At 39.2% G+C, this 143,373-nt stretch overlaps 12 protein-coding genes across 16 annotated transcripts in view; 5 read left to right on the top strand and 7 right to left on the bottom strand.

The window, feature by feature from the left end:
• Positions 1-1,965, top strand: part of ecpas (Ecm29 proteasome adaptor and scaffold) — a gene marked incomplete at its 5' end in the record, with an annotated part of 20,195 nt that extends 18,230 nt beyond the window's left edge. For both annotated transcript variants that reach the window (XM_083921672.1, XM_083921671.1), the window contains 3 exons: positions 19-107; positions 191-262; positions 998-1,965. In XM_083921672.1, the coding sequence (XP_083777798.1) occupies positions 19-107; positions 191-262; positions 998-1,137 (301 nt within the window). In that variant the 3' untranslated portion in view covers positions 1,138-1,965. The remainder of the gene's footprint in view (positions 1-18; positions 108-190; positions 263-997) is intronic.
• A 1,517-nt stretch (positions 1,966-3,482) lies between these two features.
• On the bottom strand, positions 3,483-14,144 carry smc2 (structural maintenance of chromosomes 2). The gene is made up of 25 exons (XM_083925243.1): positions 13,934-14,144; positions 12,424-12,573; positions 12,203-12,325; positions 11,644-11,682; positions 11,440-11,550; positions 11,262-11,306; positions 10,919-11,152; positions 10,583-10,732; positions 10,175-10,408; positions 9,857-10,016; positions 9,278-9,395; positions 8,789-8,927; positions 8,531-8,650; positions 8,185-8,389; positions 7,793-7,928; positions 7,437-7,561; positions 7,032-7,225; positions 6,762-6,905; positions 6,506-6,580; positions 6,192-6,311; positions 5,835-6,035; positions 5,606-5,722; positions 4,973-5,133; positions 4,512-4,659; positions 3,483-3,865 (listed from the first exon to the last, which is right to left on the bottom strand). The coding sequence occupies exons 1-25, from the start codon at positions 14,099-14,101 to the stop codon at positions 3,680-3,682; spliced, it is 3,603 nt and encodes a 1,200-aa protein (XP_083781369.1). The 5' UTR covers positions 14,102-14,144; the 3' UTR covers positions 3,483-3,679.
• Positions 14,145-16,645: 2,501 nt separating this feature from the next.
• exoc1l (exocyst complex component 1 like) lies at positions 16,646-18,739 on the bottom strand (the record flags this gene model as incomplete). Its single annotated transcript, XM_083923222.1, has 4 exons — positions 18,634-18,739; positions 18,340-18,462; positions 17,743-17,921; positions 16,646-16,915 (listed from the first exon to the last, which is right to left on the bottom strand). Exons 2-4 carry the CDS (start codon positions 18,458-18,460, stop codon positions 16,646-16,648), a joined length of 570 nt encoding a protein of 189 aa, XP_083779348.1. The 5' UTR covers positions 18,461-18,462; positions 18,634-18,739.
• A 6,809-nt stretch (positions 18,740-25,548) lies between these two features.
• On the top strand, positions 25,549-44,603 carry clockb (clock circadian regulator b). 3 transcript variants are annotated; one of them, XM_083923477.1, is made up of 24 exons: positions 25,549-25,610; positions 27,936-28,024; positions 28,726-28,851; positions 29,951-30,039; positions 30,683-30,742; positions 31,387-31,535; positions 32,085-32,176; positions 32,441-32,530; positions 32,687-32,807; positions 33,576-33,689; positions 33,814-33,932; positions 34,032-34,114; positions 35,280-35,386; positions 35,482-35,629; positions 35,744-35,819; positions 36,563-36,707; positions 36,913-37,010; positions 37,224-37,493; positions 37,959-38,117; positions 38,716-38,922; positions 40,088-40,281; positions 40,447-40,576; positions 40,862-40,996; positions 41,271-44,603. In XM_083923477.1, exons 4-24 carry the CDS (start codon positions 30,023-30,025, stop codon positions 41,493-41,495), a joined length of 2,739 nt encoding a protein of 912 aa, XP_083779603.1. In that variant the 5' UTR covers positions 25,549-25,610; positions 27,936-28,024; positions 28,726-28,851; positions 29,951-30,022; the 3' UTR covers positions 41,496-44,603. The 3 variants fall into 3 exon arrangements, with proteins under 3 accessions (XP_083779603.1, XP_083779604.1, XP_083779602.1); XM_083923478.1 differs by having other exon boundaries at positions 25,581-25,651; positions 40,865-40,996; XM_083923476.1 differs by having other exon boundaries at positions 25,581-25,651.
• A 2,501-nt stretch (positions 44,604-47,104) lies between these two features.
• Positions 47,105-65,135, bottom strand: kitb (KIT proto-oncogene, receptor tyrosine kinase b). Of its 2 annotated transcripts, none has more exons than XM_083932539.1 (21): positions 64,985-65,135; positions 62,277-62,552; positions 61,892-62,176; positions 59,768-59,907; positions 58,878-59,046; positions 57,340-57,529; positions 57,146-57,261; positions 56,917-57,031; positions 55,507-55,694; positions 54,164-54,270; positions 53,366-53,492; positions 52,914-53,018; positions 52,357-52,467; positions 51,638-51,779; positions 51,271-51,338; positions 51,077-51,168; positions 49,865-49,987; positions 49,488-49,599; positions 49,118-49,217; positions 48,330-48,435; positions 47,105-47,309 (listed from the first exon to the last, which is right to left on the bottom strand). In XM_083932539.1, the coding sequence occupies exons 1-21, from the start codon at positions 65,037-65,039 to the stop codon at positions 47,166-47,168; spliced, it is 2,871 nt and encodes a 956-aa protein (XP_083788665.1). In that variant the 5' UTR covers positions 65,040-65,135; the 3' UTR covers positions 47,105-47,165. The 2 variants fall into 2 exon arrangements, with proteins under 2 accessions (XP_083788665.1, XP_083788666.1); XM_083932540.1 differs by having other exon boundaries at positions 51,271-51,335.
• A 9,557-nt stretch (positions 65,136-74,692) lies between these two features.
• On the top strand, positions 74,693-84,546 carry fip1l1b (FIP1 like 1b). Its single transcript, XM_083931552.1, has 16 exons — positions 74,693-74,953; positions 75,668-75,722; positions 76,786-76,864; positions 77,458-77,570; positions 77,919-77,983; positions 78,225-78,332; positions 78,476-78,606; positions 78,910-79,028; positions 79,829-79,882; positions 80,990-81,089; positions 81,231-81,384; positions 81,534-81,615; positions 82,086-82,141; positions 82,432-82,627; positions 83,363-83,509; positions 84,264-84,546. Exons 1-16 carry the CDS (start codon positions 74,878-74,880, stop codon positions 84,403-84,405), a joined length of 1,677 nt encoding a protein of 558 aa, XP_083787678.1. The 5' UTR covers positions 74,693-74,877; the 3' UTR covers positions 84,406-84,546.
• Positions 84,547-94,604: 10,058 nt separating this feature from the next.
• Positions 94,605-101,444, bottom strand: chic2 (cysteine-rich hydrophobic domain 2). The gene is made up of 6 exons (XM_083937619.1): positions 101,164-101,444; positions 100,024-100,078; positions 99,579-99,734; positions 99,382-99,438; positions 99,235-99,294; positions 94,605-97,483 (listed from the first exon to the last, which is right to left on the bottom strand). Exons 1-6 carry the CDS (start codon positions 101,295-101,297, stop codon positions 97,433-97,435), a joined length of 513 nt encoding a protein of 170 aa, XP_083793745.1. The 5' UTR covers positions 101,298-101,444; the 3' UTR covers positions 94,605-97,432.
• Positions 101,445-102,564: 1,120 nt separating this feature from the next.
• On the top strand, positions 102,565-103,887 carry rhbdd2 (rhomboid domain containing 2). Its single transcript, XM_083932314.1, has one exon. It carries the CDS (start codon positions 102,780-102,782, stop codon positions 103,767-103,769), a length of 990 nt encoding a protein of 329 aa, XP_083788440.1. The 5' UTR covers positions 102,565-102,779; the 3' UTR covers positions 103,770-103,887.
• A 1,170-nt stretch (positions 103,888-105,057) lies between these two features.
• Positions 105,058-109,446, bottom strand: LOC310960488 (OCIA domain-containing protein 1-like). Its single transcript, XM_083932197.1, has 8 exons — positions 109,277-109,446; positions 108,916-109,000; positions 108,760-108,813; positions 108,609-108,656; positions 107,825-107,954; positions 106,813-106,976; positions 105,340-105,489; positions 105,058-105,194 (listed from the first exon to the last, which is right to left on the bottom strand). Exons 1-8 carry the CDS (start codon positions 109,328-109,330, stop codon positions 105,157-105,159), a joined length of 723 nt encoding a protein of 240 aa, XP_083788323.1. The 5' UTR covers positions 109,331-109,446; the 3' UTR covers positions 105,058-105,156.
• Positions 109,447-112,955: 3,509 nt separating this feature from the next.
• On the top strand, positions 112,956-121,937 carry slc34a2a (solute carrier family 34 member 2a; the record flags this gene model as incomplete). Its single annotated transcript, XM_083937252.1, has 13 exons — positions 112,956-112,979; positions 113,964-114,027; positions 114,611-114,757; positions 115,680-115,808; positions 116,303-116,446; positions 116,643-116,754; positions 117,316-117,508; positions 118,845-118,940; positions 119,036-119,156; positions 119,595-119,762; positions 119,860-119,976; positions 120,368-120,492; positions 121,371-121,937. 13 exons carry the CDS (start codon positions 112,956-112,958, stop codon positions 121,935-121,937), a joined length of 2,007 nt encoding a protein of 668 aa, XP_083793378.1.
• A 4,429-nt stretch (positions 121,938-126,366) lies between these two features.
• On the bottom strand, positions 126,367-128,470 carry bglapl (bone gamma-carboxyglutamate (gla) protein, like). Its single transcript, XM_083924241.1, has 4 exons — positions 128,335-128,470; positions 127,843-128,223; positions 127,634-127,730; positions 126,367-127,025 (listed from the first exon to the last, which is right to left on the bottom strand). The coding sequence occupies exons 1-4, from the start codon at positions 128,393-128,395 to the stop codon at positions 126,923-126,925; spliced, it is 642 nt and encodes a 213-aa protein (XP_083780367.1). The 5' UTR covers positions 128,396-128,470; the 3' UTR covers positions 126,367-126,922.
• Positions 128,471-135,416: 6,946 nt separating this feature from the next.
• On the bottom strand, positions 135,417-142,207 carry erp27 (endoplasmic reticulum protein 27; the record flags this gene model as incomplete). Its single annotated transcript, XM_083923210.1, has 7 exons — positions 135,417-135,473; positions 137,774-137,971; positions 138,121-138,246; positions 139,312-139,428; positions 139,517-139,654; positions 141,437-141,522; positions 142,150-142,207. 7 exons carry the CDS (start codon positions 142,205-142,207, stop codon positions 135,432-135,434), a joined length of 765 nt encoding a protein of 254 aa, XP_083779336.1. The 3' UTR covers positions 135,417-135,431.
• Between the last annotated feature and the right edge of the window lie 1,166 nt (positions 142,208-143,373).

The raw sequence follows: 143,373 nt of genomic DNA, 5'->3' as shown, positions 1-143,373 counted from the left end.
CGCTGTTTTTTTCTGTAGGTTATTGCTGCTTGAAAAGGGAAGTGAAGACTTCAATGCATTGTCACAGATACTCACAGAGACCTGTGCTGCTCTCACTTATCCTTTAGGTAAGGCCCTCACAATTTCAGTATATTCTGAAAAAATAGTACACACCTGCATTTCACCATGTTTGTATTGTTTGTCTATCCAGAAAACAAAAGTTACTCCTCTGTGAGGACAGAGGCCTTGTCAGTTGTGGATCTGATTGTAAAGAGAACTGGAGGTAAGTATTTACTGCTACTAAGGGTGTCGCATCACTCCTCAACTGCAATTGACTGAGTTCAGTTTGAATGTGAGCAAATGAAAACATGAGCCAAAGTATTCTTCAGGGGTAGGGTTTCTTTTCTGGTTATTGAATGTACAATACATTCATACAACAAAGTAAACTTGAAAAAATTATGTATTTTTCACACTGTGTTGTCACTAAATGTCAGAGTGCAAAGGATTTCATGTAGCCAGCCTGCCTGTTCTTACTTTAGGAATTTGTGTTTCCTTGACAACGTGCATATACATAAATGAACACACATTCTGTATATTGATAAGTATATAATGTGGTAGTTAATTTAATATATTAACATAATCTAGTATAAGGCGGTATATTTTAATACAGTAAAGGATACGAGGCATAGGGCTGAAACTAATAATTATTTTCATTATCGTTTAATGTGCTGATTTCTTTCCTAGATAAATGTTTTGGTCTATAAAATCTGCGAAAATAGTGAAAAATATGTACCCAGTTTCTCAAAGATGATGTCTTTAAATGTTTTGTCATCCCAATATCAACAGATATTCTGTTTAATGCAAAATCAGGAAATCTGCATATTTGAGAGGCTGAAAACTGAATTTTCTGCCATTTTTACATAAAAAATTCCGTTAATAATTAATCGATTGTCAAATCGTATCATCATCATCAAGGTGTCGTGGATGAAATATCCTTGTACCTGTGTGTTGCTAACAGAGAGCGAACAGTGGGACTGTGTGTCTGTGAAGAGCCGGGAGCAGCTGCAGCGTTCCCTGTCAACGCTGCAGACAGACAGTAGACCTGACCTGAAGGATAAGGCCCAGGAGCTGCGCAGACACATCCAGAGCCAACCCTGAGTGCACACACACACACGCACACACACGCACACACACACACACACACACACACACACACACACACACACACACACACACACACACAGACACACACACACACACACACACACACACACACACACACACACACACACACACAACAAAGTAGAGCATTAACTCCTTTGTCCTTCTTTATCAGTAAAACAAAATACATCACACTCCTCTGTCTGACATCTTTGATGCAGTTATCTTCTCATGGCATTTCCTATCCATATCACCTGTAAGCTTTGAAGCTGGCTCCACTCAAGCTGACTGACTGATTCACATGCGGCTGACGAAGCTTTGAGAGGCTGCGGTGACACAACTTGCTCTGAGCAGTGAAGGGCAAGGCTATTATTGTAACGTGTCAAGTTTTATTTGGTTCATTTAAATGGACAGTAACATTATTATAAATGCTATATAAACCAATGTGTTGGGTTTGTGGATGTTGTATATCTATAGCCCCAAAATGGGGACTTTTACTACTGTTGTGGGTTTGCCTACTCATTTAGTATCACAACAACGCAGAACGTAGACTAGTCGGCTCTCGTTCAAAGTTGCACTCTTCAGGGGCGTGGACACTTCCTCACTGTAATACCACTGCGGCTGAGCAGTGGTGAAAGAGCTGAGACTTTGGAGATGTCTCTCTCTCTCTGTCTCCTGTAAATTATGTTTTTTCTCCTGTTCGTAAGGTGATAAGAAAGACGACAGCCAATTTTGTGAAGTCTTGAGAACATAAAAAGGAAAACCTGATGTTAAGTTGAAATTGATGCTATAGTTGTTTGAATTTGTCCCTGATAAAATAAAACTACCGTGACAATTTGGACAAGTGTGACTTTCTTTTGTCTTAATGATGGTTATGCATTTAAGTTTGAGTAAACTTCTTAGAGGCTGAAGAAGCTGTAATTAAAAAATGTATTCACATATTAAGAGCCCAGGAGTACTAGCTATGTACAAACAGAAATGAAATGGTAATTGAAATGTAACTCTAAAAGGATAAACTTAAATGTGTAACAGTCAGAACAATGTCAATGTTTCTAGTGAGGTTCATTTAAGAGCCAATCAAATGTTATGCAATTTTTATAATTTCTACAACACCTAGCTGAACATTTTTGATCATGTGAAATAAAGTAAAGCAAACAATACACCATAAGAAGATGTGTACATTCCAAAGGAGGAATGTTTACACACCCTCAAAAATATAAATCTGACAACTTGCTTTTGAGGTTTGTGGTATATAGTATATGGGTTCAACCATAGCCTGTAATAATATTGCATATTTTAAGAGTATTAGAGCTGGGCAATATATCACTTAATTTCTTACATGAGACCAGGTATCATTACAGTAAAGTGATGTCATTTTTTTAACTTACCAGAATGTTCTATTATTTGCCTTTACCCACCTACTCATTCACATTACTGATGATTTTTTTAAATAAAGAATCTCATTTGGTTAAAGCACCAATAGCCAACCCTACAATATTATCACAATATCAAAAAATAATGTGATATTTGATTTTCTCCATAATGCCAAGGCTCAGTTTTTAATGACTATCAACTTGGCAGTAAATGTAATATTGGCTGTTGAGAATAGTAGTAAGTCAGGCCCGGAATACACACACATGCACAGAAAGGACCTATATACATGCGGAGACAATGGAGAGATGTTAGAGCGAGGGGGCTGCCAGTGACCAGCGGCCTGAGCAGTTGGGGATTCAGTGCGTTGCTCAACACTATCTCGGCAGTGCCTAGGAGATGAACTGGCACCTCTCCAGCTACCAGTCCACGCTCCATTCATGGTCCACACAGGGACCGGCGACCCTCTGGTTCCCAGCCAAGTCACCTATGGACTGAGCTACTGCCGCCCCAAATGTATGAAATGTATCGAACAGTAATTTGTAAATCCACAACCAAATAGATGTAATGGAATGTTGCTAAAATCTTTGACCGCTGCTACAACATTGCAGGTTTCATAGCCAGTTACACTGCATTACTGTCTTCAGTGTCTCTGATACTACATTGTACGTCGTCAAATTCTACATGTTTGCTTTAAGTTTCATCCTATCTGTAGAGAAATTTGAAGACATGGTTGCCATGGGTAAACATAAACAAATGAAGAGTCACAATAAATTGACCTGCTTTATTTAGTAAAATATACAGACACATTAGCTACATATAAAACTAATAATGTGTGGCAGAGGAGCATGAACACTAACCAGAAAAGAGACATGATAAACCAAGAGTTTACACAGAAGAAATTTACAAATAAAAGGTTTAAAATACACAAAGATGTGAAGAAACTCCAAACATAAGCAGCTGAACAGGGGACACATGCCATAAAACAGTCATGTAAACACCTTTTAAGATTAGAAAAAAGCAATGATTACCAACAGAGGAAATGTATAAACAATTGATTCACAAAGGTTATGAACATTGTTAAGTGATATGGTTGCTACAAAAAAAGGAATACCAGAGAAAGTTTAGAATACGGCTGTTCGGCTATTTCAGTGCAAGGATTAGCTGATTAGCTGATGAGCTGTTTGTTCCTCTTGTCTTTTTGTCGAGCCTTGCCTTGGCCTTTCTGGGGATGGTTGGTGTCACTCTGGCTGAGCGCAGTCCGAGTAACGGTGGACATGCCGTCCACAAACTTTGTTTTGAACAGGACGTTGGCGTTGGTGAACATGCCGTCCTTTAGGGACACCACCACGAACTGCAGGGAGAGAATTTAAAAAGCCAACTTGAGAAAATGTTCTGCGAAAGCCCTATTCGGACAGGGATTAGTTTAATGGTGGGACGTGGGGTAAGGTACTTTTTACCAGAGGTTTTAGTCCTGTCCGATTGGTCATGATTGCGACCCTCATTAAAACACATGTTGATAATACGTATTTTCCACATATTTGAGCATGAAGGCGCTTGAAGAAGTTCTCATCACTTTTTTTTTTTTAGATAATTGATTCTGTCCTTTAGTTTCGTTTTTACTTAAAGTTGTACTAACTGAGATACGTTGTTTCTAGCGGCCTTGTTGGCAGTAAGATGTAACTGCAGAGGAGTCTGTTCCTCCAGGGGCCTCCATCTTATCACATTTAAAGTCACTAAGTGTGTTGACAAATATTTTTTGGCTCTTTTCTAAACTTTATTGAAACACATTTAACTCTCCACTTATGGTTCCGTCCCCTATATGTTACCCTCCTAAATCTTCACACACAAACGCTGGAGGACCAACCGCTGTCAGCAGCGTCACTTACATGGCAGCTTACCAACCACACTTGGTTTGATGCCACTATTTGATGGCTGAAAATCTTCTGCACAACAATTTAAGGATTAGAGAGTATTACAGCATGTGCGGTTCAACATACCTGTGAATGTCTAAAATGTGTGCGCAGCATCTGTCCGATGTTCTGTGTGTGCGAGAGATCCAGGGCAGCATCCACCTCGTCTAAGATGTAGATGGGAGCAGGTTTGAACAGCAGCATGGCCAGAATGAGAGACAAGGCCACCAGTGATCTGGAAACGCACAATAGGAGGGTTAGGTTACTGTAAATCCATTGGTAGATTTGGTTTGCAGTAAGACGAGGCATCCATCTGACAATCAAACAGATACAGATAGAATAAGGTTGTGAAAATGGGATGATCTCCTCAAACAGAACAAATGCCAGTGACCCTTCTTGCACACAGCTTCACAATTTGCTTCAGGGTTTCAGTTTGAAGTCAATAATCGATGTTTGTGAGATTTCACATGATCCGCTGCCTGACTTTGTGTGTGTCAAATCAATTCTAATGTCTACTATAATAGACAAAATTAAGTGCTTCTCCTGACCTTTGCCCACCGCTGAGTTCAGTCAGGTTCTCCTTCCAGGTGTTACCCAAGGCCACCTTGAACTCAAGACCGTCCAAGACACCGCCGCCCTGGAGAGGAGCCAGCTTAGCATTGGCCCCCGGCAGCAGAGTGGAGAAAATAGAGCCAAAGTCCTTGTTTACCTGATGAGGAAGAAAAATACTACAATTGAAGGAAAGGTAATAAATACAGGCATTACAGTGAAGTCAGAATCCACGGGAGAGTTGATTTAACAGTGAGAATGTAAGCTTCAAACTGATTCCAATCACAACACTTTTAAACTATTTTTACTGATTCTTTAACATTAATGCAGTCTAATACTGTTGTATCTAGGTGAACCTAATAAACCAGCAACACTGTTTATTTTTTATCTCTCAGTATACATAGCCTGATGTTAGGCAAGGCAAGTTTATTTATACAGCACATTTCAGCAACGCGAGGCAATTCAAAGTGCTCTATATAACATTAAAAAGCAATAAAAACATTTCAAAGCAGTCATTAAAAAGAATAGGAAATCAACAGGCTAAAATAGAAAAGGAAAGTATAAAATAGATGAAAAAGAGTGACAAATGATAATGTAGGGGGAAAAAAATGATTTGCTGAAAGAGAGCGGACCTTCTGCCATGCCACATTGAGAGCCTCGTTTTTCTTCTGGTCCAGCTCCTCGATGGTCTGCAAGATTTTGGCTTTGTCGTTCTCCACGATCCTCTTCTTCTTCATCAGGTCATTATACTGCAGGAGGGAAGGTCAATTGTGTGGGATAGATGTTAAGTCATTCAAAGCTGCGTTTGTAGTTTTTCTTTTTTGCATTTGTTGACAATCTTTCTCTCGTCCTTGTCCTCACCCTTTCCTCTGCCTCGTTCAGCATGTTCATGGCCCTCTTGTTGACGTTTCTCTCCAGCTTTGCGGTGGTCTCCTCCAGCTTCTTCAGCCGCTGACCAGCCTCACGGGGGTTGTTGGTCTTAAAGTCATAAGAGGTGTTGGGCTGGCCGAAGAACTGACGCTCCGACCGGATCCAGTCATGTTCCTCCAGCATCCGAGACACCTGGGAGAATAACGTGTGACAAGAGGGAGAGAAATGGAGAACTGATTAGAGGGCCCAAGATTAAACTTTCATGAACCTTATAGATCATGGAATTATACTATTGTAGAGGACTGTGTGTGTGTATGTGTTTGTGTGTGTATGTGTGTGTGTGTGTACCTTGTCAGCAGCTTCCTGGCTGTCTTTGCGGTGCTTACTAATGTTGTGTTCCATTTCCTTGATCTTCAGCTGGACTTCATTGTTCTGCTCCCGTATTTTATTGGCCTCTGTGCTCTTACCCTGCAACGTCCAAGTAGATAAAGTGATCAAATAGTCACAATTCCAAGCGGTAAACAATCAAGAATGAGAAATAGACAAATCTAAGCGGAAAGTCAAGCTGTTGAAAGTAGATAACGAAAAATAATAAAACAACATACTATAGGGGTTCAAGACCAAAGCTTTACAGTTTTTTGTATGTTTTTTAAATGAATCACCTTGAGCTCTTTGTCTTGAGCCATGATCACTTCTTTCTGTTTGGCCAGCTCTTCCTGGGCTTTACGCACTGCCTCCTGCACAGCAAGAGCAAGAATGAGGTGAAGAAAGGGAAAGGAAAATATCAGTAAACATCTATACCTAAAATGTGAGCTCCTGGGAAAAATTTTCAAATTGTCGAAAGTACAAACTGTAAGTGTGGCCATGACCGTTCCACACATACATGTATACACCTCAAAAATGTATATAAAAAAAGACCTTGTTCTGTGACACAGTGCAAGCCACGCTGTCTATCTGCTCCTGGATGGCCTTCATGGCTTCATCTACAGCCTGAATCTGCTGCTCATAACCAGCCTGCTCCCTCCGCAGCTCCTCCAGCTCCAGGGCGACGGCTTCTGACTCCTGCGCACAAGAAAAACATTTGATCGATTTAAAAGAAGCATCAGCAGATTGTTGCTGTTAAAGACAGTGCATGGAAAGCATGACTGACTGTGTCCTATTGCGTATGAGTGTGTGTGTTTGGTGTACCTGCTGCTTCTGCTTTAGCTTCTTATTAAAGGCATCAGCATTGGCCTTGGCTGCATTGAGTTTCTGCTGGGCGGCCTTCAGCTCCTTTTCTCTCTCTGCCTCAGCGTTCTTCATCTTGTTCTCCAGCACCTTGTACTTTTCTTCAGCCCGTTTCTGCACTTCCTTGGTGACACGCAGAGTTTCCTCACTCTCCTCTGGTTAAAATAAACAAAAAACACACAAAAAAAACTGTCAAGTTAACAACAAAAAAAGAAACTAGGATCAATTTATCTTTTTATTGTTTTCCATTATTTTATCAAACCTGATGGAATTAAATATACTGTCTATTTATATACAGTGTTTGCAAACTGCATTTTTTTTATTATAGTTAAATTGTGCGTTCGTGCACATTTTTCTCATTCTGACCAATGGCCTTGCGCAGCCTCTCTAGCTCCTCCTGCTGCTGATGGAAGGAGCTCTGCTGCAGCTTGGCCTGTAGAATCTGTTCCTCCTCTACCTTCAGCTCATACTGCTGCTTCAGCTGACGGTACCTGCAGGGTGAAAATGAGGTGGAGTGAAGAAAATGATGTTGTGACAACTGCGACATAGTTTCTAAATGTCCTCAGACATGCCATTACTGTACAATTGTACAAAACAATTTCTTGTTACTCATCGGCCAACAAATGCGTCTATACAGATATATCTCAGACGGCAAATTAATCTTTTTACCAGCTCTTATTAGAATAATTTCAATTCATGTGGGTATTTTGTGTCTGCATTACTTTTCTGCTGTTCCCTTAAGGGTGGCCAGTTGTCGTTCAGTATCCTGAAGCTGGGCCTCCCTGTCATTCAAGTTGTCCCGAACCTCCTTCAGTTCCTGCAGGCTGGACAGAACTGATGCTGACTGAGAGCGTGCACCTGGAAGAGAAAAAGCAGGGGAAAAGAAAGTTTCTCAGCGCTTGTGTCGTAGAAATGAATTTGTATTAGATGTAGGTCATGTTGTTCTAGGTATAATATTCAGAAGCCTTAGAATGCAATAATGAAGCAAATACAATTCTAAACAATAACTAGAACATTTGGATGTAAAAGATAACAAGTTCTGGCATGTTTCAAAGCAACTGTCGTACACACACACACACACACAATCTAGTACATGAATCCCCTTTGTCCTCACCTCCACTCAGAGTTCCCTGTGGGTCAAAGATGTCCCCTCCAAGAGTGACTGTCTTGGTCATCACCTGTTTGTCAAAAGCCACTTTTTTGGCATTGTCCAGGGTGTCACACACCAGTGTGGAGCCAAAGACATACTCCATGGCCTTACGCAGGTCAGATTCATAGCCAACCAGAGACAGAGCTGTGTGGACGTTGTCCGCTCCGACCTGTCAGAAGAGGGAAGAACAGACAGGAGGAGTCGGGACAGGGTGAGGAAGAGATCAGCGGTTAGTCATCAAAGAGTGGGTCATGTTTCAACATCAGACAACGATTCAATTTTCCAAACCGGGCCCGTATTGATCACTCACCAGGCTCTTGGCAGCATTCACCACTCTGTCATTGAGTGTCTTGGCAGAGATCTTGTTCAGGGGAATGATAGTGTACCTCCGCTGCAGCTCTCCCTTCTCCAATAGCTTCTTACCGGTCACCTGGCAAAGATTTGTTTTTTAAATAAATACTTTTTTTTTTAAAACTCTGGTTACACTGTCCCACAAGTCTGCAGATGAAATAACCCCTGAACACTATTGCGCTAAAGTAACATGCACCCTGCCCACTAACACACCTACCTCTGTGTCAACTACGATGTTATAAAGCCGTCCCCCTGCAACAACCTCCAATCCTGTTGCGTAGGAGAGGTTGCGGACTGTAATCAGGTTAGCTAGCAGCCCCTTCACTTTGCTGCGGTCCCAGCCTCTCTCTGGGTCCCTGTAAGACAGCAGAAAACACATAAAAACATTTGTAGGACTGCCCCCCCCCCCCCCCCCTTGGCCAATTAAGTCCACTACCCTGTCGCAACTCACAGTCGACTAAGATTTCCTTAGTTGAATAGTGATTTTTTTTTATTTTTTAAAGCATCCCTTGAACTTCCCCTGAAATTTCCAGCATTAATCAGGGAATTAATAGGGATTTGCTGGAATAACTGTTAATTCACTTGTGTGGATGTGCAGGGCCTTTAAAATTCAGAATAGATGAATCAATCCTTTGGAACAGAAACCAGAAAACATACTGTACAGTAAAATACGGTAGATGAGGAAATTGATTTGGCAAATCCTTACTTGTAGTCGAAGCGCAAGTTGGGAAAGCGAGACACAAGACGCTCATAGGTCTCTTTCAATTTAGCTACCTCTCTCGACAGCTGCCTTCTTTTGTCCAGCAGATTCTCCTCCTTCCCATCTGCAAACAGACAGACATGCATACACCAGGGCTCCTACACCTTTTACAAAGTCAAATATAAGCACTTTTCAAGCATTTTCATGTTTTCCAGCACCTCACAGCTGTGGTACACTACACATTTGTATACGATACATAGTTTTCTTATTCTTGCACTTGTTCATCACATTAAATTAGATGATATGGTGCTATAAACAAGTACAACAGGTTTCTACAGGGGGCGACAAATTAAAGGAAACCAATAATAGACCTGCCATTAGAGCTGTAACGATTAGTCAACTAATAGACAGGCAGAAAAAAACAACAACCATCTACTTTTGATAGTGTTGATTGTAAAGTCATTTTTTCATGCAAAAATGTCAGAAAATGCTTTTTTGAGTCTCAAATATGGAGATATTCTTTTCTCTGTGTTAAATCATATATACCATCTCATATAACATTAAACTTCACACACACACACGCACCTTCATAGTTGAGTTTAGTGAGCTCAGCCTGTAGTTTCTCCCTGCTGCTTCTGAGAGCCTGCAGGTTGTCCTGGTCCTTCTTGTAACCACTATCCATTTTTTTCACCTCTGCCTGTTTGGTCTTCAGCTCAGTCTGGGCATGCTTCAGGGTCATCTGGGCCTGGACGGAAAGAAGGACAGAGATAAGAAAGATGAACAATATTTGAAATCAACAGGAAAGAGATTGAGTATTAAACATTACAGCAGGCCTGTGGCAACCTGAATAACCAAACCTGAAACGTCACATCTCAAGCGGATATGTTTAAATCCTTTCCTCACCTGCTTTGCCTCAGTATCTGCCTTGCTCATGTCATTCTTGCAGGTCATCATCTGCCCGGCCAGTGTGGCCTCTTCTCCGTCCTCGTTGGTAGAAAGGCCTGCTGACACGGCCCTAAAATGCTGCTCAGCTGCCTCGAGGGCTGTGCTTTCCTCCTGTCCCTCCTCCTGGAGAGCCTGAAGCTGCTCTGTCAACTTAGAAACCTCCTTTTCTTTTACCGTAAGCATTTTCTTGTCCTACGGATGAAAGGAAACGATGGTTGATCAAGAATTCAGATTTAGTTGTGCAGATAGCATCTCATTGTATATGAATTTTATTTACTAAAAGGTTTTTGTTTTGACAAAAGATTAAACGAGATCTCGAGAGATTAATCGAGAGGCTCATATTAGCAAAATGTATTGTGCGGTTACCTCCTCCATACTCTTGACAAGCTCCTTCCTCTTCTTGGTTTCATCTTTGACATTCTGTTTTTTCAGGTCAAGCGCACTCTGAGCTTTGGCGTCCACACGTTGCGCATTAGCTAGGGTTTCTTCCAGGGATTTTAATACTCCGCTGACCTCCTAAAGATGGGCAGATACACATCAGTGACAAAGCAATACGACTCAAGATTTTCTTGTTATGATTTCATGAAAACATAAAACTTTTTGATGGGCTAGAGATTGTTTTATAGACAAGAGGGTCGTGCAAAGGCAAATATTTCACTTTTCAACAAAACCAACTTCTAAAGACAAAGTATTCCAATGTACCTGGTCTCTTTTGTTCTGCAGCTCCTGAATCTGGGCTGAAAGCTCCTGGACTTTGTCCTCATTCTCAGCCATGGTCGCTTGCATCTTGGTGATGTTATCCTGCATCACTTTCAGATTTTCTGCTGACTTCACCTTGGTTTCCTCTGCACACACGAACAGCCAGGCTACGTAGAGCCGTGACAGGTGCTGGATCTCACGCATCAGCTTTTGGTACTCCAAGTATGATGACCGTTCCTGCAGAGGGAGGAACGTTTAGAAAAAAGGGAAATAATAATAATGACTAAAAATTAATACTTCGGTCACAGCGGGAAATTTGTACTTTTAGATTTTTCCATTAACCTACATCTTGGAGTTTCTGCATGGTTGGAGTAATTTCCTCATCCAAAATCTTAAATAGTAAAAGAGAAGCAGTTAAATATTTCAACATTAGTTGCAAGTGCATTTGTGGCAGCTGGCCACTGAAGAATTAACAGAAAATTATGAATAAAGTCATAAAAAATGACTTTGAATGTCTAACATACTGTCTGAATCTCCTTCAGCTTTGCCTCCTTCTTCTCAATGGTTTTCTGAGCACTGAGCTTTTTACATTCATACATCCTGGTTCCTGCTGCTTCCTCAATCATGGCAAGGATCTGAATGAAAAGAGGTGGTCACTGGAAGATTTCAAAAAGGCAGGACACTTGTGTAAAATAGTACAGATAACGGACAACATGTGCATGCTTTACCTCTGGTGGCTTCATGTTAAGAACTTTGGTAATCCTCCCCTAAAATATTGAAAACATCACAGGGTATAAAATCCTGTAGAGGGCTACAAACGCAACCATGCACATACATACTAAAGGTGTCACAATTTCAAATGAGCTTTTAATTACCATTATCAAAATCAATGAATTATTTAAATTTACCCAGGTATGTATGTATGTATGTATATATATATATATATATATATATACACACACACATTCAGGTACACACATTATCTGCATACCTACACATCATATACATAAAGAAAAAAAAAAGACTGTTCAAACTCGTCAGGGCTGTATCTTTCAGTATTTTCTAATTGTGAAGCTAAAAGCTGCAATGATTAGAAGAACAACCCACCAAACGTTACCGTTTCATTATTTTCTTTATACTGATTTTTTCTATATTGTCTAATTTACCATCATTATTTCATCACTATAGCATATACAAACACAATCATATTCAAGCACATGCAAATGAATGCTACACTGATGCAATAAAGCATTCTTAAAAAAACACAACCATGCACACAAGACTGACCTGCATGATGAGGAAATGCGGGTTGTTGACGTTGAGACCAACAGAGCAGAACAGGTCCTGCACCCTTGTGTTGTTTGCATTGACTCCATTGATGAGGTACTTGTTCCTGCCACCAATTACCACCTGAAAAAAAGATATATAATAAGAGTTTTTAGTGTTAGCATTGCACACAACATTGTAAACTAATTACAGGGTTCCCCTTTTCCCATTTCTTTGCTAACCTGTCTGGTCACTGTGATCTCATCATGGGTTTCAAACCCCAGCGGACTCTGGCTTTTGTTGGAGTTGTCAAAGGTTATAGACACAGTGGCCTTGGTGATACCACCCTGTCCGTTTTTGTAAACCAAGTCCTGGAGGTTTGAGGCTCGCACCTTTCAAATGAAAATGAAAACAAAGAGATATAAGTTTCAAAGAGTGACCAGTTTTTTTGAGCGTTAAAAGGTTTCAATATGTCATTTCCATTGCCTCAGAAAGTTCTATTAGGCTAGTGAACATGGGCCAACATTACTCTCTGTCCATTCTTTTTGGACTAGTTACAGACTTTAGTCTAGTTACAACTTTTAGAGAGCTGCTCATGTTTACTAGACCAGAGGAATAACATTTATTTTTAATACACAATACAATTTCAGAGAGCAGAATAAATCACATACGGTATATATGCACACAAGACACACTAACATATATACAACACAAACTGATAAATTGTAATAGGATACCACAAAATGGGTACATTTATTATACAATGAGAATAACTAGAGGATAGAGTAAAGTATACGACTTCAAGGTAGTTCATAAAATACACTCTTGTAACAGTCTAAAAATCTGTTGCTTTCTTTCTTTCTTTCGTGAGTGAACACGGGGACTGGAACCATAGGAATAACATGTGTGAATTTTGAAAAGGGGCGTAACGCAAGTTTTTCTGCTGTGATGAGCATAACAATAACAACTGGATAACAAATAGATGTAACAACAAAATAAATACGTACATGAATAGAGAAAAAAAATAATGATAATAAAAAGGAAAAAAGTAAGATACACCAGGGGACACGAGCAATGAAAATTAAATTGAATTAAAGATGTTAAAGTGGGAGCACAGATTAATAGTTTTGATAGCTTTCTTGTTATTAGCAGAGGATATTGACCTGAAATACACATCCAGTTCTTTCATGAAGACAAATAAAAATGTGTTTGTCTTTGGCAAATTTACGCTTGTGGCTGTACAATTAAAAAAAAACATTTTTTTTTTCAGCTGGAGCGTCCCTCGTTACAAAGCCAAAAATGACATTTTGCAAGGAGCTCAAAAATCACAGCAGATATTATTTAAAATGAATCTACAAATATCCTGCCACAGTTAACGGGTATATTCACATTTCCAAAACAGCAACAGAATAACAGTCTCAATATGGGAGTCACAAAAGGCACTTCAGATCTAGATCAACACATTTTAATTTGATAAAGAAGGATTTAACCCGGTAACACCGATGAATACTTTTAAATGACACTTCTTTCACCTTATTTACAACAACAAAAATTTGAGGAAGAGACCAGATGTTTTCCCAACATAAGTTATTTACACTGTTCCAGTAAAATGTATTCTTTTCTACCTGGCAACAGACAACTACTAACCTGACGTTACTACGCCAAACTCTACAACGTGGTTCATTTAACGTTGAAAACTAGTTCACTTTTAACATAGAGCTCAATGACTGTATAGTGAAGCAACATACTTACATGGCTGAGATTTGTAATTCCTAAAAGGAAACATATAGAGTCCAAAATATTGGACTTTCCGCTGCCGTTCAGTCCCGTGATGGCGTTGAAAAGCGGATCAAAGCAGTTGATCTCCGTCCTCTGTGCGTAGGACTTGAATCCTTCCATAATAATAGACTTGATGTGCATCTTTAGGCTGTTCTCTCTCCCCACAGATCCAGTAAAACAGATTTAATACCAACTCGGTAACTTAACAAGTTGAGGCACTTTGTTACAGACCACTGTTTACAACCGACAACAGGGAAACGTTTCCTCTCTCTTCTAACTTGAATTTTGGCGGCAGGCATGAAGCCGCTATAGTCCGCCCCCTCTGTGCCGGAGACGGGACCAAGAAATCTAAAGTATCTTAACACTATGTTTGCACATATTCGATACATGTATGGGTATCTAAACACTACTAACTCTTAATTTGAACGACAATGTGAAAATAGCACCGTTTAATATATAGTTTATATATAAATATATGTATGTAGGATTATTTTCGTCAGGCAACTTTTAAGGCTACTAAATGGTCCTCGATTCGTGCATAGACATTCGTTTTTTAGCAGCTTTATTTAAAATGAGTTGACTCACAGTAGATACAAACAGCACCAGGGAGCAGTGCACCAGGACAATAGGGATAACATGTACAAGGTTATACATATTACAGAAGTCAATGGTTTTAACAGCCTTTTCATTCGCTTATTTTGTGATTAGTTTAAATTAAAGTTTCACTTATTTTTTAAAACATGGGGTTTTCTTAGCAAATGCACTTTTATGAATATGAAATTTTGCAATAAATAACAACAGATTTACTAAAAAGTAAAAATTTTTCTTCTTTCTTAGGATAATTATGGAAACCAAAAACAACATTTTCCCAAGTAAAGTAAAATCTATAGTGAAAGAGTCGATAATAAATTTGCTAAGGTCTGCCCATAGTTTTTTGGTGTGAGATAATAGCAAAGCCAGAACAAATGAACAACTGTTTCTGGCTGTTAATTACAGAAAGAGCAATTCATATCAATGTCTTTTTAAATTTTTTGCATATAATGATTAGCTGGATTAAATTTGTGTATGCTTTTGTAAGATACCTCCTAAACCTTATTTGTTAGGAAGCATCCAAGTTTTTTTCAATCAATATGATATGTGAAACAATCCCAATAAACAGTAATGTTAACACATACTTTTTTATTATTAGTCTTTTGGGTGAGTGAGAAACATATGTTTCCATCTGGAGAGTCAGTTGAGTATGGGACAGAAACATGTCTCGATGATGATGTGCAACTGTTTTTAAAAAGCATGTAAGTGCCTGGTGGTATAGCATTAGTAAGAAGTGAGAATTCTTCAGGAGTTGTTTCATGTCAAAAAGTCTTTGTAAAACTTGGTTTGTTTGGTGCATGACATTAGTGTAGCAATGTTTTTCCGCCACCTGCAGGTAGAAAGCTGAACGACAGGTGGAAATACAGATTTAGATTAAGGAATTAACATAGGGAATTAATCTAATGCAACTATTTCAACGACAACAGCAGGTATTTTGTTGTTGTTGTTGTCTTTGTGAATATACTTTATTTAAGGAAACATATATTATAACATACAGAATTTAAAGATCCAGTGTTTCCATGTCCCTCCCATTTTTTAACAAATCCCAATAAAAAAGACCAAAAAAAACCGTAACAACCCCACTTCTGTTGTTGTTTTTTAATCATGACTTTACTGTGTCAAAGAATTAAAAACTGAAGTATGAAGCTCACCATTAAGAACAATAGAAAATTCTAATGTCTAATGTTAATTACTGACGTACTGAAGTAGCCCATGCTACTGTGACTTTGGCCATATAGTCTACTTAAAACGTCTTAATAATCAAATTTGTTTTTTATTATTTGGGTTTGTCATATAAAACTAATCTGAAAAGTAACTAAAGCTGTTGTAGTGGAGCAAAAAGTACAATATTTAGGCTGACTCTGAAATTAAGTGGAGTAGAAGTTAAAAGAGCTTCTCAACCAGGCAAGGAATAAAAAATAATAAAATTCTAGGGTTTATAGAGGTCATTCTTTATGTTTATGGTCTAAAGGTTATCTGTACATTGAATCTATGTTGGAATCAGCCTTTATAGTATACACCAAATCTAAATATATTTGTAGTGTTACAGGCCCTTCAGGATGTTAACACTGAATCCTACCTCCTCAGCCGTAGGCCCATACTGAAGTCATAAGCTACCATTGGTAAACATATAGGCACCATATCCAAGCTCTTATAGGAATAATCGAAATATTGTACAAAGTGCATTACTAAATGAATACCACATTTGATGATTCTAGTTTAAAGAAGCCTAAAGGCAAGAAATGTGTCATTGTTTTATTTGTTCTCCATTTCAAATTCACATTTCTACAATAGCACACAGAATAGAATACTTTCAGGGATAAGTAGTTAAAAGATCACAAAAGTAGATTATACAGTTAACAAATACCAAGCTGCTTGAAACTTGCATTTGTCCTGAAGATATATTCAGCAGAATATTAATGCAAAAGACATTTTATGGCCAAGCCCAATTAGTGTACAGTAACAAAAGCCACAACTCACTTCACACCTCAACCTGCTACACGCACGCACACACACATACACACACACACACACACACACCAACACACCATAATTGACATCAATAACACACCACCACACAATCATGTCATTCCATTATGCATCCAGAGGCACGGGACACATGGACAGACATACCAAATTGAATGCATAGAAGCATATCTGTGTTAGCACAACACAGTCTCCTCGATTAGAATAAAATGAGGTGGGCTTGATGTAGGCCCAGTCAAAGTTCCGCAGGTTCAGTGACCTCTGACAGTGCTGGTCGCTGAGGACAACCAGGGCACGAACAAACGAGTATTTGGCCGAGCAGCTGATGGCCGTCACTGTACGCACCTTGTCAAAGTGCAACAGGAAACAGGGGTCATCCTGGAGCCACATAGACACAGAATGAAAGAGCATTACTTTTATATAAAGAATAAATAAAAAAAAAACTCTAGTGTAACTTAAATCTACCTTTTTTAAATCAGAGCAGTTAAGTTAAAAAAACAAAAAACAACAATGCTCAATTAAAATATTCTAAATCTGACTAGAAACCATTGAAGAAATGCCAGATATATGAAAGCAAATGGGCTACCGGGAGATGAAAGCATAAATATGAAATAATCTTCTTGAATAAAACATCAATGCATTTTTCCAGCACACTAGATATTGTTACAAGTCTCTACTACAACTGTTTTACATTTTAACTATGGCTTTCTGAGACATCTAAATGTCTAAATGATTGATCCCCAAATGAGAAAACTCTGTATCGATGAAATGTGCTTGAGAGCTACAGATAAACGTCTATGAACCTTGCCTTGAGTAAATTTAAAAATGTAAAAATCTTAAATCAGATAATCGAGGTGGTTATGCACAGCAAATATCTATAATATATATTATTTTGTAACTTTTTTTTACCTTATGCATTTTATTATTTAGAATCCCAAAGAGAGAGAGTTGCTATTTTTCTTTTGGCTCCACATGAAACACCATTAGAGTAGCATATAGCACTGAAAATGAATTATAGTTTGATTTAAATCACATTGTTTCAAAGCTTTCATAATTATGAAGAAAATAGATGTCATGTTTTTTATTATTAGAAATCATATTTTAATAATTATGTTAAGTATGTGCCTATTCTCCTTTTTATAGAACACAATAGGAAATAGTGCAATAATAAGCAATGGAAATGACAGTAAAATGTGGTTAATTACCACATCAGGGTCCCGTCCATCTACAAGAGTAAGGTCTATCAGGGACCAGACCTCGGTCCTTCTGTAGCACTCCTGTATGCTGGACCGTTTGGTGTGGGACCTCTTGGATCCAGACTTTAGGGACGTCTGAGATATCTGACATCGCACTATACATAACTGCACCAACTTGTTTTTGGAAACTGCAGAAAAAGGGATATAACAAAAAAAACGCAATGTTTCTTTGCAAATTCAAATGCACGCAGCACACCAGACATGTCATCTGCAGTAAGAACAAAACCTTGACTTTTTTCAGGTCTACACAGCCTGAAAAGAGTAAAAGGGCAGTAAAATCAAAACCCGAAATACTTTAATAATCCCAGGGGGAAGTTGTTTAAAAGGACACGTTCCCCTACAGATTCTGTAAAAGCAAGATGAAATTCAGTAATATCCAAAGCAAAATTCCAGTGAGCATCTTAAAAGTTAATTTGCAGAAATAAATAATAAAAAAAACATGATTTAAGCAAAGGTAACAAAGGCTATATCTCATTCTGCAAAAGAACCTTCATCTTTCACCCCTAGAAACTGATTTCATACCTGATCAACAAGAAAGCTGTTTACCTGAGACACAGAGAAAATGTCGTCCGTGTGTCGGCTCTTCAATCTCAATAAACTCCACCAGTCTCTGTTTTGCAGGTCGGAATAAAACTCTCTGCATCTCCTCCCTCAGAAGAGACGACATCACTGGAGAAAGGAAGAGAAGAATCAAGATCAGATGATGCTTTAAAAAGCTTTTTTTTTTTTTTAAACAAAAGAACAACAACAGAAACAGTAAGGTAAGGTAGTAAGGCAATAAGACAATAAGAGAGTGACAAGAGATGAGATGAGAAAATTCAAGAGAGGAAAAAGAGAGACCTGGCTGGTGGTGGGGAAATTAGGAGATGGTGATGTTCCCTCTGGTCAGACTGCATGAAGAGTATGCGGTTGTGTGCTTACTCTACCACACACACTCCACTCTGAGGCGGTCAATTTTGATGATCTATGTTCATCTTTCATTAAAGTACTCCCTTTATACCAACTCACCCAGGAGAGATTTAGTAGAAAGGGAGCAATTAAAGGCCAATGTCTTCATCATTTTACCCTTTTATTGCTTCAATTAAGACCCATTACGATGCTGTTCCCAACTCAAGTTTCCTGCAAATATGGATTTCATTCTTGGATTTGTATTTACTTTAGTGAAGTGTGACACACACAGTACTTTACCCTGGTTGTATGTTGTTATATGTTTCCTCAGGACACACATATACAGTAGGCAGTCTCTGGGTTTCTTTCTTTCCGTGGTCTCTCTGTCTCCACTCACTCACATATAGATGTTGATATATAATATGGCAAAGTGCCCAATGTTCGTCTGTGATTAAACGGTTGTTGTGTGGGAAAAGGATGTCCCATAGCACTCTACATGGTTTCCATTACCCTGTAGTAATTCAATCTCTGAGAACAGGTACACGTGGGGTGAAGCACTTAAATGGAGGAATTTTACAAGCACATAAAAGATACTACACTTCTTTAGGGACTGCGCGGCTCCATGAGACAATTTGCTAGATGTACTGATAAACAGAACATAATATTTTATTTTATTTAAAGATTCCAGTTCGTGAGAGGTGGGTCAAAACAACATTGGAGAACTTTTCCCACAAAAAAACCCCACCCCAGAATGAACCACACCAAAGCTCTGATTTGATTTGTTAGCAGGAAAGAGTGTGGCTCCATTGGATCTGTCACATTTTGTGAAAACAAAGATGGGTCGTTCCACGGCTAAGTGCTTTATTGTTGTTGTTGTTGATGGTTTTTCGTGGGTGTTCACTTGAAAGGCTTTTTGCCTCTGAGATGGAAAAATGAGCAGATGGACAGGAAGTTGGGAGGAAAGGAAATATACAAGTGTTGAATCTCATGAATAACACATGATGTTTATTGTACTTATCACAAACTTCAATCCCGGTATGTCTGTTCGTGTGCATTGAATAAAAGTATTTTATAGACAATCATTTTGTAATATATGGTGGAATACACAGGAATAAAAGCCAATGAGTTTCAATTTGTATTTAATGCAAAAGATATATTGATGTGTCTATATCTGTATTTGTAAGACATAATGCTCGTCATGAATCATTATTCCAGACTTTGTTGAGACTTACATGTGAGTAGCTGTGACAAACAGCACAATACAAATGTATGGCAATTACAGTACTGTTATAAAGCTGTAAGGGAGGAGTTTAGGAAGAGAGGAATGGATGAGGATTAAAGAGTTAAAGTGTGTCATATGAGGTACTTTCCTATTACCAATAAGATGACAGGGCCGGCAGCAGCTTAGCGTCTTTTAGAATATTTCTACATAAAGTCAGCCAAAAAATAATCTATATTACTTTAAGTGTATGCTTTATTTAGAATATTTTCACAACTTGCCCCTTTCTCGATTGGTTAGTTTATTGTGTTATCGTGTGACTTTGGTGTTTTAAAAGGGTAAGGAACTAACAAAAGAAACAAACTAACTAACCGATCAAGGCAACGGTAGGCCATTAACTCTTGTGTTCTGCAAAGTTGAATGAATGGAATACATTTACACATTTTTAGGCAGGCCTTGGTGGCTTAAATGCATTTGGTTGCTTTCCCCATCCACAGCCGTACATTGTGTAGCTTTTATGCCTGCCTTCAGTGATAATGGATAAGCACCTCATACAACCCCACTTCAAAAAAAATCCAAACTATCCCTTTAAGAGGAGGTGTATTGTTTAGAAATAAAGTCAGAGGACCTGGCAGCAAGGATGAGCAGATCTGTGTAACACGGGGAGGAAGGATTAAGTGAATGAAGTTGGGGAAGAAAGAAAGGAAGAAGAGGCTATCAAGAACTATTAAAAATATCAAGAGACAGGAAAGGAAGACAGACATGGAGGATGCAGAGGACTACGACAATATAGCAATGAGAAAAAGCAAAGGAAGACAACAACAACAAAAGGATCTGCAGAAAAGATAACAGAGAAGGTGAATGTGAAAAAACACCAGATTGTGGAGCTGAATTAAGGAATTAATTACACAGATTATGCAGGAGGAGGTGCTAAGCAAAGGAAAGGTGGAAAAAAATAATAGATAGGAAAATTTGGAGAATCCCTGAGAAGCAGATAACAACTTATCTGAACGAACCCGAAGAGAAGTGAAAATGATGACAGAGAAAAGAGGAAAAGCGAGGGGGCATGCTGAGTTCACAGAGAAGGAAGGAGAAATTGTGAGAATGTGCAGAGGTGTAATGAGTCCATACAGGAGGAAAGAAGCAATGGGGTTGTCACTCTTATACACCAAGGAAACTAGAATAGAGCTAAAGTAATCCCCCTTTTTTTAATGCACATGCCTAAGGCTGGGATTTAAAAAAAAAAAAAGTGGGAACAGGAACAGTTTCTTCATTACACATATACATTTAGTTTGTTATAGTTTCAATGTTTGTGATAATATCATAGTATATTGAGTTTTAGTTACAACTTAGAAAAACATTGATTTAAGTTAGCTTAGTATAATTCCTGCAGACATTTGAATTCTTGAAATCTATTTTATTTCTGGTAATTATTCAGCCCTTTGTCAGTTCATGACTCACATGTGAAGAGCTGCAATTTGTGCATTTAAGGTTTTGGTCTTTGCCATAGGTTGTCGTATGCTTTAAAAAGTGTTAGTCTTGAAAAATCAAATAACCACCACTGATGACACTGATTTAAAATGCCTTTCTTATGTTTACTATTATCCTCAAGCGTGTTTTATTCTATGCCATTTTATATAATGCATTGTCCTTATTGTAAAGCATGTTGTGCTGAATTTCTTATATGGAAGGTGCTATACAAGTGGTATTATTAACTAAGGCATCACACAACAGAATTGCTTGCTTGCATTGTGATACCATTGTAATTATTAAAAAAATGATAATTTTGGTGGCATCATATCATGACCGATTTTCCCAATAGAGGACAGAGGTGAAGACACTCATGTTTCATTGAAGTCAGCTCTGGCAGTTTATCGTGGAGGTGACAAGTGCTCCAGTGTTTCTATGTAAGAACAGGGTAGGCAGCAATGACTCACGGTTAATACAAGCAAAAACCAATGATCCAATTCCAACAGCCGTTTTTCAGGACACGACATAACAGGAGTCATGCAGGCAACCAGGTGTATAAAAAAACAAAACAATGCACTCATCATGTTTCAATATAGCAGAAACATTTAGCCTTGTCCTGGAGCAAAAACAGAGGTGGAAAAAACAGGAAAGATAGATTGCATTAACATGGATTAACAATAGTTTTTTAGCTTATTTAAAACTTTGTAATTACAAGCAAAAGACTCCAAATTCTGCTGTCTTTTCACAAAGCTAAAATGATTCATTGTCTAACCTCTTTCTAGCTTGTGCCTCATCATGTAACGTATGAGATCACTTTTCCTGTTGTATTCCCAAACTCTTGACAATACTGCATGTCTTTATTATCCTCATGGCTACCTCACTGCCATGTCATTACACTTCTCTGGGTGCATCTGTGTCCAGTCGGGGTGAGGCGATCAGTAAGATGGCAGAGAGTGATGAAGAAAAGTTGAGTTTATATGTTGCATAATGTGTGTTGATATCCGTAAACACACACAAACACAGTGGCTGCGGAACTTGATTTACACACAAACAAAATAATTTACTTTTTCAATAATTGTCTCTGTGGGTCAGAGCTGATAAGTGCCTCAATGATAATGGAGGATAATGGAGTCAAATTCCTGCTCAGGTAGCAGGACGGTCAACAGTGCAATCTCCAGGTCTATTAAACATACATTCTTGGCAGGAATTAGACTAATTGTTATGGTCAGTATATTTTCAATCTTGAATGATTTTGATATAGCTATAAAGTGCTTGTAAATTAAGTTTGAACATGATATTTCAATGTTAACAGTCGATATTAAGCTGAGTGGAGAGCTTTAAATCCGCAACAGGGAGCCAGTGGCTTTATTTTCTCTCTCTATATATAACTTTTAAGTCTTGATAACATATATTCTCTCATCTATAAAGACATTGGCCATTAAAGTGCATAACCCTTGCAGCCCTTATGACCAGCCTCCTTTGCCATCTATTTTATTACCCTGTTTATGAATATTTGCCCAGAAAGGGGTTGTAAACTGTGTTTTAAGCAATAATGCGTTTACTTTTGTCTGTCATTGTATGCTATGCCAATAAAAGTTTTTCAATAAAAATGAAGTGAAATAACCATTAAATGTAACATTATGCCTCATAAAAACATACTGTCAAAATACAACCAAAATACACCGTAAAATGAATTCAAGGGGAACCTCGACACAGAGTAGCTGCAACGTCACGGTCTGTAGAGCTTCTGATTGGATGTCGATAAAAGGGGAAACCCCTTTGCCATCAGGCAGGGCCATCCATAGACATATAAAGAGTAGATGCCGCATCGAACGTTGGGCCGCGAGAAATGCGGCCGCCATCTTGGATCGGTCCTTCTCCCAGATCAGTTCTATGAGTGACTCGTTGAGCCTATGAGTTGAGCAGCAGAAGGAACAAGATGCCAGAGCACTATGCAGCGTATTCCTGCTCTAATCTAATATTACAATATTACAATTCATAATCAGTACGGTACAGTACAATTTTAAACAATTATACATAAATCCATGCATTTTTGAATGTTATAGTGAGTCCCTCAGGCTGTGGCAGGTAGATAAATATTTAGCTGCCAGAGGAGCTGCTGTCCCTTATTATATTATTATTATCTTGTCACAGTAGAGGCGTGGAGATTAGCCTCTGTGGGAATGTTAGTTAATTTACCCCCCGCCAGATGTGTGTGTGTATGCCTGTGTAGATATGAAAGGAGAAGCAGGGAGGAGAGGGGTTGTCGTACATGTGGCCTAGTGTAAATGGATTGCACATTTCCAGCAGTAGGTCAGCGGAGGATGTGCTGTGGTTTCATGAGAGGAAGACACTTCAGAGACGGTTCATCTCAGGTCACCTCAGATATTCTCCGTTTTGTTTTTTTAAATATTGAACATGACATTGACATGAATTATGAGATTATTTTTCATGTCATGTCACTTTTTTTTTAAAGTTTAGACTATCAAAGGAGAAGTGACAGAATCTGACCAATATCCTTTGCTGTTAAACTGTTTCATCAAACAGGAGCAACATGATGTGGGCTTTATTATAAAGAATGAATTAGAGATTTACGAGGCAAGAGTGAACATGTATTTCCACTCTGTGCCCGATATTCTCACAGCTGAACTAAATGTCCCATACATTTTTACTTGGTTCTCCACATCTCCACTTAAAGCAGGACCAACGTCACATGTTTGTAAAGCAGAGCTGATGAGTCCAGGCTTTTTTAATTCAGTTGTACCACAGAAGTTGAAACAGTCTGAAAAGAAAAAATCATACATTTATTTAACTAAGGAAAAATCTTAAATGGTTTGTATAATTTAAAATGGATATTACTGAACTATGCCCCGTGTTTTTGTTTGCACATTAAATACAATTACTACATCATTAAAATATGTAATAAAGAAGACATTCACATAATTAGACCTTGCCTAAAAACAAAGGACACAGTCATTTTAGATACTATACAAAGTACTCCTACAACATCACTTTCTTTACCAATTAGAGCTACACTCAAATTGGTAACTGTGCAAGAACAAAACAGTGTGAAAATGATCGATTTAACAAAATGTTATATATATTTTTATACCACACACACTCGCTCCCTCTCCTCTCCACTACCACGACTATGCGACTGGCAGAGCATGGATCATTTCTGAATATACATAAACATATAGGGTTCGGCTCTTGTTTTTTTTAGTGCTTTAAATGGAAGTGTGTCTGTTTGACTTGTATTTAGATGTGTCCAAAATGTCATCTCTCTCTCTCTGACCTAATTGTATTGATACTCTTGATTTATATGTATTTTAATTTTCTCTGAGTGTGTGTGTGTGTGTGTGTGTGCGTGCGTGTGTTTGTGTGTGTGTGTGTGTGTGAGAGAGAGAGAGAAAGAGAGAGAGTGAGTGAGAGAGAGATTTATGTATTCATGTATGAAATACAGCCTATTAATACTCTATAAATGATTTCTCTTGTTGTGTTTATATTTATAGTGTTTGCAAAACACCTATCATACATCACATATATCATATATCAGAATATTCTATTACTGTTAATCCCACTGTGAATATTAAAATACGCTGAACCGTGTCCTGTCCTTACACTGAGTGGAGCGGGCGACCGGGCCAAGATGGCGGCTCCACCGCTCGTCAGCGCCAATAGGCCCAACGTTCGATGAGGCGTCTACTCTTTATGTCTATGGGGCCATCCCTACCCTGCGCTGCACCCTCCTGGCCACCGTCCAATGTCACATTCACAGTCCTCTCACTGTAACCTAAACATTTCCTGGAAACAATATGGTGGAGTAAATAATGCATATTTATATAATTGTGAAGATAATATACAGTTTGTATTAAACATTTAATTGAAGTATAGTGTCTAGTTAAAAGGATATCCGCTAGGTTATTCACGTATCCATTATTATCGCTTTAGGTGCATTGATTTGAAAGTTATTTTATTCTCTATCATATTAAAATATGGATGGCACCGACAACAGCGGACTGGTCGAGCTGGAAAATCCACAAAACACGCGGAGTCATTTCCCCTCTGAAGATCATTCAGCGACCCCCCTCAGTTTTTGTTGCTACTGTACTTGCAAAATAGTGCGCCTTATACTGTCTCTATTGCGCATGACTGTACGTCGTAATATGAAGTAGGCCTCCTGTTTTTCTCCCCAACCCCGGAGTCCTCCTGGCCCCCACCGACTCGATGCGACGTTCAAGTAAGCAAAACACGTAGCTTGCCGTCGATTTTGTCGGAAAGGTAAGGATTTTTTAATGCATTTCTGAAAGCTAAGCGGTGGTTGTCGATTGTAAAATACAGCACGGTCGTTGTGGTTAGGTAGACGGTGGTGTTGTTTTTTTTTTAGCGTGCGGAAGCGGTCGGACTGCAGAGGAGGCTTCGGGACTGTTTCCGCACGCTCGAGGGAGAGCAAGGCCCAGTGACCCACATTCAGAGCAGCCAGTGTGTGTGTGGGCGAGCGTGTGCGCGCGTGTATCCCTGTCAATGCGTGTGTATGTATGTGTGTATATGTGTGTGTGTACATACATCTGCCGCGAAAATGTTTCCACCATCGCTGTTTTTTTAAGACACGTCCCCGCGACCGACATGTATGTTTTTGTCGGCTTTCACGAGGATCTTTTCCCCGTGCGGCGGATGTTTAAGGCTCAGTGTTTTGTTTTTTTCCTCGCGCCGTTTTGAGCACCAACGGTAACATTTTTAAAGAGATTATTTTGTCTTTCAATGTCAGTTGTTGCGTGACAGCTCGAGGCTCGACAGCCGAGCTTTGCCAATGATAGAGGCTCTGTTTCTCCGGGTTTATTTCTCAGACGTGGTGTGCTTTACCTGTCACAACCGTGTCAGTCAGTGTTTGTGTGTGTAACGGGGTCAGCACGAGCGTTAAATCTCTCAGTTAAATGGGCAGTTTTTCGGTAGCAAGCTTAGCTAGCCTGCTAGCTCCAGCTATGTGGGTTGCTGCTTTCTTTCGGGTTGTATAACGAACACCTGTGGCTCTAAAAAGGTGTATTGATATTGTTACCGTTTATTATCCCGATGGCTACTGGCTGTTATTGTCCGACTGCATTGCAAATATCAGTGTTTTTATAATTGACAATGGAGTTCAGTGGGAATACATGACTGTAGGTCAGGCCAGTGCTTTACCACAGTAGAGACACTTAAGATGGTTTTTAAAAAACCTAATCTCACAACTATCTCCCACTAAAATGAGTGCAATAAATAGAGACATATATATTTACTTGCACAAAAAGGCCTGTTTTTTGCCCCCCATCTTATAACTTTAAAAAAAACTGCACAATTTTGAAAGTATACATTCTAAACACTTTAAAATATTTTAATTTGTACATATTGGACATTTTAATCACACTCTGTTTGCACTCAACTGCTGCTTACTGACTTTATTTTTGTATAAGAGAGGAAGCTGTACCTTATTTCATTGTACTAAGTAAAATGATAATAAAGATGATTTTGGGCACTGCCGGCGGTGCCCTTGAGCAAGGCACTGAACCTCCAACTGCTCTGGGCAGCCTCTTCGCTCTGACATCTCTCCATTAATTGCATGTATACCGGTCCTGTTTGTGCACGTGTGTGTATTTAGGTCCCATGTGAAAAACAGAGTCAATAAAATTATTTTCCTCTTGAGGGACCAATAAAGTTGTTATTATTATTATTATTATTATTATTATTATCACTACTATTTACAGTACCCAACATGTCTACTGGCATACCTTACAGTAATATCATCTCAGATCATTGAGTCACAATGTGATCCAAGTAGTGGTATGTTCTTTGATTGGTGTTTGGTCTGCTTGACAAGTTTGGGGACTTTGTTCGACTGTTTAACCTTGACACAACAAGAACTATTAGTTGATTCCATGACGTCACTTTTTCAAGCAAAAATGCAAGCAACAGCATGCGACTGTTCTTTTATGTTATGTGACGGTAATATGAATTATTGAAGTTTTTAGAAAGCTGGTCAGACATAACCAGGACTTTGAAGATGCCAACTTGTGCTGTTGGAAAGTGTGACGGGCATTTTTTCACTATCTTCTGACATTTTGTCGAGCAAATGATTAGCTGATCAGTAGATTATGAATATAAAGTAGCTGAAATGATTAGTCCATTGACAAAAAATTATCATAAATCTGATAACTGAGTAATGTTTTGTATCAATATAAACTGAATATCTTAGGGGTTTGACAGACCCCATCTTGATCTCATCTTGAGCTTCAGAAAATTGTGACAGCAGTTTTTCACTATTTTTGTGACAATCAACAATAAAAAAAAGATACACTGATGATGAAAATAGTCATCAGTGTCAGCCCTAATCTTATAGTAGTATGAATGTCTTTTAGTTTTAGACTCAGAAACACTTCGTTAGGTGGTTTCAGGACTAATTTCCTGTTTTTAAGATGCAGCAACACATATTTACTTTCCTTGTTGGCCTCTAGAATTTGCATGGATGGTAAATAGTGAACACAAGAGGCCCCCTGGTATGTTTGTGAATGAGTATGGGTTTTTTGTGTTGCAGGTGTGGTGTGGCTCTCTCATGAAGATTTGTAAGTGCCTGGAAGGATATGATCTAAACAGCTAGTTTTACCTGCAGAGACATTCCAGAAAGTAAGTTGAAAAATACTTAATAATAACCACTTTTTCACAACTCTGTCACTACTCCAATAGAGTATCTGAAACACTAATAATGAAACCATAATGACAGATTTCTCCCTGTTTTTCCTTGCTGCACTGATCCACGTTATTTGCACTTTAAAGACTTTGTGCAGCAATAACTGGAATTTCAAGACCTCAACGGTCCTACTTTATAGAATCTGTTTCATTAGTTATTTATTAGTTTGTTTATGAGTAAGCTGTTTAGAAAGTCAGGCAGCATAAGTTGGAAGCAACTGTACATTTTTCATGCTGAATTAAAATGTTAATGCTAAATGACACATTTGAATTTATAATAGATTAATTTAAAAAACGTAAAATTGTTGATGTTAAAAAGCTGATACATTGGCTAGGAGCTAGTAACGTTAAAACAACGTTGAAATACAAACTAAAAGTTATCTATTTTATTTTACAAACAGCTCCTTACTCTATATAGTGCATGTATGAAACTGCAGTAAAAATTGGTTGGGTGATGGATTTCTCTCTGTATTCACTTTATAACTTATTTAAAACATTTTAATTAGTTAGATGCAGCAGCAAAGAGGGTTTTTTTACCTTCCCTATCCCCATTAGAGTAAAGCTCAGAAATTGCTTTAACATGTCCTCAAATTGACCTATTAATTAAGCCCTAATTTCTGCTTTGATTTCTCCCACAGGTTTGGTGGACCATCATGTGTTTCCAATGGTTTGTTTGCCTCTCGTGACCCCAATGACCTCAACAGCAGTTTTGACCATAGAGTCAGCTTTGACCCCAAACTGACCACTTGCATAAGCTGCATTGGGTGAGAAGTGATGACACACATACAATTAAGTTTTTGCATGCATCTTATTAACCGAATAGATCCAAATACACTATAATTAGACATATGTTTCCTAACATGTTGCAATACCACAAATGTGTTTTTTTCCTGTCATCTGTGCTCATGATACTTACATTTTAAATTGTAATACAATGCTAGAATGAAAAAACAAACAAAAAACACCAATACTTAATACCTCTTTCAGTACCACTTCAGAGAGAAAAAAAGTCCATGGCAAACAAAATAGGATATATTTTTTCTTTTCCTGCACACATTGCTGGTACAGAAGAAGACTGAGCACATACCAACACAGTTGTTTTTCGTCCCTGTTGTTTCATTGTAAATCTGCTTTTTTGTTTTAAAGCTTTTGGTACCTATTTTCCAATACTTTCCAATGTAAATATTTTATCATTTTAAACACATGTATATTTAAAAAGTATCAATACTTTTGATGGTCTTAATTCAGGATTACAGCCAAGTTGACTTTTTACATATCAGTCTGTTGTATAGTGAAGCATAAAATGGGCCAGCATAGTAAGTCAGTTATCTGAAACCACTGGGAATGCTGATAATTAGCGTTAGAAAATGGCATTGGGTGACAAAACATATTCAAAACATTAAACGTTTATTTACACATACATAGATACTTGTTCTTTTTAAAGATAATTTTTTGGACAGTATAGCTGGAGGTTTGATAGGAATCGAGGGAGAGATAGGGAGAGATTGTACCCCTTCTGCTGCGGCGAAGACTTTTAGCTAAGCTAGCTACTCTAACCACTGAGCCACCAGACGCCCCATAGAAACTTGTTTTTTTATCGCATCGGTGAGGACTTTTATCAACAACGTAATAATTTAAGCTTGGCCTGTTCTCATTTAAGCACTTTGATCTGATTTTCATCGTTAGTGCTAAAATGCATTTAAGAATCTATTCTTAAGTCAAAATGGAGTCATGATTGATAGAACATTACTGCAGTACACTGTGTGCCAAAACATTCCCTCATGTTTTTAATCCACTGAATTTTAACATATGTAAATCTTAACTTGCACTTAAGCTAATATAATACCTTTTCTGTCTCTCCAGGTGGTCTTCCAAATGCCTACCTCACGCCTAAAGAGCAAATCACTGCAGCCACAGCCCTGATTAGCAGACACCATGACATCAAGCATAGGGTATGCATACGCACGCACGCACACACACACACACACACACACACACACACACACACACACACACACACACACACACACACACACACACACACACACACACACACACACACACACACACACACACACACACAAGACAATATATTAATTTATCATAAATTACATTCATAAATGTGTTGAGATGTGCCTATAACAGTGCTAATGTCAATTAATGAAATGCCTCTAATTTATAATAATAATTATAGCTATTGTTATTATGAAATGGCATGCCACAATAAAAAAAGGAGTCAAATTAACAGCTCAAGATATTGCCAGTCAATACAAGAGAAATTGTAAAGTATTTGTTGTGACCCACATTAATTGAAATGTAGGCAAGAACATGCCCTGGTTCACAAATGTACTAGTGTGCGCATGTAATCTTCTTGGCAAGCACAACACATTCCTTCTCTCTCCCACTCAGTCTCCTTTTTGTGTGACCCAAAAATAAACCTGCTCCTGGCATGTAGGAATCCTCTCATTAGCCAACATCCGTCATTCGCTATTATTAACAATACATATCTACTTTCAAGCTGCCAACAAACGTGCACACACAGGGAAAACAAAGTGAAACAAAGAAAACAACAAATGTACTTCTCTCCTCCTGTAGGGATGATTGTAGCATCTTTGATGGGTTGATGGAAGAAGATGAAAAGGACAAAGCAAAACGGTAAGCTAAATCTAAAGATGAACACAATGAGAGATGCTACTTATAGTATGTGTTAAATATAAATATACACTAATCCTTTCCATTAATGTCATGTCTTGAACAGACCTATACTTTAACATTTGAAACACATTGAAAGATGGGTATGACTACGTTTTAGCACCTGCAGCGCTGCAGACTGCGACCAACTTTTGAGAGTGTGCAACTGAATTTTAGATCTAGTCGCACATGTGCAACCAGATGTGTTTGCCATATCAATATGTAAGAAGCTAAACAGCAACAGAGTGACAGATAAAGACAGGAACAATATGTAAGCACTGCAAGAAGATAGCATAGAAGATAGAATTTCTGGTTGCGCTCCTAAAATTTCTGTTATTGCCCCGGAAATTTTCAGTTGGGGGCAACAGTGCTCCTAGTGAAAAAAGTTAGTCTGGAGTCCTGACCTGTTGAGAGTATACTGTGTTGAAACTGACTTCATGGCATGTTGTACACAGTATTGATAATGTCTTAACTTCTAACGTCATAGGGTCACATGACAAAAATGTTACACCTGCTTAATTTCCAGGGGTAACCTTTTTAAAACATTTGTTATAAAACTATCTCCATGGCATTTTCAATGTAATTTCTAACTTTGGTTTTGATTGTAGCGTGTCCCGTAACAAGTCTGAGAAGAAACGGAGAGACCAGTTCAATGTCCTCATCAAGGAACTCGGTACGATGTTGCCGGGCAACACCAGGAAGATGGACAAGTCCACTATCCTACAGAAAAGCATCGACTTCCTGTGTAAACACAAAGGTCAGGACGCTGGACGGACGCTATTTGTTCCTTTTTTTGTTGTTTACTCTCAGTACTACAGTTTATTACACTTTTTATGAGACAAGGGTACTGTAGAGTGTAAGTTTCTCTTTGATTAGTTTTAACCTTTTGACTTTTTATATTTGTTTTTTATAATTTAATAACTATGCCATACTTGAATGATTTCCCTTTCCATAGTTGAGCTACTTAACACCTCCTTCTTCTACTCACATAAATACTTCTTAGTGCGCAGTTACTATTGTTTTCACTCCTACCTCTTATCATTGCTGTGTAGGATAATTAACTCAGCTGCCACTTCACTGGTGTTAGCTGTGTTATCTCTTCTGTTTAACTGCCTTGTTTCACTCTGAGCTTTGTACTATCAATACATGTTTATACCATGTTGTTCTGCATTTTTGTGTGCTTTCTTTTTTTGTGTGTTTCTCTTTTGTGTGCCCTTGCCTCATCATGTTTTTCTTACTAACCTTTTTCTTGAAAGACTTTTTTTTTACCTTAAAAATTCCTTTTGATTTCTGTTACCTCCTCCAGAGATCGCTGCCCAGTCGGAGTCGAGTGAGATCAGACAGGATTGGAAACCTCCATTTCTTAGCAATGAGGAGTTCACGCAGCTCATGCTGGAGGTCAGATATCTCACATTTTGTACTGTAATCCTGTCTGTTAGGAGTAAAATCCACTGTTATTTGACAAGATTAATTCTAATTCACCTCAACAAATTTAGCTGTATTAGAATTGTATTTTTTAAAAGTAAAAAAAGTTTGCTGTATCATTTAAACAGATCTGACTTATTGTTTTTTTTGCTAATATCTAACAAAAGACAAATGACAGCCTTTTACTCCTGCTGTAGACCGACATTTAGGGGTATTCTCTTTGTCTTGCATTATCAGGCTCTGGATGGGTTCTTTATAGCAATAATGACCGATGGAAACATCCTCTACGTCTCTGAGAGTGTCACCTCACTATTAGAACACCTACCGGTAAATTACACTCACTCTTTTTTTGTATTTTTTCTGGTATGTATGAGTCACCCACTGCAGTTCTGCTGTATTTCAGAACACGCTTTAACCAGATTTTTTATGTTTGTGGTTCCGATTTACCTGTGTACATAAAAAATGTGTGTGTGTGTTCCTCAGACGGACTTGGTTGACCAGAATCTGTTAAACTTCCTGCCAACTGGGGAACACTCTGATGTGTACAAGGCTCTTTCCACGCACCCGAGTGACCACGACAACATAAGCTCTGATTACCTGAAGAGTCAGTAACACCCCAACTCATATGACACTATCCTTGCTGTTGTTTTCAACATCGTCCACTAATACTGTACTGTATTATGTGTTTGGTTGGTTAAATGGGATGATCAGTAATTTTTAATTTACTTCTTCACTTCTTGATTATGGCTGCACAGTATGAGGACAATATGCAATAAAGTTGTTGAATAATATGATAAGGATATTACAATAAATAAACAAACCCTGAGTTGTACGCAGTTCCGCTTTTCTACTGCTTTCAGTATACTGCTAAAATACAACAAATTGCATGTTGAATTAAAAAGCTAGTTTTGATGTTTTTTCTCTTTCTCATTATCACTGTTTTGTCTTGATTTCCGTGAAACATGGCTATGATAATACATTTTAATACTTTTTTAAAAATAAAACTTTCTTTTTACTTAAGCTTTCTCAGCTTATTCCACAACAAAAAACAAACAAGCGAACAAAAGAAACAAAAAACAGACAAATAAAGAACAAAAATAGACAGAATAAAATTGAACAGGCAGGTTGATAAGGCTGACACAGTTCATACATTGGTTCAAAATGGAGAGATCATTCACACTGACAATGAATAACATGTTACGGAATATGAAGTCCACCTTTCCCAGTACTTTGTATACTGTTCAGCCTGTAGTCTTAGGGTGAAGGTCCGTTTGTCCATGCATTGTTAACAATACGTTTTTTCAGATGTTATATTGTTATTTTTGACTCAACTATGACTTTTGACCTAACCATGTATTTCTTTTGTCTCCAGCAAAGAACCACCTGGAGTTCAGCTGCCATATGCTGCGAGGGTCCATTGACCCCAAAGAACCGCCTGTCTACGAATATGTAAAGTTCATTGGCAACTTCAAGTCACTCAACAATGGTAAGTCACTCAAGTAGCATTCAACACAGCAGTCTGTGTAAAACTCGTTTTAAGTAGAAGTAAACCTCCTGTCTGACAGAATAAACAACCTTTTGAATGGAAAACTCTGCTCTGTGTTGTGCAGTTCCCAACGTGACGAGGAACGGTCTAGCAGGGGTATTACAGCGGTCACTACAACCTGCGTTTGACGACCAGGTGTGCTTCGTAGCCACTGTGCGGCTGGCCAAACCTCAGTTTATCAAGGTAGCCTAACACACGTACACACACACACACACACACACACACCTAATCATTGTATCTAATATGCCGCCTCTCTTGTTATTTTTGTTTTTATATTCATAGGAGATGTGTACAGTGGAGGAGCCCAATGAAGAATTTACCTCGAGGCACAGTCTAGAATGGAAGTTCCTCTTCTTAGACCATAGGTAAATAAACTAAACGCACTATACTCAGAAGTGCTTTTCCAGTGGTCATACTTTCACCATGTCAGATTTTTATGAACTGCTGATATTCAATACTCCTTATCGGTTGGTTTGTTTATCGATATTCTTTGGTTCTTTCATTATTGAATAATACCTTTTAAAAATATATATATTATTCAAGAGGAGCGGTGTTGCTTACCTTCTGAAAAGACCTTTACGCCTGTTGATCAGGTGAACTGAAAAATATTGGCTTATTACCCAAAGGTTTAACTGTACTGACAGCAATGAGTATAGTTGGAGCAGCTCAGTCCAGACACAGACAGAGGAGATGCTGCAGCATTATAATTACTTACCGTATTTTTTCGCACTATAAGGCGCACCACATTATAAGGCGCACCTTCAATGAATGGCTTATTTTGAAACTTTTTTCATATATAAGGCGAACCGCATTACAAGTCGCATAGAATAGACGCTACAGTCGAGGCTGGGGTTACGTTAGGCATCCATTACATGGAGCTGCGCTAAAGGGAATGTCAACAAAACAGTCAGGGGAGGTCATCTTGTTACTTCCTCCACTTCCGCACCATTGATTCGTTAATGTTAAACTCTCTCGCTGCTGCTCTATTCCCGCGTTCTACTGCGTGACTAATCGCCTTGAGTTTAAACTCTGCGTCGTAAGCGTGTCTCTTAATAGGAGCCATTTTGGGGTCTTTACACAAACGCACAAATGGAAATGAAACGGCACGCTTCACGCAGTCATATATCTCAACATGCACCGCGCGTTACTTCTTCTACGGGGGAAATAGAGTCAGCGGCTGCTTATCGTAGTTGCGAGACCTGTTGTCGCTCAATATTGGTCCATATATAAGGCGCACCGGATTATAAGGCGCACTGTCGGCTTTTGAGAAATTTGAAGGTTTTTAGGTGCGCCTTATAGTGCAGAAAATACGGTACACCAAAACGTTAAAAAAGCCAGTACTGTCCAAGCTGATCTACGGTCTTTAATAATATAGCCCCGGTGCCTGTTGAATATCTGGTTCACTGACAGATGAGAGGAGCCAGTTGGTCTCTGTCACTTTGAACTTTTGAGCTCTTGGTCTTTGTGAAACCTACCATCTGTTTTTTTTGTGTGTAAGTTATTGATATGGATGCCACTTCTCCTTTTCAGAGCTCCACCCATCATAGGCTACCTTCCTTTTGAGGTTCTGGGAACATCAGGGTACGACTATTACCATGTGGATGACCTGGAGACACTAGCCAAGTGTCACGAACACTGTAAGGGCTCATAGTTTTTTTCTTTTTTTTGCAAAAGCCTCTCCCTGCTTGTTGTTTCTAACAACTCTGCTCTTTTCTGCCTCTCTCCTGTTCAGTGATGCAGTACGGTAAAGGGAAGTCTTGCTACTATCGTTTCCTGACTAAAGGTCAACAGTGGATCTGGCTTCAGACACACTACTACATCACCTATCACCAGTGGAATTCTCGACCTGAGTTTATTGTCTGTACACACACAGTCGTCAGGTACCGTCAGTTTATTGGTGACACAGCATTTCTAAATTTTCTTCACATTTCTCATGCACACCACCTTCTTGCTTCTTCACGGGTTATCTTCCCTTTTTTATGACTGAAATGCAGCTATGCAGAGGTGAGGGCAGAACAGCGCCGAGAGCTGGGCATTGAGGAGGCTAACCCAGAAGTTACTGCGAATAAGGTGAGAAAATTAAATTCCATCTAGAAATCTATACTCATCTGTTTTCATCAATGCACATGCCAAATAATTTAAGGTATCCCAATGCATCAACAATGGAGGAGGGACGGTAAAATAAAATTTTGTCGTTGAATTTTTAGATTTGTTGTTTAAGCCTGAGTACCACAATTAAATCAGTAGTGTAATTGAACTTAATTAATTGATTGACTGATATATTGTAATAAAGGGACAAAATAAAAGTCTCATCAAGAGCCATCATATAGTATGTCTCAAGGCTCCAAAAATGAAGCCCAAAACTTGTTTTTAATGTAAACTGTCTCATACAACAGGAAGCTATTTTTCAGCCATTTCCAAATGTGTTATCCATTTTCTTCTGTCTACACTGTCTACAAATCTCAAATTGATAGTTTTTCTGTAATATTATCGCAATATCTTTGGTCAGTGATAATATCAAGATGAGAACAACAGATGTATCAGATAAAACACTAGGATAATGTTTGTTAATCTAGCATGTATTAAGTTATACTTGTTAATCAATTACCCTTTTGGGTTTTCAATCTAATGGATGTTAATTAGTATGTATTGGTAGGAAAGCAGGCCAAATCACATGCAGTGTATTTTATGCTAAATGATCCTTCGCTCACAAACTCATCTGTCCTGTCATTTCCACCTGTATGCAGTCTGCCTTTTTTTTGTTTTAAGAATCAGTTGTCATGTGTATATTTCCTCTGTGCATCTGTTTTTAGAGTCAAGACTCTGGCTCAGAGTCTCAGCTCAATACGTCCAGCCTCAAGGAGGCTCTTGAGCGATTTGACCGCAGCCGGACACCCTCAACCTCTTCTCGGAGTTCTCAAAAGTCTTCATCGCATATCTCCGACAACACTTGCACTTGTAAGGACACACACACACACACACACCCACACACAGTTGCATGTACATACATAATATGAGTTACTTATACCCCAATGTAATGCTCCAAAGATGAGTCTGTGACACGTCAGTTCTGGAGTTTAATGGGATGGGAACCCCTGCAGGAATGTCAGCAGGGTCAGAGTATGACTCTTATTCATCAATGATTCTGTCTCTGCGGCAACAGCCTCCAAGCTACACATGGACACGGCCACACCTCCGCGGCAGTCACGGGCCTCCACCATGGACATGACATCACAGCGTCGCTCATCCATCAGCAGCCAGGTGAGACTTGATTGGCTGAAACACCAATACACAGCAAACTAGGACTTCTAATTTATGACCATGAGTAATGCAAACAGAGAGTTCTATGAGAGACAGTTCTATGCTGTTTTATAATGCAGTTTGATTACGGGAATGTAATATAACAAACTGTTACTCTGACAATTGTCATACCTCTTTTGATTATCATCATCTCATTATCTGTATATTTTGCAGTCTATGAGCTCTCAGACCACAAGCCAGAGTATAACTCCAGGCATGATCACACAGCAACAACAGCAACAGCAACAACAACAACAGCAACAACAGCAACAACAACAGCAACAGCAGCAGCAACAACAGCAACAGCAGCAGCAACAACAGCAGCAACAACAGCAGCAACAACAACAGCAACAACAGCAGCAACAACAACAACAACAACAACAACAACAACAACAACAACAGCAACAACAACAACAACCACAGCAGCTACAGGCAAATGTACAGGTGAGAATGGTGGCACTACATTAGAGTAGAGCTGAAACAATTTGTCAATGAATTGCGCAGCCGATCAACAATAGATGTTTTTGAGTGAAAATGCCAAAGGTTGAGTAGTTCCAGGTCCTCTAGGGTTAATAATTGCTTTGTTTCTTGGTATTCTGTGATGTAAACTGCATACCTTTTTGGCTTTGGACAATTAGACGGACAAAAAAAGACACATGAAAACGTCACATTGGGCTCTGAGAAACATTGATTGTCATTCTTCACTATTTTCTGGCTATTTGTCGGACCAAAATGATAAATTAATGAATGTAGAAAAGACTAATCAGTAATAAAATACGCATCAGCTGCAGCCCACCTGTAGACTTGGGTGTCAGTGTTTCATAATGAACATTAGAACATCAGTTGCTGTTGAATGCATGTACACACGCACTGAAGAAAGCAACCTGTTCTTTTTCTCCCCACTCTCAGCCGGTGATGGAGTTCTCGGCACAGGTGAATGCCATGCAGCATCTAAAGGAGCAACTGGAACAGAGGACAAGACTGATCCAAGCCAACATCCAACGGCAGCAGGACGAGCTGAGACACATCCAAGACCAGCTGCAGAGAGTTCAGGGACAAGGCATACAGGTAGGATGTAGACTCGCATGCTTGATAGCTGTCTCAAATTTGAAATGTTAAATGTAGCCTCTCTATTCAAATATGTGTTAAACTGAGTTTGAGTGTGTTCATTGTAAATTCCTAAATGTAGCCTTTAGTTTATTGTCTCAAATGTGACAGCAGTTTTATTTTGCTGCACTGTAAACTCTTACAGCGAGAGAAAACAAATTCATATTCGAACAGTAAATTAGAGCTACTTCAATTTTCTGAAAGGGTTCATTTTACTCACAGAACAATCACATAATTACCCATTGAAAAATAATTTCCTTAGCATTCAGGTTTCTCCCCATGTTTTTTAAAAAAGATTTTGTCTTTTTCCTGTTGTTTTTTTCACCTGGCTGTGCCTGACCTAGATTAGAACGAGTCATGCATTATGTATTGTTTTTATTCTATTCAGGGAAAAACAACAATTTCACCAGCTGAATGTGTACCATTTCAAGATAATTTCTCTCTCTCTCTCTCTCATTATATTCTGTTAAGAATAAGCCCTTGTTTGAGATTAGTGCAGTGTAAACCTAGACGTGCAGACCACTGTGGCCTCACATTTAGTGTTTCCTTTTTCCGACAGATGTTGCTGCAGCAGCAGCAGGGTGGAACGATGAACGTGCAGCTTCCCCAGGTGGGGTCGGTCCAACAAACAGCTACTTTGACCAGTCAGGTCCAACAAACAACAATTAACCCCGTCCATTCAGGAACTCAGCAGCTCACTATCCAGCAGCAGGCACCACCCCCCCAGCAGAACCTACAGCAGCAGCAGACCAACGCCCTCACACAGGTGGGACACACACACACACACACACACACACACACACACACACACACACACGTCAATATCAGACAAAACTTGTGTTATTTTGATCTTGGATAAACTGGAATTATCTGTAACTATATTAAAGGAAAAGCTCCAACAATAATTTTGTTGTCATTTTAAGGGCTCCATTGAGAACACTAAGCTTCACTTTTGAACTTTTGACACACTTGGGGATTCATGTGGAGAATTTCACAAACTACACAAATACAGTACTGTTCTGTGAAGTTGTAATGTTTACATATCATTACATCTCTCGCAGAAAGAGCCACAGAGCATGCTGTTAGTGTTTAATCACGTGAAAGGCCTCACAGAAAATTCATTAATAGTAGAGCAGTAGTTTCCCTCATAAAAGTTGTAAGGTCAGGCGGTCAAGTTATATTATTATTATTATTTTCGGAGAAGCGGCTTATAACTACAATGACCTTCCACCTTAACCTAACCTAACCAGTCCAGAGCACATAATAAAGATGTGCTTTCTAAGAAAAAAGAAAAAAAACCCAGAACTGAGCCTTAAGGTGGACCAAGCTGGTGGTGAGCAAAACTTTGAGGAGCGTTTTGCTACTAAAATGAGAATTAGCTGGTCCACCTTAAAGGTAGTTGTCGTTAGCCTTGGGGCTAACTCGCTTCACTTTAATGAGCAGGTAACAAGCAAAGGTATTTACGCACCAGCAATAAACTGCATACAGTGCACTGCTACGTTTACAACAATATCTCTAACTTCTCCCCGAGTTATGCCTTAAAGGAGTTTGCTACTTGTTGAACACATTTTAGTTAAAGAAATATTTTTAAAATAACCAGGGCAACAAAAACAACACATTTTACTTCATGTTTGTATATAATGTATCAGAGGAAGTATGCCATAACCCAATTGTGTCTCTATTGGGCTTTTTCAAGTGGCTTGAAAACAACCTCTTTGTCAATCAAACAACATTTTATGTAGACACTGAAAAAAAAACAATGTGCTGGAGTTTCACTTTGAACTTTTCTGTTTAATTTATTTTAGGAATGTTCAAATTTGACATACTTGAAATAATGAAATTACATTAACCAAAACAAAAAGACCCAGAGTTTAGTTTGTTTTTGAGGGAATTCACGTCATGTATCTCCCTCCTACCCCACAAATCTCCAGTCCCAGCGTCAGCCCCAGCAACCTCCCCAGGCTCAGCCCCAGACCCAAGGCTCTGTATCTGCTCCACTATACAACACCATGATGATTTCCCAGCCAGGGCAGCCCAATGTGCTGCAGATCAGCACCAGCATGCCACAGACCAACACACAGCAAGGCACCGCAGTGGCCACCTTCACACAGGACCGACAGATCCGGTAGGTAGAAAACAACAATCAAACCTGATACTGATAACCCCTCTCATTCCCACAAACCACAGTCTCTCTAGGTATATATGTATATAAGGATTTTTTTCATTTTACCCTATTCAGATTTAAATATTTCTATAATGTGTTCGCTTTTCTACATTTCACCTTCTCCAGATTCCCAGCAGGGCAGCAGCTGGTGACCAAGCTTGTGACTGCCCCGATGGCATGTGGAGCAGTCATGGTGCCCACTTCCATGTTCATGGGACAGGTGGTCACCGCGTACAACCCCTTTGGTGGGCAACAGGTAAAGACAAATCTGTATGAGCCCAAAAGCAACTGATCTAACACCAAAAGAAAGCAGTCCAGATCCACCGGGCTGCTCAGTGCTGATAGTGTGTTTGTTGAATTAAACAAATAAAAATGACATCTCCTCTATAAATTAATTCACGCATATATATGATGCTGACATTAAGTGATGAAAAGAAGGTAATAAATGAAACCTAATGTTAGGGATCTCTCCTAAAGCAGTAAATGGCCTACAATAAACAGTGATCAGAGTTGTTCAGTGTTAACTGTTGTGTCTATTCAGCAGGGAGGGCAAACTCAGACCCTGACTCTGCAACCAGCCCAACCCCCCCAGGGTCAGCCCGATGGCCAAAACCAGACAACTGTAGTGGCTCAGGGGGGCCAGCAGGGGCAGCAGCAGCAACAGCAGTTCCTACAGGTATGCGTAGAGGGCAGCAAATATCATTTATTTAAATAGACATCTTGAGAAAATATCAAATTTATAATGTTTTATTTTGGTGAATATTGTTCTTGTCTTTATCCTGCGGTGAGTAATGAGCGAAATAATACTGAATATAATAATTTTAAGTATTGATTTATTCTTAAAGATTTTCATACTTTACTTGTAGAATGTGTGAGAAGAGAAAGAGGTTTTTTATTGACATTAAAGGACTGCTTCATTTTCTAATGTTCTTGGGCTGTTTTTCTGTCAGGGCACACGTCTTCTTCATAGTAACCAGTCTACCCAGCTGATTCTGCAGGCAGCTTTCCCACTCCAACAACAGGGCACCTTCACACAGGCAACACACCAACAGCAACCGCAGCAACAACAATCTCACCACCAGAGGCACCAGCAGCAGCTGAAACCACAGCCCCAGAAACAGCAGAAAGCCTCGTCATCGCACAGGACTGACAGTGTCAGCAGCCAACCACAGTAAAGTCTGCAGAAAAATGGGATTTTTAAAAACCTGGGGAATTTAAACTCTTAAGCTATGCTGCATACATTTGTTGACTGCCACGTGGCTGTCACAAACTTCCTTTTCCTCAGAGTCGTTGCCCTTCCTTCCTCCATGTGAAAGAAATGAATCATAGGAATGCCTGCGAGTCCTCAAGGAACTCACCATGGATTGTCACCATGGCAACAGGGCGGATTAACATCCCGTTTGCCTCAGCATTGGTGGAGTTGTGAGGTAGCTCCAGTCTCCGTGGAAACCCTGACAAAAATATAGAGAACACCTTATCGCCACGGTATCAACAGACTTTTTGAAGGTGTGTCAAAGTGGACTGACCTTGTACAGATTTACTGTATGATAAAAAAAAATGTGTAAATATCCATTATAGCCTAACAGGAAACAGAAATGTAGTATTTTATATGATTGCATGGAAAGAATAACTGTAAGCTTTTATTAGTCGCTTTTGAAAAATTGAATTTTTACTTTGTTCAAGTGTTTTCTGGTCAAAAGTGGAGCAATGACGTGCTCTCTCTGTCTTCTCTCACCCCTTCTCTCACCCCTTCTCTTAAAAAAGATATTCCAAAATTAGGCTTTAACGGTCTGTCAGTTTGGTTGGGCTTGGGTTTTCTCATGGAAGTTGTGTTTTTAAACACTGTGTCTCAGAGACAAAAATTACTCTTTTTAACTTTGTAAGGGCAAATTATGTTTGGCAAGAAACTAAATCACAGTTTAACTGAATTCTTTGCAGAATGATCACTGTACGTATAACGGGTTTAGTGATTCCAAGTGCCAATAACATAGTTAATTATGTGTTTTTTTTAATTTTTTATTTTGAGCAGACTATTCAAAGGCGTATATATATTTTCCAACAAGATATTACCCCTAATAAAGTTAATGCGTGTGTATATAGTAGGGATTATTTTTTAACAGTCAGAGAGCCCTATAAGTAACAAACAGTATATCCTCAACCTCCTGAAACTTTAGCACTTGATGTGGTTGTGTACAGTAAATCACTGTCGAGACCTAGTTGTTTGTAATCTGTGGTGTGATTCTGTGAGCTAGTGTGTGTTTTTGGGAGTACAATCTTTGTGTGCATGAGTGAGCATGAGAGTGTCTGTGGTTGGTGTGTGTTTGTTTGTTTGTTTGTTTGTTTGTTTGTATGTATGGGTGCTTGTTGCCCCTTGTGTCTTACAATAATTGACTTAGTAAGGGTTTGAAGTTTCTGGATGGTACTTGTATTCTCAGGAATGTGGAAAGTTTTTTGCTTCTGCCTCAGTCTGGACCTAGACCAGGATGGATTAGACAGTGATGCTTCAAAGACCAGAGGAAGAGGTGTCAGCTTGGAGGGTGTGGTGACTGAATTATATTTGACCCAGATCTCTAAGGCCTTCCTTGTTATTTCCACATTAAAAAACAGCGAAGGGAAAAGTCTCCAAAGATGGAAGTAGAAATATAGAAAAATATTTTTCAGCTATTCACCCAGATTGGAATGGGTTGACTTCATTGTACCAGCAAACCTACATTTCTCCTCACTGTCTCATGGTCTTCTGTATCATCAGTGTTTCATCCTTCTATCTCTTCCTAGGCCTCAGAAACCCCTCATGCAGTCCAGTTCACTCGTCTCTCAGTTCTCAAAGAGCAGTTTAAACCAAGGTTGGGCCCAAGTCCATTTCAAATACATGGATGGCAATAGGCTCAGCCCCTCAACTACAGTTATAAGCCATATCAAAAAGAAAAGCCTTGGATTGGAGGAAGTGTAATGGTTGGCAAAGGAGCAGTTAGAATGGGTTGTTTTGTCTCAGAGTGTAGTTAAGACTGTGTGTGGGAGTGTGCGTGTGCTTGTTTGAATATAGCATCTCCTCTAATTGATCCTACTTCTTGTATCACTCGGGGGTCAGCATTGGTTTCCCCTGGCGATAGCCAATCAGTTCTTGCATTGCAGTATAAAGACGTAATTGTAATATTCAAGAAACTTCCTCTCTGGTAGGGCTCAGTATTCTGCAAGCCCGTGTGTTGGACAGCTCAACTTGAATAGATGTTTGTGTGAAAAAGAGAGTTTGTATGCATGTTAACTGTCACTGTAAGCCGTTTTATTTTCATATGGAAACAGTTGAGTGATGGGAAAAGAATGGATGTTAGGCAATGCAGAGCATTGGTCACCTGTCGGGCTGTTAAGAAGATGGGCAGTGTTATTGTTTTACAATGACAGACTGCTTAAAAAACACTTATCACCACAACTACACATCAAACTGGTCTCAAATGGTAATATATGATAAGTGGGGACAAATGCTCTTGACTATGTCCACAAATATATATATAAAAAAAAAAGAAGAATTACAGAGAGGGTCTGACTATTTGAACCAGGTCTTCCACCCATTACATAACAAATGAAGATCCTCTATAGACTAGTTTGTGTTTAAGGCATTACTCTAAAGGGTCATGTTGAAATGTTTATATTTTGTGTCACTGATACCCAACCCAAAGAATGTAAAGGTGTTTTAAAGAGACTAATGGATGTTGTACCTGTTGATTATGGAGAACCCTTAACAGGCTGTGTGATGAAGGAAATGGAGGGGTGTGAAAGAAAATCATGTTTCTCACTACAAGGATCGACACACAAAATCAGAAATATAATATTATTTACAGGCTTTGCAGTGTAAAAGAACCTCCTGAATGTTTCACCATTATAAACTTTGTTTCTGTTTTGTGCAACAATACTTTGCTGGTTGTAAAAAGAGTTTAAAAGGTGCTGAAAGTTAAGGTGTAGGATATTTGAAATTGATACCACAGACAAGACAGCGAAGCCCCCCCCTCCACACAGATACACATCACCTTTCCACTACACAAACTGATTCTAAAGAGTCCTTGTTCTAGTATAATACTGTACACCTACATAAAGCAAAGAACACCAGTATTCAGTGTAAAACGGTGCTATGCTTACCCGTACTGTATGTATGTATATCCCTTCTTCTGCTCTTGAAATGTGCTCCTTTTATCTACCCCAAAGTCAAATGTAATAATAATCAATATTTTGAAGCAAAATGTTTGCTATTATTATAACCCCCTCTTCCCTCTTGGTCAATTTGAAAATAAAAACAGTTGCAAATATTATACGTGACACATGTCTGCTGCTGTTCGTTGTATGTTGGTCTGTTTCCACACATTAGCGGCGTAGCTCCAGGGGTCAGTGCACCACTTTGGTGCAAACGGAAATATTTCAATAGCTGTTAGACGGAATATCATGAAATATAAGGCGTTCATGGTCTCCAGAGGATGACATCTAATGACTTTGATGATCAAATTAAATCGAGTTTATTTATATAGCATGTTTAAAAACACCCTTAGTGCTTTACAATTTAACATGAATGACAATAGCGAGTAAAATAACCTCAAAAAAACAACAAATTGCAATGGATAAATACAAGGAAATATCCAAGTATGTGCACAAAACTAAAACCGATAAAATAATAACTGATTATGGATAAATACCTTAAACAACCCCACTTTTTAAAAAAAATACAAGCTATCCCTATAAGTTTTGGGCCGACATCCATTTCTTCATATTCGTTCTAATTTTAATACTTAGTCAAAATGTCAATTTTTACCATCCAAATACCTGCAAAAAATTCCCATCAACCCCAGCTGTACTTAATGTTTAGTGACCATTAACAGATACTGTCATGCTAACATGCTCTAACATTATACCTGCAAAACATCAACATGTTTGCATTGTCAGTGTTAGCTTGTTAGCCTGCTAATGTAAGCGTTTAGCTCAAAGCACCACAGTGCCTAGTAGGCTACAGCCTCACAGAGCTACTAGTGTTTCAAAGAATTATGAAAAGGACAAACACATGAAATGGACACTTTCCAGTTGGTTCTACCATAACAGGTACTTTCTTTATTATTACAAGTCAACCGACTGTATCAAAACTGCATGAGTCTCTAAACCAGCACACAGAAACTCTTCTCTGGCTCTTAACAATAACTATTTCACAATCAAATGCATTCAGTATTTAAAAAAGAACTCTAAAGGCACATCTCTATTATATTTACATTGCATACATGTTTGACATAAATCAAGTCAAAAGCACACAATCAGTCCTAAAGGCCACAGACTAAACTAAAGCTAACCCTTAAGTACGTACAGCAATTACACCAGTTATCACAGTATTCAAAGCTACAATGCACAGATGGGAATCAGTGTTTGTGTAACTTACAGCTTTATGTTCATTAGCATGCCACCTTGCTATGGCTCGTTTGTTATAATGTAAAAGAGACTTTATGTCTCTATCAGAAGGTATCTTGTTTTCAAGCCCTATTAAAAGCAGCTTTAAGGTAGGCAGCGCTTGCTGACAACAACTCAGTGTTTGTTTATCTAGTGAATCTTGCAGTTAATCAAGTATTTTAATAGTTGGGGTATACACTTCTTTACTTTCTTGCAGAAAGTTAGATGAGAAGAATGACCGTCTATTCATAATGAAGCTGGAGACAGCAGGCATTTAGCTTAGATAAAGACTAGAAACTGTTGTAAACAGTGACAGGCCGCGAAATAGACATGAACATAGGCAAGGCTTGTATTAATTCTCAAGAGAAAAAACAAAAGCAAAACCAGTTCAGTTTGAATAAAGTTGCCAGGCAACCAGCAAGAAATCACAGCTCCAGGCAAAGAAATAGTCCAACACATAACTCCCCATTAAAACCACAAATAACCATTTTTTGTACCTGCTGCTGGTAGGATTTTATCAGTTGGACAGAACCAGATAGCTGTTTCCCCTCATTTACAGTCTTTATGGTAAGCTAAGCTAAACAGCTGTAGGCTTTACCTCCATACTTAACCCAGAGATATCAGGGTGATATCAATTTTCTCATCTGTAAGAAATGGGTATTTATTTATATTTGCCAAAATGACAAAATGTTCCTATAAAAAAGGAGACAAATCCGACACTCACACAAAAACAGTCCACTCATCACAGCACCAACTGTGCTTATCTATTTGTCAGTCAAAGGTCTCTGTTTTCCCCAAAGTGTCTTAGGATGCAATCAATGTGAGCCAAAACTCCGGCTGCTGACGGGGGATGTTGATGGACGGTTAGTGCTGGAGTCTGCTTTCTAAAGACATGCACCTAAAATACCTACGGCAGAGATCAATACGCCAATGGGGAGATTAGATAGAGGCCAATACTGAGAGAACCCAGTGCAGGGTCGTTTATATACAGTATCTGTATATATATATATGTGTGTGTGTGTGTGTGTGTGTGTGTGTGTGTGTGTGTGTGTGTGTGTGTGTGTGTGTGTGTGTGTGTGTTTGATGCAGGAAGGCCAGAGTTTAAGAGTTAGTTTAAGTGAATGTGTTGTTAGTAGTTTACAGTGTGTATTTGGCTCTTTTGGCTAGTAGTTTGTGCGATAAAAGGAGAGAATGATCAGGGAGGTAGGGTTTTTTTAGGGGTTTATGATTCATAGCAGTTTTTACGTGCATACATGTATGTGTGTGTGTGTGTGTGTGTGTGTGTGTGTGTGTGTGTGTGTGTGTGTGTGTATGTATGTGTGTGTGTGTGTGTGTGTGTGTGTGTGTGTGTGTGTGTGTGTGTGTGTGTGTGTGTGTGTGTGTGTGTGTGTGTGTGTGTGTGTGTGTGTGTGTGTGTGCGCGTATGTGTGTCAGACATAGTCCTGGAAGACGTCAACCGTGCTTTGCAGTAAAGGCTGGGTGGGTGCTGTAGTGCTGCAGACTGAGCTCAACCTCCGTGATGGCGCCCTCTGCTGCTCTGGGTGACCTGGAGCGTTGTTCAGTGTCAGGTAAACCTGAGGAACAACACACGTTTTTTAGTTTTTTTTTAAATGCAAGGAAAATGAAAAACAGGCCAAATAACAATGTCGTATGCACAGTAAATGCATCATTTCAGAGAGACATTCTGCCATTCTACTTCTTTTTTCCTCCTTTATTAGGTAGTGACAGTAGAGAGCTGACGGCACTTTTAGGCTGCCAGGACGCCTGGCAACTTACTTCTATCAATCAATAAAAATTTCCCAAAATGTCTCCTAGGTTGTTGCTGTTGTAGCCGGATCTTATGGCTCATTTCCTTTCTGAAAGCCATTCATTGTTTGTTTTTTGTTTTTTTTAGTTTATCTGCAAAATAATCACTGGGCTAAATGAAAGAGTAAGATTCAGATCAGATTGAAACTTGAGCATCCCATGAATATAATTTAATTTTGCATGTGTACTTGGTATAAAAACCTTAAACTATGTAAAAACATCAAACTACATACACAAGATAGTTCCTGGTCGCTGACAGACTAAAACTAATCAGTCATTATAGGTGATTACATAATAAAAAAGCAAGAATACTGATAGTTCCTGCATTTCCCATAAATCAACCTGACAACTTTCATCAGAATGTGCCTGCTGATAAATGCCCATGTCTCTCAAACATCTTGCTCCCAATTTGTAATGCAGGCTTTCTACGGTAAACTTATAATACGTAATAACAGATCAAATAGATAACCCTGATGACATCATTTAGGGTGTCCCACACTTGACAAAAGCTTCTTCAGAACCACTGGGAAGAAGTTACACAACAGTTTTCACAGGCTGGGTCTGACTGCACATGACACGTAAAATGAACTTCGCTCGTAACATCAGCGTAGTGCCTTTAATTAGGTGAGAATAAAAAAATGTGGGCGTCAGAGTGTCCTAAAAAGCATACCCTATAACATTTAACAAACATGGTTCTATTTTGGCTGGGGATCTTTATTACAGATATTATTCATCTCTTGCTCCTTTTTTCCCCTGCAGAAAATCATACCACTGTTCCATCTCCTCACATTTCTGGTATTTTCTGACAGCTGTAGCTCAGTTCTCTCCACCAGTTTCCTGAAGGAAGGTCTTTTCAAAGGATCGTGGCTCCAACAAGACAACATCATGTCATACCTACAGAGGTGAGAAAGAACCCATTAAAAGTTTGCAGTGGATCCGAAACACGGTGCAGATAGACAACTTCCGTTAACGTTGCAAGACAGGGCAGATGTGCTGCATTCATGTGGTCGTGGAATAATTGAAAAAAGGAGTTTCCGGCTCACCTGATCACCTGTGCTGGACACAACACTTAAAACAACTAATAATGCGTTGTTTTAACGCTCTGAGCAATAAAATACATCTGTTGTAGCGTCCATGTTGTTTGGTCTTTCGGCTTAAAGCTCATAAACACACCAAAGCCAGTAAAACGACTTCTCAACTGTAGGAGAGATGGTTCATCTCAAGGGGTTTATCTTAATGAATAAACTTGTACAACAACTTGGGAAATAGGAACATCAGAGGGAAACTTAATGCACCATTGGCCTTGGGGAAGTCTTCTTTTTCTTTTTTAGAAAAAAAGCCAAACATTGTCTGGTTTCAGCTCCTCCAATTTGAGGATTTAATGCTTTTGTCTGATTGTTATGTCCTTGTAAACTGATTTTTTTGATTTAGGACTGTTGGTCGAACAAAACAAGACATTTGATGCCGTCACATTGCGCCTTTTTTAATAGACAAAACAATTTATCGATTAATGAAAACATTATCGGCAGATAAATCATTAGTTGCAGCCCTATAAAACTTAAGTAAGAACACTTACATCTCGATGGGAGCGAACTCCGGTCTGCTCATCCTGTGGCCATCTTGAATCATCCTATAAAACACTGAGCCCACCTGCATTCCAGGATACGGGCTGTTACCTGCAACACAGACATACATCATGCACACGCTTTAGATACTTTTAGATAGATGTCATTTATGTCTAATTTTTGGAAGGCAAGAAATCATGAATTCATGCAATAACACCAGTTTCTGCAGCTCCATGTATCACAATCAATATGCTTTTGTACCATTCACACCACTAAGTGATGTTTCTGCTCGGGAGCATCATCAGAGAGAGAGTGGATCACAATGATGGCTCAAACATTATGAAACAGATGCGGCTGCAAAGCTCTAACTGTGAATGTTACCCAGAGAGAAGATTTCCCAGAGCAGGATGCCATAGGACCACACATCACTCTCAAAGGTGTAGACACAGTCGAAAATGCTCTCGGGAGACATCCACTTGACTGGCAGACGCGCCTGTAGGAGGGAGAGCCGTGATTACAAGAGCGGTATGAGCCATGTTTTCATTCTTAAAACATAAAATATATTTTCTCTATAATGGTACAAATATTTTGATTTGAGTAAAGCTGACACAGTGAGCGTTGATCGATTGGTGGGTTAAAAGAAAATGAACATTATATGACTACCAGGTACTTATTTCTGAGGATGTTCTTCTTTTTTTGTCTTTTGGAGTGTTCACAGGTAACAAAACAATCAATAAAAAAAAGAAGGACAGACTCACATTGCCCCGGAGCACGTAGCTGGCATCAGTGGTGATGTCTCGTGCCAGCCCAAAGTCACAGATTTTTGCCACCCTGCCGTGAGTCAGCAGAATGTTTCTGGCTGCAAGATCCCTGTGGACGCACTACACACACACACACACACACACACACACACACACACACGGAAATAAGTAATGACACTGTGACTGGTTTCTGCAGTGAATGACACAGCATACATGTACAAATGAGGTGGAGCGAGTTTAACCTCACAAACACAAAAGGCAAATTGACAAATGGACAGTGTGTTACACAATACATAAATAATATGATTGGGCAAATAGAAATACAAACAAATCTATTTAACAAAAAAATATAGACAGGAGAATTTCTAGTTTTAGTACAGCTTTAGGGCTATTGCAGTCTATCACTAAAAGTGCAGATTGTTATGATTAGTGTCTGACAACATTATGGAAAGGACCCTATCTTTAGCTAGATCCAGTCTGTTTGTTAATATGCATAACCAAGTCTTGCTCTTGCTCATGAAGAAGTCTCGTTCTGAAATCCAGAGGTGACTTATCGCCTTAAGACGGCAGTGGACATACAGTAAGTGAGAGTTGGAGAGAGGGGTATCAGGGAGAGAGATTTGAATATTTAGCTGATGTTGACAACATGGATGAGTCAGGTTGAACGAGACTTATCTTCGAGTGAGACTTCTTTCTATATTTTTGTCAGACACACAAAACAATGTTTCAAAAACAAGTTATTTTAGTGGACATATGTTGACGGTATAATTCCGCTCCACAGGATAACATTGCAGCCCGTTTTGCAGACTGCGCTCTCGCTCAGCACTGGACCAAGTTGGTCCCTTTTGTGCAGTACTCTCTGCCATTCACATGTTCTGCTGTCCCCCACACTGCCTGTTTTTAAATCATTTTAAAGCGTTGACTTTAAGTTGGTCTCAGTGTTTTCATGTGCTGTTTTTATGTCTGACTGTACAGCACTTTGGTCAACTTTGTTGTTTTTAAATGTGCTTAATAAATACATTTGGATTGGATTGGAGTATATGTTCTAATGTAAATGCAGCTTCACCACGTTTAGTTGTACGGGCACTATTAGCTTACAGCAATGCACAGCATGTTGGCGCATAACGTGATTTATAAACTAGCAGCAACACTTTTAAATCTCCTCTGTGACGACTCTATAAATAAGCACAGGATCCGTAACAGCCTTACGTTCTTGGAAGTAATGTACTCCATTCCTTTGGCCACCTGGTAGGAAAAGCTGAGAAGATCTTCGGCGTCCAGAGACAGCTCCTCTACATCAACTAGATAAAGATGACATGGTCAGACTTCTACGGGAGGTGAGGCACATGGTGTGTCGTTAAAGATAGGAAACGATAGGAAAAGCAAAGTGAGAGACTTTCTACCTGACTGGGAAGACCGTTCTTTCTCAGAGGGACGCATTGGCATGTATCCTGTGCCAATCACCTCGCTGCTGCACGCGCACGCACACGCACACACACACACACACACACACACACACAAACACACCCACACAGACACACACACACACAAGAACACACGCACCGCACACACACACGAACACACACACACACACACACACACACACACACACACACACACACACACACACACACACACACACACACACACACACACACACACACACACACACACACACACATACATCACACACACAAATACACATGAGAATTAAATGTTGACAAGGCAACCATTTTACAATTCACAATTTAAATCAACGCACATACACACCTTGTTGTAGGTTCTGCTTGGTTGGAGATGTTGCGATAGTAACCATCACCAACCTGGGAGTTTAGAAAGGACTCTCTTTTTCTGCGCAGGAAGTTTAGGAGGTCGCCATAGCAACAGTACTCTGTGATCACCAAAATTGGGCCTGGCAGGATGCAGAGATGAAAAGAAACCTCACTCACTGATTTTTAAACCGTATGACAGCAATAATACAGGAAACAATAGTCAGAAATCCAAAGCTACAATTATGAGTCATTTGGAAGATGGTGTCAGGTTTCATTTCAAGGCAGGACATATATAGTGCATTCAGACAGTTTAAAGCCATTTTCAATGTTTTTGTGCTGACACATATTGAAGTAATGTGTGTCAATATCTTAAAAATAGGATTTTTCATGAGCAGTGTTTTTTAATAATAACATCCTCATGCATACTTGTGTTAAATCCAATCTAAATACTGCATTATAATCAATGCTGAGGTCTAGACGGGTCTGTAATATTGATCGTCTGCATAGTAAATTTGTGACGAGTCAAACTCCATCACGTTTTCATATCGGAGCCAGGTGGTACTGACTGTCCAATATCTGATTTTTAATAAGAGGTCAATATTGGCTGTGCATGGCATCAAGTCAGCACATCAACCTTACCATAAAACAAAATCAGTCAATATATATAATAAAAATGCAAAAGGAATATAGTGACCACATTAAGCTCAAAATCATCACCTCCGACAGTACAGGCCCCCAGGAGGTTAACGATGTTCACGTGGTTTCCCAGGTAACTGAGTACCTTCAGCTCTGACATCAGCGCCTCCTTCTCCGTAGCATGAGCGTTGGCTGGGAAGACATTACCAGGACATTTAAATACTCTTACAATGTCTAATGTGTTCCGAAATTACTCCATATTTGATATATATATATTTATAGCGCACTGCATTTGCATTTAAATATTTTTTTGTGTCCAAGTTATATATAAGTAATACAAATGTTATTTTCTTTGTTTATATAAATGTATACCATCTAGCATATGAAGAATTATTGTTTAATTGGTTATAATGCTTTTTATAATAATGCCACATAAATGGCAACATTATAATGCAATAACTTGTGATAAACTTTAAATATTGTTATTAGTTTTTTCCTTCCTAATTCATTCCTGTCTTTCATTTCAAGTATAATGGTTAAAAACAGAGTGATGCAGTTCTATAGAGAATAAGGAATGAGAGGACAAGGAGTGGTTTCTTACACAGCCGCAGAGAAAGAGAGAAAAACAGACCACTTACGTTTGAGCATCTTAACAGCGACGGTTGTAACAGTATCTGCAGAACAGAGTCCATATGCTGTGGCCCTCACTACCTTTCCAAAAGCCCCAGAGCCAAGAGTTTTACCTGTGGGAACACACACACACACACACACACACACACACACACACACACACACACACACACACACACACACACACACACACACACACACACACACACACACACACACACACACACACACACAGTTGACATGATATAAGGCATTTAGAAATATTTGTTTTGAATAATAACTGTGTCACATAGTTCTTCCACAGAAAAGTGTAATGGATTACTTTTACTGTAAAACTCAACATCATCATTCTGCTCAGTTAAGCTCAAACATCCAACTGAAGTAACAACGATCACAAACAATCACCACACTTGCTCACAAATGTTAACAAATATATATAGCTACATGGACGCTGTCATACCGAAGCGTAGTTTCTGTCGAGCAAACTCCCATTTGGAGTCATATGGCAGCTGGGTGGGGTCAATATATATGTAGTTGTTGCCATGGATACTCTCAATGACCTTCCACTGGATTTGGAACTTTGGTTTCTGTTAAAGTTTGAGAGGAAAGAGGGCATTTATACAGAGAAAGTGACTCTATTCAATTTTGATGCACTCTGGTTGTCATCCTGCGTTGAGACTGATGATCCCATTGCGAATTCGTAAACTAGTTCTCAAGGAGTCTGACTCATCTGAGTGCAATAAGAGCATCATGCTGTGTGTGTATGTGTGTGTGTGTGTGTGGGGGGGCACATTAATGGCTTGATCAGAGTGTCAAAAAGCTTTAACTACAGCATGTATGCACTCTGAATGGCTGATTGAGTCATTTCAAATTCATTAGGACACATTCATATTGATTAAAAGAAACATGTTTCCACTATTATCTGGTAGATATCATTACCACATGCAGCAAAAAACTAGTCTGATCTCAGAAAGATGCGTCTAACTTTAACATACATGTACAATAATCAAGACAGAGGCATGAGTCATTAGTTAATGAGAGCGGGTCTTTGAGTCAGAGACTATTGCAGCCATAACTGCACATCAATGGTAGTATGAACTTGATTTCACATTGATGTCTGATAAATTTTAAACAGGGTTTGATTGATGGTGATACATTTCTGTGATTTATGAGAGACGCATATGACCCCACTCAGATTAAATACTATTTCTTCATTACAGTAATGGTATTGTTATTTTTGAGTTATTTCCTATCTTACCTGCATGTATTTATAGAGCAGCACCACTAGAATGAGGCAGAGGAAGACGCCAGTGGCCACCATGCCAGTTAGCAGAGGAGTGAAGAGTTTATGGGGGACCATGCGTTCTGAGAGAAAACACACAAGGGGCATTGAAGTATACGTTTACCGGTAGTACACACATACAGTTACATCCTCGTTCTCTGTGTTAAAGGGGTAGTTCGGATTTTTTGAAGTGGGGCTGTATGAGGTTCTTATCCGTAGTCAGTGCATTACTTACAGTAGATAGGCGGTCGGCACGCCTCCAGTTTGGAGAAGCAGACAGGAGAACAGGCATGTTAACTAAGCAATGTACTGCTGTAGGTGGGGGCAGCAGATAAATATATTTAAGTCATCTAAAAAAGGCCCACTTTAAAAAAAGAAAAAACTTTATTAGTCTAAATATATGCAATAACTAGAAAAATTACACTACTTTACATTGTCGTCAAACAGCCCTGTTTTAGTTTATACAGGGAGAAGTGAAACCGTTCAAAGCTCTTGTCAAAGCCACCAGACTCCTCTCACTACACGCTGGTCTACTGCTGCCTTTATCGGTTAGGATGTCTGTGTTACTGTGTGACTTTGGTGTTTTAAAGGTTTAGGAACTAACAAAAATACCTAACACACTAACAAATTTTGTAAGCAGTAGACCAGCAACCATTCTGCAAGGTAAAAGGACATGCAATGTTATTGTCAGTGGAGCCTGGTGACTTTAAATGTAACACACGTAAACTGAAATTGGACTGTTTAACGGCAAGGTAAAGCTGTGAAAATATTCAAAATATAGCATACCCTTAAACAGATATTGATTTTTTGAGGTCGGCCTTTTATTTATATATTTTTTAAAGATTATTTTTTGGCAGTTTTACAAGCCTACATATTGGACAGACAGGAAATGGGGTGAGAGAGAGAGGGGGAGACGTGCAGCAAAGGGCCACAGGTCGTAGTCAGAGTCAAACTTGTGGCCTCTGCCTCAAGGACAGGCCTCTTTACATGGGGCGACTGCTCTAACCACTAAGCCATTGGCTGCCCCAAGTGGCCTTTTATCTTATGGATAGTAAACTCATACAAGCGCACTTCAGAAATCCGAACTAAGACAGACAGCTGCAGCAGTGGTGTTTGTTTGTGTGACAAGGATTAGTGAGTCTACACCTTATAATCCCAGCCTGCAAAGTCAGCATACACTAATCTTATTCCATCTGCATCCAGTAACAACACAACTGGCCTCTACAGACACGGGGTCAATGAGTTTGGTATATACAGTATGTATGTGTGTGTGTGTGTGTGTGTGTGTGTGTGTGTGTGTGTGTGTGTGTGTGTCATACCACTGATGGAGAACAGTGTGTAGGCCTCTTCCCCCTCCGTACTGGCCACACACTCCAGGGTGTGATAGTGTGCATGCTCCTTGCTCACGTTCAGTCGGCTCACCACCGCACTCCTACCGAAGGTGGACTCTGTCACCATGGCAACATCGAGCGTCTCCCACTGGGTGGCATTGGGCAGGTGTGAGCACCTGTTGAGGGGTTATAGAGTTGTTTAAGGTTACATTTTACATGTTTCTCCAGTGTGTTTGTCTGGCTTTAATTAGTTAGTTTTAGTAACACCCCTCTTAATTCATTTAGAAGTGTTTCTGGATGCATGAATGAATGTACATAAGTACATATAAATATTTTTCTTCGTACATGTGTGTATATGTATGTATGTGCATACATGAGTATGGTAAAAGTTATTCTTATTCAATCTGACGTTTATCATTAGTATTATTTATATTTTCTCCTTTTTCAGTTTGTATCACTGGGTAAATAAAATACACAAATAATAATTGCAAATACATGTAAACATATTGGATATTTTGTGGATACAAATGTATTAATTAATTGCAATAAAAGTGCTTTGTTTTTAAACAGGTTACATTTTCCTCTGAATGATAACATTATTGCAACTATTTTCAGCTTCTGTTTATTTTAATAAGTCAATTACTGTAATTGTTAAGCTATTAATTTATAAAACAAGTCAAATGCCTATTTTACCAGAGCTCTAAAAGCCTTTCAATTCTTATATTTTGTTGAGCAACATTCAAATCCAGCTGGCTTATTTGTCTGAATGCTAATGAGACTATAAACCAACTTTTTCAGCTCCCATGAGCCTCTCCTGCTCTCAAAGGAACTGCCAGACAAAACAACAGAAGGTGTTGGAGATTAATGTGAGTGTAATGGTCTAAAGTCACACTGCTTTTCTGTGAAAGCTTTTACTATAAGCAGCATAAAAACCAAGGAAGTTTTTAATTATATATCGATAGGTGAATTGAAATGCTTAAATCCAATTGTTCATATTACAAAATTGACATGAAAGCAAACTGACTATGAAATAGGAAGGATAAACAACAGGAAAAGGAAAACTACTGAAAAATAATGTGATAATTCATGATGCGATGAAGTGATTTATTACAATAGTTGCTTATTTTGTCAAATGTTAAAAAAAGTTTTTTTTATATCATGACTTTCTACCACTTGTCTTATCTGTTTCCTCTGGTCACTTTCACCAGATCGCCTTTAAACATGACATTCGTGAATTCAAATAGTCAATCAGTCTCTCCATAGATAAAGAAAATAAGGATAAAACATTTAAAATGTCAAAGGTTTAAATCCAGCTGATGATACAGTAGCTGCTCATAAAGTAAATAAAGTGACACAAACACTCTGTTGATTAAAGTAGCGCAGTGTATTCAGGCATACCTGGTGTGGGGCAACTCACAGAAGTACCAGCTTATTTTAGGGACTGGGTAACCAGCGGCAATGCATCGCACCTGTCCATCAACAGGACCTTCCTGGGCAATAATAACCGGCTTGCCTTGTAGAGAAAAAGGCGGGCGGATTGATAGAAAAGAGTCACACATTTAACATAGAAAACATTGAAATACTAAGGTACTTGTTGTACAATGTAAAAACTGTGAAAGCCACCTACTGCTGACGTAAACGTGGAATAAATGATCAACTGATGCGTCGTCGTGGCTGGCAGAGAACTTATAGATCCCGCCCTCCGAGCCAAGGACCCTCACTAGTCTCAGCTCACTGATGAGTCTGATGATAAGGACACAATTCATTGTTTGCACGTGCATGAGAACTTGCGGTGGAGTACACAGTGTAAACTAAGTGTACCTGTATTTGCGGCGGTGGACGGTGATGACATGCTCCGTGGTGTTGAGGAGCAGTTTGTCGTTGTAAGACCAGGTCAGGGAGCTGGGTACAGGATAGGCATTAAATTCTACTCTGAGGCTCAGGCTCTCCCCCTCTTTAACATCAGCCTGCAGGGGACCGGGGCTCCCTAACATGGTGATGAACCCCTGATCTGGACGACAGCAGATAAAGACATAGTTAGAGGAAAATTCCACCAATCTATAAGTCCTACAGATAAGCAAAGGTTATACTGTAGATGCTATATGTACGTTTGCATTCAAATATATAGTAAATATATTCTTTGATGTCTAATGCCTCCCTTTAAGGCGTGCCTAAAAACCCGCCCAGTCTACCTTTATCACCTCGTCAAGGTAATTGGATTTTTGTCACGGTTTATCTGCTGGTTATTTGTCTGTCAGCAGGACCAATGAACCGTAATGAAACGTGGTGGATGTGTGTCGCATGGGCCAAGGAAGGGACCTTTCATTTTTTGAGTATATCTCAGTTATGGGGCGGATACAAATAAAAAATGTTTTGATTTGATTTCATGACTAGAACAAATCATTTAGGCAAACATGGCAAAGCTTTGCTAGTATTTTGTTGGCTGGTACATTCATCTCTTTTGCTGCGCCTTTTTGTGGTCTGTCAAGCGTGTCTTGCTCAAATCATGTCTAGACGGAAATTCCTACTGGTATACAACAACAACACACTTTGAATGATGACAGCTGTTTCCCTGAGGTGCCTACATATTAATTTGCATGCTATGCAAATAAGAGGCCGTCAAAAAAATGTAATGTGTGAACACTGGTGTTAGTGCTTAGGGCGCACTCACACTGTCCTTCCGCACCGCGCCCAGGGCTTTCGGGTACTTGTCCCCCCTCCCTCTCCCCCCGCGCCCCAGGCCCGTTTGTACTCACACGTCACACGCATTGATTGAGGTCATCGCGATGCGTCGCTTTGTTTACAAATCTTTCCATAGACCTCCGAGTTTTTGTGCGTCTTGTTCAACTGTTTTTGAATATTTTCATCCGACCAAATCTGCAGTAAACACTCCACCTCCTCATCACACCAACGTGAACCTTTCACCGCCATTGTTGTTGTTGTTAAATGTCCGCGCATGGTCCCTCTTTCTTTTTTCTATGTCCTAACAGGCGCACATAAATTACGTCAGAACCGTCGTAGCCCTCGTGCTCGTGCTCGTGCTCGTACACGTTCGTGCGCTTGTACTCGTACATGTGCAAACGGGCTCTACAAAAGCCCACCTCTCTCAGGCGGGCCGTGTACGGCCCGCTGTCTGCAGTTATGCGCGGAGCGGGTGCACTCACACTGATCAAACGCACTAGGCTTTATCTGAAAAAAACGGTTTTGGCCCGGTGCGGAAGGACAGTGTGAGTGCGCCCTAAGTGTTAGTTGAGAGTTGTTGATACTGTGAATGAGTGGTGGTGGCCCAGATGATGTTGGTTGAATCCAGTCGGTGGCCTTGTTGCGTATGAATGCAATAAAGCATCTACAACACTCACCTCGGACATCCAGCTGCAGCGCTGTGGTGCTGGCGCCCCTCTCATTGTGGGCGTGGCAGTGGTAAGTGCCAGAGTCAGATTGGTTGACAGCCGTGATCAAGAGTGAGGTGGCGCGTTGGTAACCGCGGGAACCGGAGAGGATGTGTGAGGTGTGGGATTCATCGGGATGCTGCGGGGGCGTCAGGGACAAAGGTGAGCAGGTGTTTTCAGGGTATCGCTGAAAACACCTGGCAGGGTATTCATGTGAGCGTACACTTTCCTCACAGCTGTGTTTTAATATTAAACTTTAAGTAATACTTCACCATGAAAAGGATCATTTGTCTGTCATATATTCACCCATAACCTTGAATTCTTGAAGAAAAACAAGTTTTCTCTGTTTTTGGATCCTTTATTTTCTATGGAGGCTTTCGAGAAAAACTAATTTTTCTTCTAGAATTCAAGGTTACACAGAGTGAATAATTGTTATTCAAATGGTCATCTTGATGGTGAAGTATTCCTTTAAACAGCTGACTTAACATTCAAAAAGTCCAGACCTGTAGCAAGGATTTACTCTTGCCAACAAACTTACACACACTTTTCAGAGTATTTAAAGAAATCCCAATATTTCACATAGAATTTATTAATTTCATTGTTCAATTATATTTTATGTACAGTATATCTCTTAAAAGGATGTTTTAAAGCCAAATCAGTGTAAAAAATAGAACTCCTTTTTGTGTCATTAAACCCCCAGACCTGGTAAAAACTTCAGTGTAAATATCTGACTGTTTCTAGGATGGGTGGGGATATACTCTTTCAAAGAAAGCCAGTCAGTTAGAAACAAATAAAGTAACGCAAATTGACCCGGACATAGAGACAATGGCGAAGCCAGTCAATCCCTTCATCAAACTCACCGCTGTTGAAGGGAAATCCCACTTGACACTGAAGTCCGGGTTGATGTTGGCAGAGCCACAGGTGATCTCAAACTGCTCTCCTTTCCTCAGGATAACAGTATCTTTCTGGGACAGTGTGATCACTGGAGCCACCTCCGGCACTGGATCAAGAGATGAAAAAGCAAGCAACTGAATACAAGTGATTAGCTAAATAACATCTGTGTGTGATTTCCCAGTCTATTGTAATTTGTAATTCTATCTGTATTCTATCTTAAAAGACCCTTCAGGGTATCTGACTCCTGTTTGCTTAGTGAGAGGAAATCCATTACTGGATTAACACGCACCAATGACAATGCACATAAGTACAGTATTTGCATATGCAGACACTTGTGAGCATATGAACTGGATGATTTATTTCGGGCATTAAATGCTGACGTCACTTCGGTGGATGTTTGATGAAGACTGTGGTAATTCTATTTACCACAAACACAGCCTTCATGCACCGTTAGAAAGCTTTGTTCAGTGTGGAACTTAATCCCTCTGCTCCTCCCTCCCTCATGTCTCTTTTCTCTCTCCCTCTCTCCATCAGTCAAAAGGACACAACACCCCGGCTCCTCCCAGCTTGTCTCTGTTTGGACTTCTTTTCTGCTGCAGACCAGACGGAATCTGCTGATGTAGGGCAAGGCTGAACAGAAACATGATCAGTTTCCACTCATCTAAAATGCTAAAATGCTTTTATGGTACATTTCCTAATTAATATAATTATAAGAAAAACTATGGGCTTAACGTCTTTTGCCAAAAGACATCTTCAGTGTGCATAGTTGCAGTGACCACTGATCTCTGCCAGGATGCATTATGATATCTTATGAAGATTTGTAGCAGCTCTGCTGGTCTGCCGCTCCACATCACTTTGGTCCAGACTGAAAAACTATTTGATGGCTTGCCATGACGTTTTGCACTGGCATTAAAGCCACTGGAAATCAATTAGTTTAATTAGTTTAAATCCAAATTGGATATATTGTCTTTTTTTTTTCTAACTGTCCTTTCGGAGTCAACTTATCAAGGACCCATATTGTGCTCATTTTTCAGTTCATTCTTATTTTGGGTTTATACAAGAATATGTTTACATTCTTTTGTGTCTGTCTGTCTGAGTACACCTGTATTCACGGTGTTTGAGCGCCTATCTCTTTAAGCCCCCCATCCATGTCTAACTACAGCCTCACAGTGCCACATGGCTGCCGACTCCTAGTCTTGTTTACATGTGTATGGATATCATTTATCTATTAATCACAAGTCCATCACTAAGAGACTACCATTTTAGAGTTCTACTGTGCGATGAACATCGAGAAGCCAATTTTGAATATGATTTTCCATTTCTTAACTTACATGATGCTGTGTCTTCTAAAAGTCGGATCAGAAGATATCCTATTAAACATTACATGAATGCTTCTTTTTCCTTACACTGCCCAGCCTTAGTTGTGTTGTTTTAACAGCTTTGAGGGTGTTGACCTCACTGTTTACTTTGAGTATTGGGTAATTTGCATTATGGTATTTGCCTTTACCTTCTACTGTGTAATTACTGGAAGGCTACAAGAGAAATAATTGAATTACCCCTTTTACAAGCTAGTGACATTTACTCTGACTTTATACAGTAAATCTTCCCTTAGATACTTTCTGTAAAGATGTCAAGAGCTTCTTCCTTACTTCTTTCCTGTGATACTTTACTCATTTTAATCCAAGTCTGTGTCTTGGCAATGTGTTCATTGTGTTCAGAAGAACAGAAGATCAGAGAACTGCTAAAATCCGCCATCTGACGTGTAAGGCGTCGTTTCGCATCATCATGCTCTGCCCATGCTCTGTTCCATGCGGACTTCTGCCACAAAGACAGACCAAACACTGTTCATCTTAACACAATGCCCACATTGCCATAACACAGACCTGGATTAAAATGGGAAATGCATCATTTTAATTATCACCCAGTTGACAGATGCTTTTAAATAATTCCCCCCTGGGATTATTAAAGTATTTCTGATTCTGATTTTGATAAAGCTATGCCACGTGGAGAACCATTAAACATTTAACCAACATGAATAATAGTTTTTGGAAACTTACAAATCTCCCTCGTCCATCATATCTCTCACTTACCAAGTCGTACGTCCACAGTGTATTCGCCCGACGTCACTTTGACTCCAGCCAGCTGCCCCACACACACAAAACAGCCCTCATACTCCTTTCTCACATTGCTGATGATGACGCCCCGCTGGAGGTTGCTGTGGTAACTCAGACCGGAGGGCAAAGGCCGGCCATCGCAGGTCTCCAAGGCCAGGAGGGTGACCTCAGGGTCGGTCACAAGACAGGGAATTGTGCAGTTCTCACCTGCACGCACCAGGATGATGTTCACCATGGTGCGCTGGAAGGCGTTCTGGGAGTCTGAGGAGATAAAAAGGTAGATTTGGAGTGATAAACGTGATTAAAGAGACACACAATCTCTAATCACATGCCTCTCTCTCTCCCCACCTCTAACACCCACCTTTCACATATACATAGATGGAGCTGTGTTCCAGTGTGCTGTTGTTGACACACACATAGCGACCCATGTGGTAGGCTTGTGCTGCTGACACCTTGATATAAACTCCTCCGTCCTCCTCCACCTCTCCCTCCAGTCTGCGAGCCCTCTCCCTCTGCCACCTCAAACTGGACGGGACACCAGATGTCGTAGCATTGTCACGGCAACGCAGCTCAAGCTTTCCCCTCTTGGGAACTACTATGTGAGGCCCACTGGGGGTGATGACCGGCAGGCACCAAACTGGAACAGAGCAGATAAGATATGATTGATGTATGGACCTGGATGCTATTGTTGAAGAGATCAGTAAAGATCCAGCACAGAATGAAGAAAAAGCAGTAACACTGATGATGATGGATATCCAGCTCTTGGAAGTATAGCAAGAAAGAGATTGTAATCAATGACAAGAGCAAAAACAGGAGAAAGCAGCTAGTAGAGATGCTCAGACTTCTTTCTTTTGGAAGTCCAAGTCAAGTCTCAAGTCTTTGGTCACAAGTCCGAGTCAGGTCACAAGACTTTGAGGTAGAGTCCAAGTCAAGTTTCAAGTTTTTGGTCACAAGTCCAAGTCAACTTTCAAGTCTTTGAGGGAGAGTCCAAGTCAAGTTTCAAGTTTTTGGTCACAAGTCCAAGTCAACTTTCAAGTCTTTGAGGTAGAGTCCAAGTCAAGTTTCAAGTTTTTGGTCACAAGTCCAAGTCAACTTTCAAGTCTTTGAGGGAGAGTCCAAGTCAAGTTTTAAGGATTTGGTCACAAATCCAAGTCAAGTCTCAAGTCTTTTGTCACAAGTCCAAGTCAAGTCTCAAGTCTTTGAGGGGCAAGTCCAAGTCAAGCCTAAATTATGCTATTTGATCTAGTGTCCAAATCAAGTTTCAAGTCTTTGGTCACAAATCCAATTCAAGCCTCATGTAGACTAGTTCAGCTAGAGTCCAAGTCATGTCTCAGGTCTTTAAGCTAGAGTCCAAGTCTCAAGTCTTTAAGAGGCACGTTCAAGTCAAGACTCATGTGATCCACTGATCTAGAGTCCAAGTCAAATGACACGTCTTTGGTCACAAGTCCTAGTCAAGTCTTTTATGTTTGTAATGAATGTTCTATCATCTGCTGCACGCCATCCAGTCAGCCAAGAACACTGCATATTATTTAAGCAATTTAAAACATGTATTGTCTTTCGAGGACCAATCTCAAGTCAAGTTTCAAGTCACTGTGTGTGTGTTTGCTTGTACGACTTGTGTCCAAGTCGCAAGTCAAGCCCCCATCCCTGGCAACTAAAGGTACTTTCATTAGAGATTAATATTTAGATTGTTTGGTTGAGTAATCCATTAATTGTCTATAAAAGAAGAATTCCCACCGCAATTTCCTAAAACCAAAGAAAATGTGATGGTTAAATAGGATGTCATGATTGGCACATAGAGCCCCTCATGACAAAGTTCTATCACACCACCATGGCTCAATTGAACAATCAATAATGAGCTGTCTACCCACTGAGTAACCATGCATTAAGGCCCCTTAATCAACTCCCTTGAAGATGAATAAGGTAAACAAACATTTTCTTCTCAGTTTAAAACCCCCCAGCTTTTCTATCTTATTTTGCAGATTTCCATGATAAGCACCATTCCAAGAACAGGATTTTCATGTGACTGTTGTGCCTTCAGGCAGTAGGGCAAAGAAAGCAAGGAGAAGCCTGTGGATGCAAATAGGCTCCCCTACAAAAAAAACATCAATATCTGTGTTGTGCAGGGTGTAAGTGCCTGTATCTGTAGAACTGGTGCTCTACAGTTGGTGTTTGAGTATACAAAGGGTTTAAAAAAAACCTTAGGCTTTAAGTCTACATGACTAAACACACAGCTATCATCACCATGGTCAGAGTGGTTAAATGTCAAGGTGCTGCTGGGTATGTTTATCTTAAAAAGATGTATTTCTGGCTTTTCTTTGTTTCTTCTGCTGTCCTGCTAAGACAAGCGAATCCCTATTTCAAATGGGGTTAAATAATTAATCGTCTTCAAACACACACACACACACGCGCGCGCGCACACACACACACACACACACATACACACACACGCACGCCCACTTGTTGCATGCCCAAAGGCATCTCCTGCGTACCTCGACGCACACCTACTATAGTTATGCAAAAGATGTGATCTGGAGGCATGAGCTGACAGGTTGCCCTCACTGCACCGTTAAACGCTTCTTGTTATAAACGTCAACTACGTTTCCTTGGAACAATGTGGAAACCGAATTTACAGTCTTCAGGAACATGTTATCATAGAGAGAAGCTGCACCACACGCGCAATGATAGGCTGCACGCAGCTTTACGCGGCCGTTCACATCTGAATTAGTCTAAATAAGGGCGAAAGAACTTAAACAGTGACAGGAGGGAACTATGAGGGACAATAATTTGGGGACAGAACAACACTCTGTTGGTCTGAAAAGACATAGAGTCTTATATAAATGCAAGAAAGAATATGGAAATGTAGATTTTGTAATAATTCGCCCATTATAAACTCTTCCCGATAGTACACTGTCATATTCCTTGGAATATGGCGTTTAAATATAATTTATAAAACTATTGGAAGGTGAAGCGACAAAAATGAGGTCAGTACTAAGTCATTATTAAAAGCACAGACACGCCATGAGTCACCAAAGACATTTTTAGAAGCACATCAACGGGTGTTCTTACCTGCTAGTGGCAGCAAAACAAAATGTGAGGCAAAGACAATCCAGTGACATCTCATGATTATTCGGGTTTTAGGCCAATCACTCTACTCCATGCGTTACAAGTGCAGGAATAACCATCCTGGTCTTTACATCCACCGTAACAACACAGAGCCGGTCCCTCCACTGTAACTGGGCGCACAAACACAAGGATCCTGTAGCTGAGACTCCCCCTGATGGATTTCAGTGGTGCTTAAAGACACAGTGCAGCGCCTCTCCTCCTTTGCTCTGGATCCCTGCCTCTCCTTTCTGTCCCGCATAGGCTGGGCCCCGGCCAAGGTGATGAGTCCGCTATTACCGGGAATAAAAGGAAACGGCTCTCACCATGAGCAAGCCATCTTCAACCTTTTTCACAAAGTCATTGCGAGAAAAATAATGTCAAGAAACTGTCATGGAATAAAAGTAATTTAAGGAAACGTATGCAAATACAAAGGGATATTTCTAATAGGATGATTGTAAATGTTTATCTAAGATGTGAATAAAGTGTAATTATGGTGAAAGCCTCTTGTCACACTTCTTGGTCTGTTGTGATGCTGACAGTTCTCACTTGGCTAGGAGTTTCCCCCTGCAGAAACCCATTGAGCTTGTGATGCACTACCCAGTATCACATTTCCCAGCTCTAATCAGCATGATCGTCACCTTTTACCAGATTTAATCAACTTTGTATCCCACTAGGAGTCAATTAAAATGTTCATAATGTGGTTGTGTGCAGGACCAAACATTTTCATGCCCCAGCACTATACTAAACAAAACAATAATTATGTGACGACATTTTTGGTACCAGTCCAAGACTTCAGCCTGTTCAAGTTTCAAGTTATTTATTGTCATGTGCACAACATTTACAAGAAGCAATGGTTGGCAATCAAAGTCTTGGATCTCAGGCTCCCTCTAACAATGCCCATTAAATATGTATTAATAAAAGAATCACACAACGTGACAAAATGAGAATCTAAGACATAACAGTAGCTACACAAACAACATCACAGGAGTGCTACTGGTGTCCCTCAAACCACTGTGCTCTTGCAAAGGGTATCAGATCAGAAAGAAAAAGGGGCAGGCACTCACGTGGATTTGAAAAACCCTTTACTTTAAAAGCCTGTACTTTTTTCTTTCTAACACATACATGTGTGTATTTACAAATGAATAAACTGGATGTAAAGAGAAATTTTAGTTCTCTAAATGTTTTGGACAGTGTAAATGTAATGCTTATGGAGAGTATGCACTGACAGATTTCGTTATGGTACCCCCATATTAATAAAAATGAAACAAGTCGGATAACTCTTCATCAACTCACCATACTTTATTAGCCAAATGCTTTTGCCTTCATAACCCCCCCAAATCCCCATTTGTCACAAATGCATTATTTGCTATGACCGCAAAATATGTTACAATCTTACATTTTCTATGGTGCCACTTAAATTAGTCTGCCTCAGCTCTGTATATTTAAGTGTGTGTTGGTTTTTTTCTTTTGGTGTATATGTGTTTCCTGTTGCTCTAGAGGAATATGCAAGAGGACACTGGGGCTGTTGTGTTTTCTTCGTTTCTTACACACATGATTAATCTCGAACCTCATCGCCTCATGGCTTATTATGCCTTTCTCAGCACATGATGGCAGGGTGAGGCTAAACAAAGTAACAGAAGCAGAACTTCACTTTAACTGATTCATTTTTGTTTAATTAGTTTGTTTTTGCAGTGTATTATCTGGAAAATACCACTAGTAATGGTTTCAGATAATAAAATGTGCTGGAAACCTCTACACACACACACACACACACACACACACACACACACACACGCAGGCACGCACGCACACACACACACACACAAACACACGCACGTGCACACACACACACACACACACACACACACACACACACACACACACATGCACGCACACACACACAAACACACACACGTTCGCACACACACACACACACACACACACACACACACACGCATACTGGGGCTCAGCTACGGGACTTTTGAACAGTTTTTCTTCCTAATGTCTATGCAAAGAGCACCAACCGCCTGCTTTAAGCACATTTAAAAAAATTAAGTGGAACTAAAGTCTAGTTATATCCTGTCCTTGGGTCATTGTGATGTAGCACTATTTATTTTTACAGGAAAATTGGCCAAATAGACTGTGGAGAGTGTTTGAAACTGGGTTTATAATCACACAATCAAGCACTGTTTGGAGAGTAAGGATGGTAAAGGGAGGAAAGGGTGGTTTTGACTGAGAAGCCTCGGGGGAGAGACGGCAGTCGCAGCCCAACCATGTGCTTGACAGAGATGTTTTTGCAGACAGTAATGCCTCTAAGGGGTATTTCACATTTGCACCACAAAACGTTTAATTGTTTCTCACCCAAAATTGTGTCGCACAGCAGACGTAAAGGTTCCTCGGGACATGTAGCCTGAGAGCCTAACACAAATATTTATCATACTGGTCTTGACCTCTGTCAAATGAACATTAAAGGAATGTGTGCTGTGTGTGAATGAGCGCTGCAGGAAGTTAGTTAGAAATGTCATTTTTTTCAACGGGTTGTTGGTAAGATACCTGAAATAAAGCCTGTGGTTACAACAAACGTATGTTCTGCGACATATAATAAATCAATAAATACCCCACTCTTGAATTTTGAAACTTGTACGTTTCTTAATAAAAGTGGTTGCTAACCAGTGGCTAAATGAGACCACTGATGTCACCACGCTGAACTGGCAGAATCAGTTGAAAACTAGTGGTGGTGACTTTGTAGTCATGAGGATGTAGTGTACTTAGCTTTATAACGTTAACTATTTAGTTCTAGCGATTGAATTTACGCTTCACAAATCATAAAAGTGTGGTAGATTTGTAAAGATTATGGCTTGGCTTGGCTTTCTGTTGAGAGAACCAGGGCGATGCTAACATCTGGATTGGCCTTCAGAAATATAGTTTGGGAAATGAGCTCATTCACATTCTACTGGCTAAGTTAGTTTGCGAATTTTGGATGGGCTCGTATATTGCATTTATACATATTTATATTATATATGTATTTTGTTACATTTTGGGGCCAGGCTAGCTGTTTCCCTTTGTTTTCAGTCTTTGTTCTAAGCTAAGCTAAGCTAGCCTAACCGGTTGCAATCTTCTCATGTAACTATCCAACCAAAAGTGATTAGGCAGACCCTCTATTGAATACCCTGCATGCAGACAAAAGAGACCTGCACCTCAAGGTGTCAAAGTACAATCCACCTGTTAAGTCCAGCTTTCCATATGCTCTGTGGCGATGTCACTGTGTTTGTGTAAGTCTGTCAGGATCATCTATATGTCTGCAGTCCACATGTCATCTGAGCAGTTTATATGCCTTTCACTATTACATTATTCATCGCTGAGGTGAGTGTCTATAGCAGATATTGGCTGACTCACTGTGACTCTGGGTGTGTGTGTGTGTGTGTGCGGCGTGTGTGTGTGTGTGTGTGTGTATCTCTGTGTGTGTATCTCTGTTTGTGTCTGTGTAGACCCACAGCATGACTCACTCTGCTTTTAGACAGATGAGGACAGCGGCCTCATAGAGGGCATCAGAGGTTTTATACAAGAAAAAAAGCCACTTAGATTAGATTACGTAATGAAAAACATTCCCCCTCTCTCTCTCTGTCTCTCTCTCTCACCTTCCCCCTTCTCCTTTTCAGTGACGCACACAGACTTGCGCACTCACACACACACACACACACACGCACACACACACACACACACACACACACACACACACACACACACACACACACACACATACACACACATCCTAACTCAATCACCTACAAATGGATCTTCACACCCTCAGGCAGGCACGTACAGACATACACCTTCTGTGGCTGTTTCCACAAAACCACCAGAGACAGACTAAACTCAAAGAATACCTCATCGTTTCTCCTTTAAATGATTGGCCAAAAGCTCAGCTTAACCTTTTTTTTCCTGATGCAATCCAACACTGTTCTCGGTCTGCTGCTGACTGGGCATTATAAACCTGATATCTGTGTCCATTTGTCTCCCTTCTCCGTTATTACAGTCGGTTCAGAGGAGGTTGTTTTTCTACCCACTCTGTGTGGTTGTTAAGTGTCCATCCATGGTTCAATTGTGGTGTTTCACACATCAATTATGACCCATGGAACAGATCGGACTAAGAGGTGGGTCACAGAAAACAAATAAATAAATAAAGAACATTCTCTCAGAGAAAAAAAGTAAGGCCTTAGATTCACTTTGATTGATGTCAGCGTCATAAATATCTTTAAAAAATATACATAATTTGTCTGCGTAATCTGTAAACTTAAATACAGGTTGATGTTTTAGAGGGGTTAGGTGCTGGATTATTTCTTGCCAAGGCACAGTAACATCCTGGAGTCTCCACCGGTTACCTGTGGTTGCCTGACAACTTCTCAAAACCAAAATGTAGTCAGTGGAAAAACATGCATTCATTATCACAACAGATGGACCTTTTTGTTGCAAAACAAAAGAGCACAAACTGCCGTGTTAAGCTGTCATGTACGGCATCACACTGTTGAGATTACCATATGTTTGCTCCAATGCGATGATGTGGATTGACAATGTGCCAGGGCACATATCTGAGTAAGCTAATATCAGCGCGAGTAATTACTGATAGCCCAATGATCGCCCTCTCTCTGGATAAACCTGATTAGCATCGACTAGGCTGTAAAATGCCCTAATCCAATGTAAGGAAATAGGGATGGATGCAGGGAGGGCGGGAGCATGGAGCCAACTAGTGGGATGATACAGAGGGTGAAGGGGAAAGGAAAAGGGGAAATAAAGGCAAATGTGGTGAAATATAGGTGGTAGAGTGAGAGAAAAGGGAGTAAAAGTTGTGGAAAAGTAAATGCAGAGAGGCACCAAACTACGTCAGGTCACAGCCAGAGAGAAAACTAAAGGAACAAGCCATATAACTGTACTGAACACATACTTTAACATCTGCCTCCTCTTTATTTAAACACTTTTATTGTATGTTTCTCACAATTACCATAATGTTATGTTGTACTGGAATGTGCGGTTCTGTTGCACACTCAATTGCCAAGTTATTAGGTACAGCTATCTAATCCAGCAATAAATGCTACTTTCATTAAGGTTCTAATGTTCTGTTTTTGTTGAAACCGTTTTTACTGCAAGTTTCTGTTTTTTAGTATACCCTCACTGATATACATGGGGTGGACAAAGTAATAGCAACACCACCACCAACATCACCTGTCAACCAAGTCTTCATCCAATCTTTTCACATTCTTTTAATTTCACAATTTGTTCGCCAAAAAATAGTTTTCTTGCATTATCAATTTTGGGGATATGGTTGATGTATAGTATGGTGCATGTAGCTGTCCTGTAAAAAACTCCCACATTTTTCCCAAGCTTAATAGATTATTTATTTATTTATTTATTAGATAATCTAATGGGTTTCTCTAAGTGTTTTTTTACATGCTTATTCGTGATTATATTCAATGTTATCAGATTGTATGTATATCACACGTATACCAATAAACATCTTGAATTAACTCAAATCTTAGAATGTGGAGATACTTTAGCTTTCATCAGTCTTGTACAGTGTGTTGTCTGAACTATTATACTGTACTTACAATGTAAACCTTGTACAAGATGCTTTCCCGCAAGCCAATCAAGCAAATTTGATTTTGAAACATATCAGTAGATAGGAAGAGAGAGGGTGGGGTGATTAAATAGAGATGGTGGAAAAAAGTATCACATGAGGGAAAAGAGGAGGAGAAAAGGGAACTGTGAACCGTCATCAGAAAGCAGATGGAGTAAAGATGAGGTTGGGGGAGACAGTGAATGAAATAAATGCAATTTCAATGATTAGTTTAACTGAAAGACCATTGGCATCCCTCTCTCTCTCTACTGCTTTCCTGTGTGTGTGTGTGTGTGTGTGTGTGTGTGTGTGTGTGTGTTGCGTACTACTACATACGGATATCCACACAAAAGCTTAAATGCATGATGTGATACAGTAGATACTTGTGTGGTAAAAATCAATGTACTCAGAAATATCAAACAACCCCTGTGTGTGTGCACGCTCACATCCAAACTCATGTGTGCATGTCTGCTTATTGATTTCATTTCAGCATCAGATAATGAAAGTGTATGTGCGAATGTTGCTAATGATTATACAGAGGTGAGCTGTATAATCACCACTGTGAAGAAGAAGTGATAACAGCTAGAGTGGTGGAGAAACGACAAAGTGAAAGAATCCACAGATTTCCCTGTCGTTTACTGACAAAGCTAAAGTGGCTTCCACTTAACTGGGCCATAAATGCATTAACAATAGTCTTGCATTAACGGGGGCAACTTCTTGTGCAAACAGAACCACAACAGCAATCAGTTTGCTGATGATGAGCCTGCAGCTGCTGCTTGATATCATGAATGTAAAAGGATGCAGCAAGACTCTCTGTGAGTGAGAACACAATGAAACTGCCATCCATTAAAACCTCCTGCAGGATGGGCAGAATGTGTGGGCTTTGAGCACGAACTGAAGAAAAAGTCAGTATTTCTGTCAGAGAAATTAAATTGAGTGTTAGGCGTTAAATGGATTGGCGCCAAGACCTACCAAGACCCACTAAGCCGATCTGGGTGCACACTTGGGTCAGTATATACAGCTCCTCTCACAGTTCCTAAGTCTGGATTTACAAGCAGAGGTGACCGTGCATTCACGGTCGTGACAACTAAGCCCCTTTCACAAATGCAGTCTATCTCTTCCAAGGAACATTTCCTGCATGTGTAAATGGGAGCAGGGGTCGATTTCAGGGGAATCTGTACCGCCAATTTTCCACCTCAAGAACTTCAGTCTCAGGAAAATGAGCTGTGTTGTTAAGTGGAAACAACGCAGAGACGAGCATGTAAAGAGTTACATCCATCTGATAAAAGACGCTTTCAAGTGGTGCGAGTGAACCAGTCACAAGTCTCCCTTGACTCCGTATTTGAATCTGTGACTCGTTTACGGTTTAGCATCTCCCCTATGCTTTCGCAGGTGATTTGATAATTAAAAGGCAATACAAGTTATTTTGTTTGCAAAACAAGCTCCTTTTTTAAGAATAGCTGAAAACTGAACGGATTCAAACCTGCCATGTTCCTGAAAACAATAAGAGATGTCTTCCGCTGCGTATACGTACATCTGAACTGACCCCATCATTTTCTTCTTCTGCTGAGTTTAATGGCGGTTTACCAGGTGTTACACATGGATGTATTATTAGAGCTGGATACAGTCAAAGAGGTTATAAGAACAGCACTATTATATTTTCTTTTCAAATACAGCTAAAATTATACATTTTGTTTAACTGGCTTTTAGTTGACTTGTATTGTTTTATATCTCCTGCATTTTCATTTATTATTTAATTAAATCTTGCTTTATTTTACATTATCTTATTAATGTAGTCACTTTAGGTTGTGAGTATATTGAGGAGGTTTTCTCTTTTCCAGCAACACACAGCTATAGTTATAGAGTTACAGTTATTTCACCTGGTTGCTGCTCAATAAATCCAGGTTGGTGGAGTGACAAGTCCATTTCCTTGGCAGTCAGGTGATCAATCCCTGCAACTATTCACTCACAACTGCAGTTCTCTAACTCTCTGGGTTATATTCAACAATTTTACATTAAGGCATATTGCTACACTTTATGGCCTAACGTAGCTAGACAGTGGTACACATACTATTGTGTTATTTTGATCTGGGGCTGCGTTTTATCATTTGCTCTTAGTTTTACATATGGGGTGTTTTAGACAATAGGGAAGTCTCTTTCCTGTGAGTGAGTCCATTAAGATTTTTTTTTCCGCAGTTAGGTTTGGAAGAATTTGTTCTGCACAAAGCCCTCACCTTAACCCAAGATTAATCAACTGTGAGGCCCTCGGGGCCATGATGAGCTTTGGGCCCCTGACAGCCTGCACCAGAACTACTGTTTTATCTGTGCATAGTGTATATATCCTTTCAGCAAGGATATGAACAATGTGAGCAGTAAGTATACTGACATGTTTGGAGAGTGTGATTAATTGTTATTCCTTTCCACCTCCTCTTCTGAAGGTTATATCAGTATGTGCCACTGTGGAGCAGGTGACAGAGACAGTGGAATTGGTACATTTTTTTAATTTGATACTTCAGAGACAAGGAGATAAAGCAGGCTTGTATGAAATGTGTATGAAGACTAAGTAAACTATCAACAGCCTTTGTGAAGCCTGATCGTTGTAATGTGGGTTGCAAAATAACAACAAGCTAAGTGTTTTAGGAAGACCAAAAGTAATGTAATAATTATATAATGATATATTATATATTAATTTCTGACAATTTGATTCTTTATTCTGTCGTGTTCATAAGCCTATTGACTGTTGGCTATGACAATGACTGCTAACATTTTTTGCAAAGTTTTCTAGAAATCCCTTCACTTTGAAGCTGTCACATCACATCAAGAGCTTTTCGAGACATCTGTGCCCAGGGCAGAGGCCATCATCTCATAATTTGTCCATGTATCTTGCAGCATATATAAATAGTAAATTCTTATGTACATTTCACCACTGATTGTTGGGCCACCAGGTGCCACCGGTGATCAATGCTTCTATTTTATGCTACTTTGTACTTCTACTCCACTACATCTCAGATGCAAAATACTTTTTAGGTCATATAATTTGACAGCTTCAGTTTGGTTACTTTTCAGATCTATATTATCAATGCACATTTTAAATAAATTAATGAATTATGAATCTATAAAGTGATTCAAATGAGCTCCATCTTTACTAGCTGCAACACTAATTATATATAATACGTACCTTTATATAATTCTGAAATTGTAATTTGAAGAGTAGTTTGACTTTTGGCACTTGAAGTACATATTGTTGATACTACTTTTGTAATTGTACTTGAGAAAAAATTAAATGCACAATTTGTTCTTGAAACAGTATTTCTAAACTGTGGTATTGCTACTTATACTTAAGGAAAAATACTTCTTCCTGAATTACCCTCACCCCTTTGTAAAACAATGTAATACTAACAAAGATGGATTCATGATTAATTCTTAACATCCCAAATATTAATTCATATGATCATTATCTTAGTAAAATGCTATATGCATAAAATGATTTGGGTTGACAAACAATCCTCCTTTTACATTTTTGAGGAGTCAGATTTTAAATCATATTTGACCACTATGGAACTTAAAACTTCAAAATAATAAATTGGAAAAAAAACATTTCAAATGTACTCCTTTAGTTAAGCAGAACCCCATATGTTGTTTTTCTTACTCTTCATTCCTTTTTTATTATCATTTATACATTTAAAAATTCATGTTTGGCATTGAACATGTAAGAAAATACATTTTTATATTGAATGAAGTAAAAACAACAACAATAATAATAAAAACAACAACAACAACAACAATAATAATAACAACAACAACAACAACAACAACCACAACAAAAACAAAAACAACAAAAACAACAACAACAACAACAATGATAATAATAATAATAGTAATAACAATAATAATAATAATAATAATAATAATAATAATAATAATGATAATGTCAACACTCTGAATGAGGTATGCTGTGTTTCAACCTCCGGGGGCGCTGTGGTTTCTGCACCGAGACGGTCCCCGTGACCTCAACGAGCCGCCGTCGCCAACAACCTCTTCCTGGGTTCACTTCACACACACACACCCGCAGAGGTTTGGAGCTACTTCTCATCTAATGAACGCGTCGTTTTTGTATAAATAACCACGTTTTATCCGCTTAATGTTTAAATGTAACGTGTAATTTCTGCATTAAGACGCTTTTGTTGAACGTTGACTTTGTGAAGCAGCTGTTGGTTTTAGCTCGTAGCTCCGTGGTTAGCCGAACATGTCTGCAGAGGAGGCGGACAAAACAACCACCGACGCCAGCGCTGGAGACGAGGAGGAGGAATGGCTGTATGGAGGTAAAAACACAAACAAACACACGACCACAGGCTGTACGCGAACACACAACTCCTCCTCTTGTATTTGTGCTGCTCTGTTAATGAACAGCTAAGCTGCACTGACAGCTAGTGCGAGGAGTGTAGAGAGTTAGCCTGGGAAGCTAAGATAGCTTCAACCGTTTGCTGTTCCCGGTATTTTTCTGCTTCATTAAAGGGCTCTCTGTCGCATTATTTAGGAAGTATTCAACCGTGAAATGTTTCTCTGATTAATTTTGTGTATATGTTAAATATGATAAGCCTGTGAATGGCCTCTAGAGCTGCTTATGGTTGAAATAGGCTAACTGTTTACCATTGAACGCCACAGCATAGCTTTTCTACCTGTGGCCATCAAACTGTACAACTCCTCCCCTTCCTGCAGGAAAAAAATAATATCAATATAATGTTCAGCATTACCTTTCATCATCATGTGCAATATTTGTCAATGTCAATATCACTGGCTACATTATGTTCATTATCATGTGCAATATATTTTTATTACATCGTGTTTTGTCATTTGCACTTTACTCCTGAGACACTATTTTTATATTTCACCGTGTTGGTGCCCTTTTGTTATCTCATATTGGTATTGTTATCATTTGTAATTATTTTTGTAATTGTTACTGCAATTTTAAAGCAATCTGGAACAAGAATAAATAAAGTTCTATCTAATCACATCCTATCTTTTTCATCTTTCAGATGAGTCTGAGAGCAAAGACGAGGATGAAGAAGCCAAATTGAATGCTGCAGTCAGGTATCTAACATCTGTGTTTATCCAGATAAACACCTTGGATTTCTGTAAGAGATTTATAAACACAGAAGACACCTGTTTACGTCCAGGGTAGCAGGTGTTATTCAGAGTCACAGAGAGATACCACAGAGAAGCTTTAAAACTCTCTCATTGGTGTGTATTCACAGGTTTCAAAGAAAAATGTAAAGATGTACTGACTGTTGACTCATCATCACATACAAAAAAAAGTTGTATATACACATATTTAATTAAGTAATTTTACAGATTGATATAAAAAAATAATATAATTTTGTGGCCAATCCTTTTAACCAACCTCAGGAGGTGGTTTAAACATATAAATATACAAATTATACATACAATATAGAAACTCCACCCCTCTCCTCTCTTGCCTTTTCACAACTACCACAGGCGTTTGTGATTGTACAATATGACATATCATGACTGTAAAGAACTGTGCCTATGCCCTTCCACATAACAATATATACATATATCACCAGCTCAGCAGCTCTTTTTTAACAGCCTCTAATGTTTCTCCTTTAGCATTGTTTACAGATGCAGTTGACAGCTCTAAGGCTAGTACAGTGTGAGAGAAAAAATTAATTGATTAATAGTGGTAGGGGGGTATCCATCTTGTGATAAGGCCTTTTTTGACTGTTTGGCACGCACGGTATCTGAGGCACAATAATACTGGATACTATATCATTAAAAATGAACAAGCCGTGTGTTGCAGATGTATGCAGCCCTTTAACAGCATCGAAAAACTGGATAAAATACTTGGATGAAGTTGTTGTTACGTGTCAAACATAGCGGGGAATGCGGGTATTGACATGCAACACATGTTACTCAGGCACTTGTTTAAAAAGGTCACTGTATCTTTGAAAGCTTGTGTCTAGTCTACACAGCTGAAGTGAACGTAGTGTGCCTTTTTTTAGCTGAAGGTTTTGTTTGCTATATTTTTGGGCATTTATGAACTAATTTGCGTTGTTTAAAGATGTATAGAATATTTGGTTATGTGCTGTCTGTAACTTAAAGAAACTTAATCTATAATGCTTCATTTGATCTACAGTGCACCTGCTGAAGGTGCTGATGCTCCAACAGAGGACGATGCTGCTGCACACACTACAGGGAATGGAGTGGCCCCTGAGGTAAGTAGCATGCATGCACACAGTCAGTGTGCTCTTCATTATGCCAACGTATGCTTCCTGGTGTACACACGTGTATCCTATGCATAAGCCCCTCCACATGACAGATACAGCTGTGCAGCAAGTCACAAGTGCGTAAGACTCCAGCTCCTCTGTCCACTTGTCTCTTCCTCTCATCTCTCCCTCTTTCATTCTTGTTGTGAGGAGCTGAGACGCGAGTGAAGGAAGCAATGAGACACGTTAGCAGAATTGGTTTTGTTTTAGTTTTCATTCCTCTCTCTGGCACTTGGAGCACAAAGGGGGTTTCAGTGACATCATCGGCCTTGTGAGAGGTTAAATACCTGGATCTCACACCAGTTAGTTGGACCAGTCCCAGCCTGGTCAGATGCGTACATGAACTGATGAAGCCTCTTGGATGAGAGGTGAAACGTCTTCCTAGACAAACAACCAGTCCAGTTACTTTTGACTGAAATTGCTTTGAGGATAACGATGACCTGGACGAATGAGAACATTCACATGCTTATTCCTCTCTCAGGTGATTTCTCTTCCTCTGAGAAATGAACACACCTCATCCCCTTTTTTCTCTGTTCTGTCAGGCAACAGGTGAAGGTGCAGGTGAGGATGTTGACAGTGACAGCGACAGTGATGATGACGATGATGATGTCCGCGTCACCATTGGAGACATCAAAACTGGAGCACCACAGTACACGTAAGGTTTAGTCAAAGTGTGGTGTTTTACTGTTTATTCGAACAGTCATTGACCAGTTTAAATACACTTAAGATGCTCAATGTTCTTGTAAACAAAGTAAAATTGGTTGCCCACCCAGAGGATTTTTTTGTTCTTACTAAAAACTAAGCTCTTAATCTATCTCTTTATAATTTGAATACAGTTCTGACTTCAAAGTGCAATGTTTCAGATTGTGTAGTTTTTATTGTTTAATATGGATGATGTTCCTATTCTTTTCTCGCATAGAGTATTATATATGATGTATATGAAAGCTAATTACGATTAGACTTTGTAATATCAATGACAGGGTTTTATTTTTTTCCCTTCCAGAACTTACGGAGCTCCACCTGTCAATCTCAACATAAAGACAACGGGCTCCAGACCGTATGGACAAGGTATCACCCTCTATTATTGAACAAACATAGAATATAGATATTTAACATAGAGTTCCTACGGGTCTGGGAAATCTTAATTTTTATGTAGTCATGAAACATAATAATTGTTGTTTACAGCACAATAACAACGGATATTGGAAAGCTTAAAAATGTGCATTGAAGTGTTTTTAAAAATGCTTGAACCCTTTACACAGAGTATACCCATGTTTAGACACCATGTTGTTGTTTATTTTTTCCGTAGCCTCCAAGATGAAAGGAGTGGATTTGGATGCTCCTGGAAACATTAACGGGGTTCCAGTTCTGGAGGCGGACATGGAGTCCTTCGAAGAGAAACCCTGGAGGAAACCAGGTGTGTGTGTGTGTGTGCTTGCATGCATGCGCATGGGGTTAAAAAAAGTGAAATGTGTAACTCTTCCTTTAGACTTTTTTTTGTGTTGTTGGCAATGTCATGCCAAGCAAATACAGTGTTTTACAAGTTTTGTATGTGTATAGGTGCGGATCTGTCTGACTACTTTAACTACGGCTTCAATGAAGACACATGGAAGGCTTACTGTGAAAAACAGAAAAGATTGCGCATGGGGCTGGAGGTCTCGACTGTTGGCTCGGTGACAAGCAAGATCACTGTGAGGGACTATACTTGTTTTTTTAATTTCATTTCATCACCTTTATGTTTTCTTCATACGTCTCATCAGGTAGTTGGAATCAGAGCAGTTTCCTGTGTGATTTAACTGGAAACTTCACATTATCATAAATGTTTTAGCCTTTTTTCTTTTTTTGTGTCAAAAGTAAACATTATAGTTTAATTTCATACAAATCTAACACTTATATTTCTACAGTGTTTTGTGTGTGAAGAGTCTACCGTCATGAATTAGACAAAAAACACATCTGCTGAAATATATTAACAAGCTTGTTTTGTTATTTCTTAGGTTCAGCAAGGCAGGACAGGCAATGACAAAGACATCTCCAGTTTGCCCATTCACACCTCTAAGCCAGACTTCACATCTCCCATCAGCCTGTACAAGCCCACTATCACTCAGGTCACCAGGTAACACTTCTTCACTTCTTCTTTTTTATCTTCACTAATTAAGATATCTGGTGATATAACAACTAGAAGTTAAGCGTAAAGAAAGACAGATAAGCTAAGAAACTAAATTTCCATTCACCTGTTTTAAAGTGTGCATAAATAAAAAGTAAAAATACGCAAAAAATGTTTTACGCTTCGCTGAGGGGGAAAAGCTGGTACATCAATAGAAGATATATCATGGACATGAGGCACGTGACTTAAACGCCCACTAAGGCTTGGAGCGACGAGGGACTGTTACAAATTACAACATAAATATCAAGTTTCCGTCACAATTTCCATGTGGTTGTCCATAATTTGAGGTTTGATAGGCATTCTTTTATTTACGTCATCTTGCTGCCGCCTATTCTGCTGCAACAGTTCATTGGCATCCAATTTTAGAATTAGAGCCACCAACTGTTTTTTATGCTCCCAAATCCTGATATTCTCATAACAGTAGTGGACAGAAACATGCAGTAATTCACAGTTTTTTTTTAGCTGTTTTTCTGGAAATTGGTTTGCGCTACATGTTAACAGACGCTCTTAAGAGGAAGGAAAGGGATTTTTTTAGGTGGTCTTTGTGGTAGCGATAGATATTTCTTGTGTTTTGCTTTTCAAATGAAACCTCTTCAGACGCTATATTGACTCACACGAAACACAAAAAACACTTCCTGGTCAATCAGTGTCCCTGTAGTTACAATAAGTTATCCCATGGACTGTACATGTGTGTTTGGTTCAATGTTATTCTCATCTCCTTTCCTCTGTCCTTTGCTTCAAAATGGTAGGATCTCTCCCCCTCAGTGGCCTGGCCCACCTCCTCCGGACATGTCCTATTATACGTAAGTTGGAATCGCCGTCTCCCTACAAGGGCCTGATGGTAAATGAGTTGATGTTGACCATGAAAGCTGACCACATAAAAAAAACTCCTTCTGGTCCTACTTCCTAGGCCCCAAAGCTACATTTTATTCTTTTTGGGGTAGGTGATGTGTCATAACGTAAAAATTTAACATAAGTTAGAGGTTTAGAATGAGACACTACAATATCCTTATTTTAGCTGAATCCACAGCTTATTTTTTTGGTAGTCTGTTGGTAATAGTGAAAAATCCTTTAATCGAATTGTATTTATATAATATATTTGTAGAGCTCAGTCAGATCATCACATTTTCTTTCTTAAAGTTGCAACCTTAACACAATGGTCGTAATTTATTTTTTAATGATAAAACCCTTTAAAGGTATCCGTACCTCCTTCGTAAGATGTATTTGTAGTTGGTCCAGGATGTTGAGTAAAGAAATAACACAGTGATGGATCTTTGTTAGAGGGCAAGGTGTGAGGTGCAAAGTGGTTTCATTTAAAACACCGACTGGTGCAACAATGAATTTTAATATGCAAAGTTTTCTCAAGTCACCATGGGGTATTTCTTCAGGGAAATGCTCTTTCCTGGTATTAATGGAGATTTTAAAGAGCTCACCTAAAGTGGTGTTCAACTTGTGGTCATGAGAGCATACAGATGTTATTTTAGATCTATTTGTATCGGTGCTTGTGACGAAACTGCTGTACGTAAAAGGGATAAAGGTTTGAGGACATTTGTCACCATTACATATTTTGTAGACTACAGAACTTTTCCAAGTTAAGAAGTAATTACATTGTAAACTACCCTACTAAGTATGTATATTAGTTCTTAAAAAACAACCCAAATCTAAGCGATCTGTATCATTATTGTTAGTTTATATTTCTTAACATTAACAGGCCATTTGTTGTCACCATATGTCAAATTGTACAGTCTGCAGAAATGATTTAGGGCTGCATTGTTAAGCTTTCCTGTGAATTAGATATATAGGTCATATACGTATATTGCTGATTATATTTGCATATTGTATGTGTTGAAATAGAGCAGAGTGTATGCTCAATGCCTTGATTTTTTTTTATTTGTTATATCTTTTCCCAGGAAGACGAGTGGTACTATAGATGTGATTGGTGGAGGAACGGCCACCATCAGTAGGGTTGAAGGGCGACGCAGACACAATCTAGAAGGCAACAATATCCAGGTACACTGAGGCAACACAGATAGTTACTCTGAATTAAAAGGAAAAAAAATGTGATTTCCTGGTGAGTCTTTGTTAACTCTGACTAAAGTACTGTATAAACGTTGCTGAGTGTGTGTTGTCATCTGGTCTGTTTTTGTGCAGGTGATCTCTTCTGAACAATCAGATGCTGAGCCGACTCCAGCTAAGATTCCCCCCTTCTTCCCTTCTGGGCCGATTCCTCCAAACATACCACCACCTCCTTTCCTCCCTCCACCGCCCAACGTCAACACTGCACCCCCACTCATCCCCCCACCCAGTAAGTTCATCATCTAATTCTTTCTCAGCTGGTCTCTTGTGTGTATGTTATTTTAAACAGTGATCCTGTCTTACCCTGTATTTCTGCCGTTTTGTTGTTTTCTTTGAGTTTCTGAGAGTCTCTCTCATCCCTCTCTTTCTCCTTTGTAGGGTTGCCTATTACCGTCCCTCCTCCTGGTTTTCCTCCTCCACCTGGCGGGCCCCCTCCTGCTATCATCCCCACTATGGACAGGTAACACACATTCAAACACACACAACTGCTGTTAGTAAAACACAGACAGCGACACGCCCGTCCAGCCAACTGAGACAAAAAGAATAATTTCCTTTTTTTTTATGTCGTTTTTTTTATTATTAATTAACTATTAATTATGTTTGACTGCAAAAATGGACTAAATGTAATTTCAGTTGGACTTGAAATTGAACAATCTTTATCCCCTACATTGTTAATTCAAGGATAACTGTGACTTCACAGACAAAATAGTGGGGGAAAAGTTTAGCTGGCATTCTTTCTGGTTTTAACATTTTACACGCTGGCATCATTCTAGATATTTTGAACTTAACATGGCATAATGCCTTAATAGTTGTGTTTTTTTAATTCATCTTACTGTGAAACCTTTGGTCCTTGCAGTGATAGAAGCACAAGTGGACTCTCTGTCTCTCTCTTGCACACGCACACACATTGCCTGTCTTCTGTTTCCACAGTGGCCACCCCGGAGGTTATGATGGACGCTCTGTCCCTCCATACCCTTTCCCTCAAGGTAGGAAACGCAGCAAATGTCATATAATTACTGCAAAGTGTTTAAAATTGTGAAAACAAGGATATTTTGACAGATTAAAGCAAATGTGCCTTTCCTAGATATTCATATTGTTGTCTTTAATGTTGTTGGGAACATAGGTATGTTCAAATGATTTAATATGAATGATCACCTATTTTCATCATCATATACTGTCACAGATTGCTAACTGGATTTGAACGGACTCATTTCCAGAAAACATTTGAAGACAAATTAATAGCTCTGTCTTTGGCTTCCCTTCTTTGTATTTTCAGGTCCATACCCCCCACCCATGCCTGGAGGTGTGCCTCCTTCTTGGCCCCCCATGGTGGAAAACGCTAAACCATGGGAATACTATTCCCGTCGAGATGACAAAAGAGAGAAGGAGAGAGAGAGGCCCAGAGAGAGAGAGAGGACACATGAGCGGGAGAGAGAGAGAGAGCACAGCCCTTCAGCTATGGGCTACACCAGGTGAGGAGGAAAAAACACACATTCACAGGCACAGCTTTTGTCTATGGGTGCAGCCATCTGGCATACCAGATAGCTATTATAGTATCCTTAGTAAGTGGATCAGGTATCAGCCATAATGTGACAGATTTGCATTAAATGCAGCTTGTTTGTTGGTGTCATTATTAGGGCTGTAGGATTTTATTGATTCTGCGATATAAATCGATATTTTGTTTCCACAGAAAGTATTGATTTTTTGGGCGCAAGTATCGATACTTTAAGTCTCATTCAAATCCCCCTGGCACTCTGCTCGCTGACCATTTTTTCCCCCATTCGCTTTGCAGGAAGAGCTATTAGGTCAGCCAGCTGCTAGTTTCGCTAGAGCATTTCTAGCTGTCTGTCCAGCAGAGATGGGGACTCGAGATTTGAGACTCGTGCACAATCTTTATATTTATGTACTTTGTTGCACCATTAAAATAAATATCATGAGATTTTGTTTTTAGCATTTTAAGCTTTGATACCGTTGCTGTGATTTGCCTTGAAAAAAAATGATTGCAAATTTACTCCTGAATGTCACTGAAATGCATATTTTGTGAAAACAGGATATGTTCATGCATTCACAGTCACGGACACTGATAAAATATTTTTTCATTAACATCAATTTATTATTTTTTGTATTTTAATCAGAATGGGCTTGTTTGGTATGCATGCAAACATAACATAATAAAGTAAAAGCTCTTGCTCTTTCAACTTCCATAGCGAAGAGGAGCGGTATCGTTACCGCGAGTACCAGGAGCGCGGCTATGGAGAGCGACATCGTGAACGGTCGAGCCGAGAGAAAGAGGAAAGACACAGAGAGAGGCGGCACCGAGAGAAAGAGGAGGGACGCCACAAGTCCTCTCGCAGGTACATTAACACACACAAAACGTCTTGATCTAGAAAAGTTGAAAATTTGCCAAAATCCCTCTGCTGAATAGTTATTCTCCAGTCGTAGCTTAGCAACTGGTACTAGGCAGAGCAGGCATGACATGATTTGGATTTCTTAACACGTGAGACTAATACTTGCCTTGTTTAAAGGGTTGTGTTAAAAAAATCACATTCAAATCATGAGAAGTTTGTAATTATAATATAATATTCAGTTAGTAAAATGTATTTATGATTTTATTATGAATAAAAATCCATGTTAGTAAAAAAGTTAAGTCCCTAGTTGACCTCTGAAATCATGATTCTTAAAAAAATAAATTCTTAACTAAGAATTTTGAGTCGTAAATCTGTGCCATGTGAGAACGGGAAGCTTAACAGCCTTAATTGTATCTTCCAGTAAAAAAGTATATCAAAATGTTTTCCATTTTTCAGTTGTCTCAACCTTTGTTGTTTTCCTAACCTCACCTCCTTTATTCTGATTGGGCACCATGCTGGCATTTTACTTGCGGTGTTGTCCGTCTCCATTTCACTTCACCTTTTGTTTTCTTTCACTCATTGATTTTCTTGTCTCTATTCATCCATCTCTCCTACCTAACCTTTTATCTCCCTTCTCCCATTGTCTTCCCTCCCTGCCCTTTACTCCCTCTCTGATCTCTTTCCTCTACCTGTCAAATCTCCCCCTCTCCTCGCCTCCTCTGTCCTTTCCGCACTTTTGTCCTTCTCCTTCAATAAGCAGCAGTAGCAGGAGGAGGCATGACAGTGAGGAGGGCGACAGCCACCGGAGGCACAAACACAAGAAGAGTAAGAGGAGCAAAGAGGGCAAAGAGGTCAGCGAGGAGATCAGCGGAGAACAAGAGAACCAGGAGGCCATGGAGTAGTGGTCCCGACCTCCTTTTTTTCCTCTCTGTCCGTCTGTCTCCTTCCAAGATGAGAAAAGAGGAAAAGGGAGAAGATGAGCACAGACCAACAAAACCAGGAAGTTGCAGATTGATCGATGCATCCTGTCACTCCCCTCTCCATAAATCTCAATTCTCCTCCATCCTGCTGTCGTTCACCATCACTTCAGGCAGAGAATGGATAAAGTATGTGGTAAAGGAGTGATGTCCTTTTTACTTCAGCCGTCTTTTCAACACTAGCTGACACCAGCCAGGGCATCGATCAATCATTCATCCCCCTCCCTCTCTCCTCCACTCCCTGACCCTCCTCTCAGAGCACTGCTGTAACAATAAGGTCATGCTCAGAGAATTCACTGTATAGTTGGGATGATCAGCAGGCTTAGTTCTTTTTTTTCTGTCATTTGTTTGTTTGTTCTTGTACGGAGACATCTATAGACAGCTGTCGGTTTAAGTTCAATTAAAAAAAAACACTTTTGATAAGATGTCTTTTTGTGATTTCTTTTTTGGAATAAATAATCCAATATTTCTGTACATTTATTAGTTTCCCAATATTGCTTCATAGTAATATTTCACAGAACACTGGTGACTGTAGAATCTATAATGGAAAGCAGCCCATACAGCTAAAAATCCTAAATAGTGTAATGCAGGTTGCATGGTAGTGGCTAGGATCAAAAAAAAAAATTCCCTCACAGATAAGTAGTCTTCTCATTTATTGTGGCTAAAAACAAACATGTTTCATCTTGACTCCACCATCAGAGTTATGAAAGCAGCGAGTGATTCAAGAACCAGGAAAGAAGAAAAACATAATAGGATATGTGAATGTACCAACGGCCTCTCTTACCAAAGCTGTGACCGCAATAATCAAAAACAAGTGTCCAATGCTAAAAAGTAATCAATTTATAAAACTGAATGACGATTGAAAACATTTAACAAGAACATATATATATATATAGATAGATAGATAGATAGATAGATAGATATACATAAACAGTATCTTTTAAGTACCAATCCATAAAGTAATTTTTCTTATTGTTATGCATGTTCAGTTTGACACTGAAGGTTATTTTCACATTCATCTGTTGAAGGGGTTAGTTTTTCTAACGTTTCAGGCGAGCAGTCACAGAGAACTTGTGTCTAGTAGTAAAACCTTTTAAATGAAAATGATTTACTTATTTATAGATTATATTATAAATCATTTCTGAAATTGATGGTGATGAGGAGTAACTGCTGCTGCAAAAGAGATGTTTAATGCAAGATAATTTTCTACACCACTTTATATGACACGTGAAGATTTCTCCCATTCATGTGTACATCAAGGCACGCATTTTGTTTACTTAACGTTTGTGGGAGTGAAACACGGTCACAAATGTCTGTGTGGGTAGACTGTCAGAGCACGGACGGATCAGTGAGGACAAAGTTCAAATGAAAATATTGCAACCCAAATAGTTTTGCGAGGGGATTTAGACCTGTGACGCCAGTATTTCTGAAATCCTGGCTACAGCTCATATATTAATTATGTTTGATCTAGGGTTTCACAGTTTTTATGTCTTTTCCATCAAGTGATCATTTGACATACACGCTCAGTAGTTGTATCAGGACACTTATAGGACTTAAGTATGAAAAGTTCATTATAGACCCTGAAAACAGTAGTTAATCACATTATTTTAGTATCTATTATATAATGGTCAGTACCATTTTAAAACTACAATTTTACTTTTTACACAATTTAAGTTACTCAAGTGCAACTTGAGTGTGTTAGATCATTTAAATTCTTTTAGGATCGCTTTTAGGACTTATTTTGTTTGTACAATGAAATAAAAATAAAGCAACAATTACAAATTATACATTATGTACAAAGATATTAACATACACATGTGAATTAAAAGTAAACCAAAGTCTGTGCAGGAGTGGTAGGAAACTGAAACCCTACACTAATCTCCTATAGACCTTTTGAAAGATGTAAACATAAACATTCTAAATGTGCCCTTGTTTATTTCCTTGAAAGACATCAAATGACAGGAAGTTAAAAAGGACCATGGCTGTTGCCTAGCAATGGAATTCCATTAAAAAGGTCTGATCTCAAGGCAAGAAGGATTACATTAAATACACATAAGTTTCTAAACCGGATGACTGGATTTCTAATGGAGTATTTTAGCTCTGTGGTGTTGCTACTTTTACTTCAGTAACTGATCTGAATACGTCCTCTATCTCTGCCACTGGCTGAAGGAATAAGATAAAAAGGGCATTAAGTGGCTTTGTTTAAAAGCTGTGGTTTCCTATTGAAAACAGCAAAACTGAGAGAATATGAAGGTGTTAGAAACAGTATTAAACTTTTGTGTACTTGCAGCATGTGTTCATCAGTGACAGGTCAACATACATATGCCTACTGTTTATAACAGTCTCTACTGTTAGATGTGATCGGATTACCAGGTCAAAGTCTGCCCTCTCTCTTCCCGCTGGACTGTTTGCTTTGCTTACATCATCTCACAGAAAAGTGAATATATAACAGCATCCTAGGGGGGAGTCTGTTGATATAAGGTTTGTGGTGGGCAGTGGAGAGATACACCTAAAAAAAGAAAGGAAATCACTGTGGAAGACAAACTGCGAGGCACAGAAGAAAAGCTGGGAGAAAAAAAACACAAGAGCCATCTAGAGGATGAAGATGTGTGTTGCTGTTGTTGTGTTGCTGAATCTTCTCTCAGCGACACACTCTGCTCCTCTGAGCAGCTGTGACAGTCTGGTAAAACACATAACTGTCAGCAATGAAGACGTAAGTGCACTTTTACTTTGTATCTCAGGTACTTTTGTCTAATTTCAACCCGTATTTTTGTCAGCAATGAAAATATTTGGTTCCATGAGATAAAATTCAATGATGCATGATGTGCACAAGTACACAGTCTCTACTGTCTTCAGCTTTGAAGAGACATAAATTGTGTGAAACTGGAACCATAACTTCAAAACATATTTTTTTTAGATACAGATCAAGCCATATCATGGAAAACCTAAAATTGAAAGCAATGTTCAAACATATTTAATGTAGAATATCAAACAAATAAATGTCTCAGACATCTCCTACGAGCCCTCAAGAGTTCTCTGCCCCAACGATTGAGAAAGGTTGACATATTTATATTCTGTGCTCTGTGTCTGTGTGCTTCAGATGTTGGGAAGGTGGCTGTACATCGGGGGGAGCTCTGACCTCCCAGGAAGCCGCTCCGTGGGCCATCTGATGACCAGCGTGTGGCTGGACATCACTGCGACCACCAAAAGCAACATCCTCAATCTCATTCAGACTCAAAGAATGTAAATCCCCCAACTCACACTATCACACCACAGGGCTGAAGGCTACAGACCTTTTCAAAGATGTAAACATAAACATTCTAAATGTGCCCTAGTTCATTTCCTTTTGCAGTTCATGTGAATGACATAAACTGACAGGAAGTTAACAAGGACCAAGGCGGTTGCCTAGCAATCGAATTCCGTTGAAAAGGTCTTTATGTCTCTGCTGTCAGGGAGAAATGATCGTCTCCAACCAATACCTGTCCCACAGGAATTCCTAAATGGTTTTCAGCTTTTTTTTTTTTACAAAACAAGTTTCCTGCTGCTATTGTAAAATGTGTCATATATGTTGTTAATGAGACTTTTTGGACTAAATAGTTTTGCTCTTGCCACGTGGCATTATTGCACAAATAATTCAAAATTAAAACATGCATCATTAACAGAGCTTCAATTAGATATTTAGCATCTTCAAACTGTGGAAGAATGGTCAATGGACAAGGCATTTATACAGCGCTTTTCTAGTCTAGTTATAGAGACACAAGCCAGCAATCACTCAGTAGTGACAGAGGCTTCCACGCAAGGGAACAACTGCTCATCAGGGGGAGTGAGGAGCAATAAACATTCACTCACAGCAACTCAGGGTTCAGGCTTTTGTCCGAGAACACACATGTAGACTGCAGCAGCCAGGGAGTCAAACCACCAACCTTTTGATTAGCGGGTGACCACTCTTCCTCCTGAGCCACAGCTGCCCTTAACAAGCAAAGGTGAATGTGCATCATGAATGTGTGCCTAAACTATATCACATCACTGTTTTATTAAGCTTTTGATATAATGTACAGTAATATACAGTATTATCCAGCATTAATGGATGTTTGGCCCCTTGGGGGCAAATCTGTAAACACAACATTATCAGTTTAGAGAGTTGTTATGGTGAACTTTCTTTCGCAAACATTGCTTATTTACACATCCGACAGGTATGGAGCAACATGAGCCTTCATTTGGAGTCGTGTCTCAGGCAGGTAAATGTGTCCGGAAATAACACTGACAAGAGTGAATCAAAACAGTTACTTTAGGGTCATAAAATCCAAACAATCTGAAAGACACTAAAACTTGAGGAAACGAGGAACGTCTTCTCCGTGGGTTGGTCGCTTCAGCGCTACACCTTTCACATACTTAGAGTCATTTGATCCATTCATAATAAAGTAAACTTTCAATCAAAAAGTTGGCAAATCTGTTCCCGAGTGTCAAATTGTCCTTTAGCTAGACACTTAACCTTGCATGGTTCTGCCACCATCAGTGTATGAATGTGTGTGTGAATGAGTAAATGACTGTGTATTGTCTGGTAAGGTAGAAACACGCTACATAGTTGCAGTCCATTTGCTATATAAAGCTGTGAAAAAATGTCTGTATTTCACATATCAGGGTGAAAGGCGTGTGGTAGGTAATCCCAACCCACTTGATTTGCAGTATTACGAGTACAAGTGTCAAATTTAATACACTGGATGCAGTCATTTTTGTATAGCTGCTTCATTCTTCTGGCTTACCAAAAAGTCTAACATGATATTATGTTGCGCTCATGCAGCCTTGACTTTTGTCTTCACAGATATGGTGAATGCTCTAGCTTAACATACAACGTGACCTTTGAAAACAGCACAATGTTAATTGGTAAGTGTAGAAGAATGTATCAGAGAGATTTAGAGTGGAAAACTCCATTCAAACACACATTATTTCCTGTGATTTCTTGTTTGTGTGTGTGTGTGTGTGTGTGTGTGTGTGTGTGTTTGTGTGTGTGTGTGTGTGTGTGTGTGTGTGTGTGTGTGTGTGTGTGTGTGTGTGTGTGTGTGTGTGTGTGTGTGTGTGTGTGTGTGTGTGTCTGTGTATGTAGGGTTGCAAAATTAAACCATAAAAACCTTTCACAACACAAACCACAAAAACCTCTTCTTCCTGCTGCCTTTATTGTTAATGTTTAAATTTAAAAGATTATTTTTGTCATAAAGGGAAAAAACAATGATTGCAGCTTCACTGAAAGTTTTTTTGTTGTTGTTTTAAATGGTTGAGGAACACTTTTGCTTTCTCACAGAGCATCCTTTCTACCTCAAGGAAGTCTACCTGACGACTGACTGCTCAGACTGTCTGGTTGTCCACGAAGAAGTTATCTCTGGCAAAGATTCTTTCACCAGTCTCCTGCTTTTTAGTAAGAAACTCACTTACCAGCCCTACAGCACTGAATGGACTCTTATTGGATACAATAAAGCAACTATTTCCTAATGAGATGTTCCTTTATTTCCAGGCAGGAGACAGAGTGTCTCACCTGCTGAGGTGGAGAAGTTCAAGACACAAGCAGAATGTCTCCGGATGCCATCACCCATAATGATAGACACAGATTACGGTAAGAATTTTTATTACTAATAATCACAAACTGTGCCTCCATGCCATACAGAGATGTTTGTTTTGTGACTTTTCTAATATTTAAATACACAGAAGTCTGCCCAGACAACATCTCACCCTCTGAGGGGCTCAGTGCCTTCAACTCCTTATTAGAGGCCAAGATGGGACATCGAGTTGCAAGACTCCTGGATGCTTTTTTTGATATGTTTGTGAACTGATTTATAATTAGTCTGTTCATGTTGTGTGAGAAAGCGTGGATTTATTTTTCTGATATATATTAAGAAAATGTAATAAAATGAAGATGGAGGTACTGCTTTGTTTTCTTTTCATTATAATTAGTAGTAGTAGCAGTAGTGGCCTCACTTTATGAACTCAATAAGATATTATTTAAAACAAGAAGATAAATGAACATACATGTAAGAAGACAAAAGAAAGAGAAACAAAGTAAGACAGCTACACTTACACTGCAATACAGTACAATAAGAAGACAATGAGTAAATAGTAAATAAAAGACAAATACACTGTGGTAAATATTGAACTCCAAAGTAGCCATTATCATTTTATCAACTCTGGAAGCAACTCTGAAACTATGACAGCCACATCAAATCCAGTCAGGTGTTCTCCCAGCGCCCTTGCTCAACCACACCCATCTTCGACATTAACCTTAATTTTGATCTGGACTACATACCTGTAAAGTTTCATAACTGTATCTTGTATGTCAAAAATCAGGTACAGTAAAAAAGAGTAACTTTATAATTCTTTTAGGCATTTGAAGCATAGATAAAAGATGCCGGAGGCCTCTCTCCATTTTTCTCCCGTAGACAGATGTCCAAGATGACTTGTTTTGTTTTTCAAAACAATCACAACACTAGGTAACATGGTGAACTTAACTTGGGCGGAGGGAACTACGACCCCGCCAGGGGCTAAATCATTGAACAACTGGGGCAGAGGGGGTATCTTGGTCTCCGAACCTGGAGGAGCATGAATTCAGTCACTGTTATTTTTGGTTTCATTGCTCTAATTTCCCATTTTTTGTTGTTGCTGGGTAAGCACATCTAACATCAACACTTTTGTCTAATCTGCCTTGTCTGAAAACCCAACAACTATTTAACCTGATCCACCGCTCAACCAGATTGCGAAACATTAATAAACAACTCATGACTCCACTTGGAATTGACGTCAGAACCAGTTTGAGCTTGAAGCAGCTTCAAACTACGCTCAGTGCAATACACAGGGGCACACAGTTTTAGGATCTCTGTGTAAGTACAGCATATGCGGCAAGCCATGATGAAGTTTATTCATGTTGCAGTGGCTGTGCTCAGTCTTCTGTCTGTTGGACAGTCAGCTCCTGTGAGCAGCTGTGAGAATCTGATCCAGCCTATTGAAGTGAAGGGAAGAGACAAGGTAAGACACTCTCTCATCTCACTTGTCACCTGTCTCTCCCAATCTCCTTTTCTGCATGTTGGATCTTTGTTGCTTTGCAAAATAACACAATCCTTTAATTGAACCATTTGTCATTCTGTGTAACTGAGGGAGCCACCGTGTGTTTCAGCTGCTGGGCAAGTGGACGTACATAGCAGAAAGCACAAACAGCCCGATGTCAAAATTGCTGACGAAGATGTTTGTGGAGAGCGCTACAGTGAAAATCAGTGTTTCTAACGAGACTGATGCCCTCAATATTTTTCATTCTCAAAAAATGTAATTTCAAGCCTTGTTTGTTTATTTTGAAACTGAAATATAGAGTGTCCAGGGTTGTTTTTTTTCCAAAAAAAAACCAAAACATCTGTGTGTAATCTCACATTTGAAAATGTCTACTCATGAAAGGTTTGGGCGCTGCTTCACTGTCAGAAGTAAGATGACATTGGAAAACAGCACTCTCTCTACGGGTGAGTGGTATTGATGTATGCTGTAAAAACATTTTGACTGATCATATACCTGTCCCAAACTGAATTTGGACTTTGTGTCCAGTATAGCACTTAGTGTATGTGTTGATGTGTATTGATGTGTGCGTGTATCCCCAGTGCAACCTTTAACTGCTACTGAGGTCCTGCTGAGTACTGGCTGCCCTGACTGCCTCGTTTCCTTTGGAAATTACACCATTGGAGGACGAACAGTGAGAGTTATCCAGCTCATGAGTAAGATTTAACCCATACAGATGGATAGAAATAATTATCTGATCATTGTATGATTACTTTATTAGAAATACAATTGAGTCCATCTTCTTGTATTTGAATATCTGAAGTTACTTTACTGACCCTTCATAAGCCCATTAGTGCTGGCTTTATACATGTGTCGCTCCTTTCTATACACTTGTTTTTTCTCACAGGTCGGAGAAATAAAGTGAATGCTGCGGAGGTGGAAGAGTTTACCAAGCAGGCAGAGTGTCTGAATTTACCAGCACCTGCAATCCTGGACCCAGAAAGAGGTACGCACTTTTACACGTGTAGTTTGTGAACCAGGACCTCACCAGTTTCATCTGAGGGGAATATTTTTCATAGTGATTTTTGGCTAGGTATACCCACCTAGTGCTGAAACACTTAAAAAACTGTACATAGAAGAGAATAAAGCATTGGACTTCAAACTGATGGCTCTCTCTTATTATTAAACATTTATATCTAAACATTGGTGGGAATACAGCTCACACTATATGTTTTTGTGAGAATTAGCATCCCCACAAATGTTATCTTTTACTGACAGTGACAACAGTGACGACTCTTTTCATGGAAGATGTGATGATAAAGTTTCCTCTGTACAAAGAATGAATACCCTGAATGCCCAATAGGTCTCTAGTTTTTGGGTGTTAAGTTGAACGTTATTTAACTGCTATTATCACAACAGGCCACGCACACATGGATACAATTGGTCTCACTGAATTAACAAGAGTCTCAGCTTTCTAGTCAGACTCAACTGATGCAAATTCCAAGACTGTTTAGTAATTGTATTACATCTAGGTTGAATATATATGTTGTACTTTTTATTGGCCACTTTTCAGAATGTTTCTTTAGGGTGGCATTATAAAATGCGCGACAGTACACATTAAACTGCTATTGGTGCGATGCTATCACATACTTTCTACCTTCCACTTTTTACAGCAGCTGTACACGCAAAATCGTACTTGTCTTGTAACGATGCACAAACACAATAGAGTATAGCCACATAGTCAAATGCATACGCAAGACAGTCACACAAAAGCCAGTTATCATCGCTCAAACCTCTAAATCTCTATTCTTTGTCCCTGCCTTTATTCTGTTCCGTACCATGGTTGCATGTTCATGAAATTCTCCCTTCCCTGGAATAAATTAATTTAATTCCCAATTGTGTACTTTGCAGGTTTTTGCCCAGATGAGTCTCCCTCCCAAGAAACAGAGGCCATCGATCTAACCAGTCTCATGAATGAAATGGGCGGGGACGTTTTCAGCTTCTTTGACAGAATCATCAACAGTGGCGGTGGAATTCAAACACTTTTCAAAATGATGTCAAGCGGTGTCGCTGGATTAAAACAAAATTAACATTGTCAATAATGTTGTGCCAATGTTGGGCTTACATAATGCAGGGGAAATGTCTGTCTAAAGAGAAATTCCTCCATTAAAATAATGATTAGAAATATGACTGTTTGTAGCCTTCTTGAATATCTGTCATCTAACTGATTCAAATAATTTTATTTTTGCCAGCTGCGACAGAGATGCTGAAATATTATTTAACAGAACTATTATTTGAAGAGCAGTTCAAATACTGATATCAGTATCACTTAATCACTTATTTAGTGATATATGAATAAAACCCACAGAAATGAGCAAACAAAAGGTCACAGCAAAAAAAGGTGTACAACTATATACATAAGCCACTTTTTGGATGCAGGAACTAGGAAACTCATTGTGTTTATTCTCGTGTTGTTGGGTCTCAATTAAAGCGATACTTACCCATTTTAATCCAGGTCTGTGGCATGGCAATGTGTGCATTGTGTTCAGATGAACGGTATGTGGTCCATCTCCGCAGTAATAGTCCCCGGGGAACGGAGGATAATTGAACACACATTATATCATAGACATATTATACACCATGTAACACATCCATGTTTCACAGTTGTAAACACAAACATTCTAAATGTGTCCAAGTTTATTTCATGCCGCAGGAAGTTAACAAGGACCCAGGCTGTTGCCTAGCAAAGTAATTCCATTGAAAAGGTCTTTAAGTACATCATATTATTTCTATGGTATGGGCATTATCTAAACAGATGAAAGAAGAAGGGATTCACATAAAAACATATAAATAAATATAAAATGTTATCTCTTAATCATCAGGGAAATAAAACTTGCCTCAGCACGCACAAGCTTGCAGACTTTGAGTGGTAAAGCAGCTGTGTTCATCAAAGTGCCTTTGACTTAGTGCTTATAGATTTTCTGTGACCTCGGATGACTGAAAGCCTCATAGAGACTTTATGTCGACAAGCAGGGGGAAAGAAAGTCACACTGAGTTACAGAGGAGAATACCCATAGCCTTGTTTATTGGTAGTTTATTACTGTACATCTGCACACCTGCTCATGAGTCATATCTACATATATCTTTCTCTCTCATACACACAAACACACACAAAGACCACTCAAGATTATACTAAAAAAAGGATTCATTTTCTGTGCAGAGTTCGATCACAGTCTGAGATCTACGAAGAAAACTTGCATCTGCATACACAATGGCCCACCCGCACACACACGCCACAAATGGTAATCAAGTGAATTTGGGTCTTTTAACAAATAAACCAACTGAGTCTGAGTTTAGTGGGTCCATGGGATATGTGCTTCCTTTACGTTCTAAACTGGAAGACCACAGAAAGGTTAGATATCTGTTTCTCAAGGGTATTATTCAAAACAAACTACAAATGTATCATTTGACAACATTCAAGCAACGTGTTGTCTGCATTAATACTTGAGACTTTCCAATACTACATTTTGTTTTTATAGGAATAATGCCCTGAGTGTGACCCATAAAATCACTGGAGCTTTGTGACCTTAAACGAGGTGGCTTTGTTCAATCTCAGTCTCTGGATGTTTTTATTAATCAAGAGGTGTGCTGTGAGTGGGAAAAGCTAAATTGATTACATCTCTTTTTTGCTGGCAAACAGTTGTATGTTCCATTTCAAACAGAGATGTGGTTTATGATATATGACAAGTACAAAATTTTAATAGTCTAAGACTTTTAGAATGAAGCAGAAATGTTGGATAGCTAGATAACTGAACAAATGAACTACTTGTAAGCAACAGTTGCCTATTTGCACATCCAGAAGACACAGAGCAACATTAGCATTTATTTGAAGGCATGTTTCCAGCCACCTGCTGAACGTAAATCCAAGATTTACTTTCCTTTTAGCTTCATTAACTCCTGAGGGAAACATCTGGCTCTCTAGCTGCAAAAAGCTCCTCTACATTCACCAGCTAGTCACTAATTGTGTCTGTCTGCTGCTTGGTGCTGAGCAGGTAGTGTGCAGTGGGTTTGTCGGAGCTCTTTTATCTGAAAACATCTGGTGCTGGAAACTGCTGCAGGGCAAAAAAATAAATAAATCAAAACAATGAGCTGAAAGACGCTAAAACGCTCCATAGAGCTGAGGGAACTGCAGTCGGATGGTCATTCTCTGTAGGTAGGGACATTACAAATTACCCCTTTCGCATCACAGTCATTTTTCATTGTTAATATAAAAACACTGATTAGTGCAGCTTTAAGTCCACGGTCCTGATGTGGAAATAGTCTGGTTTTAGTCAGTAGAGTTTTCATGTCCAACTTAGTAACTTAGTAATCCTGCTTCATGATACAGAACCCTGGTATTATCCGACATCTAAAAAACAAAGAGAGGACCCAACACTCTTGGTCAACCCAAACCTCTGACTGTAGTGTGTCAGATTATATTTAAAACAGAGGAACCTTTTTCAGAAAAGCCACGTCCTTAACTTTAATACTCTAAAAGTAAGCTACGGTCAACAGATAAAGAGGCCTTGTGACGGTGTTAAGGACAAAGCGACTGTGTACTTTAGTGTTGACACATGACCATAAAAACAAAAATGAAACAACAATGGCATATCTTTGCATCAAAAACACAAAAAAAAAGACAACTGAGGCCCATTTCAAGAATGCACAGATTATATGCGCACTCACGCATTTATAAATTATTACAACAAAAGTAACAATGATCGGTTATGGCAAAGAAATGCATCAAATAAAGAACCCTGCTTTACAGAGCAAAGAGTATCTCATCATGTCTGATTTTTTTGCTTAGGTTTCTTTCTCTTAGAAACCCACAGACAAACAAACACAATGAAAAGTTTTGCAAGCATTGACTGCCTCTCTTTCACCACAACAGTAAACAAAACTTGAGATACTAAAAAAAAAAAAAAGATAAGAAAAAAGATGTCTCTTCGTCATAAGTGGCTTTCTTTCCAACGTACTTGTTCCACAGCGACTCAGAAGCAGTTAACAGGTAGCCAGCCCATCACGTAGACACACATGATGTTGAAGACAAATGGTTCTAGGTAAACTGTGCAGCATAAAGACCCATTCATACGACAAGAGTACAGTGAAGAGTGTGTGATTGTCACAAGATTAGGGGCGATGCACAGTGAAGTGTGCAGAGATGTGAAAGGAGGCGAAAGGATGTCTGGTAGTTGATGAGAAGAGTGACATTATTGAGTTCAGCTGTTCTGGCCACTGTCCCAACATGCTCCTGTAAGACTAGTCCGTTCACTAGATAGATAGTTGATATGGATTAAGGTTCCTTTGGAGCTCTGTGTTATGTTGCCTCCACAGCATCTAGTAATGATCTAGAGCACCAAACCAACAGTTACAAAAGCACTGGGGTGTTTTTTTGAAGGTGGCGCAAGTTGGCGGTGAGAGAGTAGGTGGTATGTGAACGTGTTTGTTTTTTCATGGTCTGACTGTGTCATGTGCTTAAGTTAGGGAAAATACAAGTGACAAAATTCCAGTTGTAGCTCTGAGAACCCAAATTTGAGAGTCCACTGTCCAGCTTTAGTTCCAAAATCCATAATGCTGCCCATGGCTGGTTCTCCCCTGACATCCCACAGGCTGGTGCTGGTTATCATGGCTTAACAGTGTGCCACCTCGCCCGATAAGTTGTGGTTCAATGGTGAGTTCACTCCTAAAACAAGTGTTGGGATGCTGGATTTGTAAACAAGGGTGAAGTAAAGGTATGTGTTGGAGAATGTGTCAAAGAGAAAAGAGGGAGGATCGATGCTACCCTGTAAACAAAAATATTGGGGTATTCATTCAGGAGCTTGACAGCCGTTGTGGTTCTGTGACAGAGCTGGGCAGCAGTGGAGGTTTAAGATCAGCTGCAGTTGGGCTAGTCCGGTCTGAAGATCGGGATCTTAGGTAAGAACTCTATTAGAATTACCTGCAAGAGATAAGAGAAAATGCTGTTACCGGAGACCATACCGATTTTTCAAGTGGTAGAGATTTTTCTACAGAGTTTCTACTAAAGTAGCTTTTACTTTACTAGCTCAGGTCTATACTGTTGCAAATCAACTGCTTTATCGGATTTACAGAAAGTTTGCAATATAATTTTACAATGGTGGGTCAGGTATTCCACTCACTCACAATGAGAGAATACATAGTATTTTTTATTTGTTACGCAGGGTTCTCCCTGCCATTATACTGGTTACGCAGCAACTACGAGTTTTTGCCCGCCGCCTAAGCGTATGAGCGTAAAAACAAAGAGCGGCTGCAGCCCGCACAGGAAGCTTTGATAACGCCAGAGCAGACTGATTCATCGAATTCCCTGAGAACAGTGGTGTGAGTGTCCACAGATAGTGGTGTGTGTGTGTGTGTGTGAGTATGAAATAAACAGTAACACTGAAAACACGTTGAGCGACGTCTTGGTGCCACTTGCCATAATAATTACATTTTTCTGTGTCCAAGAGGTGTGTGTATGCGAATCAAGTTGGATGAAATTCTTTGTAAACATAGGTCAACATGTACAGTAGCAGGTGTCACATGACTCTGGGAGCGATTGGCTGCGGCAAATATCTGGCCGAACCTGGCCACTAAACGTTAAACTATCCCCATCTTTTACCCTGGCTGCATTTTCGCACAGAAAGCAGCGAGCCAAGCTTGAAACCAGCTGCCGCAGGTTTTCATAGACGTTGCATTGCAATTCACTGTTGGCCGCATTTTGCAGCTGCTTTGTGTGTTTTAAGCATAACGTTATATCAGTGGAAGTAATAGTGCAGTGTTTTGTGCTGTTTATTTGTCAGTAAATAAATTCTATAACTCCAACCTACAGTCAAGTCAAGTTAGGGCTAGGATTTTCTTGGTCGACCAGTGGTCATCATCAATTAGTCGGCTAATCGCCACAAAGTTTATCTTTTAATGTTTGCATGTGACCTTCTTGGGGTTTATCCTTGTTCTTTTCAAAGTGATCCCATATTTTAAAAGTATTTCCCAACATGATTGGCTATTAATTATTTACTGTCTAACTGCGATGTACAGCCAAGGGAGCTGCTGTGTAAAAAATAAAAAACTTGACTACCTGTATCTGGGCCTTCAAATTAAAAGCCCTCCAGCCTTCAGTCCCAGATTTTCCCTTAACCAAATGTATTTGTTTTTATCCTGCTACCAATTGACCAATGAAATTTTGGTCAGCTAATGATTTTTTGGTCGACCAGCGTTTGTTCGACTATTTGGGGGCAGCCCTGAGTCAAGTTACCTTGTCTCGCTTGCTAATATTACCAGCTGAAGCTCGGTGGACCAGGTATTATCTTTTTACTGACAAGCTGTTCATCTTAGTTTTGCTTGAGTATAGGGGATCATTTAAACTGGAGTACACAAAAATAGGCCTTACTATGTGGTTATTTCACAGAAACTATTCATTTATTGGATTACCAGAGAACAGGTTTTATCGTGATATATACTGTTATTGAGATATGAAATTACCTATAATAGGATAGAAGATTTTGACCATATCGCCCAGCCCTAACTTCACATAATGTGCCTATTGATATAAAAACTCAAACACTGTGATAAAAGATGTATCACCTACCCCTATGTTGAGTGTGACAGTAGGGGTGGCAATTAACTTGTCAGAAAATGTCCAAACCAACATTAGCACTAGTAATATTAACGATTCTCAAGACAACAGATACTTACGTATTCCATCATGTTGTTGGTTTCACACTTCCTTTTGCTTAGTCTCCAATGCAAACACAACTGCAAAAAGAGTGAAATAACGACCAGATATTTCGTTATGTCGTAACAAGGTACACTATTAATACAAAAATATCAATTAATGTTCACCTTGTGGTAAAGTCTGCTGTTCTCCCACTCCAGAAGTTTCTCTATAGATCTTCTTGTCTGAAAGGCAAAAGTGATATTAGATAACATTCTTTCTCATCCCCAAAAAATCAACACTAACATTAACCTTTTCCCTAAATTGCTTGTTGATTTGGATTTACTGTGTTATGTTGCAAATGCACCATGTAAGGATCTCTCACCCTCTTGCTGAGGCAAATGACAGGCCACAAACTGAAGCCCAATGTGCAGCAGCAGCAGAGGCAGCCGCACAGAAGCCACCGCACATTCACTGGCAGTGTCTTCCTCAGGCAGCTGTTTACACGGTTGATACTGGCTTTGAATTCCTCTGGTGCCACCTGAAGAAGTACACATAGGTGGTATAGTCACAGTAGTATATAAAGTAACACTTAATATTTTTAGATGGTAGGTTGGATTGCTTTTTGTAGTGTTCACGTCAATTTAATCTGTTTTGTATTGGTGATAAGAGTAATTAATGCATCATGTTTGGTTGAATATTAAGCAATTTTAATATAAAAATAATGAAACATGTTGGCTGGTGGCGAGAATATAATCTGAAAATAAGATGGTAGTGGTGCAGATGTAAAAATTGTGCCATAAGTATTAATGAACAACAACGACACCCACCTTTCCTGTAAGTGCTGATGGAAATTCTGACTCGAATTTGTTACTAAGCCCAAAGCTGTGAGGAATGGAAAAACAACAGACGTTATTTATAAGCAGAAAAACACTGTTGGCTAATTATCTTAAATAAGCAAATGTTTGCCAAGTGGCATCATAATTTTACATTTCAGACCCTCTGTTTACTTTACACATCCAAATGTAAACTACTCAGCAGATAAGGTATTACAAACTCAACATGCATTACGATAAGTAGTTCAACACCAAATTACTGCTCTCTGCACTCTTTGTGCTCCTTCCTGACTGACTCCTACTGCTACAACCAGAGGTGGCAAGGCAAGCCAGGCAACTGTTTGGGGCCCCAGGCCAGTAGGGGGCCCCTGAGGGCTGACGAACTTTAAACTACAGCAGTGACAATGCACAAAGTTTGCAATGACAATAGGAGACCTGACCTCCTTAAGAGGGCCCCGTCTGACTTCACCCCGTCAGGTCTTTTCTTTTTTTAATGTTTTAATTTGTTTTTCAATGATTATATATATATTTAGAATTTTTTTTTTTTTTGAAAATGCACTTTTGAAATAAAAAATACCTCATTTTGCAGTAGGTTTGTTGGGGTCAGCTGGTTCGAGGAGCCCTTTGATTTTTTTCCTAAGGCCCCAATAGACTCTAGAATCGCCTCTGGCTAGACAAGTGTTAGTATTTTGTCAGCAACATTATTGAGGGAACAATTTGATAATTTAGAATAGAGCACGTAAAATGTATCAATAATTCCCGTGGACTGGTTATTCATACCAGAGTAGAAAGAAACATTGCAGGGTTCAGCACCATCTGTAACCGAGTACAAAACGAGTCTGAGCCCCTTGGCAAGTCCCAAAATAGTGTAAATAAATAATGTGACAGATACAGAAAATGCACCAAACTGTGTATTATGTCATGGAGCTAACGTTACTTCAGCTAAAACGAAAACTCAATCTCATCAGCCACTCCTCGGCAGAGTTATCGCGATGCTAACTTAGCAGCTAGGTTAGCTGGCTATGCTAGGTCACCAGCGGTTGCTAACTCAGCTAACGTCAGTAGCCATGGAGACCCCGGCTGCTGGTCGTTTTCGGCAGCGGTAAATGCATGTAAGTGTCGCCAGTTGCTTACACAGTGACGTGGCCGGACCCTCGCACCACCACCGGGTCTGGAGCGTACTTGAGGAGCTGCTCCTCAGCGGCCCTGTCCTCGTCCTCCTCTTCCTCCTCCTCCTCTTCGTAGATCTCATCAAAGTCCTCCATCATCGCGCTTCCCGGGAGAGACACCGGGACAGACACGATGCCGACGAACAAGCGAAACCTTACCCGAAGAAAAGAGTACAAATAGAACCGCGAAGACAAACACAAAATATCAACCCGTCCCGGAGACGATACAGTTTACATCGTTCAGCTCCGAAACGAAACATCAACATCCGCCGCAGTAAACGTACGTCACCGGAAGAGGGGCCGGCGTGCTTACGCTTGTTTACGTTATGTATTCAGTACTTTTATTTATCTATTATTATTTTTTTATTTATTATTTTTTTATCACTTTCACCCATTCACACAGACATTCACACTGATGGTGGACATCTACATACCATCTAATCTAATCATTTACACACCCATCCGAATTGCACGAGGAGCAATTCGGGGTTCAGTGTCTTGCCCAAGGACACTTCGACATGTGGACTGGGGGAGGTGGGGATCAAACTGCCGATCTCTCAAATGGAGGACTACCCACTCTTCCACAGTCGCCCCTTTATGTATTCAGTACTAAATAATTAAATTGGAAGCATAAGACGTCATTACCTGCTATGAAAACAAAACAAAACAAAACAAAACAGTGGATTGTCAATTTACTAATTCTACAGGGAAAATTTCCTATTCATAAATCATAATCCATAAAGCAAAATTGTATTCCCTTCAAAATTTTAGTTCGGAATTATTTTGAGTCTATCTATATTAATAATAAGAAGAATTGTGCTTATCCCGCTGATATATTACACGATTTTTTTTAAAGAAATGTAAAAATATAGCCCACTTTTAATTACATTCTTTGTATGTATTTATTTTTCCATTATTTATTTTCATTCTATGCATTTTTATGTTATTGTGTATCTAAGTACTCCTACTTATGTCATTATAATTTTAAATTGTAGTGTTTATTGAAAGGAGAATTGGCTGCCTTATATATTCTTTTCTTTGTCAAGTCAAATGCCATATTGTTCTACAATGCTTGTATTATATTTGTGAAAATATGCAAATAAAGTTAAAAAAGCCTTAAGTATTATTATTTTTACTTTATTATGTGTGTACTATGCACTTTATTTTGTTTTTATTTATTTTTGTAGATTATTGTATTGTCAACAGAGTCTTGTCGTTTTTAATACGTTTATAATGATTTTTGAGAACTGCAAATGCAACATTCCTACGAGAAATTGTAATGTACTGAACTGTTCTAAATAAAGTTTTGGGGGAAAAAAAGCTTACTTCCGGCATCCGCGACTGAACCTGAAAAGCGGTCGTGAAATTGTTGTCAATTGTCAAAAGTGTAATCGATGACTGTAAACCTTCCAGTTATCCACCACGGCCTACACCAGCCACGAGGGGTTCAACATTACAGCCATAAAGCACTAAGCAGTCTGGATATGACAGTCACGCTGCTTCCCGTGTAGGAAGTGTGGAGACTAAAGAACCACAGGTAAACTTTTCCTTTGGCTCAAAAGCAGAGTTGAACGTTGAAAGATGACACTGACCGAGCGCTTTAAAATGATCTGTCAAGTGTTCAGAGACGTGGTTCCTGACGTCACGAGCGGGATTCTCACTGTGGTGACTTTATCCTGCTTTTTGTTTGGCATCCATACATACTTCAACCTCACTCAGGGAGTCTTCAGTGTCGGTGCCACTGTGTTTCAACATGGACACCTCCACAGGCTCTTGATGTACCCTTTTTACCACAAAACCCGTGTTCAGCTTCTCCTGAACATCACAACCCTGGTGTTTCTCAGCAGCAGCTTGGAGAAAGGTGTTGGAACTGTCCGCTTCCTGTTCTTGTTCCTTCTGCTGTCCACCACCACAGGCTTGTTTTACAGCTTCCTGGATCTTATGCAGCTTAACGTCCACAGTCACACCGAGGGGTTGGTTCCTGTGGTCCTGGCTTGTGTGGCTCTGACAACCATGCACACAAAAATGACTAAAGGATTCCTGTGTGGTGTCAGTTTCCCCACCATGGCTCTCCCTTGGGTGCTCCTCATAATCACAACCGCTCTCATTCCTAACAGTGTGCTACCCTGTAACATTGTCGCCATCCTTGTTGGATGGATGTATGGGAAAGGATGGTTCTCTCTTCTGGACATGTCTGATGCCAGGGCTGGTGCTCTGGAGAAGATGATTCCTTTCAGGTTGCTGAAGAGCATCAGGGGTGTTATGTTCGTCCCTGCTTCCACAGAGGAGAGGAGGAAGACCCTCCTTCCGCAAATCATTCCAACACCTGGGTCCTACCCGGTCCAGGCTTATGCTCCATTGTCCAGCATTAACACTGCCAATAACGCAGCCAGTGTCTACGAGGGCTGGCCGAATTCAGCCTGTGCTCTGTCCAGTCCTTCACCACCACCACAACCACCACAGGGCTCTGCACATAGCTTTGCATCAAGTCATGGACACTCCTCAGAGCACAGTTTGGCCCACAGCTACAACCACAACTATTGTCATAATCATGGTCATGGTCAATTATAGTCTAGTATCGTATTTCACTGTTAAACACGTGGACACCTGCAGCATCTCATCAACAGACTTCATCGACTAAAAATGTCAAATGGACACATGCTTCTACAATGTTTGTGGACTGTCTGCCTTGCTGTTTATTTAAAAGACATTTCTCTGAATGTTTAGGACTTATGGGTGACTTTTGTACGCACAATTTAAAAATATACATATTTTGTACCATTTTACCCCTCATTTCTACAAATAAAAGTGTGCAAAACAAAACATCTCTAGAAAAAAAGAAAACTCATTTAACACATGACCATCTTTTAAAGGGTTGTTTGCACGTCACATCCTTCATTTAAATCAAAGTAAAAGATAACAGATTAAATAAATGAGCGTATGGGAACTGGACTTAAGCTCAGAAAAAGGTGGACAGAGTATACCTGTACACTGGTGCAAACCTAATTACATCCTGCACATGTTATGGTCAAGTGATCAAACAGAAACAATACTCAATATGGCCATCAAGATGTAAGAGAGAAACAAAAATCGAAATAGTTATAAGAATCACAAAAAAATATGCATACAAAGGATTTTAATACATCTAAAGAACCCCTCTAGGGATGAATTAAGGAAAAAATGTGTTTGACAGTTTTTCCAGAAAAAATGCACTGAACTTGTTCAGAATTCTTGAACTTACATCTACTCTGTCTCACATATTGAAAAAGTCTGTGTATGGAATCAGTTTTGCGTTAATACACTGCCTTGTTTGCCATTTTCCTGATTAGGACATATTGATAAAAACCCTTGCCCTTGTTCAATTGTTTTAACTGTAAATCCTGATGGTATCGATCCCTCTAAAACCAATGCTTTTATTGGAGACTATAATAACTTTCTCTTCCACAACAATCAAGCAGACAACACTGATAACTTGTGATTACAGCTTACAATGTTAAATATTTAAAGCGTAATTTGCCAGATTAGTCCTCTTTTTCGTTTCTGAATGCTAAAATTATTTCTTCTTAAAGACATGGGCATATTACAAAGTCCAATATGAATATCCACTGTCTTTTACCGCTACCCAAAGACTAGAATATTTTAGCTTTTGAACAATAGAAAATTAAGATGTTTTATTTTTTACTTCAGTGACACTTAACCAAAGCTCTATTAGATGCATTCAAGTTGTGCCCACATAGCAGTACAATGTAGCTTCAATATTATTTTTCCTTTTTGTCATTTAAATGTTGTGCAAGTGAAGATGGATATGCACACTAAATTCAAATACAAGCATAGAGAGAGACAGTTTTCATGAGACAGTCCTCGTGTAATTTGTTTTTATTGAATCCTTTGCAAAGACGTACATATCACAAACTCTACAACTTTATGACACCTGAGTCACACTACAGAAAATAAGGACTCATTCCTCCCAAGCATCTCCATAGATGTTCTTCTTCTCTGTAACATAAGAGAGAAAGGAGGAGGAAGCGTTAAGTCAGTCTTTCACTGATTCATTTAAAGACAACAAATGTACTTGAATATCAACCCCGCAACTTTTTCGAGCCCAACAAGTGTCTGACACGTCTCTGCAGTAGAAGCTTACCCTCTGTCTTCGGCCTCCGTGGCTCCTTCTCAGGTGATGTTTTGAGCAGCGTCTCGGCCTTCTGAGTGAGCGTAACTTCGTAGTTCTCTCTGTTCTTGACCCTCAAGTCTTCATAGAGGATAGACTTCCTCCTGGGCTCGTCTTCTTCCCCTGAAGGTGTTGGGGAAAAGGAAAGGGACAAAGCGGGTTATCGAGGAAAGTTGACAGAAAAGTTACTTACTGGCATAGTAACACTTAGCAGAGGTGGGGAGCACATGTCCTAATGGGAGAGATTTGGTGAAATGGTTAAGCACTAAAAAATAAGCTGATTTCTGGCACCCCCAGTGCGCAAAAATCATCTTTTGCAACTCAGCTTTGCATTTTCTCTAAAGGAGGGCATTCATATTGTATTGTCTCTGTATGTAGCATAATAGTTAAATTCCCGATTTCAGGAAGTAAACAAAAATGTTTGGATACACAAATCCATCACAATACCTCTGACCATGCCACCTTCCAAACTCAAAACCTTCGGACACAGAGCTTTCTCTAGAACTGCACCCCGACTCTGGAACTCTCTCCCCCAGCCCATCCGCGACTCTCCATCACTCACAACATTTAAATCCCGTCTAAAAACCTTCCTTTTCTCACAAGCCTACAACCTCCCCTACCCATAACTACATTCACTCCCGGCCTCCCCCCCCGACTCCCCCCCCACACTCCTTCCGCTCTCCTCACCCATTTCAGCCCCTCCCCCCACTGCTCTTCAATCCATCCCCCCACCTCTATTGTTGTACCTGTTTCTACTATTTGTCTGTATCACCATTACCCCACGCCCCCTTCGCCTTGCTTCCCCGTCATCCTTGTCTCCTGTTGTTTATCGTCTGTATATACTATATGTCCTACTCTGTAAGCGACTTTGGGTTTCTGAAAAGCGCTATATAAATAAAATGAATAATTATTATTATTTAATACTCTTTCAAGCCATTTTAAGACTGAGGGTTCGCAACGAGACGCGTTTAAACTTACGACTACTTGCAATGTCTGCAACGTTCTGAACCCTGCCAGTTCACACCAGTGAGACGAGGCAAGACGGTGTATCACCATAGCAACGACTCTCTGTACTTACGTTCTAACTACTGACTTTTCAGACTGTTTTTCATAGCTGGATATAATTTGTAGCAAATGGCAAAAATAACATTTTATTTCCCTGATTTACTGCTTTGTTCTCAATTACAGCTCTCCCTACCTATTGTGTGTATCTCGTTGAGCCTCCATCCAAAGGCCACTGTTTACCAGCTGATAGTTTGTAAGTGACTTGACTAGCTGACTGTGCTACGAGATAATTGGCTGTTGAAACAGGTGACATGCTTTACTTTCTAAAACCAGCTGCTGGCAACTTCAGAAGCCAGTTTTAGTCGAGAGAAGATGGAGTAGTTCACACCGCTGCAACGTTTTTACCTGCAACGTTCTTAAATGGTTTTGTCTCTGTGGTACCTGGATCTCGGAAGTCATCTGCTCTGCCCAATGGCACTTGTGACTCTGGATTATATTCATAATCTCTGTTGTCGGTGGGCATCTGGCTGGAGTCTGCTGGCTGGAACATGGCGTCAAATGACGGGGTGTCTGGGTCACTCATCTCTGACTGAGGACCCTTGGAACTGAGGACAGAATATAAATATAGTCAAGAAGTAGTTGGTGGATAAAACATCATCCATCCTCATCATCTTTAACCGCTGGTCCATGACGAGGTCACGGGGAGCCGATTCCCAGAGGCGGGGTACACCCTGGACTAGGTCTATCGCAGGGAACATTAGGTGCGTTTGGGTGAAGGGTGAAATGTGGCCGCTTGGAAAGTTTCAGTTCACGCCCTCTCAAATGGTCATTCACTCGCCGTGTTTCCGTTACAAAAAAAAGGTCAGAGAGGTATTTACGAGACTCCAGAGGTGAAGTACCACTTTGAATGGGTTTCAATCGCCAGTGATCAGCTGATCAGTTTTACAGTCGCGCATTCTTCCTCGAGAGAAATAGAGTTTGATTTAAGGTGGCCCATATGATTCATAATGTCAACTTATGTACAAGTAACATGAAAGAAAACAATCTACCTCAAAAATTTGAGGCGCTGTAAAGTGTTTGTTGACAGACAGACAGTCACCCCGCTTGCAGTACCGATGTGTGTGTGTGCGTGTGCGTGTGCGTGTGTGTGTGTGTGTGTGTGTGTGTGAGAGGGAGAGAGGGGGGGGGGCATGCAGCAAAGGACCACAGGTCAGTACCGCCACCACAGATCATTTTCTGCACTGTGTTCTATTACACCACTGGATAAAAGTGTCTACTCTACTTCCCCGTGTTGTTGTGGCGTCTGTACTACCACACGTTACATCCCGCTGAGAGCTACATCCAATCAGCAACCAGGCTTCACTCAGGGGTTTAAGCGAATCACATGCAATTTAGGTTTTTTTTGCAAACTCCAACCGGGTGAAAACATATAAACAGTGTATTTGGTACTCACAGTTGTGTAGGCAGTCCTTTATTCAGTCTGAGAGCCTCTCCCACAGGGGAGTTCTCCAATCTCTTGAACTTCTCCTGGCACACCTTCACGTACGAAAGTTTCCCAGACAAGTAGCCAAAGAAGCCAGCGACTGGAGAGACAAACATACTCAAAGATATCAATGTTTTATATTGTAATACCCCAGTAACTAATAGAAATTATTAAAATATTTCTGATTCTGATTCTGATAATAAGGACACAACATTTGGCCACAACAGATCTACCATATATTATTTAATTTCAACTAGGGGCAGGTAATAAAATAATAAAGGTAAAATAGTACTATAAGTTAAAAGGATACTGTAGCTACACAGGTATAGGCATTGACTGTTCACACACCTAGACAGGTGACTACATTCAGAAATTTGTAATGCAATCTTGAAGAGGATGTCTAATAATGCTATGTACACTCAGCTGCCAGTTTATTAGGTACATCCAGTTCAAACTAATGCAGTCAACAGTCCTGTAATAAAGCCTACCTTCATGAAGATTACAATATTTTTATTGAAATGGTTTTAGAAAAGGTGTTTTAGAGTTGTCACTGTTGTTGAATGTTATCGCATTACATTGAGAGGTTACAGGAGAGACTTAGGAGATAGTATCCAAAGTATAGTGGAGCACAAGGATAGCAGGCAGAAAATGCTATTTTCATTTTACATTGAGTCAAATGGGACAAAAAAAAACACACTCTCTTGAACAACCTCCCTCGACTGAGTGTATCATCAAGAAACATTCAAGAACTTACAAGCCACTTTGGGCAGAGATCCAAGTCTCGGAGATGCAGACAGAGTCCCTACAAGTACAAAAGAACAAGGTCAGTTTAAAGTTCACACCGTGTTTGATATTTATTTTACAGCTATGGTGCTGACTTTTTCTCTATTACTCATTAGTATTACCTTTGGATATTAAGGCATGAGTGATAGCCATGCTGACCACAGAAAGGGGCACCGCTGTGAAGGAAGCATGCAGGTGTCAGACTCAATATAGAGAGGACATACATCATACGACATAACATCATTGACCTGACCTGTATGGGAAAGACAGAAACTTACACCTGTACCAAAAGCTCTCATCGTTGCACTCTTTTAAAATCCTCTTCTCCTCTTCTGTGGGGATGTACGCTGCAGTCATTGGTGCCTGCAAAACACACACACACACACACACACACACACACACACACACACACACACACACACACACACACACACACACACACACACACACACACACACACACACACACACACACACACACACACACACACACACACACACACACACACACACACACACACACACACACACAGTCCCCGTTTACAGATAAACAAACTAGATTAAATCAGCAGACACTTGACTCTGCAGTTCATCCAGAGTTAGCAGTAGCCAGCTGACACGTTGGATAAAGAGTGTTTACCTGTGCTGCTTTGTGCTGCCCCTCCTCTGTAAAACCTGTGGTCGTGGACGACATGTTGACTGCAATGTCGGTGCTAACTTACACGTTCAAAACATGTGAAATAACAAACTGGAAGCCACTCGGCGGTCTGACTTCTTCTCTGTTTGGTACAATGTCATGGCTGCGGCATGCTGACATAACCCGGAAGTGAAAAAAACAGGAGTTGTTTTTTTTCCCCCACAACTTTATTTACAAATTCTCACAAACACCATGTGACACAAACAGTTGTAACGTTAGAACAGTTCGGTATCGTACTCGGTAAATGTTATTTGTAGGATAGCCGTAGTGACAAAAGTGTTGAGAATTAATTCGGCATATTATTTTGAAATAATACTGCATTACTGTTTTTACTAGAGTATAATGTCCTAAAATATTACATCAGCTAAAGTAGATTTTTAAAAAAAAAATGTATCTCACTTTTTTAAAAACTTTATTCATAGTGTAGAAAATAGTTATATGCATACCATATACATTGCATAACAGCACTGTTAGTTAAACATTTTGTTATACAGGATTAGGAATGCATTTCAAAGGTGCTTTTGGTTATAAATCTGAACAGATTTATAATATAATTAGAAAGCAGAAGAAATGTATGAAAAATAATATAAATAATTTTCCATACAAGGGGAACTTTAGTTTAATTTCAGTTGCTAACTGTAGGTTAGCTGTAATGACAAAAGTGTTGTTATAACAATTCATTGGACACACTATTTTCGAATAATACTACATTACTGTTTTAATACGGAGTGGTAGTATAAGAGGTAGTAACATATCTAACACAATATTACATTGTATTATATCACTTATATAATAAAACTAGTATGTTACTGCCATATCATTCTAATGACTTTCTTTTTCTCTTTTTCTATTTCTGTCTGATATTTATAGCAAATTTTAATATAATATATCCTTTGTCATATTTTTTCATTTAACATCTACCTGCCTAGTGGACTACAGATAGAAATTAGCCCCCGGGCTACAATTGGGCACATTTACGTGCACTGTTGTATATGTTCATTAATGTGCACTGTCCAGAAAAAATAAATCATAAAAAATAATAATAATTGTATGTCAATATTATAGCCTATTGACGTATATAGCTATAGTAGTTCTCAAACGTGTGCCTTGAAATGAGCCTATTTTTTAATGATTGATATGGAATCATATGTAAACGTTTGCCTTGGAAATACTTGTTTTCGCTACTGGTGCAATGCTCAAGTCTTCCACTGAAGGTGTTGGGGACAAGAAAAGGGACAAAGAGGGTTATTGAGGAAAGTTGACAGAAAAGTTACTTACTGGCATAGTAACACTTAGCAGAGGTGGGGAGCACATTTCATAATGGGACAGATTTAGTGAAATAGTTAAGCACTAAAGAAAAAAGCTGATTTCTGGTCCCCAGTAAACAAAAATCATCCTCTGACTCTTTTGCAACTTCACTTTGCATTTTCTCTGAAGGAGCACATACGGTATTGTCTTTGCATGCAGCATAATACCTTATGTTTTGTGACATAAACTTTAAAAACCCCTGTACTATATCATGGCTCTTTTCCAGATGTATTACTGTCATATATATATATATATATATATATATATATATATATATATATATATATATATATATATATATATATATATATATACATTTATACAACAGCAATTTAGGTGTTAAGTTAAATTTATAGCTGACTAATGTCAAGAAGTTACCAATCAGAATAGAATGGTACAATGTTGTAATGACATTGTACGGTGCCTAGGTGATGCTGTTGCACCTGCAAACAGTTTGACAAAGAAGACTTTGATTGCTTCTTACATATGTGGTTGCATAGTTTAAATGAAATATTTGCTGCGAGTATGTCTATTTATCCAGGGCAGGTTTGGAGAGGACGAGACAGGGGGAAAAAGAGTGAATATCAGTAGGCTAACATTTATTGATAAAATTAAAAATAGAGGTCTACTTTTTCCTCTGTTGTCCCAGTTATCATCCATTTGGTTAGCTTGCAACATGACATGACAGGAAGCGCCAGACCAAAATTAATTTGTGTCTGATCTGTGCTGGTGTGCCTGACAGGAGGGTTATGGTTAGACTAGAGTCTAAAATAGATTTAAGGTCATGCTTAAAGTCACAAATGTTACCCCCTTGTTTAACTGAAGCTACATTTAATTACCAGTAGGAACCAGCAGTTATCTGTAGTGATTCATATGAGAATATTTCACCTTAAGTGTCAGGCTGTATTATGAAGGGTAATTGATGTACCCAATAAACCAGAAACTGAGCGTGTATTTGAAGGTTTCATATTATCATTCTTTTATTTTAGGTTTCTACTAGAACATGTTTATATGCTTTAATGTAAAAAACACTAATTTTATTATGCTTTCTGTCTAAATGTACTTGTATTCATCCTCTGGCTGAAAGTTTTAGTTTTAGCACCTCTTCAAGATTACCTCCTGAAAAAGCCCAATCTACTCTGAATGGTCACTGTTTCTTTTTTCTTCTTATGTAAAGAAATTCTGTATCTGCGCTCTCAGCGTCTCCACACCATCATTGCAGCTGGAGACTGACAGTAGCAGCACTTTTATACAAAGGCACAGTTTCTGAATACGAGCTGTGTGCATTTTTCTGTGGATTTAGCAATTTGATACTTTTAAAGTATCTATATAGCACCTAGACCTGTTTTATTATTTAAAAATATGGGACCTTTAAGATAGAAATCAAGTATGATGGTGTTTCATTAGGACATGCCCGAGATAACAAACGTTTCACAAAGGGCACTTCATTCAGATGTACAAGTGCAGTGCTGGAGACTGTAAGTGTGTGCACCACAAAGACAAAGAGGGGGGCCGTCAAAGAGGATGCCCTCATCTAACACTGTCTGGTCACAACTTCCATGGAAATTCAATGCATCAGCATCATGACTTTCTCTCCTCTAAGTTCTCTCTGCCATCATCAACAGTTTTGTTGGCTTAAATATAGGCCATTGATGTGCCGAAGAGCAATGGGTAACTATATTAAGACAATCAATAGATTGCTACAAAAAAATCTCATTGTGTGCCAAAAATAGAACATAGAAACTCTGTAGGGCACAATGCACATCCGGCAACCCCCCCACCCTCATGTGGTCTATCTGTGGGATAAACCTTTGCAAGGGGAGTCATTCTCTCTGCCACTCCCATGGGTCCACCAGCTGCAGCTACTATCACTCTGCTGTAGAGTACTTTTGTCAAGGCGAGAAAAGGAAGTTTCTATTTTAAATGGATGGAAAACATTTACAAAACGGACAAACAAAGAGATGTTATAATTTAAGGCGTAAAAAACCATAAGGTATTTAGGAATACAGGTTAATAATAGCAGGTGCAGGTGAAATTAGAGCCCACCAACTCAAGACTTGTATCAGGTACCATGTGAGTCGGATTGCGACACAACTTGCAGAGAGATTGCTAGATTGTCAGGTAAAGCTAATCAAGGTTTAAAAGGTGTGTTCAGCTTATCTATGAGACGGAAGTGTCCCTGGTGATGTGAAAGCTGCACATCACACTCTCCTCTGCCCTCCACGGACCCCCGCCCCCCAACCTTTCATTCTACCTGCGTGGAGGAAGCATTTCTAAAGCTGAAGCCCAGGTGAGCTCAGCACACACAGGGAGCATGGACTCACTCCGCCTGCCACAGGTGAGGACAAGCTGCTATTGACTTTTGTCTGAATAAAATATGGTACGTTAAATACAACACTGTATTAGTGCAAATATTAAGTTTATTGTTAATACCGGAGTAATACACTTACACCAATTTCTTTGTTTTTTCTTCACTGTACGATTATGATGTTAGGATTTCTATATGATCCCATTTGTGTTATTTCTGTTATGATGGTAACATATTTTACTACTGCTATGGTAACATGATAAAGTATCTTATGTTTTTTGATGTACAAATTTACGTTTTTTATTCTTAAGATATAATTTTTCCAAATGAAATAGATTTGTTGTAAGCAGACCACGAAGTGTGTGTAAACTCAAGTGACAACATGGATCAAGGCCAACAAAGGCCTGGTAGAGACAATGTATTAATCCTAATATGGACTTGTTTTATCCAATGATGGCAGAACACACTAAAATTTAGCTTGGAAACAACTGTCTGTGGACCACTGAAACATAAAATATATGTTCAATAAAAGTTATATAGTGATACTATAATGGACAGAAGTAATTATAGAAAACAGGGCTTTTAAATTACACATAAAAGAGAGTAGTAATTTAATATAATAGTACATTTATATGTAACAATAAACTACCAACTAATTAAACATATCTCAATCCAAGTGTAACTTTTTTAAAACATTGATTCAGCTGCTAGCTTTTGTCAGTGTCATTACGTTGTGTGAATGGAATTTTACTGCAGCTGAACCATGTGATGATAAGATCAATACTCTGGCATGTGAGGGAAATGTGTGCAAGTGTGTCTATATATTTCTGAACCTAATGTCCTGACAGTACTGTAATGGAATTGTGTTGGTACATACTTAGAGTTTTCCAACAGTTAACAAGGGACTAAATACAACTGATTACTGTAAAAATGTAATGACATGTTGATGCTAACCACCATTATGATAATGTTTCCTTTTTTCCTTTTTCTCCCTTTTTTCCCCTTTGTTTTTAGCCAATGGCTTCTCAAAACAATTGCAAGGAAGACCCAAATGACAGACATGGAAATAAGAGCAAAGGTAGTTTTCATATTGTATGAAATGCAACAGAGGGCTATTGATGAATTTAGATAAGTTACATGTACTGTATATACAATGGAGATCAAAATTAGAGAAAAATAATTAATACTAGAGTACCAGTGTTATTTTATGTTGTTCATAATTTGTTAGAATATCAGCTGTGGCCACACCACTGCTGTACTAGCATGTTATTTTTTTAAATAACAAAGGAACTTCAACAAAAATCTTTCTTTTGTGAAAAAAAAAAACAGTGGGCAAAATTAAACAACAGTAACCCTTGTGTGAGAAGAGAATGTTTTCTTAGGACTATCGGATTCAAAAATGAAAAGGTATAGAGGCCCTTGCTTTGAATGACTTCAGCAGGCTTTGTTGAAGTGCCTTGGTAATTTAAAAAAAACATGCAAGTACAGAAGTGGTATAGCCACAGCTGATATTCAATCAAATTCAGAACAATAAAAAATAACAGTATTTCAGAATAAATCAAGTATTAATAATTTGTTCTCTATTTTTGATCTCCAGTGTATATACAGTACATGTTACTTATCTAAATTTCTCAATAGCCCTCTGTAGTTGTACAAAAAAGGGACAGTAAATGCATTCAGGCTTTTGTCTATTTTAGAGGTCAAAGCGAGCCCGGCACACTCCACTGTGGCTTTGATTGAAGAGGAGCAGGAGGGCGCAGACCCGTGGGACATGCCGGAGCTGAAGGACACAGGGGTCCCATGGTCAGGTGAAGACTTGTAATGTAACATTGTTACTAGGACAAGTACAGTGTTGTTATCCTGGTATTTTTAAAGAAACATGCGTGTCCTGATTAGATATACGTTGTCAGTAGTACATTTACATGCCTAATGATGGATTACATATAGCCTACAGATGTGATAAAGTGTCCCACATTACAGTGTTACACAATCACACAGGAGCTGTCAATAAACAAGTGCATAGCTCACATACTTTTACAGTATATACAAGACTGGAGTGCCTATAAGAAGCATTTTACATTTGTAATTCATTCAGATACCAGTGTAGATTTCTCCTTTGACATTATAAGGTATTTTATTTTCTGTTGATCAGTGTAAAAAAAGCCTAATTTAATATACTTTGATATAATGTTGCTAAACAATAAAATATCAAAACTTCCAAAGAAGGACATATAATGGAGGAAGGAAAAATAATTCAATGTACAATAAATCAAATCAGTGTTATTAATCTTAGAAAGCATGTATGGATGTGATAAAGAGAGTAGTCAGCCAGGCCGCTGAGTCTGGGCCAAGACACTGTAAGCACCGACTGTTTCCTAAGACTCTCCTCTCTGTGGGCTGTGCTATAGCCTTTTCACGGCAGACATCTTGACATGTAATAGCACGGAAACCAAAGGTGTGATTTCTTATATTAATTAGGGCTGCACTTAATTTAGCTTCATCAGCAGTTCCCAGTTCCTACTACATTGCATGCTGACTCACTTACACGGCTAACTAATGCAGTTAAATGGAACGGAGCCATTGTTCATGGTGTCTATCACACCAGTGCTTTTCCCGCTATGACAAATGAAAATGTCTGTTTTGGCAAATGTCCATAAACGAGAAAAATAATGAAAAAATGTTTTCCCTTTTTTATTCTGTGTTCCCATACATATCTTGGCTCGGTCCCAGCTCTGGATACCAGAGGGAAGGTGTTAAAAGTGCTGCTGTCGGTAGGGAAGTTGATGCTGCTGCTGAGTTTCCTCTACATTTTCATCTGCTCTCTCGACATCCTCAGCTCAGCTTTCCAGCTTGTTGGAGGTAAACACTTGTCTGAAGCCACGTGTGGGTGTAATGATGATGACCCATAAACCTGCATGCTATTGACCTTTTTTAAGAGCAGACATTTTGTAGTAGGAAAAGTCCTTTTTAATAGCATTAACGATGGCCCTGGCGTCCCATAAAGACAGTGTGGCAGTGAGAATGAGCATCAGAGGGTCCTTTGTTCCCCAGCTCAGCATCCTCTTAATATACTTAATAGACTCGTGAAGGAGACCATTCAAAAGGTTTAATGTTCTCAGCACTGTTTTGACCCTAGGTCAAATGTTCAATGTATGTTTCCCTGACCCTGGGCCACCTACAGCTTATAGCAAAATTATGTTATAACAATGTTGACTTAACATTTATATATATACAGTGTAGCGTAGTGGTACGCTATGATTTATATTATCCAATCACTCTCCACAGGATACCAGTTTGAAGGGGGGAAAACATTATTTTGAATATGCAAATGCTCATATGTTCACCTTCTCCAGGTAAAGCAGCAGGTGACATCTTTCAGGACAACTCAGTTCTGTCCAACCCCCTGGCGGGTCTCGTCATTGGTGTTCTGGTCACCCTGCTGGTCCAGAGTTCGTCCACTTCCTCCTCTATAGTTGTCAGCATGGTCTCTTCTGGACGTGAGTACATGCCTCCACACACACACACACACACACACACACACACACACACACACACACACACACACACACACACACACACACACACACACACACACACACACACACACACACACACACACACACACACATACACACACAGATACACATCCATGCACAGAATGCATGAATGACGTTGGAGGTTTTGCTTTGGCAGTGCTAACCGTCCAGCTGGCTGTTCCTATCATCATGGGCACCAATATCGGCACCTCTGTCACCAACACACTAGTGGCCATGACGCAGGCTGGTGACCGCAGCACCTTTCGCAGGTAATCCTTTGGTATTTGATGTTTTTTTTTTTTTGACTCCCTCTGTGCTGTTCAGAAAGCCCACATATTGTCCTCAAGGATGTTGTGTTCTGCTGTGAATGACAAGAATATGTGATATGAATTCTCTTTTCTCTTTTGTTTTTGTAACTCTAACACCAGATGCATCAGAATATGCACATGTGCATGCAGTGAGTTCAGCGTCTAGAACCAAAACTTTCATTTCAGTTTTTGAAAGATATCCAAAATGCCAGATTTTGATGAACTAAGAAACAGCTATATTTGTTTTGCTTTGTGGCAGTGGGTTTGGGTACGTTAACAGCCTATCTAATGTACAAAGTGAAATCCTTCCCTTTATCTAAAATTGGCACATATTCCACATTTAACCTGTAATTTATGATCCTCTAGTTTATATAAAAAATAGCAAAATCACCAAATTCAGGGACTACTATTACTACATAACAATGGCTTATTCCAGGACAGCAATAATGAGTAGTCCCTTTAAAATTGATAAAAGGTCATTTTAACTTTGCATTTATCCACCTACTTTCACAATGTATCCAGGGCTTTTGCAGGGGCCACAGTGCACGACTTCTTCAACTGGCTCTCTGTTCTGGTGCTGCTGCCCCTGGAAGTTGCCACTGGATATTTGTACTCGGTGACTAAGCTCATCATTGACTCCTTCAACATTCAGAGTGGAGAGGCCCCAGACCTGTTAAATGTGATCACTGATATCGTCACTGAGTCAATTATACAGGTAAAAGTGTTTTTTTGCTAGCAATTAAACATTGAAATATTCAAAACTTTGCACATGTTTTATGAGGAAGAAAATTAAATACATACTACGTGTTAGCCCTTAAATATACACACACAATATAAACACAAGTTTGTTTGTTTTATAAGAAAACTCCACAGGACACATTTTACATCATTAGATGTGATTGTTGTTACAAATATCTTAAAGACTTTATCTTAACACTATTCATTCATTCATTCATTCATTCATTCATCTTCAACCGCTTGTCCCTGTCGGGGTCGCGGGGGGCTGGAGCCGATCCCAGCTGACATCGGCGTGAGACGGGGTACACCCTGGACAGGACGCCAGTCTATCGCAGGGCACATAGAGACGACAGTGCTAACCACCACACCACCGTGTAGCCCCCTTAACACTATTATGATTTTAAAATTTAACTGACACTTCCATCCAGTGTTAATTATGTAATGTTGTTGTAAGGAGCCTCAGTTGGCAGCATCATGATATATCTCATTTTATGTCCAGATCAAACCTTCAAGCTTGCAGATGAATTCAAATTATATAGAAGCTTTTGCAAAAGATCAGACTAGCCTACAACATGTTTGTATGTCTCAAGACAGCAAAAAAAAGAACACAATCCTACTCAATCCACCACGACATTGGTGAACATGTATACTAAAACAGCAGTCTGGATGATACAGAAGCTATAGTGCAATTGTTAGTGTTATCTATCTGGGCCAAAGCTGATCTCCCACAGTAGCTTCCTCTCTTTCTTTCTTTCTTCTATCTATATTCAATAAATCAGTAGAATAGTGAATCATGAAGCAGTATTAAACATATTATTCTGTGTTTGTAATTGTGTTGTTTTCACTCTCTTAAAGAAATCACCAGTATATCAGAGAGATAAGTAGTAAATGGGCTGCATTTATATAGCACTTTACAAGTTCTTTGCAACACAAGCCAGCATTCACCAATTCACACGCACACACACACACGCACACACACACACGCACGCACGCACGCACGCACGCACGCACGCACGCACGCGCACACACACACACACACACACACACACACACACACACACACACAAACACACACACACACACACACACACACACACACACACACACACACACACACACGCACACGTACACTAGTGGCGGAGGCTATGCAAGGTGCCCCCTGCTCATCAGGAGCGATAAACATTCACACTTACTTCCAGTGAGTGGAAAGGGCTCTACCTACTGAGCCACAGATAAGATGCCACTTTTTAACATTATTATCTTTGTCATGATTTTACATTTCTGCACGTTTGTTCTCTTCCCTTCTGACTTAGTTGGATCAATCTGTCATTAGTGGGATTGCCACCGGAGACTCAGAAGCCAGGAATAAGAGTCTCATCAAGAAATGGTGCCAAACCTTCACCAACACAGTAAGAACAAAACATGTCAGCTACTGTATGTACCAAATATTCTAAAGCATTCAGAAGATTAAAATGGTTATTGTCAAACTGCCCTTGTGTTTCAGACCTTAATGAACGTCACAGTTCCTGGTCCAGAGAACTGCACATCTCCGTCTCTCTGCTGGGTCGATAGCAACTACACCTTCACACTGAAGAATATTTCTAAAACATATAATGTCCAGAAATGTAAGACAAATTTTCACAGTATTTATATACATTCTTTTTGTCAATGAAAAAAGAACAGTCTCACAATGATAAACAGTATATTGCCTCATATCACACGGCATGGCAAAACCCTAACTAAGTCATTTAACTATGCAGTAATGGTGACACCAAAACCCTTGGGTTTCATTTAGTTCAGTATATTTAGTATATGGGTTAAACATTTATTGAACACAGACCCAACAGCAGAAGACAACTGTTTTTAACAAAAGTGAGGAGCATCTAGCAACACACCAACCATAACAACTTGTGATGCTATACAATATATGGATGTTTTTCAAGCTGCTGGGGAGTTCTTCTGCCCCCATGTGGCCAGAAAAAAGTTGAATGCAGCTTTTTAAAAAAAAGAGGATACAAAGCGTTGTATTTATGTGTGTTTCTGCAACATGTTCTCATGAACAGGTAAGCATCTCTTTGTGAATGTGAGTCTGCCTGATCTGGCTGTGGGTCTCATCCTGCTGGCTCTTTCCCTGCTGGTGCTCTGCTCCTGCCTGGTCCTGATCGTCAAACTGCTCAACTCTATGCTGAAGGGACAGGTGGCTAGAATCATCAAGAAGATCCTTAACACCGGTGAACATCACTGCACACTGAATACTCAAGAGCAATGAACTGAATGTTATCATGTTGGTTAGTAATACTTGAATTTGTTGTGTGTTTGTGTGCACAGATTTCCCTTTTCCATTCGGCTGGGTCACAGGTTACATTGCCATTGTCGTCGGAGCTGGAATGACTTTCATTGTGCAGAGCAGTTCAGTTTTCACTTCTGCTATTACTCCACTTGTTGGTGAGGCCTATCCTTCATTCATTTTTCCATCCATCCATTTCATACATTTTAAAAATATACAGTACATGACATTTTGTACTTGAAATTAATGTTAATATACATCATCTGATTCTGCTTTTCTTAAAGGTCCCATACTGTAAAAGCGATATTTCCATGTCGTTTTTTATTATAAAGTAGGTTGTGATGGTGCTATTTAAATACTGAGAAAGTATAAATACAGTTAAACCACAGAGAAACTCACACAGCGCATATTCAGAAACTGCGATTTTAAATGAGCTTTCATTTTAAATGTTTTTTGAAGCTAATACATTTAAACTTATTTCCTGTGAATGTAGACAGAGAGAGAATATGAAAATAAGTATTTTAACCTGCCTCCCATTTATTTGAAAAGGTATCGGTGTTATCAGCATAGAAAGAGCATACCCATTGTCTCTTGGTTCGAATATTGGTACAACCACTACAGCCATCCTGGCAGCTATGGCTAGCCCTGGAGACACACTGGCTAATGCACTACAGGTCAGTAATACACACACACACACACACACACACACACACACACACACACACACACACACACACACACACACACACACACACACACACACAAACACACACACACACAATCACACACACACACACACACACACACACACACACACACACACACACACACACACACACACACACACACACACACACACACACACACACACACACACACACACACACACACACTTTTTAGGTTTATACATTTCTTTTGGGTTGTCAGGGATATAAAAGCTAGTAGTGGAGAAAGCCTGTTTTTTCCACTTTATGTATTGTTTAGATATTATTCCAAACATATTTGTCTTTAGGAGATTGATAGCATTTATACAAAAATCCAAATTACCAATTTTAAATGGATTCTTCTTTAATTGTATCATGACCCATAAGGGATACAAATTACAATAGAAATCCAGAATGTATTGCAACTTTAAATTATAAGTTTGACAGGAAAATCATGAATATTTTAAATATCAAGGTAAAAAAAATTAATAAATAGGAATTTCTTTTAAAAACGGCTCCTTCTAAATCCCAGAAATTTTCATTTTTATGGTAAACTTTTGAAACTCTTGACAGATTTACATATTTGTACATTTTCATCTGGCCTATTGTGCAATGAAAATGGATTAGAAAAATCCATTTAATGTTGTCTCTATATTTTACCGTAATTATCTGCTAAAGTAAACATATTAAGCCTCCATGAAAATCTATAGAAATTATAGACTTGTAAAGCAAAGCGTTACCAATCAAACCAGTATTAAATAAAATACTTTGTAATATAGTTCTTCTATTTTATGAGAAGAAAAACAATAACTGAAGCATATCAGTGATGTTGTTGATGTTGTTTCCAGATTGCCCTTGTGCACTTCCTGTTCAACATCTCAGGCATCATTCTGTGGTATCCAATCCCCTTCACACGCATCCCTATCCGACTGGCGAAAGGCCTGGGGAACATCACCGCCTCCTACCGCTGGTTTGCTGCCGTCTACATCATCTCTTGCTTCTTTCTTTTACCGCTCTTCATCTTCAGTCTGTCACTGGCTGGCTGGAAGGTACTGGTGGGCGTGGGTACACCTCTGATCATCATGTTGATCATCATCACGGTGATCAACCTGCTGCAGAAAAAGAAACCCCAGTGTCTGCCTGCAGCACTGCGATCCTGGGACTTCCTCCCTCTCTGGGCTCACTCCCTGGCTCCGTGGGACAAAGTGGTTGGTGTTATTACTGCCAAATGTTGTTGCTGCTGCAAATGCTGCCAGGTTGCTACTGACGACCAAGAACACAGAGAGAAAGAATCTGTGGAAGATTACAAGAAATCACACACAGAGGTGTATGATAACCCTGCAATGAGTGCAGAGGAGGAGGTGGAAAATGAGATCAATTTAGAGCTAAAGATTTTGAAAATGACCCGGCTTTGAGATTTTATAAAAATGTGTTATGTGCATTGGTCATGGCACAGAGACCAAACACATTTAGGCAAAAATCTCAAATTTTTGTTATATTTATTATTTTAGTGTAAGAGTTGCAGACTCAACTCTCAACGTATCAAAAGTCTCAAAATATATAGTTCCATTTTTAAAAAGGAAAAATAATTTTCTAAATCACTGGGGCACTTTTATAGCAAGCATTACTCAAACTGAAGGAAATAGCTCTGTTTATTGGAGATTAATACTGTTTTAGTGACTATTAACAGCAGCAGGAGGGTGTTTGTGGGATTGACTAAAACCACCAAACTATGGTTCCAAGGTTCATCGTGATGAAGGGACGTATGTGTTGGTAGCAGCTTAAGCTAAGTTCACACTTCATGACCTTCAAATCCGCCAGATCGCTGTACTGTTCACACTACACAACTTGCTGTCTTGTAATTGGGAGTCTTGAATTCACTGTGGTTTTCACACTACTAACCTGCGACAGGGGGTCACACACTACAATCTTTCACCAAACGTCTGGTGTTCAAACTATATTCACAAAAACACACGCAAGAAATGGAACAGGGAAGTGACCTAATGCTATGCGCGAGAGAGGAACTTTTATTTTAAAAGTTGATTTCTGTCCAAAAGAAACAAGCTTTGCAAGTTGTTTGTTAATATGCAGCAATAAAACAAAGATTGGGTTAGGGTTTTTTTTTTTCACAAAACGGCCTGTTTACTGTTTATGGCCTGTTTTCTCCCGGTGCAACAACTTCGGTCTGTGTTACAAATGTGAAGCCCCAGCGAGCCTCTTGGCTCCCAATTTCTTGCAAAGGCAGAGCCAACAGCAATTTGTTTCTTATCTGGGGCTGAGAAAACCAGGGCTAAAGTCGTGTAGTGTGAACTAAGCAGTAGTTTGTGTTTCCTATTTTAGCAAATACCTAAAGTTTTCTTAGCAACTAAATCCATGATTTTCTGTTTATTGTTCAGCAATCAGTGTTCCACCGGGCCGACAGATAAACTTGCACAAGAGTAGGCTATGTGACAAAATGTACAAATGTAACAATTAATCATGATATTAATTTAATTATTTTTGCTTAGCCTTACTAATTAGCAAATGTTGGCATTCTACCATTTGAAACTGGGATAGTGAACTTAGTAAACATACCTCTACATCAGCATTATTGCAATTGTGAGCATGCTAGCATGCTAATGTTAGCATCAATCTCAATGCACTCATAGAGCTGCTAACTTGCTGTAGACTTGCTGCACTAAATAATATTCAGTATCTACGGTCAGTCAGGATCACAGACTGAATGTTCATCATGTTTTACATTTCTGTCAGGTTTCATCTTTTGTTTAAATAATCTTGTTTTACTGTGTGTAAAAGACACATTGAGATCCTTATCGCATCGTTTTAAGGTGTAAAAATTATTTTGTAATTAAGACTGATAATTGTATTCAAGGAATATGTAGTTCGAAATGAGATGAATATGCATCTAACTAAATGTATTTAAAGCCTAATGTAAGAGTGATATAATTTGTCTCCATGTATATATATGTATATATATGTGATGAATTTAGAAATAAAAGATTTAAAAATTAAACCTAGTTGAAAGATTGTGATTTTTCTACTGACCTGGCAGAAACGCATCACTATAAATGTTCCCTTATTAGCCAAACGTATATCTGACCCTGTTAAATGGGTGTGATAATAAGAGACTTTTTATTGCTCTCTTCCCGTGTTATCTGAAGATTCTTCTGACTAAAGCATGTTAGGAATGAGCAGTTATGATAAAAGGGGAAAAAAGAGTTGAGCGTGTACAGTTCTGAGTAACAAACATGCTCTGTATCTCAAAGTATCATAAACTTTATCAACATCGTAATTGTTATCAGTATTACTAATATTTCAAAAATTTTGTAATCGCTGTCTTTCGGAGAGTGCTGTTAATCGTTTATGACTGTTCTATTGCATTTATCTTATTTCTTTTTTTAAGTTTCTGGGCGAAACACAGCCAGTGTCAGTAAACCTTGTGCAAACAACATGAGACTGATTATCAATATGTCAACATTGAAGGCGCACAACTGTGCCAAAGACCATGGACAACCATGAGACACTTTACACAACTGATATTCACTCAAAATAAATATGTACTTTCATACATTTTGAGGTAGGCCTACTTTACTTGTACTCCTATAGCATCTATACAAATACAAATACTACTAAGGTTTTTATTTATTCATTTTATTACGATGTAACTGCCGCTATAGGTGTTAAATGATATATTTTTAGCTGGTACAGTAAGGTTGATGGTATGAAACAATGGTGGAATGTACATAATATCCAACGTGGTCTCATGGGAGGGCGTATAAATAGCACGCCACTTTTCATGACTTGCATGACTTTTCGCGTGCATGTCTACGCATATTAGGCTTTTCGCGTGTCATTTAACGCCCGTTGTTCCCCAGGGTTAGGGTTAGGGTCTGGGTTAGGGTTAGGGTTAGGGTCTGGGTTAGGGTTAGGGTTAGGGCATTTCACGCCCGTTATTTCAGCCATCCTTCACATGAAATATTGATTTAAAAACAACCCTCTGACAGAAAGCTCCACCACTTCGTATTTCTCCGGAAAGTAGCGGAGAAATACGAACACGTGGGTTTTCCCTCAATGACATTGGTGCGTAAAATGACAACGCCATCTCTGCACTATACAAGTCAATTGAGACTACATGGCGTGAAATGACACGCAAAACACAGGACATGCGTTGTACTTATAGGCGAGATGGCTTAAGAGAAATAGCGTGTCATTCACACGCCTTTTAGTGAGACCAGGCTGTAATATCAAATTCAATAAATTTGTACTGTTACTATAATACTTGAGTATTTCCAATTTTTAAAACGTTATACTTTTAAATACAGAGGGAAAAGACCCCCTTCAGACTCATTGCTTTAAGATATTAGCAGCTCAACCAAAGAGACATTTCCCCTCTAAACTTCACCGATTATTAACTGTCCAAGGACCAAAGAGAAAATAAGTATCAAATATTAAGTAAGAAAGAAAAATCTTTGCTGAATGTGTTGGTTCTTTTCTTCTGTCTTCTCCCATTACTGATCATCTGTTGAACCCTCATATTTATCTTGTGATCCTTTGGAAGGGACCTGACCCAGAGGTTAGGAACCACTGAACTAAACAATCTAATTGTATATACCACCTAAGTACAATAATAACATGTTAGGCACTGATGCTTCAGGATAGTTACGACAATAATTAACAATAATTCTACCACCCATTTAGACACATCCCTGTGTGTAAAGAGAAAATCAAGAGAGTGTGGTCTTTCCTGCTCTCCCTGTTAATGATGCACCCATCCAGGGCGTCATGGTGTCTCAGCATGTGACTAAGTGGGCGTGTTGCTACTGTTCAACATCACTAATCTCAGCCTGATTGAGTGGAGGACACACCTGATGATGATGATGAGGCTTACACTCTGTTAATCTTATCTGTTTTTTATACTGTAACTGTTTTCATGTGTTGGCATCTTTGAGCTGTACTCGATATAGGCTACTGGAAAAAAAAAAAAGTGGGCTGGGAATGCCTCCACACAACTCTCACAGATCATTCCCCCGATACATGAAATGCTGTCATTAGCAAACCTTGGATTACAACACATACGGAGACTTTATTCTCTGCTCAAGGCGTCATTACTCATCTATATCTTAAATGATCTCAGTGTCAAGTACAGCTCCTTCCAATTGCAAGGATCTAATTTAACAAATTAAATGAATTGAAAGTATTAAGCTTTATTTAGTTCACTTGTTTGAGCTTTGCTATTACTTATAAGCAAGTCCAGGCACATATGTGTTTGTTTTTCATCATGAAACCATATCCTCCATCTTCTTCTCCTCTATGTAATTGTATTTTCCCTCTTAAGCAATTATTTAATTTTCACAATCATTTATTTGCAGTCATGGATGCATGGGCAAGACCATATCTAACTTGTAAGTCAAAGGGGAAATCCGTAAAAGTTTGAGTAAATATATATAATTCTTACATTGAATTTCTGTTGGCAGGGTGTTTTGATTAATATCATTTCACCATTATATTATTTAAGACTCCTGAAGTGGTTTCATGTATTCAAACTGAACACGGGATTAAGTTCTGACTTGTCTGAAAAATCTTGAACATCTGCTCAAAAAAAAAACCTGTTGACCAACACTGTTATCTAGTGGCAAATATGAGAACAGCATCAATGCTGAATGGAGAGTTAAAGACTGCTGATGATGCCATTTGTATTGCACATGTTTATATGGAAGAGAATCAGATAAGAATACTTTGCAGATTACATCTTAGCCAGCATTAATCTATGAGCAATATTTAATAATAAAACTATGAATACTTTTATCTCGTAAACATTTTCAGTCATTACGGACAAAACAACACTTTGTCAGAACAAAATAATTTATTTTCAAACCCAGAGGCAATATGTGGTTACAGTCATTACAGATAACCGATGTGCATTTTACACACACTGTACACTACCACTTCCACTATCAATACACTTCTACTAAAGCTACAGTACCTCTACATCCACTACTTACTAGAACTACTACTTCTAGTTACTTCAAGACTAAAGCACAACATAAATACATTAACATACAATACATCTGCACTTGTAGCACCATTCATTGTATTCTCCTATAGACATGAAGAATAATTTAATCTAGTGTGGGCTACTACATATTTCACAGGCTTGTGTTTCCATGTGCCTCTCTCTGAAAGCCTTGAAGAGGCCTTTTCATACAGGACCATTGAAGCTGGTCACTTGTGCAAGGTTTTGTGCCTAAAATATCTCCATCTAGCATCATAACAAACCCGTTTAATTATTTATTTTTGTGATCGTCTGCTCCTTGTCTGGATTGAGGGGAGTTAATGCACCATTCTATTACAAAATGATAGAGAGAACAGTTCTCATAAGGGTGAAAGAGAAGTCTCCATCTTAGAAGGGGACGGGTCCGTAATAGGCGACGTATGCTGCAACGATGCCTGCAGTTTCAGCCATCTCGTCACAGGCGACGTTCAATTCACACACCTCTCTCAGACTGGTGGGCAGAGGAGAAAAAAGATGTTAGAAGGATGGTAAAATCTCTTAGACTTAAAGGTTCCATATTATGTTAACCTTCAGGTTCCTAGGTTCATCTCTCAGGTCCAGGTTCATCTGTCTGAATATACATGTATTCACCCGCCTGTCTTTTTAAGCCCCCCTGCTGAAAATGCCCAGTCTGCTCTGATTGATCAGTGCATTCACATCTGCGATTTTGGCATATTTGCACCATCACTGCAACAAGGCTACATGACTGTAACGGCACTGTAGCGTTACTTCTATACATAGTATAGCAGTGACATTACAACCGTACAGAAGTTCTGATGGCTCGTTTAAAGGCACAGTTTCTGAATACAGACGGTGTGCAATTCTTTGTGGATTCAGTATTTTGATAATTTCACAGTATTTACATTGAACCTTGACCTTCTTTATGATGAAAAAAGACATGGAAATCTCACGTTTTACAAAATCAGACCTCCAACTTAGATTCAGTATTTTAGCTCTGAGTGGTGTTTTTCACACCAGACTAAAACGGGAAATAAGTTTGGTCTTTGGTAGGAATTGACATTTGCTTGTAGAACTAACTGAAAAATGTATTGTTATTACCTTTCCAACTGCAGAGGGGTGGGATCTGCTGCTGGGGCAGCTCTTCTTCTCCTCAGGAGAACAGCAGCCAGGTCTCTCTTCATGACCACCTGAGCCGCTGTGGGGACAAACATCACAAACTCAAACCTTCTTGAATTTTCTTGTTTTATAGTGAAACTTTATGTTATTCTGAAACCATGCAAAGATTTCTTCTGAAGACAAAAACATACCCTCATCACTGGCTGACTCGGATGAAGATGAGGAGGATGAAGAAGAAGAAGAAGAGGTAGAATCAGAGGCAGAGTCAGATGCTGAGTCAGACTCAGAGGAGGAGGACGAGGAAGCAGATTCAGAAGACTCAGAGGAGGAGGAGGAAGAGGAGGATGAGTCGGAGCTAGAGTTAGAATCAGATGCTGAAGAGTCTGAGGAAGAATTGGAGTCGGATGCCGAATCAGACTCGGAGGAGGAGGAAGAGTCCGAATTGGAGTCGGAAGCGGATGAATCAGCGGCTGCGGGGTCAGCTGCCGCAGGATCAGCAGCCGCAGGGTCAGCAGCCGCAGGGTCAGCAGCTGTGTCTGCATCAGGGTCCACGACAACCTCTGGTTCAACAGCTGGGAATTAACGTAAAAAGCACTTTTATAGACACACTGCCAGTGCATGCATTGGTCCAAATAACATAGAAGTCAGTATCAGGAATCACAGCAATGAAAATTTGTCCTTACCTCCCATGGACCAGCACACTGACAGAAGAGCACAGATTGAGAGGAGAGTCAGAGTCTTCATGGTGCCTTGTAGTTCGTCTCACGCTCTAGACAACTTTCTTGATTGCTTGCTCTTCTTAGCTTTCCTTCAATGGCTTGCTCTGATTTTTTCCTCCAATTCATGGTCAATATATACTCTTGTTGACCTCCTTTGACAAAACAGAGGCAACCATCTGATTGGCCAGGGAGTCAAATGACAAATGTGCTTCCACTTGTCATGAAAGCTCCCCTTCGCACCCACACAGCCCTGGCACAGGGTCCAAAAAACTAATTTACCCTCACACAGACTTACTTGGCCACAAACATTTCTGGTATTCAGCTGTACGTACAGCGCATGTACTGTGTTTATGAATATATGTAGCCTATGCTTGGCTTTAAAGCCAATCCAAGACAAACAGAGTAACATGCGGAGAGACAAATCAACTTCAGGGAATTCCCCTTCTCCATGATGCACACAAATAAAAAACCTCAGAAATGTTTTACCTAATAATAATTCTAATGAACTCCTATAGATAAATGGTAAACAGTGAACTGACATATCCTATTTTCTCCAACAAAATGCCATAATTTCCCCGTCAATCCTTTTCTGAGGCCATTTTTATACTTGTAATGTTTACATCCCTTTCGAGTTTCTTTCAATCCTCACCCCTCATCATTGGGGTATAAATAATACACCAAATCCCTAAAAGTCTAAACCAGTGGTGTGACTGATCTCTATAAAAGACCCGTCAAATGTGATTGGATTTTAATCAGGGAGACTCGTTGCAGGGTTGCCTCTTTTGCATTATGTTTGCCAGTTCTGCCATTGCTGTTATGTTGCTATACTCCTTGCCCCAGATGTGATCTCCCACCCCCACAAACCTCAAACTATAGCCTGAGCTGACCACAAGCTACTAATCGAGTGACACAGTACAGCAGTAAGTCTCATTATGCAACAGAGCTTAATTAGAGTGTTGCAGTGTCCCACCAGGACCGCAGTCAGTCACTATTTTCAGATCCAGCTCCTAGCCAGATCCAGGCACGGCCAAGGCTTACCAATGCCAACCAGTGGCCCAATACACAGCCTCGCTCCATGTATTTCAGCAGATATACAGCTAAATATAAGCATCTCCCCTGTGCTGATGCACAGCGTTATGCATGCGGGTTTGGATGCAGCTTTCTGTTTATGTGATGCAGTTTAAGTGGGGCTTCAGCTGAGGTTTATGATAAAAACAATGGTATTTGGACTTTGCAGCATGGTTTTAAACCATACTGCAACTTAAATACTGTCTAGATAACCAAAAGTTTATGCACACATATCACTTCACGTATATATATCTCAGAGGGCCCCCAAACAGCTCCATCTATCATGAAGTGGGATATTCACTGCTGCTGCAGGGTGACCTTGTTGTCCTTCGTGTTTCAAATACTGTCTAGTTTTATTCCTGGTGTCAGGGATTTGTCTTGGACCTTGTGCCATGTAATTTCAATGTCTGGTCCAGAGTCCATTTTTGTGGATGCATTTTGGTGCGTGGAGGAAACACAGTTGGAGAAAACAATTGCCACAGCATCCCTGAACAGACAGGAAATACAATGTCTAGTGCAGTTTCTACATTTTTGTTGTTGCATCTTGGCTTTGAAATCACTCAATATAGACAATGAGTAATGCTCACTTTTACTTGCTGTTGTTCTGGGTTTACACATTTCCTGTTTGTCCAGCGCGAACTAGAAAACAGGTGCACAGGTCAGACACTACAGTGTATGACCTTGGCAGTCAACTGCGTAATAAACATTTTCTTCTTTTTCATTAGATGATGAGCTATCCTCACAGGTCTCTGCAACAAGACTTATCTTACTAGGACCAGAAAGGGAGAATACATTTCACTTGTTTTAAGGTTGCTACTTTGGATCCCTGTCAGTTTTTCTAATTGATTTTTTAAAAGACTTTTTAATTTCATGTACTTGTTTTTGAAGCACATTCCCCCTCTTTTAGTTGTTCAAAATGCAGAATAAAAAAACATGTGTTTGCGCAGCTTTTCATTGCTATTCCTTGAAACTGTTTTTAAATTGATTTAATTGTAGAAAGGAAGAAAGGTCCAAGGCATTATTTATCGAGGTGGCTTTTTCATGTTGAAATTATTAGTACATAATATAAAAAAAGAGCTGGATAACAACCCATGTGAAGCGACACAAACGGCCTTAACCTGTCTTTAAATGTAAACTTTAAACCTAGCTTGTGATTAACCTAGCTAAATGATGTATGGTCCTTGCTTAATTTTTATTTAATAATTCATTTTATTGTATTAATGTTTTTAAATATACTAATTTGTTATTGTATTTTATCCTTCTTTAGATGTTTTATTATTTCTTTTTTATAATGTGTGTTGTTTCTTACAGTATGTGTTAGTCTCCAATTGTTGTTCAATTTGTTGTCGTGTGTGTTTGTGTGCGTGTGCCTGTGTGTGTGTGAGTGTGCGTGTGTGTGTGTGTGTGTTTGTGTGTGTGATACAAAACTAAACCATAAAAACCTTTCACAACACAAACCACAAAAAACTCTTCCTGCTGCCTTTATCGTTCATTTTTAAACTGAAATGATTATTTTTGTCATAAAGGGAAAACACAAAGATTGCAGCTACACTGAAAGTTTTATTTTTGTTCGCTTTAAATGGTTGAGTAACACTTTTGCTTTTGAAAGAATATTTGTTGATTTCATATAATATCTAATCTCTGGATGGACGAAAAACGTTTGCAAATTTGCAAATTTCAAAATACAGAGAGAACATTAGAAATTGTTTTGTTTTTCTATTTTTCTATTCCCTAATATGCAAAACAAACCAAAATGAAAACCATGATCCAAAAACACAATACAAACGACCCATAGGCCATTGCACCTCGAGTATGTGTCTGTGTGTATTTGATCGCTAAAGGGTTAATTTGAGTTATACTGTGTGCCACTGACAAATTCTAAGAATCTGCAGAGTCATTTGCATTTCTTCATACTGATCTCATATCTCTTCCATTCCTTCCCACTTGTAAGACAGAAATCTGCACTGTAAAATATGACAGTAAAACAATTCTGAAATCCCTCAGACCTCAAAGGCCAACACTAAGATATCTAGAGGATAAATGAGTGTTAACAGCAGGTATATATTCTAAACTAAGTGGACTACACAGCATAGTATATGGAGTTTATGGAGTATATAGTAACTTCATTGTTAATGTCCTGTCAGCTTTGCCCCACTTGCATGATACACACGCATCACATCATTGCAACAAACAACCTTTCCTGTAAATTACCAGTTACAGGCATGCATTTAGACATTTCTTTTTAAACCATTACCTCAGTGTGCGTGTAGATGCTCGTAACTAAGAGAGAACATTTTCTGCTGTAGGTAAGTGCATGTGTGACCTCAGCAAGGTGTCTGGGACTTAAGGGAAATATGCTGTCATACTAAAAGGAGTTATATTTCAGATTTTGTTATGGGGTGTGTGAAAAGAAAAACATTTAAACTCAGATGAATAGAGGATCTAAAAGTGTCCCATATTTTTGCATTCAATGAGGATTTACAGGGTTTCATTAAGCCAAGTTACTGCTCAGTTAAGCGCAACAGGGTCAATAGATCTCCTGGATTTACTGTGTGTTTTGGAAACTTTTGTGTTTAGTTTGAGTAGGAAATGAAGGAGCGGAAGAGGCTTGTTTTCAGACAGAATTTGTATCCCCCCATAACTTTTGCTTAGAAAGAAGAAACTTCTCCATATTCACCATGGTTATTAGGCAATAATCTGAAATAGTTGTAAAATAAAAGACTTGGTGTTAGGGCATCATTTGTGCCTTATAGAGAGGGGATACATTTTGTGGCAGACCAGAAATGCAGTCTGACAGAATTTGTATCTCCCTATTCCTTATTCACTTAAAAACGAACTTTATCCATATTCCATAGGATTATTTAGTAAGTAGACTGAAGTACAAGTAGCAACATCACACTGTGAAAATACTCCATTACTAGTAAAAGTACACATTCTGCACCAAAATGTTCCCCATCAGTGTTTTACTATTATATACGATGTTTCTGGATTAATATTACAGCAGCGTTATTAAACAACACTGTTTCAGCTTTGCAAAAGTATGAAAATACATTCATATTTAGCTTGTTAAAAATATCATCCAACACATATCTACACTGTTTTTTTGTAAAATTCTAGAGCAGCTGCAATTATTATACATTAAATAAGCCCGGAAGAAGCCTAACCTACTTATTAAAATTACACAATTGTACATCACATTTATCAACATCATGTATACATGAAGTAAACGTCATGTGGACATCAATAAATTGCACATCAAATCATCATGTAAACATCAAATACATATCATCTAAATGCTCAAGGTTCAAGGTTTTTAAGCTTAACTATTACAGCAAAGTCATCTTTGGCAATGAAAAACATAGGTCTCAGGCCCCCTCCGGCAAAACTCATTAAATAAGTAAGGGAAGGAAGATCCCACAAGGAACAACAAAGCATGAAAAAAAAAGGAATAAAATATAACACAGTGAAAACATTTAATAGAATAATTTATATTAGACAGTAATTGCAAGTGTACTGTAAATGTATATGACTAATAAGAAGAAACAAAAAATATAGACTTGTAAACCTAGTATAGTATGTACGTGTAAATGTAGTCAATGCACTATATGCCTAATGATAATTATAAATAAACACAAAGGAGTAAAAACTGTTGTAAAACAGTAAGTATATAAAGAGGTAAAATTATGGTAAACTGGTGAAGTGTCAAGTGATGAGCTCAAGAGTTCATGTAAACATTATAAATGTGACTTTTAATTACCAGTAATTAGTGGCCATACTGTTTATCAGCAATATTATTCATTATTAAATGATTTGTCATCATGGGACTAAGTATCTGTTAAAGGGGCATTATCTTACAGTCTGCCTGGTGATGGTATAAAAAGCTTTATGTAACACTGTCTCATCTGTGAACTATAGCAGATGTAAACAAGCTCAAATGGCAGGCGACACGCTGTATTTCCATCTGGTCTCTGAGAAACGTCCACCTGCCAGGCTTTCCCAATTCCGCCGGATGCATTTGCTTGGCAGTACAACACCACTAATTACACTGATCCCAAGCTTGGCCTTAGAAAAATTCCCTTCTTGCTTGAGCGAATAGTTCTGGGTCAAGCTCAAACATTTTCACTCTTGATGTCTACAGCCCATCTGCTGTTCTTTTATAGAGGTTTTATTGCTAAATACTCTCTTTTATCCATATTTAGAGCCCAATATGTTTTTGAGTCATATGTCTTTAACTGAAAGGGATAGTTGAGATATTTTGAAGTGGGGTTGTACTTATCCATAGTCAGTGTATTACCTACAGTGGATGGTGGTCGGCACGCCCGCATTTTGGAGAAACAAACAGAAACAGTACATGGAAGCTAAACAGTGTAGCCTATGATGTGGACAGGGGCAGCAGCTAAACATGTTTTAGCCACCTAAAACAGCCCACCTTAAAAAAACCACTATATTTAGAATATGCTGCCATCAGACAGCCCTTTTCTTTGGCACTTTATTTTATCAACAGGAGAACGCTATTCCTACGCAGATGTGCAATTGTTGCACGCACCGCTGCGGATCAGTTGTTTGAGTCAAACTTTCTGCAGTTTATGCAAATACAAGAAAATTAAATTGAGTGATTATGATAACAACGACAAAATGTCGTCCACTGTGGAGACAAGAGGATACCATATTGAACCGGGGTATACAGAAGGGAGACTGAACAGACAAGAGAGAGAGGGGACAAGTTCTGTGGACAGTAAAGGACTGTCTGACAGCAAGGTAAAGCAGTGACAATAGTCTAAATAAAATACTTTCAACACTCCATAAAATTTGAGATAACTTGTATCTAGTAGCCACTGTGGTGGTAAGATGTAATTGCAGGCGAGCCTGTTCTGTCAGAGCCCTCCATCCTGTCATGTTCACAGTCACTATGGGTGTTGACTTTTTTTTTGCTTTTTTGTAAACTTTATTGAAACACATTCACCTCTCTACTTCCTGTCCATCCCCTATATGTTACCCTCTTGAATACACACACACAGACACACACACACACACACACACACACACACACACACACACACACACACACACACACACACACACACACACACACACACACACACACACACACACACACACACACACACACACACACACACACACTGTTATACTTACTAGATGAAAGTCGAGTATAAGTATAACTTTAAGCTGCTGCCCCATCTACAGCAGTACATTGCTTTGCTTCTGTGTCGGTATGCTACTCCTGCCTGCTTCTCCAAATTGGGAGCGTGCCGACTACCATCGACTGTAAGTATGACACTGTTCAGTTTTTCATACAATCCCACTTCAAAAAAATTGAAACTATCCCTTTAATTATATTAGTTTGATACCCTGCCTTCAACTGTGTGGTAAATGGTAATGATAAATCGACTTGTACTTTTATAGCGCCTTTCTAGTCTTCTGACTACTCAAGGCGCCTTCACACTACTTGTCACATTCACCAATTCACACAGGCATTCACACTGTCTTGCACAAGGACACTTCGACATGTGGACCGGAGGAGTTTATCATTTACAAATGATGTTCACTTTTATTTACAAACTTTTATTTCAAGGATGAATCATATGAGGAACTTCAGTGCTCCATATCTTCCCAGTCTGCTTTCTGTCAGTTTCTCTGAGGTCCTTGTGTTGTGGTCCTGACAATAACATTAGTGGACAGACTAACAAACTCCGCCAGATCTCTGCAACTTGCGGTCCGCTGACCGAACCACAGACTGGCTCACGCTCGTGTAAACAGACAAAACATAACACACACATGGGTAGATAAGTGAGGATATATGATACAAACTTGCAAATGTTTGCGCTGTTTCTTTTGTGTTGGTGGGAAGAAATCTCAGGGCTTGACAGTCTAACACGCAACCATATAGTGTCTTCACAGAAGAAATAATGCACATAATTTCCATTTAGTCTTTAGTCATAATTTAATAATTCGTTTACATTTGTTTTAGACTCCTAGAGCTCCGTTTTGGCTTCTGCTCCTGCCTGCTTCACCTCCTGAAAAAACAAAAGTGTAATAAGTGAAATACAGCAGAGAGGGAATATATGACTCTTAATTACCTCAAGTGTATTTATGCAGTGTTTAACAGACAAAATACATCTATTGGACAGAATGAGGAATTAACGTATTCAATCTCAACAACAGTGGTGCATTATGAAACTTTCTTTAATATATTTTGACTCTGCTTCCGTCTCGTTTTATCTGTCAAGAATTGGTTCAGTTTCAAACCAATATATAGTTTTATCATGATTCAAAGGTAGAGGGTGTCATGTGCTATAAAGTAATTTGAGGCTATACATATATTAAAAAGTTACAGTCAGTGCCATCCCTTCTCAAGTAATACTTCTGTCGAAAGTTTCAATAGAAACCTGAAAGAAACTGTGATTGAGAAAAAAATGTACAAAACTGCAGCTTGATTATTGTGTTTGGTTGTTGGATTTTATTTAATCCTTTACTTAAAAGGGTTGTCTCACTGAGATCTGGATCTCTTATCCAAAAAAGACCAAATAAACATTTAAAATTTGAGGTAGAACTATGGACAGACGCAGAAACAATTCACAGACAAACAATCAGATTTTCACAGTCAAGAAAAGCATCTAGATGTGAGATGGCCCAGTTTATTTCCTGTTGCAGTGCAAGGAAAATATAGTATGTTGCAGTGAATGTGAATGACAACAACTGACAGGAAGTTAACAAGGACCCAAGCTGTTGTCTAGCAACGGAATTCCATCCAAAAGGGGTGATAAGAGAATGTAACTCCATTAGGGCCTGAGCAGCGACGAAGTTGTCGGAGGGACCTTTTGGTTTTTGTTAAAACTTTTCTTATTATTATTCTGCCCTCAAATGAATTTCTTTAGAAGGCTTTATCATATTCGAAAACTCCCCAAACTTTGCAAACTTGTCAAATCTGGTGAAAAATGTGATATTTTATTGGTCTCATGCATGGGCGTGGGAAACTGGCTCAACAGCGCCCCCTAGAAACATGCTAAAATTGAGCCCCTCGATGAGGTTTCACCTACAGTTATGAAAATTGGTAGGCACATGTAGAATGGGGAGACGCATATAAAAGCCTCTTGGAGCTATATCCTAAACCCAACAAGAAGTCGGCCATTTTGATTTGAATTTGCATTTCTGTCCAAAATTCGCCTTTTAATGTTGTCAAACTTTAACAAACTCCTCCTAGAAATTCAATTCTATTTGGAGCTCATTCTGTTCATATGAAGTATAGTTCGATATGAACAAAAGGTACAGCTGATATTAAATATCCTGTGATCTGACATTACTGTATTTAAATGTAATCAGAGAGGTAATTAAGTAATGTTTGCAGTCCAATGAGCAACATACAATGCTTCTCCCTTCTCCCTTTGTCTTTTGAGTAGCAGAGACTTCATTTGTTTCGATGCAAAAGTCCAATTTTGACCTTTAATGTGCTTGTTATGTAGGTGCTTGTTAGGTAGGTGCACCTCATTTTCAGAGGAGAATAGCATTTTTAGTTAGTTTTGTCATAAATTAATCTGAATATAATCAGAAATATAATATATTTTTTATATAATTGTTAGGGAACCTGAAGAGAGTATATTAAAGACCAATGGAATTCACTGCCTTTTATAACTTTTATACCAGTCGTGACCACAAACTGACAATAACCTTGGACCTCTATCCGACACGGAACACTGGACAGTATACCTTTAGAGAGACAAGACACCTGCATTGTACTACACTGCATTACTATCTAATTTATATCAGTATATGTCATTTTAAATGCCAATTTAAATGCCATCTAATTGGCCACCGAATTTATTATTTTTTAAAACGTATATCATTTCAGTCTCTGTAGTGCCTCAGTTTGTTGATATCCTGGCTCTAACTCTGGTCAACCAGACTCTGCGTCACACCGAGCTGGAGCTCTGTGGTGTAACTGAGCAAATTAGTGCAGAGAGTGAGGTTTCCTGTCTTTTGTGTGGCACATACAATTTACAGTGACAGCGAGAAGTGCTTGCCTGCTGTAGGATTACTAGTGTGCGCTCAACTCACTGCCACTTTCTTCTCTGTCGCATTATGAGTGAACAGGTTCTCCAGTTTGGTTTAATGTGCTGCTTATTTTAAATCACCAAACTCTTTTTTGCTTTAAATTGTTAAAAAAAAAAAAAAAGGGCACTCTACATGTTACAAAAAAGACTTCCTCTGAGTACTTTGAGCCACATCTATATCTTAACCAGCTGTTGCAGCTGCCAGGTTTTAATACATCTAACCATCAGTAGTGGCTCATTTTAGGTAAACCTTAATGACTGCTCACCTTCAGTTCCCCTCGTAGGAAGGAATGGCAGAACTCCTGAACTCGTTCAGTAGAGACGTCTCCCTCAGGCAGGAGCCACTTCATGTCAGAGTCACCGTCATAAATACCAACCCGAGGGAGGTCCTGTGACTTGAGGCCGAAGTAGCCCAGTGACCGGGAGTTGGACGTCACTGCTCCATTTATCAGCACAAACAAGAACTGGAACACATACTTTTTTATGACTTTCTTCAGTGTATTAGAGATTATATCGAGTAACCACAGAAATGAATCCTCTACTATATGTTAGGAAAAATTACCTGCTTGCATTTTTAACTATTATTTTGCACATGAAATCATGATATTCTCACCTTGCCTGTGAACTCAGGGGCCAGAGCTCCCAGTCGGTCCCTCAGCTCAGTGTATTCTTTACTCCCCCTGTTGGCAAAGAGCAGGAGGTGTGACTTCACCTCTGAATTGAACAGGCCCACTGCGGTCTGAGGAGAAAGGAAACAGCATATTATATACAAAGAATGAGGGTTGGTTATATTCCATCTGAGGATCTCCTTTTCCCAGAAGCCTCTCACCTGACCAGCTCTAACAGTGACGGACTGGTTATTTTTTCATAGGGTTATTAAATCTTTGTACAAAAATGCATGTGCCTATTTACTGTTATCAGCCCTGCTCAACCTTCATGTTGGATTGCATAGGCAGTGAGGGTTTAATTTGCTAATAGAGATATGTCGGGAGAGTTTAATTTTCCTAAATTATAGTTTTTTTGTGTGCAATTCAGGTAACATCAAACTGGTGTTTTGTTGTTTTGAAAAGTTACGTCTTTTTTATAAATATATATATATATATATATATATATATATATATATATATATATATATATATATATATATATATATATATATATATATATATATATATATATATATATATATAAATTATGTTTTCTCAAGGCGATGTGTTCATGTTGAGAATGGCTTTTATTTGTTTTTGCAAATTAAATATTCACATTTTAATGTTCTTGGAATACTCTGAATACCAGTGATGGAAAACAACTAAGGGCTTTTACTCAAGTACTGTACTTAAGTAAAACTTTCCTATACCTGAGAATACATGAGTACCTATACCTGAGTGAGTATTACCATTACATGTAACTGTATAGCCTACTTCTATTCCATTTCATTACAGCAGGAAAATATTGCACTGTTTACTCCATTTAATGTATCTGACAGTTAATTTTCAGATAAATTCTAGGATTTTTTTTATTATATATTTTCAAGTAAGTAACTTATAGAGTCAGTCAGTATAGAGCTAGTTTAAATAGCAAACGTTGGTAAGCTACAACATTAAAATGCTGCTTACATATTGATACATCAGGAATAATAATCTAAATCTAAATTTAAAGTTCTACGGTATAATAAAACATTTTACCCCTTTTTCAATTTTGCACTTGGCTTCAGTGAAAATATATTTTTAAGACAAACGAAGTTAAACTTTAGGCTCCAGGAAAGCATTTAATGTCAGATAGTGACGACATGAGCCGGACTCACCACTTGGTTGTATTCTGTGATGTATCGGACCTCGTTGGTGCTGATGAAGTTAACAAGACCGTCAACTTCTAACTTCTTGGCTTCTGCAACAACTAGGTTCTCCTGGTGGTTATCTGCCTGGATCACATGACACACATCATCACTATTGTCAAAAAATCGTATCACATTTATTGTACAAAAAGATGCCTCATATGGTGCAGAATACCTTTCTGAAGAGGGCGATGGTGTCTGAGGAGAGGCTGTAGTCCGCCCACACCTCTTTCTCAGTGCAGATTGCAACAGGGACAGAGTCAACTCGCTTTGCAGCTGCAGTGAGTTCCTCAAATCCGCGACTGTCCTCTCCCTTAGACACAAGTGGAACAGAGAGAAAGTTACATTTCATCTTTTCATGTGCAATCTTTTACTTTTTGCAATTATTTTTTCCACAGTTTGTTTTTCTGTAATGATTGCAGTATGTAGTGATTTTGATACCATTTCTTGACTTTTTCCTTAACATATCTGGACTATATTGTAATTCTTGTACAGCCTTCTTTGACAACGCTGACATATTTGGGGAAATGTGCCTTCATCCATGTGTAGGGAGTGACATAAAACATCCAAATCTAGGCATGCACTTTGAGACACCCCAGGTGCTTATATGCAGTGCGTATTTCCATTTGTGCTATTTTATACTTCTACTTGATAACATTTCAGAGGGAAATATACTTTTTTCCTTTTATATAAAAGATGAATTTATAATTAGAGAGCATCTTCCCAGGCCCCTACCCAACTTTCCACCCCCTGCCCTGGAAGAGGGGCAAGGCACCACACCCACCTTCAAACTCTGCCTTCATTTTTTATCTCAACCCTGTAAAGTTTCATGGCTGCATCTTGCTCTGTTATCGGGCAAGGGGCGTAATTGTACAATTGTGACACTATCACGGCAACAAAATCTATCCACAGACAGGCAGACATATTAACACCTGACAAAGTACTAAAATCCCGCTGCAGTAGGTGTCTCTAGGATCCACACAGACTCACAAGGTGAAAACAGTACCAGCGTCGCTGTTGATACTGTTGAAGGTTATGTATTGTTTTACATTAAAAGTAGACAGCAGTGTGGTTAAAGTCCAGTCAGGTGTAATATTAATACACTGTTTAAATGCTAATGCCCGTAATAATAACTCCAGTAATAATCCATTCTGATGACAATATTTAAATTTTTACTTGAGTAACATTCTTAATGCAGGAAATACACTTTTATGGCAATCATTTTACACTCCAGAATTGCTACTTACCAACCACAAGTGATTCAATCTTTTTTTTTCAGTATACTGTATAGGACATCTTACTTATGGATGCAATGTTGGGCATAAAAGACATATTTCAACTTTCTTTTTGTATTTTTCCTGTTACTATTATTTCTCCTCAAAGAAAAGTGTCAGGGGCAGAGAGAGAGAGTCAGAGATGGAGAAAGAAAGAATTACACCAGCACGAGAGAGATGAGGCTGACTCAAAGGAAGGTGAATCATGTCTATTTCCGAGACAGTATTGCATGAGCTCTGGCAATCCATTTTATCATTTTACACCCTGTAATATGTGTTCATTCCCAATGAGTCACAGCACCAATATTTTTGGTCTCTTCTTGCCTTCGGTGTCACGGTCTATATGCCCTATCCTCATGTGCTCTTTCCTACGTTCTCCTCTCATGAACCTTCTCCCTGTTTGTTTACTAGAGGGTCAATGGAGCCAATCCCACAAGTCTTCAGATGCACATGTATTTCCTGAGAAGTGGCCCGCCATCTTCCCCCGCACACAGAGTCTGGCCAAAGGGCTCGCCTCTGTGGCATAGCCTCTGTCTTCGCAGCACCAGCACTGCCAAAGGTGTGGCCACAGGAAATATATTCTTCTTCCAGATCTATTCGTGACAGCAGCTTCACCAGCACCACGGTGCAAACAAATGCTGTATTTTTGGAGCCCTCATTGTCTCATTTTCAGCTAATTTGTCTGATCATGTCTGGTTTGCCACACGCATATTAGCACAATAAACAATGCAATATAACAGCCCCATGTGGGCTTTTTTGAAAGATGTCTGAAAGATGATTTGATTTTTTTCTCCTTAATAGGCCTAAAGTTCATTTCTGACCTGCAGGAAGCCGATGACCACCACTTCAGCAGAGTCGATGAAGGCCGCAGCAGCTTTGATGTCAGTCAGTCTGGGAAGGGCACTGTCTGGGAAACAAGATACACAATTCAGCATAGTTTGTACAGTTGTCGTCCTAACAAAACTAGGAGTCTACGGCTGAATGCAACATCAGCATGCTAACATCTTCGCAATGAAAACTGCTTACATGCTGAAGTTTATCGGATATATTGTTTACCATGTTCCCCATCTTATTATGCTTTACAGCTGAGACTGAATGTCATTAGTTTTGCCGGTATTTGATCACAAATTAACGTATTCAAAAACGACAATATTGACATGATGATCGCCAAAGTCATTCTTATTCATCCTGAGGGGGATCTGTGGTTGATTGTAATTACAATCTATTCAAAAATCCTTCAGAAAAGTCAGGATCATGACAGTAGGATTCATCCTCTGGGACCATTTATGTATATATATCATGTTTACCATATTTCATGACAGTCTATGGAACAAAACACAAAAATGTTAACCCCATGAGGTAGTGTTAGAGGATCACCAAAATGATTAGGGTTCATCTTCTGGGGACTATTGATGTCCAAATATACAACATTTTACACACTTTTATGGGACCATTGCAACATTTCTGTTCAAATTTCCACAGAGGAACAGAAGAACTCTAGAGTAAAACCAAGAAGACACTTAAATCGATTTACCTTTCTCTGTGGCAACAACAGAAGACACCAGGAGGAAGAAAAACAGAGTGATCAGCATGTTTCAAATAATTTGACTGTCAGGGACGCAGGTAAAGAAAACGAGCATAGAAGGCCCAAAGAGACTTTGCAGCTGTTTGACTCTGTATGAAGAGTCGCGTCACCTCTGCTCTGTCTGACGCTTTGCCACATGGCAGTCGGCTGCGGCTGCCGCAACTTCTCTGGGATGTGATTGGAGGCTTTCATGAGAACCAGCCAGGTGTTCCTGAGAAGTGGGGGTGCTGGACATTGGACTACGTGTCACTGTGCGACAGGAGATGGATGTGAGTGTGTGTCTGCGCTTTGGTGTGGTGGCAATTTGAGGTTCGGAGGGACAATAATGACCTTTGTTTTTATGAAACATCACACACCTTTTCTTCTGTCTTGTTAGTAGCATCTTCTGAACAGCTTTGACATTGTCTTGTGTTGCACTGCATTAAATAACTCTGTTGTGGCGGTGACTGGTGTCGGCTCTGCTGACACTAATTTATATCCCGTGAGAAGGCCTGTGTGACCAGTGAAGGACCAGAGATCAGCCGGGCTGCATTTCAGTACATTCACCACAGGAGGGACACAACTCCCAGCCAATCCCTTTGTCACCATGCAGACGCCTGGACGCCTTAATGTTGCCTTAATGTATAGTATTTAGTAATCTAAGTTATGCATATGTGTTATTACAAGACACCAAAGTGAACGACAACATTTTTATCATTTTTACTTAACTAATATTCACATATTTTATCTTTAACTTTTTATTTTGTTAAGAATCTTTAAGTAAATTGAAAAATTATTATTATTAATTATTATTATTTATATAAATAATATTAATTTCAGAGGCATGTTTATTCTACATCCAGTGACATCTGAGGAATTCATAATAAACAATCCAAAACACAAAACATGTTACAAGAACAATATTCAAACACATCAATTGAAAAACCTAAGGCGATTGATGTTCAGAATTTAAAAACAACAACAACAACAACAACAACAACAAACAGAACGTTATAGCAAATATTTACACTTGTTTTTATGGAAATGCATTTCAACTTGTACATCAACTTCCATGTACATCTTTATCAATTTTGTATTACTGCTTACTCTTGAAACTTTGATACATTTTATGCAATAATTGTTTATATATTTTTACTCTTTTTTAAAGGATGACTATTGATATTTTATAGGGTA

The sequence above is a fragment of the Echiichthys vipera genome, assembly GCF_963691815.1.
Source record: "Echiichthys vipera genome assembly, chromosome: 2".
Lineage (NCBI taxonomy): Eukaryota > Metazoa > Chordata > Actinopteri > Perciformes > Trachinidae > Echiichthys > Echiichthys vipera.
The sequence above is the reverse complement of the archived record's forward strand: the minus strand, read 5'-3'. Positions and strand labels throughout refer to the sequence as shown.

What these genes read in the sequence shown, in the direction of transcription:
- smc2 (XM_083925243.1), bottom strand. Translation starts at nt 14,101, where the DNA reads ATGCACATCAAGTCTATTATTATGGAAGGATTCAAGTCCTACGCACAG. An exon ending in GAATTACAAATCTCAGCCAT is followed by an intron (nt 12,574 to 13,933) that starts GTAAGTATGTTG and finishes TTCATTTGAAAG; the next exon opens with GTGCGAGCCTCAAACCTCCA. An exon ending in GAACTCAGCGGTGGGCAAAG is followed by an intron (nt 4,660 to 4,972) that starts GTCAGGAGAAGC and finishes GTGCGTTTCCAG; the next exon opens with ATCACTGGTGGCCTTGTCTC.
- clockb (XM_083923477.1), top strand. An exon ending in TCACGCAGCTCATGCTGGAG is followed by an intron (nt 32,177 to 32,440) that starts GTCAGATATCTC and finishes TTGCATTATCAG; the next exon opens with GCTCTGGATGGGTTCTTTAT. An exon ending in ACACAGGACCGACAGATCCG is followed by an intron (nt 40,282 to 40,446) that starts GTAGGTAGAAAA and finishes CACCTTCTCCAG; the next exon opens with ATTCCCAGCAGGGCAGCAGC.
- kitb (XM_083932539.1), bottom strand. Translation starts at nt 65,039, where the DNA reads ATGAGATGTCACTGGATTGTCTTTGCCTCACATTTTGTTTTGCTGCCA. An exon ending in CACTGTGGACGTACGACTTG is followed by an intron (nt 59,908 to 61,891) that starts GTAAGTGAGAGA and finishes CTCTTGATCCAG; the next exon opens with TGCCGGAGGTGGCTCCAGTG. An exon ending in GGGATTTCCCTTCAACAGCG is followed by an intron (nt 59,047 to 59,767) that starts GTGAGTTTGATG and finishes ACGCCCCCGCAG; the next exon opens with CATCCCGATGAATCCCACAC.
- fip1l1b (XM_083931552.1), top strand. Translation starts at nt 74,878, where the DNA reads ATGTCTGCAGAGGAGGCGGACAAAACAACCACCGACGCCAGCGCTGGA. An exon ending in GGAATGGAGTGGCCCCTGAG is followed by an intron (nt 76,865 to 77,457) that starts GTAAGTAGCATG and finishes CTGTTCTGTCAG; the next exon opens with GCAACAGGTGAAGGTGCAGG. An exon ending in TCAGCTATGGGCTACACCAG is followed by an intron (nt 82,628 to 83,362) that starts GTGAGGAGGAAA and finishes CAACTTCCATAG; the next exon opens with CGAAGAGGAGCGGTATCGTT.
- chic2 (XM_083937619.1), bottom strand. Translation starts at nt 101,297, where the DNA reads ATGATGGAGGACTTTGATGAGATCTACGAAGAGGAGGAGGAGGAAGAG. An exon ending in GGGTCCGGCCACGTCACTGT is followed by an intron (nt 100,079 to 101,163) that starts GTAAGCAACTGG and finishes CATTCCTCACAG; the next exon opens with CTTTGGGCTTAGTAACAAAT. An exon ending in ACAGCAGACTTTACCACAAG is followed by an intron (nt 99,295 to 99,381) that starts GTGAACATTAAT and finishes CTCTTTTTGCAG; the next exon opens with TTGTGTTTGCATTGGAGACT.
- rhbdd2 (XM_083932314.1), top strand. Translation starts at nt 102,780, where the DNA reads ATGACACTGACCGAGCGCTTTAAAATGATCTGTCAAGTGTTCAGAGAC.
- LOC310960488 (XM_083932197.1), bottom strand. Translation starts at nt 109,330, where the DNA reads ATGTCGTCCACGACCACAGGTTTTACAGAGGAGGGGCAGCACAAAGCA. An exon ending in TGAGAGCTTTTGGTACAGGT is followed by an intron (nt 108,814 to 108,915) that starts GTAAGTTTCTGT and finishes CTTCCTTCACAG; the next exon opens with CGGTGCCCCTTTCTGTGGTC. An exon ending in AAAGGACTGCCTACACAACT is followed by an intron (nt 106,977 to 107,824) that starts GTGAGTACCAAA and finishes TTCTGTCCTCAG; the next exon opens with TTCCAAGGGTCCTCAGTCAG.
- bglapl (XM_083924241.1), bottom strand. Translation starts at nt 128,395, where the DNA reads ATGAAGACTCTGACTCTCCTCTCAATCTGTGCTCTTCTGTCAGTGTGC. An exon ending in AGTGTGCTGGTCCATGGGAG is followed by an intron (nt 128,224 to 128,334) that starts GTAAGGACAAAT and finishes GTTAATTCCCAG; the next exon opens with CTGTTGAACCAGAGGTTGTC. An exon ending in ACCCCTCTGCAGTTGGAAAG is followed by an intron (nt 127,026 to 127,633) that starts GTAATAACAATA and finishes TCTGCCCACCAG; the next exon opens with TCTGAGAGAGGTGTGTGAAT.